The following is a 144,179-nucleotide window of genomic DNA, read 5'->3' as shown; positions in this document are numbered from 1 at the left end:
CAGCCTTACTCCCTGCCCTTGTGATTTTCTTGCAGCTCTAGATGCAGCAGCTGCAGCTCACCTTTTGGCTCTCTGTGCCAAAGCTTTCACATCCTCTCTTTCTTCTTTGAGAGCATCAGCATCTGTGACTCTTGGTCATCTGGCAGGAATGATGCCTCAGCCTTGAGGCACTGCTGGTCTCCCATGCATCTTGTTGCCTTTCCTTTGGCCCCTGCAGCTTGTGGAAGAGGACGGAAACAGGATTAGATTCTGCTGGTGGGGTAGGGAGTGGTGCTGCTGCTCCCTAGCCTCCAGGAGGACGCCCAAGTGCGGCCTTGCCACAGAGACAGCTTCCACTTGTTCGTAGATAAGACAGGCAAGAGCATCAGCTGCAGCCCCAATACTGGGCTGGAGAAAGATCCTCCAGTGAGCCCCAACGACAAACTGCACCCTCCCCTCACACCGCTCAGTAAGTACTTCAGCAATGTGTTTTCCTCCCAGCTGGTTGGCTTCTTGATTTCCTTTTTTTTTTTTTTTTTGAGGGGGTGTGTGGATTTGTTTGTTTTTTTGTTTGTTTGTTTGTTTGTTTGTTTTGGGTTTTTTTAGCAGCCACCATCAGCAAGCTGCCTTATCACCTCTGGGGATGAGAAGGAAAGCACAGGATCCCCAATGCATAGGGAATGGGCTGGGGATGGTCCTATGTGGGGAAAGTCCTACCAAGTCTGGGATTTGTGGATAGGGAAATGGGGAGGAGAGGGTTTTAAAGCAAACTAAAGAACTAACTGGTGGGACAGTTCACAACCAAATTTGTAAGTCAGCAAAGTGGGAGCTAGTATTAAGCACTTCTTATCTCACTACTAAGTCTGGCACGTGCAAGGGGTTAACTTGTACCTCAAGGAAAAAATTGGGGAAGACTGTATTTTTTATGATCTCCAAAGACAAAGACTTGTAACCAGAACTTGCGCAAATGTATCTTGCATTTTTTCAATCAAACAAATAAATGTTTTTATTTTACGAGTTTATTTTACAAGCTAGTAATGGGAATTAGTCTACCACCCAGCCATAATTTTTGAAATAGCACCCAGAAGCACACTGTCTGTGAGAAGAAACTGCTCCAAGACAATTCTGTGGTACTTCACCCATGCTAGTATTAGTAGCAAAAGTTTTGGACAGAGGGAGACATTCAGATCAGGCTTTCAAATATCAGTTTGCTAAGAAGATTTAAATATGCTTTATAAAAGTGAATAATCTGACAGGATGCCTGTGGAGAGCAGCCTAGTGCCCAAGTAACTGAAGAAGAAAGTTTGTGCATTAACATGAAGGTGTCTCCTGTATGTCGAAGGCATCACTCCAATAGAATAATGTTAAATATATAGTAAAACTTGTAATTAAAAGGTTTGGAGCAGCAACACTGAAAATTTCTACTTGTAGGACATTTATTTTCTCCTCTGTCTTGTAATCTTGCTTTATTCAGATGATTTGCCAGGAAATCGTTGTAATGGGCTGAGATAGGATGGGGTACGGGTGAAGGTGCATACTTTCTGATAAAGGTACCAAGGCTGCCTGCTGAGTACAGATGGAAGAAGCCAAATGCAGCCAGATGTTGTAACATTCCCCATGTCCTGTTTCACATTATTTCTGAATAGGGCAGATGTGTGCAAGATGGCTTCATCCAATATGTTATTCATTCTTTCTGCATTTGTAAATGACTTCAAACAAATAAGGAGCCTACTCACATTATAGGGCCCTCCACAGGGGACATGCTACAGAAGGAATGACAGGTCTTGTTCTTTGCCTCCCACATAAGTTTAAGGTTGCAGGGATAAAGGAGCAGGTAAGGATGTTGGGAGCCCGTCTGTCCCTCCTTGCTTATGTGCTCATTTCAACCAGACAGAAAGGGGCAAACCAATTTAAAATGATATAATAATATAATCAACTCCCCCAGGAAACTGTAAGTGCATGTTTGGTGGGAGAGGAGGCACCAGTCTTAAAAAGTAAACCCTCATGCCAGAGCAGCTCTTTGGGCAGGGCAGCAAAATGCTGATTTTTGTCCAGTCTGGACTGTAACTGATGAAGTCCAGCCTCTGCCTCGTGTCTGCATTGGGCAGCAGCCTATGAGATACTCCCTATTTACTTTCATTTCCAGCTATTGAGTACATCAGCAGCAGCAAGGTCAGGCTCTGCCTATGAGAATGAGGACAAACAAGTGTGCACACTATACCACCCTAGGACCTTAGTTGCCTCTGTTTCTGCCTCTGCTTCCCTCTATTCTTCTTAGGAATTGCTCTGGCTTCAGAAGATAAATACATAGGGCCAAACAGGCTTCTGTGGCAATGTTATTACCAACTATCAAAATGAAGTTATTAAATTCAGATTGACTGCTGTCACCCAACAAGGATGCTCTCACAAGTACTTTTATTTATCTAGCATCCATGTCAACATGCCCATGGTTTGTTTAATAATTATGCATGCCCTGGAGATTAGCGCATTTTTCTTCAGGATATTGTCATTTGTAGAAACAAAACACTCTCCTGAACAAGAGTTCAAACAACACATACAATACCACATACACCACATGGTCTACTGAAATCTTCAGAGGCACAGGTTGTGGATACCTTATAAAGGGCAAGTTTGGAAATTCTAAGTATTCAATATACAAAGAAATAATGAGCCTTAATGTACAATGATAAGGAGTACTGACATTGATGCCCACATAACCCCTGTAAACTTTTATAAGAATTCCATATCACAACTTCATTTCTCCATCTTTTAGGTAAGAATGATCACCTATGGGTGACTCATTTGAGAACTGCATTGTCCCTTCAGATTACATACAACTATCCTTAGTACCTAATATCCACATAGTTGCATAGCCCCTACAACCCTTCAAACCCTAAGAGAAATGGAGATTTTCCCCCCAAGCCATTTCCATGCCTAATTCAAGATCAAATGAGAAATAAGCCCAGGTCTTCAGTTTTGTTCTCAAAGCTTTAGTTTTCTATCTTACAAGGTGAGTTTTTTCTCATGAGATTTCATTTTAAGTCAGTTTAAATGTCACATTATCAGATGGCCTTGAAAGACTTACATAATCTTATAAATATGTGGGAGTAGCTGTGCTGAGTATTCCCTAAACTCTAAGCTGATTACTTGTGGCACACATCTACATTAAACCAACTGTGTTTAAAATAGTTAACTAAAACAGGTATCTTTATCTGTATCTGGCAAAATATTTTTACCTATTTGAAGCCTGGAACTGGTTGCATTAGTGAATTTTGTTATGGAAATCAAAATTTTAAGCAAAGAAAGCAATCATATACTTGCAAATATTTTTGTGTTTTAGAACTATGTTAGTGAGTGATAAGATAGCTTTATTTGGACACTTTAATCAAGTGGGTACAACAACTGAGGATTTTGAAAAAAAATTAGTATGTGCTTTAACTTATCTAAAAATCCAAAAGTCTGATATCCAGAAAGTGAAAAATTCAGATATTTTTCATCTGAATCACCATATCTTACAAGGGTGTATGCCTAAGGGAGTCATGCTGTTATATGACAGTGATGCAGCATGAGATTTCATTAACATGAGGCTGAAGCAGCTTTTAGTAATACTTGGACTTTTCAGTCTGCCTTATCATTCATTGCCCTCTTCTGTCTGTAAGTAGAGCCAATCCAATCTCATGCCAAAAGTTTTAACAAGCAAAACTATGCAGGCAAAGATAGAACTTGCCTCAGCTTTAAGCAAAGCATTTCAGTTGTCCTTATCAGCTCTCTCTTTTCCAAGAAATAAGAGACTTGAGGTGACTCATTTAGGCACATATCTCTGAAGAAGGTGATACAGCTGAGCTGCACTGTACCAAAGTCTCTGGCTAAATGACAATTGAATCCTAAATCATATAGGAAAATCTATAGTATCTCAGGAAGTATCTTCTATTGTGTGTGAAGTAGCCCACCAATGTAACCATTCCAGATTCACAAAGGATGAATGTGGATCATTATGTCAAGAGACATAACAGGGCACAAGAAAAAAACACTTTACTTCATCACATGAATAGCATTTGCTACCAAGGTGACTGATGGCAGCAGAGAGTGCAAACCACACTAATGTGAAGGCTGCTAAGAAAAGTGTTGCACCTAATGCATGAAAATCTGAGAACATGCTTCAATTTGTAAAGCCATACTAATGGCTTCATACAGCCCCTATAGCAGGCTCCCTTACCACATAAAATGTTACTGGGGAATCTGTTTCCTTAGTGGCAGGCACTGATTTGAGTTGTTTGGGAAAGCACAATAACAATGGTCACGTGCAGCAACTTTCCTTTGAAGGAGAGGTCTGTGTGTAATCCATGATGACAGGATGTAACAGCGCTCACAGGTTCACACGTCAGACACAATGTATATACACCCAAGATACCAAAATCCATTATTTATTTTGGCAATTTTTATCTTTTTATTTTTTTGTCACATAGACCGTCACAAAGTGCAGTGCTTGCTTAGTAAGCAAGGCAATGCTGGCTTCAGGGCAGATTTACAAAAGAAAAGAAATGGAAGGGTAGTGTCATGAGTTAGCCTGCAAACCAGAATTTTAAAGCACTGAAGATGCCAAGCGCTTGGCATGTGTGACAGTGAAAATATAAACACAGACCTAAGAGATGTATTTTAGATAATATTTTCCAAACTACCATAATAAGAAAAAATAATGAAGCAATCCTATATTAAGTCTCTTTACAAAGCTTAAATTTTATTGGGTGAAATAATTCAATGAAACAACTTATTGAAATCTAACCTAATTTAACCATATTTTATAAGCTATTTCCACTAAATATAATTTACTACCAATCTTACATTTAAATTTTGCTATCTATCCCCAGCCTTTTCTGCCTCAAGACATGTTAAAAACAAAAATGTCCATAGTGTCTGAAATAATATCCCTGATTTCACTGAAAACCTTGTAAACAGAGTATTCTTCTGAAAATAACATTTTACCTACAGTCATAATATTTAGCCAGCATGCCCTAATCAAATCCAGTAAAATCAAATGACATCAAAAGAATAAAACACCCTCAAATCACAAAATGTAGTGCAAGCCTTCATAAGGACAGATAAGTTTTGTATTAAATAAAATGATGTCTGCTTTATTTTAAACCACAGCTATAGCTTACTTATACAGTGAATAAATCAAGCAACCATTCAAGGTGCTTTCAAAAATTTCTTTCTCTAGAGTCTTCCTAAGTGAGGAATTTTTCTTGTAGTGAAGGCAAATGAGCCTTCAGCCAGTATAACACTTTAGTACAGATGTGAGGCTGGACTGGGACATTTCTATAGTGAACATTTGAAGGTGAAATCCCTCATCAAGGCCTGATTCAGTAAGATCTTAATAATTTGTAGAATATTACAAATTAAATAGTGAAACATAAGGGAATTAATTCCATATATACAATATCAGTCAATGTTAACTTTTGATGTTGACATGAGTTGAGTCAAATTTGATGCTGCCAGCCAGTTGTGGCAGGACATCTATCCCACCCTCCTCTCTACCACGGACATTTGGTCTATAAAGAGATAACCTAAAGGCTGAAAGGCCCAGCAAGGTCATCCCTGGTACCAAAAGTACTCAGACCTCAGCTAAGAATCAGCATCTTAGTCTAGAGAGCAGATGTGGGAAGAGATTAAGGAAATATTTTTGACTGAAAGACTGTGTTTTACAAACTGTAAGAGACATATGAGTTATCACACAGGTAGAAACCTTCTACACACACACCCTGAAATTGTGGGAGATTTCTCCCTGGACTATGGACTCAAACCCGTAGTTACTTCCCTGAGGATTGAGGGAAAGGATCATGATGTGTGCCCCATCACCAAATGGATGGTAAGATACATTGAATCCAAATTATTTCTTTGCTAGCTGTAACATTAATAGGTACCTTTAACCTTGCTCTGTATATGTCTACTATTAGTCTTTTTTTTGGTCTTTATTCCTGTGTAGTATTACTTTGTTTTAAATCTTATGTCTGTTAGTTTTCTGTCTATTAAATAAATAATTCATTCTATAATGGACTGAATCAGCCTATATTAAAGAACTTGTGAATGAGAGTGAGCTTTGGGGTGCTGGCTACCTCAAAAAAGTTATTGCCTGCTGTCAGAGGCCTGGGCAAAAGGCAAGGGCTTATCTAAACCAACACATAGAATCATAACAGCAGTGTTATTCTATTTATTTGTAAGTCACTGTCATTTAAGACATGTGTTCCATTCACTGAAGAACTACATCAGTGCAAGCTTTTCCACCTTCTTTTGCAAATATTTTGTTCAAGGGTTAATTGTTCTTCACATAGATGCAAGTTTAGTCATGGAAATGAGATTAACTCCCTTACTGTTCTGTCTCTTGTCAGCAAACAACCAATGCAATTTACAAAGAAATAATAAGTAATTTCTTTCCCTCCAGCAAGATAAAACCAAACTCCCAGAGTTTAGTCTCCTATTTTCCCATCCTCCTTTTCACTGTTATTCTGCCACTGCCTCTTTTCTTACTTTTCTTTTTTATTTGCCTTGCCTTCTCTACCTCCCCTTCCTCTTTTTTTCCTCAATTACTTCTTTCATCTTCAATTCATAATGTCTCCAGTTTTTTTCTTTTCCTCATTGCCTTTCTTCTCCTTACAAGGAAGTCATACTCTGCTCTTATTCCCTGAAAATGGAGAAGGGAGGTTACGAATGAAAAACTACCCCAGTTGTTGCTAGATCACTTGGACTGCACCTTCAGGTTGAAGGTTGCTTCCCTTTAATATTGCCTTTGTCATTCTGATGAGTTTCTGCTAAGCAACAATAGAAATGATCAGCAGTGAAAAATGGTCTAATTTTCTTCTTTCTATGGTGGCATCTGTGGCAGCCCCAGGATCAAGTCTCAGCTTGCAAGGTGCTGAGGAAGCTCAGGTAGGAGGACGGGTGAGGATGCACTTCTACACCCACTGCAGCTATAAGTAAAGGGAGACGAAATAGCCCAAACAGCAATCCAGTGAGACTTACAGAGCATGGACACTTAAATAGCTACATGAAATGGGTTCCCATGGTCTTACCAAAGTGATGAGTAAGTTTACTTCATGATGGCTTTGGGATCTGTGAGCACTGGCCATCTTTCCGAGGCAGCACTTTACAGCTGATTTTTCTGGTATGTAAGGTATCTTAGTGAAGCTGGACTTAAAAGACCAAGTCAACAGAATTAATGATTTAAGTTAGTTCATATAATAAATAGGAAATATGATCCTTAGTTTACTGTTAAGAACAAGTGGAGAAGAAAACCAAAACAAAACATCCTCTTCCTTAGCATTTACTTTGTGTATGAGATAGCACTTTCTATGTGCTCAAAAAAAAAGTATGTTTTTCTGTGGAGTCAATCTATGCTAGTGTGGGTTGCTTATAGCAAGGTAGGTGGAGAAACAGATTACTGTGTGTATAACCAAGACAGTGAATCGCAGCATGTATGAGTAAAAAATCAGGTCAGCAGACTGCTGGAAGACAAGAACTCTTCATCAATTGTTAGGTAACACCAATATGTTTGTTTTATGTCATGCTGCTGAATTTCTTTAATTTTTTTTTTCATTAATGTGGTGTAGTATCTTCATAGGAGGAGAAAAGGCTGCTTCAATGATGTCAACAGAATGTGTTCAGCCACTTGATATCCCAGGTGACAGACTGGACAAGCAAGATTCACAGTGTAACCATTTAGGTAAGTGTTGTTTGATGATGTCATTGCTCTAATGAGGGTATTGTCTTCACATAATAAAGTCCAGTGATACAACTAACCTTCCAGGAAAACACATAGATTACACCTTCTGCTGACACTTCTAGTGCCAGATGGAAAGACAAAGAGCACTTTTTCTGCATATAAATATCAGATGAATCTCTAGAGTGAAGTTAATTAAAGAGGAGAAAGGAAAAAGAGTCATTGATTTTTCCCTGGTAGAGCAGTTTCTTCATTTATATCACAGCAAATGGAAAGTTAGGATATAGCTGAACTTTCCCTAAATATATCTTCCATGTGCAATTGAGTAAAAGATTTCAAGCATTCAATTTGCCATCACTGAGACAGCTTTCTAAAAATGTTTTCTGTGTTGGGAAGTTTTTTTCTTTTCACAAATGGAATGGGACTGCTGGGAAACATTCCCTGAGCTTTTATTGCAGCCTCATTACATGATTAAGACAATAGAAAGATGGCAAAAGCTCTGCCAGCAATGTACTGCCAGCAACAGCCCAAGACATCTTTGTTACAGAGCATTTAAAATACTTCCTAGCCAATAGTGTATTGCTAAAGCTTACAGACAATTGTTTTAGCCAATTACTAAAAGTACATGTACACCTGCTTCACACAATGCTTGTCTCCTTTCTATTGACAATACACCATACACCATTATTAAGCTTAAAACTGTCTACTATCTTGGTAAGCATAATTTTCTGTAGTCTTAAGGTCTATCTTAGCCAAGCCTAAAACTCAAGCTATTGTTTCATGTCCTTGCTTGCTATACCATTGTAACTTTTTCTACCTTCAGACTTTGCAGCTGTAGCTAGTTCTAAGTTTCTCTGCTCTTTCTCCTTCTCAGGCCTGCTTTTCCAGCTTTGTGAAAATCATCTTTCCTTCACTCTTTCCCACAGTTTTCTCCTTCCTCATCAGTTTCCTTTCTTAAAGCTACTTCTTACAGCTTTCACAATGAGCATACTAGGATTGTCTTTGCTCTGTCACACTCCAGAATACTAGATTTCATGCTTGATAGATAAACTTTTTGCTTATTCATGGTCTTTGCCTCTGCTTCTAGTGCTATGATTTCACTCTTATCTCACAAAATTGTCCTGAAGATTTAGCAACCCAGAAAGAAAAATCTGTTTGCTTGTTGTTACCTTTATGACAACAATAATGAAACACAAATGCAATTTCACTTCCTTGTAAAAAAAAAGTCTCACCACGGGTTTCATAAATTTTGTTTATTAGTACTGCAAGGAAGGTATCCTAGTTCTGTCTCTGCTACATGGCATTTCTAGCCACAGACACTGTTTCTACAACTGCTAGTATACCATAGTTGGTCCATAAAATTGCTTATTTAAATATATACAGAATGAGTTTCTTTATACTGTTGGAAAACAGAGGCAATGGGAGGGTAAATGATCTCATTAGGACTATGAAGAAAGCCTGTGAAGGTCAGAAAAAAGCCCCACATCTCCAGGGACTTAACCCAGAGGCCATCCTTCCCACATCTACCTGCAGGCTCACAGATATAACAGCTGCCTTAAATAGTGTGAAAGAGCCTGCAATGAACTTGTGCTTGCATGAAAGTCTGCAGCCAGGGGCTGGGTAACCATGTGAGGAGCCCAGCTGAAGGCAAACAAGCTGCTTTTAAGAATTCAAAACAGTGGTTTCTGTGATGATACTAATGACAGGTTCACAAATGAGTGGTTAAAATGCTTAAAGAATCGTTGTCAAGGTTATTGGCAAAAAGCAGGGTTTAATACGAATTCATGAGAATGCAGCTTTAACAGAGTTAAGTGGCAAAGTTCATTCTATTGCTTACTATGTAGACAAAGCATACATAAGTAAATTGGATTAGAAGCAACTTGGAATGATTTACATGAAGACTGGGGATGCAAGAGGGTAAGGGTGCAGGGGATATGGATGTAAGAAAAGGGTGCAAAAGCACTTAATCATTGACTAATTTTATATTTGAAAAAATAATTAAATGGGATTTGCTACAATTATAACAGTGAGTTAATTATATACTCAAAATAACAACATTCATACCATGATCTATTCACTTGCATGAACACATGAAAAAAGATGTATACATCTATATTAACAAGTGTAAAGGTATCTATCAAAAATTCCTGTCAGGCTCAGTGCAGTAATCATATCAAATCCCTTAGTGTTTCTCAACCAGCCTGGGCTGCACCTCAAGGAGATTGTATGTGTGGGGATGGTATCTGCCTAGACCTTTTTATCAGCAACAGTCTTTCAAGTATTGCAAACTTGAGGGTTTGCAAGCTCCAAGAGGGATCCTACTTAGAGGCCCACTGTGTTCAAGGAGAGCTCAAACAGCTCTCCTTGCTGCTACACTGCTGTTTGTAGCATTATAAGATGATTTTTCCAAAAACTTCCAGTAAAAATAGTACTATTACACTCAGGCTATGATTAATTTTTTCAAAAAGTCTCATAACAATGGTATCATTTCCATTGGGTAAATGACTTACCAAAGCTAATAAGAATGACTGATTATCCTTTGTTCCTTACTTTGGTCGGACTGCTCATGTTCCTGGTATGGTCAGAATAGTTCCTACCTTTACCATACAAGAGCACCCAGGATGGTCATAGATGCTTCAGCGCCCAACTGGCACAGTTAAGGGGCGCCTCACCACTCAGCTGATTACACTAAGGCTTATCAGAAGCTGCTGAGATTGTAGAGCAGGCCTAAAGAGAAGTTGAGGGAGAAGGATGTACTACCACAACAAGCTATCTTCTGTATTTTCAGCTTGCCTGAGCACCCAGAAATACAGACCCTTGCAGAAAAAGTCATGTTGACCTTCTGGGTGATCTGAGTAAAGGATTGTTTTAAAGGAAAACCAAAAATCCAGTGTCATGTTATGTAAATAAAAAGCAAATACCAATTGCTCATTAGCTCTGGAAATAAAGGTAACTCTTGAAGGGAACAATATACTGACTGGCTCATTTTACAAATAGACCGACCCTATATATGTATAAAAGACCCTATATATGTATAAAACTTTACTTCACAGAACTGGCCTTGTAACTCTTGAAGATACAATCCACACAGTTACCACTGGATGAAACAGGGGTGGCTATAGAACCTCTGCACACAATGATGCAGCCTCTCCTCTGACATGTAAGCACACAAGCTGCCCACAACTCTCTCTGTTTTATGGGTACTGCCAACAACACAGAAGGACTTCCTGAGTCACTTGACTTCCATGTAGTATGGCACAGAGCCCTCTTTTGTTTGCTTTCTAAATATTTAAGAGATTTTTCTTCCTGGGCATTTGAATTAAAGCACTATTATCAAAGTTATTCTTTCCACCATCTGTTTTTTTATGTCCCCTAAGTTTTAATTTCCATTATATTTTTTCCCTGCAGAAGATCTTTCAGAGCAGCTGATTAAGAGCTGTGACCTCAAAAATAAACCAAGAAAAGGTAAAATTCTCACAGCCTCTCAGAAGACTGAACAGGAGCAAAAGAAGCCAAAGAGAAAAGATACACCTGCTTTGCATACTCCACCACCTCTAACATGTGAGCAGTAAATCTCTTGACTTTGAAATCCCAATTCATGTCTGGGGACTGGAGAGGGATGAAAGTCCATGGAACGTTCAAACAGTTATGTCCCCTTGGATGCAAACAGGAGCACAGCTTCCTGCATGTGCACCTGGGAAGGCAGGGGAACAAAAAAGTCTGTCTTTCTCAAAGATATTCCATGTTAGTTGAAGGGTTTGGTCTCACTTCTGGGAATACCAAGGTGGATAGGTTTATGCTCTGAAAAACCTGCTTCTGTGGATCTCATAGACTTGCTGATAAATAATGTTACATCACTGCGTGATACTATGTCTATGCATTGACAGCTGCTGAGCCATACTAGATGTCCCAATTGGATATGGTCCAAAATCAAAAAAAGGATCCAGTCCAGCCTTTGCACTTTCCCACGAAACTTGCATCCAGTGCCCAGCAGGAGGCTGGGACTGACACTTGGAGTAGACCAGTCAAGCACACAAGCCACCTGCAGGATGGTTCTCCCAGAAATCACAGGGATCATGCGTTTATGGGGACTCTGGCAAAGGGTAGGTGTTTCAGGAAGCCAGAAAACATCACAGCAATGAAAGGGCTTCTTGTGGAATGCTCCCTACTGTGGCACAAATACAGATATTTGAGACCCAAATGCCACCAACCTGGAGAAGGGAAGAATAAGCAGGAGAATTCTACTGAAACCTAATGATCCAAAACCAGCAGTGGGAATAAATGTTTGTCACTCTCAGCTAACAAGCAGTGTTATAATTTCCATCAAGAGAGCTGTGCTCTTACATTATTGAATTCTTCTTCCCATGCTGCACATACATGGAGGAGTTAGCCAGTAACTACTTGTGTGCTTCTCTGTATATCTGCAACAATTCACCAAGTCAAAAATAAGCACTGGGATTTTCCAGTATTTGTAATCCAGATATTTGATTCTGTTCAGTTTTCACATGTACCTTCCATCAGCAATTCTCTCTTAGGAAGAGCAGCTCAGAGGCTGGAGAGCTGTGTTTACTTCCTGCAATTGTCATATCATAAAGAAAACATTTTTTCACTAGCCTCTTCTGTGTGGTCATATTGCTCCCAACTAACCTCTTGAACGTCTGTGTGATTAAGTTACTGTGGTAAGATGTCTAAAGTTCTGGAATAGGAGATTACACTCATCTGTCCCATGATTTTTAGTGCATTATGCATAATCAGAAGCCAGCTGGCCTGATAGCATCATTTTCTAGAGCCTGTGGGAAATAATTAATTTGAAAGAAATGTAGGGTAGGTACATCATGCAGCAGATCATGCAGTTGTGCCACTCTACGTCAGAGTAGTCTTTGGGAAAGCTACACAGGTGGAAATTTCTTCAATGTAAACAGGCTAAAGTAGCATTTTCTTTATTGCTTGCTTACAGGCATAGTTTCAGACTCATCTGAAAATCTGCTGAAAAGGTATGGTATCCCAGAGAAGTCACAGAGAGAGAGAGTGTCTCCAGTCTCTCAAATCACTGGACGGGAGCAGAAAAAGCCCAGAAGAAAAGATACACCTGCAATACACATCCCACCTTTGATAATAGGTAAGAAACTTAGGTAAAGACCCTCCTAGGAGGCAGCAAAAAGTGGCTAGTGTCAGAGATATACTTAGAAGGCTGAAAGGAGGTTGCCCTCTGCTCAGTAGAGTAGCAGTTCTTGAACTGGACCTATTTGGTCTAAGTATATAATAATAATGGGGTGAAAATGAAAAGTCTAATACATATCTGTCGACGGAAGGAGACCCAGACATCCGTTTGATCATCACAGGCCCAATTTTATTGATCAGTACGGCGGGTTAAATACAGTTAATAATGAGCTTCATACATATTGCAAAAGTTGAGCTCAGGATTGGTCAGTTACATATCAGCACCTACGCCTACTTCTGCATTCCTATGGTTCTACTTTTGATACTTTTCACATATTCTCAGGATATATTCAGGACTAATCTCTACTCCCTCTCCTCATGTTGCAGCAAGGTCACTGCTGACCTTTCCTTTTAGCTTGCTGACTGCTGACTTTTCTCCTTCAGCTTAACCAGCGGCATTATTTCAGTATGGCCTTTCTCAGCTAACCAATTATTAATAATACTCTCCACACATATTCCATGTTCAAGCTCCAAGGATAGAAAGAACAGGTAGAAAGAATAGGCATTTGGTGACTTGATTGTCTCTTGCAAACTGCAATTCTACTTTTCTGAAAACCCAACTACTGCCCTGCTTTTCAAACCTAAGCACATAGAAATTTTTAGGTCACCGGCACTAAAATGCCTCCAACAACCTGGAGCAAAGCTGTACTGATTAATCCCCTCCTTCATTTGGCAGTCCCTGACAGGCACTGATGTAGCCAAGTGGTGATGAATTTCTCATTATCAGCACCTTAAAGATAATTCTGTGTATCAGGAATGACGTACAGTAGACACCATGTTACTTGCCAATGGGGAAAGTTGGGAAGGGAAGGGAAGGGAAGGGAAGGGAAGGGAAGGGAAGGGAAGGGAAGGGAAGGGAAGGGAAGGGAAGGGAAGGGAAGGGAAGGGAAGGGAAGGGAAGGGAAGGGAAGGGAAGGGAAGGGAAGGGAAGGGAAGGGAAGGGAAGGGAAGGGAAGGGAAGGGAAGGGAAGGGAAACTTTACCATGGATCATTTGGAAAAAGCTAACCTGCTTTTTGGGTAAACTCAGGAGTCAGAGCTCAGGAACATACACTAAATAAAGCTGCATCATGCTTTATGAACAAATTCCCTCTCTTATTTAAATTAAGAAGTGATGAAGGAAAAGTATATTTATGTAATTCTGATTACCTAGTTATAGCATACAAACCAGCTTTTTTAGAGCAGATTCTAGAGACAGCTTAAGTGTATGGCCCAAACAGAGGTCCCCAGCTGTAAGAGGAACCCATATTAGTAGTGTGTCTGATGCTTACCACGATAAATAGCAATGAATCACTTTGCTAACTGATGAACTCCAGAGGTTCCCAGTAGAGTTCAGGATTCAAAGCTCAGAGGGATGCAGTCCAGAGATGCATGTTATAAATTTTCCATGGACCACCAGCAATTTCAAGGACAAATCAGCATTTTAATGCAAAACAATAGAAAGAGAATACAAACAGGAAGTCAAAATGGTAGTGATTTGTGTAACACTGGGAAAACTTTTTTTTTCTTTGATATGATGCCTCTGATCACTTGTGAAGAAAATGTGTTTTACTGGATGCAGTTTGGAAGTTCTGGGTTTCAAAGAGTGAGAAGCATGTTTGATTTGCTAAACATTTGTAAGTTAGTCTTTCTCTGTTTGCTGTTTTAAAAAGTCACTTAGCCTCCCTACCTCTGTTTCCCTAGCTGTGTGTATTATGAAATGCAACTCATCCTGCAGATCTATTTTAAGGATTATTAGATTGTTCTGTTAATATCTGCCAAGGAATCTGGCTAAAGAAAACGGAGGGTAAATATACAATGTCACCATAATTTCCCAACAGAACTTGCAAGTAATTGCAATTTTTAGGTACACTCTAGAACCACAATGGCTCACAGAAACATGAGTGTTTCTGTTAGAAAGCTAAAAACTAGACAGAAAAAGTTGTCTTAAATCATTTATTTGTCAGGTGCCACCTAGATGTAAGCCATACCTCTTGGGCTACAAATCAGAGAAACAAGATAGCACATGTCTACAGACTGCCTAGGGACAATGCCTGCAGCTGAGCTGGAGAGGGAAGAGGTGAATAGTTAAACTTCCATTCTTCTTACCCAGATGTTTTCAATGGGGGTGTGGTATTTTTCTAAAGGAGCTGCCTTAACTGGTTTTCTAAGCTATGAGAAAGAATGAGGATTTGAAACTAAGTTTACAAGTTATCTCTCATTTGATTAGGAAACCTCAGTGACATTTCAGGAACTGTATTCCCATATTTACACATGCATTTACATTCTAGCTCAAACCCACAGGGCTAAAGACCATTAATTTAGTTAATGAACTATATAATGCTAAGTGGGGATGGCAACAGAGTGTTCCAGAGTTGACTACAGGCTTGGATCAGATTCAAGCCATTTATTGTCAAGTGATATGGAAAAAATGACCATTAGAAATTTGCCTATATTTTGTCTTCTGGTCTAATTCCTTCAGAAAGACAAGGTGTTGGCTGACTGAAGGAGAACTTGCTACTGGAGACATCTGCTCATGACTCATTTGTATGGATGTGGCATAACATTAACTGTGCCACTTCAGTAGAAGTTTGAAGGCTGAATACATTTAGAAGCCTAACCCTTGTAGAGGAGATTTCAGATAACTAACTTAGTAGGCCCCTTTCTTTAACTGCATTTCCCAATTGGATTGGATGCTCTCGAGGTGTAAAACTGATTCTGCTTCTCATCTGGACCACATGCCACCTAGTAGATACATTAATTTTCCTAATTTTACACAGTACATTTGACTGGCTTTTATTTGTGACAGAAAATCTCTCAGACCACCCAGAAGGGAGAGGGACTGTCCTAGGAGTGCTGGTCAAAACAAAGAGGTATAACACATCTGCCATTTTCGCTGCATTTACAAAAAAGTATTTGTGTGGACAGCTGTTAATTTTTTTTGCTAAAAATGCAGTGATTCAACTCTAGTTCAGTAAGTATTAAGGGACTGAAATGCCAAAAAGAAATGAGGAGTAATTCGTGTGATGACATTAAAATGAAGAAATAAGAGAAAAGTGAAAAATTCTATTTTGCCTGATATTTTCTAGAAAGTAGTATATTAAATCAACTCACTTTTCCACCTCTTTTTTATTTGGTTTTTTGTTTGTTTGTTTGTTTGTTTGTTTGTTGTGTTCTTCTCTTTTTAAGGCACTAAGCTATTTACAGAAGAAGAACAAACAGTGATTATGGAAGATGAAGAAAAGGATGGAGACACTATCCACAGTTAGATTACAATGATATTTCAATAATACAATGTAAATAATCATGGGTCATTCAAAGTGGCAGCACATTAAAAAAGATCTTTCACCTTTATAAATAATTTTCTCAGTTGTACACTTGAATTTAAACTACCACCAAGTGCTTATCTGCTAATCTGCATCTCATAATTCCCAGCAAGCATTATTGGACATGAATAGCAGAAATTTCAGTTACACAGGGTTTGAAGGATTCTGTCGGTTTACTAGAAGGGGCTTCCTAGCATTTTTGTCAAGAAGGAGTCCACCTCAGATCAGATATAGTTTTGTGCAGTGCGGTACTCACACAGTACCCGGCACTAGAAGTGGTAACGCAGAGTAGTAAAACATCAGCTAGTGATTCAAATTGCTTTTTTTGTCTGACACTTGACCTAATTTGTTCAGCTTTCATTTCCTGGAATAACACTGACCACAGTGAAAATTCCCAAGTGCAGACTTGATGGGATAGATGAAGAAGGTGAGAGGGCCAGGATTCAATTCTAGAGTCTCTGAAATGCAAAGCAAATATTTCCTCTGCCTGTATCTGCTCATGACTTGTGTCTGTAAAGAGGGAAAGATAAATTTACTTTAGAATTAAAATTACACCTAAGGGCTCTCAGTGTTGACAGATACATCAAACAGGATGGAGAGCAGAGATCTCAGAGGAGAAACACTAGGGAAGTGCAATGCCTGCTGGTAATTGTCTCCACTGGATTGCTGAAAGATAAAATTGTGGGATAGTTGATGCTTTTGCTCCAAATAATTTATTTTCACATCTGCTTTTTAAATTGAATCCTAGGTAATCAGTTAGGAGAGGTTTTAAAGATTCAAAATCACAGCAGGAAGGTAAAAATTGAGTAAAAGGAATAATGTTACTTAATGGCATATGCTTACTGCAAGATAGAAGAGCATCATGTGGCTTTTTAAATAGTTTACCTCAATGATTCAAACAAGCTACAGCATTTGTAGAGAGATGGGTATTGGTAGAATATTTTACCAAAAAAAAAAGATAGAACAGGACACTGTGTGCTTATCTTAATAACTCTGGGATAGATGGAGTAGCACTGCCAGCTGAACCCTTAGGGAAGTAAGCAGAGAGGTTGAAGATTATCTAGCCTGGCAGACTGAATTTAGTTATCTTTTTAAGTCGCTTATACAGACAGCTGAGGACCATACTAGTTTGGACTCCATTTGCCACTGTAACTGACAACATCTTTCATGAGAATGCAGTCCATTCACAAATATATGTGAATGTATACTCTCAAGATGTAATCAATGAGCTTACAATAAATAATTGCATATTAAATTGCACAAGAGGTCCACTATATGATTAATGGGATACCTCTTACTTAGAAAGTGTACTTGTTTTTATCCTATTAATCTAACAGTGAGATAAGACAATACTTAAAATATAAACAATCAATAGTTCAAGTAACAACATTAATATAAGATCCACAGTAAAGTGTGGAAACAGATGTGCATGCCAGCCCTCTCCCTTGGAGAGGTATCCCTTGAATGGGTTATGGTAAGATAAGATCCTCTCAAAGTCTCATGGATTGAGAAATCCTCCTTGGTCATGGTGAGTTCCCAGCATGCTTTGGAACCCATGTAGATTTGTTGGGACTGATTGGTTTTTCCCTCATTGTACCACCCCTGCTTTTCCCCAGAAAAAACCCCAGTTTCTGCCCTGTTCAGGAGAGAGCTGCTGTTGCTGGCATCCTTTGCAGGGGGCTGGAATAAAGGCTACCTCTGTGGAACAACCACATGGCTCTCCTGTCTCTTTGTCTCTGTGTTGGCCAGGGTACGCCTCACAAGGCAGAGCTGAAATCACTGCTCTGAGCTGAGCTGAGCTAGCTGCCCCTTGTTGAGGTTACCCAGCAGCTGAAGGACTTCCTAAGGCTCCTAGAAAGTTGTCTTTTGCAGGACCTCTCTCTGAGAAGGTTGTGGCATCCAGGTCGAGCCATCAGACCCCCGACCAACTGCCTCTACAGTAAAGTATGTCACAACAAGTACATGACAAGAAATATATGTGACTCAGGTTCACCTTTACCAGTGAAGTTGGTGAATATTTTCAGTGCATGTGTAGTGAATTGACCTTGGCTAGATGCCAGATGCCCACCAGGTTGCTCTATCACTCCCCTTTACAGCAGGACAGTGGAGAGAAAATAACATGCAAAACAACTAGTAAGTTGAGATAAGGCAGTTTACAAAAGCAAAGAACCAAAAAAAAGAAAAGTTTACACATGCATAAGCAAAAGGGAAAACAATTAATATCTACTTCCCATCAGCAAGCAATATTCTGCCATTTCCCAGAAAGCAGGATTTCAGCACACACTTCTGGAATGGTTGCTCCAGAAGGCAAAAGTGGTAACATAACAAACGTCCCCCACTCCTCCTCTCTCCCATAGCTTTTGTATCAGAGCTGATGTCATATGGTATGGAATATCCCTTTGGTTTATTTGGGTCAGCTATTTTGGCATAGCTGTGTTCCCTACCAGGACACTGTTAGAGACAGTGCCAATGCTGTGCCAGTGCTGCTCCGCAGTAGCAAAACGACTGGTGTGTCACCAGTACCTTTCCGGCTACCAATGCAAAGCACAGCACTGTGAGGGCTGCTGTGGGAAAATGAACTCTATTTCTGTCAGTCCCAATACAATTTCCACCCCTTATTCCATACCATTTGCGTCCTACTCAGATCCCACATAATTTATATATCTTCCAATTCTTCCGTTATGTTTGTCATTACTGGAATCTCTTTCTACCCACACTTACAACTTAAACTACATCCTTCAACCATCTCTATACCCAATATACACTTTCACTAACTACTACCCCTGTCCTTTCACAGATTGATATTACTTTCCCTTTTCATGGGCTTCCTCCATTTTTCCAGATCCGTGACTTGGGCTCCATTCAATCAGGATGGGTAGTCAAGACAGGAGAAGAAGCATACTTTATCATCGGTCACCAAGACCAGCCTGGCTTGAGTCATCATTGCATCTTCCTTGCCCTTCACAAAATTAATTCTTCATCAGTTCAATTAATTCCTGCTACTTTACTTCCTGCAACACATAATTTATGCCACAGATTATTTTCCCCACAAGGCTAAATTTCCTTGAGTCACAAAGCAGGTCTCCCAACTCTTCCACACTACCTACCAAATATACCCTGGTCCCTGGGCAAAAACAATCCCACAAATGGGTTTGCTTTTTCCCATGGAAGGAGAAATCCACACCAACTTCCCCAGCCACCTCTCCATGTGTAGGGAGGGGACCTTATCTCCTCCCACAGTATGGAAGGGTTTTGTTTGGGCAGGAGCAGGTGGCCAGCAGATCCGCTGTTGTTAACCAGCTTAAGCTTCTGCTAAATTTGCATCCTAATGCAAATTTATGCCCTTTTACCTTAACATCATTAACATAGTCTTCAGCAGTCCTTCTCTCAGTCTTTCCAGAGGCTTGTGAGTGATAAAGGATGTGATATATCCTCTCAATGCCATGTTTCTTTGCTCAAGAGTTTCCAAGATTATTTGGAAAATGAGTCCCATTGTCTGATTTTATTCTCTGAGGTACTATGTCACAACAAAATGTGTTTTTAAAGGCTAAGATAGTGTTTTGAGCAGCGACATGGTTTATAGTTTATGTTTCCAGCCAGCTAGTTGTGGCCTCTACCATGGTGAGTACATAGCTCTTGCCTTGGCATGTTTGTGGCAGTGGTCCAGTGTAGTCAATCTGCCAAGCTTCACCATACTGGAAACCCAGCTACCACCCTCAATTCCAAGGAGATTTTACTGCTTAGCTTGCTTGATTGCAGCACATATTTCACATTTGTGAGTACCCTATGTGACAGCTTCCATAGTCAGGTCCACCCCTTGATCACAAGCCCACCTATATATTGCATCCCTTCCTAAATATCCTGATGCTTCATGGGCTCATTGGGCTATAAATAGCTCAGTCTTTCTCTCCCAGTCTAGGTCCAACTGAGCAATTCCAGTTTTGGCAGCCTTACTGTGGTGGGTTCAGTGCTGGCTAAATGTCCAGGTACCCCCTAGAATGATTCACTCAATTCCTCCTGTGAGATAGGATTAGAAGGAAGGCAAAGCAGGCTCAAAACTTTAAAAGGGTATAAAGAAAATTTTATTAACAGCAACTAAAAGAAAGAATAACAAGAATCAGAATAAAACCTTTAGAACACTCCTCCTCCCCTCACATCCTCTTTTCTTTCCCCCTAACAACATACAGAAACAATTCAGTCAGTTTATCACCTCTAGAATATTCTTTCATCAGTTCACTTGGGGAGAGGAGTCTCTCTTGTCATGCTATGGAGACTTCCCTACAAGAAAACTGTTCTCTCATAGCTTTTAATTTTCATGAATAACAGCTGCCCAGGAATCTGCAATTGTGAAGCCCCTCCCAGCTCTTGCAGCCTTCCCACAGCAGTGCTCATGGGCCATGTCAGTTTACAGGGTACTATTCTAAGGACAAACTGCTCAAGAGCAAAGGTTCTCTTTATTAATCTCTTTCCAGAGATTAATAAAGAGAACCTTTAATTAATTAATTATTGATTTAATTAATTTATTTTTATTAATCTCTAATCTGTTCCCAGAGATCATCTTCATCTCTGGGAACAGAGGTCTTTGTCTTCTTCTTCTTCTTTCCCTGGGGTAAAGGGTCCTTATCACTCCTCTGTCTGTTAAAACTTCTCATGGGATCACAGCTACTTCAATATCTGCCACCTTTAGCACAGATGCCTTTGCTCATAACTTCAATTTGAACACTTCATCCCCTGTACTTTTCAATGAGTTACAGGGAAAAAGAGTCTGATGTATCAATTATATCTACTCCATAGCCTGACAAGAGGATTTCAGCCCAGGACTGAGGCATCTCCTCAATCCCTCCCATCTGAGACGTGGCTTCTTACTGACCTTCTTGTCTAATGTTGTTCTCTCTGTATCTTCACTCTTTCCTTTTCTGTCACTTGAGAGAGATAATTGATGTTTGAAAGTTTCATCCATGCACTAAAAAGAGTTAATGTCTCGCTCGGGGCCTGCGGATGGTTGCGTGACCCAAGCCAGGCGGTGGGTGGCTGAAGCAGGTGCAATGATGGATTTCAGGCTGCACTGGGGGGCTGTGTCAGGATCTCAGGCGGCCCGGCCAGAATGGCAGCAGCTGCTCTGGTCACACGGCTGCCTCTGGCCCCTGCTTTGTTAAATTTCAACTGTAGGCTGATGGCCTCCTCTCCCCCTGCCCAGTGGTAGGGAGAAGCCTCAATGGTGGCAGAATCACGGCTGAGCCAGCCTGGCCTGGGGCTTAGCAGAACCAGCTTGGGCTGCTCCCAGGGCCTGGCGGACCCAGTATGGCCCAGCAGCAGAGCTGGCCCAACCCAGCAACTGCGGGCAGGGCTCAGTGACAGCCTGTGCCATGGCTTGTCTTGGCTTGCCTTGCCTTGCCTTGCCTTGCCTTGCCTTGGGTGTCCCTTTACCCCCTCCCCATCCCAATGGCCAGGCTGCACGGGCCCAGCACAGGCCAGCATAACTGGGAAGGGGAAGAAAATGCAGGAAAGCAGGAAGTAAAGAAAGCTTCCTGGGGGTTTGTTTGTGTTAAAATGTGAATGTCACAGAGGTGTATCTAACTTTTAATTGGCTTATAAACATGCCTGTTCTCAAAGCTAGCCAGCAATTGGTGTTGCTACATACAGAGGAAGCTCTCAGTAGCTCTCCTCAGAAAAATTCACTTCCATGGGTGGCTCAAATGAAAAACCAGCACACTTATTTATTAATTCATTATTTTGATATTCTTCAGTGGTATGACTTTTGGGCATGTGAGCATCTACATGACATCCTTTAAGAGTTATGTTTTCTACACATGCAGCAATGTCCTGCCACAATGCAGCAGCCCAGATGGGTTTACCCCTGCATCATCAATTGGTCTTCTTCCACTGATGCAGCTACCCTTATATAGGGCATTAGCCACCATCCAGAAGTGAGTAAAGAGATAGAGTACAGGCCACTTTTCTTGTTCACCAATCTCAAGGGCTTAGTAGGATGGCTTTCACTTCTGCAAATTGGCTCAACTCACCTTCCCCTCCAGCAGCATCAATGACTCCTTGTGTGGGACTCTAGACAGCGGCTTTCCACCTCTGATGATTTCCTATCACACAGCAGGATCCATCAGTAAACAGGGCATAGACTCTTTCGTTTTCTCTCTTTCTTTTGTTTTATGGTGGTGTTTCTTGGGCACTAGTCATCACTCAGGCAATACTCAAAAATCTCTGCCTTCTGGCCAGTCCATAATCTCTTCCAGTGTTCCAGGGAAACTGGCTTTTCCCATTCAGGCTCGTTGTGCAATCAGTGATACCAACTGACTCCATGTAGTACTGGTTATATTATATGTCGAAGGGGTATTTTCTTTGAACATCCAACACAGCATGGGTAATCACGGTGCCAAAAGGAGACATATTTATGTTCCAAAAACTTCTGAGGTGGTTCAAAACTCCTCAGAGGCTGCTAATATTTCTTTTTCCATCAGAGTATAGTCAGCTTCTGATGATCTATAAACTTGGCTCTAAAACCTTGACCTTGGGTTTCTCCTGATGTTCTTTGGCAGAGGCTCCAGAGGAGACCATGCTTCCTAGCTGCAGAGTAGAGTGCATTTCACATGGCTGATCCTGTCCAAACAGGTCCAAGAGCTACCACACAAGCTATTTCCAGTCTGATCTGCTCAAAGGCCTGTTGATGCTTAAGGACCCACTCAACTTGGTTCTTCCAGGTCACTTGATAGAGGGGGCTAACAAGTTGACTATAACCTGGAATGTGCGTTCTCCATAACCCCACAAGGCCTAGACAAAGATTTCCTCCTTGTTAGCTGGTGGAGACATAGTTGCTATATTGTTAGCTATATCCAAAGGCACATGATGGCATCCATCCTACCATTTTGTTCCCAAGAGCTGGATCTCCTGTGCAGTTCCCTTTACTTTGTTTTATGGTAACAGCTTTCAGAAGGATTTGGATTATTTTCTTTCCTTTTTCAAAAACTTCTTCTACTGTATTGCCCCACACAATGACATTATCAAGACATTGCAGGTGTTCTGGAGCTCCAGTGCAGTCTGCATCAATCCATGGCAAACAATTGGGTAGTATTTCTACCCTGGGGGCAGTTGATTCCAGGTGTACTGGACACCTCTCCAAGTGAAAGCAAACTGTTATCTTCATTCTGCTGCCAGAGAAATTGAGAAAAATGCATTAGCAATATCAGTTGTGCCATACGATCTGGCTTTCTTTGACTTCAGGTCATACTGAAGTTCCAATATGTCCAGTATGTCAGCACTCAGGCAGTGTGACTTAATTCAGGCCATGATAGTCTACTATCAGCCTCCATTCCCAATTAGACTTTTGCACTGGCCATGTGCTAAAGGATGAGTGTGTCCTGCTGATCACTCCTTGGCTCTCCAGTAGACAAATTAGTTCATGGATACGAGTTAAAGAATTTCTGTTGGTGCAATATTGCCTCTGGTGCACTGTCCTGGTAGCAATTGACACTTGCTGGTCTTCAACTTGACGCAATCCAACAATGAAGGGCTCCTATAGGAGGTCAGGCATTGTGGATAACTGTTTGATCTTCTCTGCATTCACTGTAGCTACACTAAAAAGGCCATCAATACTCCTTGGGATCCTTGAAGTACCCTCTCCTCAGGCAGTCGATGCCAAGGATACAAGGGGCCTCTGGGCCAGTCACAATGGAGGGCTTTTCCCACTTGCCGCCTGTTAAACTTACCTCAGTCTCAAATACAGAGAGCTCCTGGTGTTCCCCCACCACTTCAAAGATTCATATGGGTTCTGCACTCCTGTGCCTTGATGGCATCAGTGTGTACTAAAGCTTTAGACTTCTGTGTATCTGATGTGCCAGGCCATTGAATCCACATAGTCTGGCCATCACTTTCCTCTTCCTGGCCAAAGGCAGGGACCTTCTATTTCTGTTCCTGGTCAGAGTATTCAATATCTGACCTTTGCAATGCCAGATCAGAAGGTCTCTCTTAAGGGCTAAAGGAAACTATTTTAGTTTTTTTATGTCTGGGAGATTGCTGATTGCCTTCTTGTCTCTCTGCAGCAACTACACTGACAGTCTTCTTGGGTGACTTCTTCTGGCTCTCTTCCCTCTCAGTCCATGGACACAAGCTTCTAGCTTAAAGATTCACCATCCCACTTCCTTATGTCCTTCCCCAGTCATGAAGAAAGAACCAGTTATCTATCTGGCCTCCACCTGGGGCTTCCCTTCTCTCTGAGCGAGGCAGGACAGCACTGATCTCTTGGGCTGCCCCTAAAAGCCGGGCTGCTGGTTCAGAGGTATGCAAAAGTATGCAGAGTTTCTGCTGCATTTCAGACCAGGAGAATTCAATTTCTACAGCTGATGAATGCATTTTCAGGTAATAATATGATATGAAGCTGATGGAATATGATGCAGAGGCTCTTTGAACCACCTTCCTCCACACGGCCATTGTGCAAGGGACAACCTCTGGATCTTAAGGGATCTTATCCTTTTTTAGATTTCTATAGATGACTTCCAGCACTGCTAATTCTCTCAGATACTGTATAACTTCAACTGTAGTGGTCCACTTTCTTGGGGAGTTTATTCCCAAGAACTAGATCTCTTGTGCAGTTCCCTTCACTTTGTTTTATGGCAAGACCAGCTTTCAGAAGGATTTGGATTTTTTTATTCTTTCCCTTTTCAAAAACTTCTTCTGCTGTATTGCCCCACACAATTATATCATCAAGACATTGCAGGTGTTCTGGAGCTCTACCCTGTTCCATAGCAAATAGTGAGGCTTCCATAAATGATCTTTAAAGATCTTCCTTAAATTAATATCTTGTCCTCACACTTGAGAGGAGCTGTCTACAGAGGCTGCAAATTGCTCTTTCTTTTCCAATTCTTCTTTCAACTTCCTGATCTCTAACAAGGGATCCCAGCTGTTGGACTTCATGTCCTTCTAACTGCTGACTGTTGGCTCCATTATCCCAGCATCGAAGAAATGTGCTCATCTGGCTGGTGACTGTAGTCTTTTCACAAGTCTCAAAGTTCTGATGAGGTCAGAATAACTTGGGTTTCCTGTTTGATTTGCCTCACTCCTTTAAATTTCTGTGTTGAAGGACATACTGTTGAAGGACATACTGTTGAAGGACATACTGTTGAAGGACCTGCTTCTTCCATCTGGCCCCTCCTCTCCTATTTCTTCTTCTTCTTCTTCTTCTTTTTCCTCTTCTTCTTCCTCCCTTACTAATCAATGGTACGGGCCTGTTACTCACATTGTCAACTTTTTTTTTTTCACTGCTGGGGTAATTACTTTAGTTACTGTGGTTTGAGTCCCTGTCTCAGTTATGGTGTCCTCAAATGCAGTTTGGGTTCCTGCCACAACTACAGTCCTCTGAGAACACAGAACTGTGGTTCAGTAGGCACAGGCCAGGCCCCAGTGCAGGGTGAGAAGCTGCTAGTGTTCATTGGTGTAGGCAAGACACTTTTCTATCAGTTGATGAGCCAGCTTGTCAGGGTTGATCACCTGTTCAGTTGTAAAGCCCCAGTAATGGCAGGTGATAATTACCCTAGAAATAGGCCCAAAACCTTCCATGCACTCTGCCACCCAGAAACTGAATGCCTCAGGGCAGATTTCATTATCTCCTCACAAAATTTATTTTCTGTTACATCAGGATGGCACCAGATTTCATAAACTCCATAGTTAACCAGCAGTATTAGTTGATATTATTAACAGTATAAAATAGCTTACATAAGGATGAGCAAAGACTCTGGAAGACTGCATTATAAAAGCATTCAAATCAGTCTCAGGCAGGGAGAAGGAGGTATATTACTTCATCCTCCACAGAAGATAGCTCCCCCAGCATAACAAGGTCATCAGTGTAAAGGAAAAGCACACAGCCGCTGTTTGTATTAACATGTTCTCGAAACTCAAAAGAGAGATAAGCAATGCAGCTGACAAACTCCATGTCCCATAAATAAGCTTTCTACTTGATAAATGCTATTTATAAATATGTATATTTATATATTACTGATTTTGACTCACAGCACACATTGGATGCCAAAAAGACTGTAGTGGGATGACCTTAGCCACTTCTGAGAAGCAGGGTTTCAGCACACACTTCTGGAACAGCTGCTTCAGAAGGCAAAAGGGGTAACATAACAAATATAACCCATTCCCTCTCTCTCTCATAGCTTTTATATCTGAGATGATGTCATATGGTAGGGAATATCCCTTTGGTTTATTTGGGTCAGCTATTTTGGCATAGCTGTGTCCCCTACCAGGATCTTGCTCACTTGAGAGTGCTCACAGCAGCACTGTTCACTCTCATGCCTCCCATCAGTTCCTTGAACAGTGCTGCTCCACAGTAGCAAAAACAATGGTGTGTTACCAGTACTGTCTGGCTACCAATGCAAAGCACAGCACTGTGAGGGCTGCTGAGGCAAAAAGAACTTTATCTCTGCCAGACCCAATACACCACAACAAGCAAGTGAAGTGTGGAGTCGTGAAAACATTCAAATTAACATCACCAATGGATTACCCATGAAATCGACATGTTTAGACATGAAGGAGCTTAACAATACAAAACAGGAACACAAATATAATGTGACTGACTTTACTGCTCTGAAAAGGATTTGTTTCCAAACCTGCAAAATGCTGACACAATTTATGGGAAATAATAAATAAAAATAATAATAAAAAAGAGCCTCTTTTAAGCCTAGCACTGTATATTGCTTGGTGAAGAGGAGTTACAGTCTGAGTGACATCTCTAATGGCACAGCAGCCTAATTTATCATCCCTGTATTGATGAAATTGAAGCCCAGACAGGAGAATGCTGCTTCTTCCTTTAAAAATGGCATATTCACAGCCTGCCAATTCAGCATTTTCTCTTTTTTTCTCCACCCAGGATCAACATGAGCAATTAAAAGTAATTTTTCACTTGATCAATTAAGTAAATAGGAGTTTTTTTAATATTCGTAGCAAGGAGTTGTAAGGATCTGAGAGTAAAAATAATGCCTCAAAAAGCGCTTCATCATTATCATTATCTCTTTGAATACCTGAATACTATGAGCATCCTACCTTGAGGTCCATAAAAAGGAAGGCAAAACTTGTGCAAAACTAGGGAGGAGGAAGAAAATTACAGAAACTCTGGCCTTCGCCTTCTCACCCCCCCGCCCCCGCCTCCACTGCTGCCATCCAAGGTTTTTCACAGCTGGAAAAAGAACCTAAAGCCTCCAAAAGCTGAGATGCCACCAAGCCTTGGATGCCTCCAGCCTGGGAAAAACAGTAACCTATGCAACACACACAACTTGTGAAAACCCTCTTCTGCTCCTGCATCCTCCGATGTGAGCAACAAGAGTGGACCAAAGTCAGCTGCAGGGACCACATGCTGCATCTACTTTTCAGAAGGTAAGTGACTGCATTCCATCTAAGCTGCTAACCTACAATTCTGGAAAAGCAGATAAGTAGCAGAGACAAAAAAAAACGGGGTAAAAACTGCTTTGCCCACCACCCCCCTCAGTGGAAAGGTAGCAAGTGTGGTTGGTAAACTCTCCTATGCTTGTAAAGTAATCTTAGCTTTTTTCCAACTTTTCTCTACTTCCCCCTTTCTCTCTCTTTGCCTCTTTTACAGTTAAGAAAGTGAAAATATCAAAATATTTTGGTACCAACATGTAAATTCTTTGGTGCTTTAGTTATGTTTTGGGGAATATTTGAACCTGAAATGGTTTCCACAGCTCACAGGGGTGAATGCTCCTCCATAATTAAGTCGACTGTAGCATTTAATAACAAGGCACAAAACCCTTAAAACTCGAGTGTTAATTCCAGAAAATCAATAAATTGCTAATTTTTATGATTGATCATTTTGTGTTAGAGAAACAAAGCAAGATATCCTTATAAGTCTTTTCTTTTCTCTTTTCTTTTCTTTTCTTTTCTTTTCTTTTCTTTTCTTTTCTTTTCTTTTCTTTTCTTTTCTTTTCTTTTCTTTTCTTTTTTCTTTTCTTTTCTTTTCTTTTCTTTTCTTTTCTTTTCTTTTCTTTTCTTTTCTTTTCTTTTCTTTTCTTAAGTGCTTTGTAAAACATTGTAGCTGTTTGCTTTTTGATGACATTAATGCAAGGTGCCCATCAAAAGTGAGTGTATTACTATGTTTAAGTGTTTAAAATAAGGTGCTCCTGAGGCATAAGGAGTGGGACATTGAAAAATAATTTAAACAAGGTGCCCCTCAGGAATGATCACCCCCGTGTATGTGTTTTTTATGAAATGTATACAAAGTGTCTTTCTAGGGTGAAGGATTTAAATTTGAAAATTATCTGTAATTATACAAGGTACCCTCTGGAAACAATCACTTAATCTCCGTTATGCAACTTTGTAAAATATTATTCCAGAGATAAAGGGTTAATTTAGAAATTACACAAGGTACCCTCCAGAAAAATCTACCACATTTTTGTGGTAACATGAAACATAATGCACAAGCTCTGGTCAATTTATTGGATGAATTTGGTGCCAAACTGTCTCCTCCGGGAATGGGCACAAAATTACTTGGTGTAATATCCAAGAAATTTTTGAGCTAATCTCTACCCTGCATGCAGGTGCAAAAGTAAAAAAAAAAAAAAGGAAAATCTATTGTTTGTTCTGTCTTAGGTGCTATTGTCTTAGCTGCAGTTGAACACAATGAATGTCAACAAAAAGCTGATATGGAAATTATTGCATCATTACAAGATTTGGTTAGTGTCACAACTGCAACTACAAGAAGATGAGACTAACACCTGTCTCCTCCAGGAGGAAATAAGAAATCAGAAAGCTACCACCCATGTTCTCCTCCAGGAGGAAATAAGAAATCAGAAAACTGCCACCCATGTGCTTTGAGAGGAGCTGCATGTGAGATTAGCCAGTGAAACAAAAAGGGAGGTAGAGCTGAAGCTCTACCAAAACACATATCCCCTCTCTGACTTAGAATCTTTGCATAATCAATCAGTCTCACTTTGTCCCTTAAATAAGGTAGAACACATGGGTTTGGATGATGATACACCTTAACATAACTGTGGAGGCCCGTGAGCCCATTGGGACAAGGGCACTGGCAATACCCAGGAGGAATACACCATAGGCTCCAGACATGCCCCTAGGTTAGGGTGAGACAGAAGGCTTTCCCCATGGTGCACTGCAGTACTATGCTAATTTACCCCAGTTCTGCATTTCCCATTGGCCATCTCTACTTCTTTTACTCCTATATGGTCTTGTTCTAGAATATTCCCCACTCCCTGTTTCCCCATTGGTTAATGTAAACCTGCCTGTCTACCCTGGCACTCCCTATTGGCTCCTGCCCTTTGTACTGCACCTATGCGCTCAGTCGATTGGCCCTGATGTTTTCCTCCACCTCCTCTTTTGCATATTTATACCCTGGGCCCTCCACAGTCCATTGTCTTCTGTTCCTGGATGCGTTCAGCGCCGGACCCTAACAAACCCTCGCTGGAACCCCATACAGATCTTTCTGTGTCTCATCTGCCTGCTAGCTGTGGTGTGCTTGAGTGCTTTAGTGCGTGATTGTTGTGTGCCTGCCCAAACGTTCTCCCTCCAAGGATGCTTGCGGGGAGGGTAGTGGCAGTGACCACCTTGCCTCTCTGATTCATATAATCATGCAAGAAATCCCATGTATGGCTACTGAGTTGGTTAAATTAGAAAAGGAAACCCCTAAAGAATCTGAGACTGAGTGGAGGGTCTCTCTTTCTTGGAGGGACCAAATTCTATCAGAAAAAGAGTGAAGGGTTCTGGGGGGGAAAGACCCTGATCTCTTACCCAAAAAGCAGGTTTTTGGGTTGGTGGATTCAACCCCCTGCAGAGAGGACATTCCCCTGGCTATAGTAGGAAACATTAATCAGATTGTAAAAAGCACAAAAAGGCTGCTTGTTTACAAATGATGCATGATAGAGAGTTAACATGCATGAATCCCCTATGATGATGACTGTGGATCCTGAAATAATGATACCTCTCATGAGAGGCTTCCCTAAAGCATGGGCATCCAGCTAAAAGGACAAGTAGAAAGGCTCATGAAAGGGGAAAGAGCTGTAGCCACCTTGGAGGAAGCTATTACTCCCAACCATAACTGAGAGAAAATTTGGACCTGGGGTAGGTGGCACAAGAATATTTTATTATGGAAGAAAATATGACCCAATACCTTCAAGTAAAATTGATTTTAAATCAATTCAGCACACTGAGTGCAAAACAACTGTAAGACTCCAAAAGGCCATGTCCTTCCCTGGGCAAGGAGGATGAGCTAATGCAGGGGAAGAACACAAGGAAAAAGAAATACCATGTGGAATATGGGCTTACAAAAAGGATCCCCAAAACCCTAATGAATGGCAAACCCACTGATAAATTAGAGGTATTAATTATATTGGTCATCTAATCCAAACACCACCACCATCACCAACACCATCTTAATTGCTAATTAAGAAACCACCCTTTGGCAAACAAATCTCCATAACACATTTTACATGTTCACAATACCAGGTATAGCAAATTAAAATAAAAATTGTTTCTCATTCTTTTCTCTGATCTTCTCACAGCCTTCCCCAGGACGATGCCTGGGAAAGTTATGTTTCTCTCAGTGGCTAGAGAGCTGCTGCCACAGTCCTGTGGGGAAGAAATGACACAGACAGAAAATATATTTGGAAAGACAATCTAATTTTGTGCATATACATATATATATATATATATGGATACAATATATGCAGTATACAGCCTATTTGAGTAAAACATTTTAGGGTGTTCTACAAGGAAAATATAGTTGTTAGAAAATTCCTGGAGAAAAATCACATTTCCTAAGCAGGAGGCTTTAAAGTGCATTCCTTTAGCATTGTGTTTAGGCAGTGACCCAGCCCTGCTGCTGGAGTCTCAAACTCCAGTGGTGGTTAAGATCAACATCACAAACATGAAGCAGAGTATAAAGGATGAAGGTAACTGAAACATGGTAACATCAGAGTACTTGAGCAGTGAATATGGCTAGCAAAATATTATAAAAAGGTGTGAATCTTGAGGGGAGTGCACCTGAAATTGAACTGGTCCTCTCTTAAGAGAGTGAAGGGCATCGCTAGCACTGGGAAAATACCTTGGCTGTTTTCATGTGACAATCAGCCTTGATTTTAACGTGACTGTAAAGCACTAGTGGTACCTAGTGGTGACAGCTGGTGCAGTTTTAATGTTGAACATGATTACAAACTTGTAGTGTATAATAATGCTAATTAACAGTGAGCAAATTTTTAGAAATAGAAATAATAGAATTGGTAGTTGTCAGGGATACTTCTAACAAGAACACTTAAAGAGTGTTCAGACAGGTTTCTATACAACAAATTTTGCTTCACAAACTTTGACACTCCTTGGAGGAGCCAACAATGGTTTTCTCCATTTTTCCAAGGTCCTGATCCAAACAATGTCAAAGCTACTGAGTTTTCATGGATTAAAAGATAATTGCAACATATGATCTTAAATTGGTTAAATAACTAGATAACAATGGGGAGAAAAATCAAAATCCATAAATAAATTTAAAAGTGTGATGAAATGGTCAGGATTCATAGTAAAGAAGGATTGTTGCTTCTGCTATTCAATGTGCTTCTCCAGAAGATACGATGTGGAAAAGTTGTGGGTGGAAGAAGAAAGTAAGTAGGGAATAGAAATGAAGAAAAAGTGAAGAAGTAGAAAAGATGAACAAGCAGCAGCTTACTTAAGTGTAGTTGGCAAATCCACCAATTCAGGGTTGGTTAGTGCAGAAAGATGCATATAGAGAGAGGCAACACTAACTCCACATGTCCACGTGTGTACTTGGGCTAAACATTAATTAGGATTTTTTACAGAAAACTCTACAGAAACTACTGTTCAGTCCTGAAGGAGGTTCAAAAATGAATGTACAACTTTAAAATCTATTCAGAAAAGCATAGAAGGTAGAACAGAAAGTGTAATTACATTATTTTAAATATTTCTGGTATACTTGCAATTTGAGCAGTATGCAGTGCTTGTTCTCTCCTTTCAAAATGAGATTAAAACCAACAAGGATAAAGAGAAGAACAGCAAGAAAAATGAACAGTAGACTAGGTTTGCCTGTGATGAAAGTAAAAAGGACTGCAAAGGGACAGTTGAAGTAGTATCTAAATCACCAGGGCTTTGGGAAAGAGGCTTAAGAAACAATTGTTTCCCTCTTGGGAAACAATTTGCCACTGTTTCTCAAAGTGCAAAATCTGGGGGTGAGAGGAACTTTTTCACAAGGGACATGTTCAACTGTGAAACTCAGGCCCATGGGACACTGTGTGCTGAAAGAATGCATGGGATCAAATCGAACTTAATTAGTGTCATAAAAGACAATCAGTATTATTTAACATTCAACAGAATTTGAGCAAAGAACAATTTTAATGTTGTGCTATATGTTCCTTTTCTAGTGAGTGAAGACAGAGGACCCTTTGTAATCCAGCCTCCTAACTGCATCCTCCTGAATACCTATCACACTGAGAGGAGGACATTTATTCTCAGTACTGTTAGGAAAGAAAAAATTTTCCCACACAGTCTGAAATAGGAATAGTTTTAACTGTGATAGGCAGAAGGTCACATTGAGAACACCATAAGGAAAGCAACAATCTAGGAAAGCATTGACTTAATTTGATAGGAGGTAAGTCACATACAATTACTTTGTGTATGTAATTCTTTTAAGGTAACAGACCAATATTTTAGTACTAAGTGAGCATATGCTGCAATAATAAGGCTTTTGAAGTAATTTCTAACAAAATGTCCATTATATCGTATAGTTAAATCATAGACTCGGTTTTAGTTAAATTGCTGCTGCTGTCAATGCAGTGTAGCCTGTGCAATGATTCCACAATGTTCTCTGTCTGCCATTCCAGAAGAAGGCCTCTTTACCTTTTCTGCTATTTCCTCTTCCAACTCTGGGGAATATGTTGAATTTTCTTCATTCTTCCCTTTGTGTCAAACACCTTACCTCTCACTGGATTTTCCTCCAATTTCTTCTGTAAAACAGGGAAATACTCTCCTGGGTTGTGAGTAGGCCTCCTGAGGTAATGCAGTTGAGGTTTGATGGCTGGTGGTGACAAAGGAAGAACAATGATGGTTACTGTGCCTAGATTTCACTCACTTGTGGAGAAGAAATGGATTCCTCAGAAGCTGTGTCCATCCCATAGCCCGTCTGTGCAAAAGAGTGCTTCTCAGCCTAAGAGCCAGGATTCTTTTGGGTTAATGGGCAGTTACAGACAGTGAGGAAAAAGTTCACAGAAAAAAAAAAAAAAGTTTAAAAATATAAATCTTAAATATAGATGTAAAACTCTAAAATGAAACATAGGCAACTCCAAAATTGAAAGTAGGGCAATTAAGCACTAAGAATACTGAATCTTGAAATCATGCCCTTATTCTTACATCTCAGCAGACTACATCAGCACAGGAAAGAACATTCTTGTGGTTAGAAAACAACAGTTTAGACAGTAGATGAAATTGCCAAAACTAAATGAAGAAGCAACTTTATACTTACATATCTACATATATACAGCAAAACACTTCACTATTTTCAAAATGTTGTTGGTCAAGGTAATTTTAAGGCAAGAAATCTGATTTGAGATAATGTTTCTCAGAATTCTCGAATAGGTGGATTTGAGGCATTTTGTCTGATTTTCCAATAAATTACAGGCCATTGTGAAAGTTGGAAGTGGTCTACATAATAATCTGACCATTCTCAACTTCTTGACTCTGTTTATTTGAACCTGCATCTTGCTTTCTTACCTGTTTACATAGATAGACTAAAAAATTAACCATGACCATGATCAAAATATTTTAATCTTATGCTTATTTATTATTTGCAAAATGACCAATTGAATAATTAGTATGACAAGGATTTAAAAATAAATTTTCATTGCTCTTAGCAGGAATCCTGAGAAGCAAAAAATATTCCACTGTGGGAGCTAGCTAACATCACTGATTCAAATGCTACGACAGTCACACTCCATCTTGCTAAACTCCTCAAGAGATTAATCATACCCTAAAATGTATTCGGGAACAAAAAGTTATGGATTTTCTAAACTTTAGAAATGTGTGTCCAGATTTCTGCATAATCATAATCCTTCCTGTTCTCAAGTAGATTCATTTCACATTCATTAAAATTCAATAGGTTGGTTGTGATTCTCAGGACCTTCATGCATGGAGTGATGCAAGTATTTTTTTCTTTTATTTTTTTTCCCTTTTAATTTAGGGAAAATAATTATTTTTTAAGATCATGTCTAAAATCAAGGCAATGAAAGAATAGTTACACCAGTAACATCATGCAGATTGTGTGCTAGACACTAACTCAGCAAGGAGGCTGAGTGCATGAGCTGCTCTGCTTGCTCTGACCAGTGAGATGTGCAACCCAGCATTTTATATTTGAAACCTCAGATTTGGCTAGGATAGCATGCACATAGTATTTCCTCTTAACCCTTCCTTCATACAACTCTTTCTTTGCTTCTTGGACAGATGCCAATGCATATAAACACCTGGGCCTATGTCTACATTACACCTTGATTTGCACACCAGATGAAAGAAAAAATGTCATAGCTGATGCTTAGTAGACAACTGCACATAAAAAACAAACCTAGTCTGCTAATAAAAATCATCTTTCTCCCTTTTGCAGCCTTTGTCAAGAAAGGAGGTTTTTTGCTGTAATTATCAGAAAGATCTGCAGTACAGAGGAGCAGGAGTACCAAGCCTATGTTTCATTAGAGTGATTAAAGAAATGGTCTAAACCTAGAGAGACCCAGTCTCCCAGGAGTGTTAAGAAAATCTGTGGTTATACAAAATTCACTTTCATCCAATGAGACACCTCAACGAAAGTTCAAAGATAGCTAGCTCTTGGTCAGTTAATATGACCACTAGAGAGGTCTCCTCTGTGGAACCAGGAGCAGAAGCTATGAGATTTGGGATGCAGAGATGTCACCAGTGTTCCAAGTCCTTTGCAGCACCCACTGCTGCCAGGCATGGGAAGAATTCTTCCCCCAACAAGGGACTGTGGCCCCTGAGATAGCTCCAGTCTGAGGGAGAATAGGGTTTGGACATCTCCTGGGAGCTTTGACCAACCTGTGGGATGAAGTGGAAGTGGATTTTTCTCTCATGTGCAGGGAATAATAAACCTCTAATGCTGAGGTCAGAAAGCAATTTTCCCCCTGAGCAGATTTGCACTCATCCCTGGGGGATGAGTGCAAATTTTTGCCTTTCTCTGCAGTATCAAATCTGACCACTGGTCAGCCTCCTCCAGTCCCTTTTGGCCAGGTTGCTGCCTGCTGCTCACGCACCATGAAGATAGACTGTTGTGCCCCACATTCATTCTTCTTTTGTCTTCTTCCTTTGTGTGATTGTTACTGAAACTAATTATTCATGTTCTCTTTAGAAAATAGGGTTTTCTAGGCCTGTATTCCTTCTAATGAATACAGAAAGCTTTCTGTAGTTCTGTTAGACTGACAGACTGCAAAGGATGTTTTTTTAAACTAAATTGAAATGCATCACCCAGATTCAGGCTACACATGGGCATTGTGTTAACACTTGTGAGCAAGGGCTGTGAAATGGTTTCAGAAAAATAATGATAAAAAAGCCTCAAAAATAAAATCCTGACTTCAGTTGTAGCCTTTGTGTTGTGTGTCCTTGAAAGCATTTTTGGTGCTGAAAAACCCATGGCATTTCAGGCAAATGAAATTGCTTTTCACCATTTAAGTTGTGGTGTGCAGGGAATAGAAATAGAAATAAATAGAAATAAATTCTAATAGAAATTAGAAATACGAATAGAAATAGATCTAGAAATAGATCAGAGCATGTTACTCCTAGAATTCTCTATGACAAGCTAAGATCCAGGTCTGAGGGCTCCATCCTGGAGAACCGCTCTCTGCAGTGCAGGTCCCAGGCCCCTCCAGGAGACAGGGACAGAGCACACAGACTGAAAGTTCCAGTCTGAGCTCGGATCAGCCCTGGATCCTTGGGGGAAGATGGTGGGGGTATTGGGTATGGCTGGCTGGATACACTGAGAACTATGTGCACTTCTATTTCCAAGCCATAGAAATGAAAATATGGTCACTCAGTGATGGCAAATGATAACAACCTGGGTACATCAATAACCCTGCTGTGCTTTCTCACCACATTTAGTCCAGGCTCCTTGAAGAAATGTTTAGTTCAACCACTTTGTACTCAAAAAATGAGTCATTCTAAGAAGCAGAAGATGTGCCCATGGCCTCTGGGCTCCCTATGGTGCTGTGATATGCTGTTGAGTTGCCAGTTGACTCTGGTTTGACCAGTGGTCAAGTCAAGGTAGGAACACTGTCAGGGCTCTCTCCTGTATGTGGCTACCTCACCTCATAAAACTTGATCAGCTGTGTGACCTCTTGGGTGATTCTTCCTCTCTCATACTTAAAATTTACAAGGTACAGATTCAAAACACAGCAGTGAGGCAGACTGGCCTGCTGTCAAAGAGATGGATGGGATCATACACACACATGCCTTTTTTGGTCACCCTCACTCCTTTAGAATTGATATTAAACAAAATGTTATAAAGTTTCCGCTTTTAATTCAAGATACTGAGTGCAATTTGCACAAAAACCGGGAAGACAATAACATTTACTCAATTAGAGTATTGTGTGTGTGTATTAACGCCAGACTGTTTCCTAACTACATGTTAGTGGTCGCTTCCAGCAAAACCAACCCTCCCAAAACAAGATCTATATAGAACATAGAAAAACTACACAATAATGGCTGTAAACAAAATGTCATCAGCACTGGACTATATGCATGGAAAACATTGTACTATTATCTAGTCCCCAGCACATACTGTAAATAACTGCACAAAAAGGGCAGATTTTCATGCCACACCCAAGCAAGTTGATTGCTGTATAAGCCACAGTAACAGGGCATGGGTTGGAAGTTACCAGTGTTAAAATAGCCAAGTCAGAAAAACCTCCACTCTATCCCTAATCCAATTGGTGCCAAAACACACATTGAAGTAGTAGGTCTTTAACAAAGAGAGAAATAAAACACTGGCTAGTCATTTGTGGAAGTGCCAGACAGAAGACACCTTTCTATAATTTAAGGAGACATGATCACAGAGAGCATTGCTATTGGAAGCAAGGCATACCTGGCAACAAATCCAATGTGTTTTTTCAAAAAAGGAACACTATTAGGTTGATTGCTCCCCTCTTTTGAAGGTGGATCCTCCCTACTGCTATTTTTCTAATCAAAACAGTTAACAGATCCCTAGTAGGGAGATACGTTTACAGGGGATTAAATGTTATCATTCTCAAATTCTCAAACAAATGAAGAAATTGAGCAAGGTCATTTAGCAAGCCATAATGAAGGGACTGTACTTGGTAGCGGTGAGAGATTGGAAAGACTGATGTCTCGAGACATTTTGGTGTGCATGTATGTGGGGAAAGGGGCAGGTCAGCCCTTGCCCTGGCAAGGCAATGCACTACCCCTGTACCTCATACCACCCTGGAGCCTGTATTCCAGTCTGGCAGAACCTGTCAATCCCTGGAGGTGTTAGCATTCAGAAACACTTAATCACAAGAGCAATTATATGTAGGTGCTTTTATTGAAGAGCTCTGGGTGTCAGGGTACAAACCCAAATCTGACTCTGACATGCATTCAGGATGAACATGTTTTTATATTCTATCGTTATATAACTTTCATGTTAATTATTAAACTTTATTGTTCTATTGTATGCATAGATTTCAGCCAAGCATGGCTCCTTGTGGCCTCCCTTTAAATTTCTAACATAGTTTCTCACGATTCTTCTTGTGATTATACAGTAATTATATTTAATTACTAAACAATCATCACATCTAACAATTATATAATTTGTCATACTGCTTACGCAGGTGCAATGATCCGGCAAAACACAAAGCCTAACATTTTCAGAGTCCATCTTTAACATTTTCCAGGGCCCCACTATCAGAGGCAATGATTCCCACTCACCTCTGGAGCCCCTAATCAAACTCCTGAGTGGCCAAATGACAAGAAGTCCCACCTGAGGGGATGGGCCCAGGAAGACCAAGGGGTATTTAAGGCCGTATTTAAGGAGGAAATCATGTCTTCACCCTACCACCTCTTGGAATTTATATCTAAACACAACTGGAATTCAGAATTTGGTAGCTATGTGTGTGCTTTTCTAAATGTTCTCTCTCTTTCTTCTTCTAATTCTCTTTTCTTGGAATTTTTGAGTAACTTGAAATAGAATGGGCTTAGAATTTCCTAAGCTGAAGGGCCAAGTTCATCCATTGAGAAGTGTTTTATGCTGATTGAATGTTGTACTAAACCTTTTGCCAAATTCCTCTGATTTTCTGAAGTTGTCAGCAAAGTCTTTTTTGTTATTTTGACCTTTTGAGAATATCTTGTTCATATTTCTCCTGATCATCTAACTCAGAGTACATGAAGAACCCTGAGCCCTGTTCAAAACCTCATGGAGCAAGCTGTATGGGGACTTACATCATTATGCCAAAACCTTCTCTTCTGCCAATCTGCTTATTTATACCTCGACCTATAATGGTGGTCAGGAGGCTCAGAAGTACCACATATAAGGGATGTGCAATTTGCTGTTTGCAGGTTCTCATTAATGGATCAATGGGTTAAAAGTGGGATAGAGTTGGAGAAATTAATGAAAAGTCCTGTGTAAGCATTCTTATTAAAAATAAACAAAAAACCAATGCAAATATGCCAACAAGTATAAAAATTAGTCAGTTTTAATATTAGATCTGCTTATGTTACATGAGACTTATAGGTGTAGAGAGACATTAATGTTTTCATTCATTCCTTAAAACAATCTTTTTCTTCAAAAAGCAAGACCTCTCCAAGATCTCTCCAAAGAGCAAGACCTCTAAATGCCACCTGCAAGAAAATCCTGAGTGATCAAAAGTAGTAGCCACTCTAGAAGGTTGCTCTGCCAAAGTGGGCAGCTTTACCTTTACCCTATTTGCAAAAGTTATCAGCAGTGGATGGATAAGGGGGATCAAGCTGCTTTTGGTGTTGAAGAATGCTGAGAGTAACCTGACTCAACAATTCCAAGGTTAAACATTCCAACTCTTTCCAGACAGAAACTGGCACCAGTGAGGACAGACAAAGTTCCCAATAAAGGAACTGTGGATAAACTAACAAGTTATAGCACTAATAGCATGTCTAAAGCGGCTAAGCTAAAGGCTGCTGAGCTGCAGTGTGCTGTTCTTGGTGAGATGCTCTCTCAGATTGTGATTTCAGTCAAGAGAAAAGTTGAAAGGTGAGAATTACCTTGGGGTCCTTAAATAAGCTAGTTGAATTCTCCACATCAGTTTCCCTATCTTTAGAAATTACATTGGTAATGACACTAACTTCTCCCAGGGGGCAAGTGGTAAGAAATAACAGCTGTCCAAGCAACATTCTCACTATGCTTAAAAACACCTTGATTATTACTAGGACTCTCTGGGGCACCAGATGCTGAAAAGTAAACAGCAAGAACCACGCCTGCATCAGATGTAAAAAGTGAAAAGAAAAAAAAAATTAACCCTTCTACAACTTTAATTCAAATGCAGGGGAGATCTCATTGTTTATATTTGGAAATAGGATGAACATACACAAACTCAGTTACAGAAAAACTGGAAATGTTGAAAAATCTTTTAGAGACCACAAGCCTCTTCATTCAAATCAAGAACTAACAATAAATGCATATTGTTAAAATTTTTTTTCAGAACAATTGAGAATATTTGCCATTACTTGGTGTCATTCATTTTGGTTTTCCATTTTTTTCCTTGTGAGTCTTTACAAGCCAAATAGGTTTTTTCATTACTCTACCCACTCAGTCCCAGGAGCAAACTTGCACTGAGTTTTGTTTTCAGCCTGCATTTTAACTTGTTTTCTATTTCCTGAATATAAAATATAGCATTACAACCTGCCTTTTTTCTTCCTTGAAAAATGTTAGACAACAGTAGTCTTTTGTTCATCTTAATTCAGTTCAGGAAAGACATCTCTATTATCAGTTTAGCTTATATAAACATACTCTAAAGTATATTATCAATCTCATACATGGAATTCACTGCAAAATGCCAGCTGAGAAAAGGTCATTTTATAAGATCCTTGAATTTGGTTGATTTCCCCTTACTCCCCTTAAACAAGAGGTTTAATATTTCTTAACTTTATTTAAAACATGTCACTGTCAGGTTAACCATAAGAGCAGTGAAATCTGCTGTCACAAATAAACCACAGTGCCTACCTGAAGGTAGACAGTGCGCTAGGGCAAGACTATGAACTGTATAATTGGAACAAAGACAGATAATCTGTCATTTTTAAAACTCATGGTGGTGTAATCAGCTCCTACCACAACACAAGAAGGTGGCCCCACCCTGATGGCCTTTACACAGAATATCCTGTATATAGTGAGCTGTATATGTTTTTTGTTGTTTAGTTTTTGTACCTAGATGCTACTGTGGGACTAAAAGAACTTTGCAGGAAATGTCCTTTGATTTCAGTGCAACTGAAAGAGTCATCAGGACCTAAGTATTATTTTGTACTAAGCTTATTTGCAAATGCAATGACTTTTGTCTCCCAAGTAAGAATAGGGAGGAGAAAAGGGCAGTGAAATATTACTGTGAGAATCTGGGCCTGTAGAATACCAGCAGACCTGGTAAAAGCCTAACAAGAACACTAAAAGAACAACAGTAAAGATTTTTAAAGATTGTATATAAAATTGTATAGAATATCAACCAAGCAAGAAGAAAAGCAAAATGCTTACTCTGTCATTCTACTGCTAGATTTTATACTAGAAAACCCCAATGGCCATAAGTAATTTGGTCTGATAGGTGCACTCCTACAACCAGCAGCAAAGACAATGGAATTGTATATTTTCCTCCTGCCACTGGATAACATCTAAACTCAGGGTGTTATAATGCATATGTGCTTGGAAGACAGAACAAAATATATAAAAAATAATAAAGAGTGTGCTATGAAACTTGTGAGTGTGTGCAGTCTTGCGCTTAAGTGCAAGGGTAAATAAATTTGCTAAAACTGAGTTTTAGGTCCTCAGCCATCTTGCATGAAAGTTTTATTCTATGTAGTGGTTAAGTCTGCAGAGCAGGGTGAGCTGATGCCTCAAAACAAGCCTGCATCCTGGTCCTGCTTGGGTACAGATCAGAATCCTCTGTGCTTACTAGGGATCAAAAGAGACATTTCAGTGACAGGAAAGCAGTTCTCATCAAGTGGACATGCACAGAGAGCATTTAATTTTAACAGAAAATAATGACCTTGGCAGTGGTCACTTGTGCTGCTTCTGTGCTGACCTTGCTTTTCATAGTAGTCAGACAGAAAAAGGGATATCTGGGATCACAGAACTTATCTACCCTTGGGAGCAGGAGAAGCTGCTCGTCATATTAGGAAGCAATCTGAGACTGAAAAGACCTGCTCATGTTGTGGCTAACACAATTGGGAAAATCCTCTGTACTTACTTCAGAGGAAGATGAATTATGAAAAGTGAAAGGACAAAGATTTTTTCCTCCTTTCTATCTGGCCAGCACTGATGTCAGGTCCATGGAGTAATTTGCAAGTAGTCAGTGCCACAGGGATCCTTCTCTTCCTCAGCCAGCATGTTTCTGCTTTTGAGTGATGATGTTCTGACACCATGCCAGTAAAGCTCTGAGATCACCACTGGTTCAATACATGAAAGCAAAGTATCCTTCTGTTTTTAATTATTAAATGAAGTGATAGATTGTAAAAATGTAAAAGAAAAGGGCTTGATAATGCTCTCATTTTCTGAGTATAAATGGCTACTACTACTATACTTGTCAGGTTCCATCTTTACTAATTTGAATAGGTCATTGTACTTTTCAATTAAAAAGCAGTTTTGGGAGCCCTTGTAGAAATTGCAAGTATTAACAGAAAATTCAGGTAGCATTTACCTTTAGCTAGGTGCGCTTTTGGACCTTCTGATTACAAAGCAGCATAGCACTATCAGCTATCTAATTTGAAATATATTTGCTTCCAGACTGAGCTTTGTATGTACACATGCAAATATTTTCATACTCGAAGGGTAGTTTGCAAAAAACACCACTGTATACCATTCTTCTCTAGCATAACCAATCACATTTTGGAAAGCTTCTGTCCAACTACAAAATTTACAAAATTTGAAAAAAGAAACACTTAGAAAAAGGTATTAGTCTCCTTAACCCACACATCAGGAACCAGGTCCCCAAATATCAGATTCCTTCTGATGCTAAACATCCTAGAGTAGAAATAGGAATGTGTTTACTCTAGCCTGAGCTATACAAAAGGCTGCAGCTAGCTTCTGTCTGCTTTGATTAATCTGAAATGTTTTAAATCAATCTAAAATTGAATTTTTTTAAAAATTTACTTCATATTTTATTACCAAGGAAAAATAAAAAGGTTGGTTTCCCTTACCTATACTTTTTCTCAAACATGGAAAACATTAGTGACCTCCCTAATCTGTTGCTCTTTGAGACATTTAAATAATTAGCAGGATACAATGAAATACTAAGACACTGGTGAGACACTAGAGCAGGTTGCCTAGAGAGGCAGTAGATTCCCCATTCCTGGAAGCATTCAAGATTAGGTTGGATGAGTCTGAGCAACCTTACTTAATGGAAGATGTCCCTGTACATTGCAGGAGGGTTTGGCATAGATGCCTTTTATATATCCTCTATATCCCTTTCAACCAAAATTACTCTAATACTAGAATTGTCTGAAAACACACTGACACTTCTTTTTCTATAGTGCGTTCAGGAATCCAAACACTATGTCACCACGAGTCCAAGGTCTGCTAGTTCTCTGAATACAAGCCCCAGATAAAGAACAAAACCCCGATACTTGTGTCCTCTCTGTTTTAGGAAGGGAAAGTGCCTGGATTCTCCCTCTCAAACTATATATCAGTTTCTGGGAAGCAGAAGACATGTGGTGCTCTTTCAGCCATGCAGAGCTTTCTGAGAGCACCAGCAGTCTCTGTGCAGAGGTGGAAGAATGTCATTTTTATCACACAGTCTCCTAGCCTGGTCTGCCCTCTGCAAAAAGCACTCTGCCTCCTTTGTGCCTACAGATGGGTTCTCCCATATAATTTTGTAAAATTTCAGCATGAGGCAAATGGTATGAACCCAATATTTGAAGAATTTTCGGCTTATTCATTGCTTGTGTAGTCTTATTGAAGATGGGAAAGAAAGGCATTTGAAAACATAATTTCTATACACCTAGGAAATTTAGGTAAAGATGCAAAACCAGAAATCCTTTCTCACACTATAAACATAGGCCATTAGCTGATGAACACCTAATTCTTTTCCATTTTTTGATTGATTCCTTTGGAATAAAATAAGAGAAAAGCATCTATGTATCTTTGATAATTATTTTTTATTATTATTTTACACATTTTCACAGTGGCTGATCTCTAGCTTTACTAGGAGGTGTCAAAAAATACCCAGAAGTTATGTATGCATATATGATCCTGATGCACCAGCACAAGGGTACAGAGTGTTTCAGGAAGGTGAGGGGGAAAAGTAAGGAGGCCACCCCACAACAGATGCTTTCACCTGGCCCAGTCTCTTTGTAGGGTTTTGATTTCTAGATTTCACTTTCACTTTCACTTTATATATTTTCCCAGCTAATAGATTTCACTTCTTTTTTAAAACAACAAAAATAATCTAAAAAATTCTAATAATCCACTGTAGCTTACACAAATAAGTTAAAAGAAGGAGACTGTTAGGCCTGTCTCTGACTGTCTATATATTAAAAAGCATTCTGCTGTACACCTTTGTTCTGAGATCAGTAAGTTTCCCTATAGCATCTCTTCTTCAATGGCAAGTCTGATTTGCAGCCCCTAAGAGATATTAAATTACCACTTACTTTACTAGCTCCTGTCAGTAGTGAATAAACCTAATAATCAAGGAAAAATGTTTTCCAGCCTGATTTTACACTTTTGTGCCAGTGCATGATAAACAAGGTCTGACCAGCTATGAAAAGAAAGAAAGAAAGAAAGAAAGAAAGAAAGAAAGAAAGAAAGAAAGAAAGAAAGAAAGAAAGAAAGAAAGAAAGAAAGAAAGAAAGAAAGAAAGAAAGAAAGAAAGAAAGAAAGAAAGAAAGAGAAAGAAAGTATATATCAGAAAGAGATGAAGAAAACGATATAGTTTTTTTAAAAAAATGTTATTTTTCTAATGTGCCTAATCTAAGGCATCTTTAGCCACTGTAAAAGGTAAGAGGAACAAAAAATACTGACTAAATCATTTTGCACCTCTGATCAAACACTCTGTTAGGGTATATTTTCCCTGACTCCACAGAGAAGTCTAACTAAGCACAGACTGTCACCACTATGGTATTTAGTTGAGCATCATTGTTATTTGATCAATGTGCTTTCAAAGAACCTGCTCAGGGCTGGAATTAATATTCTACTACTCTCATTGGGGTTGAATGCTGATGGAGGAGGAAAAAGAGGAGTCAAAAAAATGCTAAGAGATGACAGCCTGCCACAACATGGAATGTGCTCAGTGTAGGTGGTGGAGCCACTGCCCTCCCATCCCTTCCCTTTCCTCGAAAATTTACACCAGAGCTACTATTGAACCACAAACTCACAAATGGGAACACTATCTCCCCTTCTGTTTCATTTAAATGAGCTGGTTTAGTGAAGCCAATTGAGAGTTCCAAAAACTTCGGGAATTATTTTTGTACTTCTTTCTGAAAACACATGATTGAAGTGCAACCTTTTCACAGCATGAACATAATATAAATCTCTGGCTTTGAAAAAATTCAAACTGAAGTAGAAAAAAACCCCTTAAAGTATCTCTAGCCCAAATAATGAAAATCCCAAATACTAAACACTCTTAAGTATGAATATGTTCACTTTTAAATGGATTTAGTCTAAGCTTACTGATGTAATTTTTCCTAGTATCACAGGATGCACCTCCCTATACATGCATAGTTTAAGAAGGAACAGAGACCCAAATTTTGATTGCTAAGTTCTGGGCTTTTGAACATGAAAAGGAAATACTAAGATTTACCTTCCTAAGCTAATATTTTGCATGTACATTCTACATAGAAAAGTTCCATGACAGGAGTATGATTCCTTAAAAAATACATATATGATTAATAGAGCAAGATCTCATCCTGAACAGCAAGCTGTTCAGCAAAAATCGTTGTATGTATTGTATATGTATATTGTATGTATATGTTTGTCTTGACTTCCACACAAACAGGCAAAATTGCTTACAATTAACTGGATTCCAATTAAGATACCAAGAAACACAAACATGCTTGATGTTCCTCATACATTCTTATTTTGATTCTTTTCTGTCCATCCTTATCCAACAATGCTTTTCCTTTTCATTGGACTGTCCATTCAGTCAGTGATGGAAGTTTAAACTGAGATATTGAGATGAAAGTAAGAACTGACCCATGTGATTCCCTGATGCTCCTCTTCTCCTAGATCTTCAGGTCAGACAAACAGCTACTACTAGTGGACCATGAAAAAATGTGGGAAACAGATAGTTTTCTGCAATATCCAGTTATACAGGCACATCACACAATACAGTAATACATGTGCTCAGAGTCTGACAAACAAAATTTGCCTCAAGAGAACTTTGCTTTCATTGGTTATTCTTTTCCTAACTTCAAAAAAAAGAACAAAATCAAGGGTTGAGGGAGTCTGCTGTTTAGAAAGAAAAATATTTTTCTGTCATTGTATTACGTGCAAAAGATACCAAATCCCAAGAAATAGTCAAATGGCTCTACAAATTCACTGTTCTTAATAATAAAATCTTCTATGGGCATAAAACTGATGTCAAATTCTGTCTCGTAGCAATTGGAAAAGGCTTTCAGTGAAAAGAAAAAGAAAAAGTTAATAATTATCAGGGATTTTTTGATTTTTTTTCTTTTATATTCTTTTGCATCATCCTAGTGTTGGCTTCACCAGCTGAGGCACAGCAAAGGGCAAAAACAGCTTTTGAAGAATACTTTTTTCTATTTGCTTGACCTGTCCAGTAAAATGGAATGATTTACAATGAAATCACAATTTGACCTTTTAACAAGAATCCCTCCAGAAAAACCAACAATAAAAAACATACATACATGAATAAACAAACAAAATTAACAAAAAAAAACAAGGCCCCCACCCTTGAACCAGATTCATTAGCTGTGAAGTAGCCAGTGAGAGGAGGAGTGTTTTGAAAGCTGTTTAATGCCTTTCCCAGAATCTGGTCTTTGCAGGAGTAGAACAGGAATGAAGGTCAGATAAAATGATGAAAGAGATTTGCAGTGGCTTTTTAAATATATTTTTACTCTTCCGTATCTGGAAAAAGAAAAGAAAAAAAAAGAAAAATAAATAGAAAAGTGTCAAACGCTGCCTTTCTCCACTTTGTCCAAGGGGTAGAAAATCTGGGAAAGTAAAACAAGGGTACCAGTTTAGACAGCCTTATTTTCTGCAAGCAGTGAAGTTTGCGCAACTGTTGAAAGTGTACAAGGTGAGGCATGCTAATGCATTCCTCTTACAGGTACAACTGGAAATATCATTCTGTCCTAAACGAATTGAAATCTATTATGATCAGACTAATCCAACTAGAATTCAAACTTAGGAATGAAGAAGATCACATAACAGAGTCCATCATGCATAGATTAAGAGATTTTATTAGGTTTCTTTGCTGTGGGGTTCCCTTATCATCTTTCATCAACAGCTTTTCCAGCACCTTTTTGCTTATGAAGGCAAGAACGTTGTACATGTGGTTTAAAATGAAGAAAATGCTCCAAACACAAAAGAATGCTACATTTTAAAAGCTGTTTGCTCCCACTGAGCTTTCAGTGAAAAACACAGCCTTAAGTATGGAGAGGCACCAAAGATATAACAAAAGACGTATATTTTACAATCTGCTTGACTCCTCTGTCAAATATTTATAATCCCTTGGCCTCATAATTAGGTTATGTTTGACTAATATTATCCTGAATGTACAAACATAACTGTTTTCTATGTAGTTATACTACAAGTGCATCTTCACAATAAACAGATCTCCTTGAGAAAGAAGTATAGACAAGAAAATTTTTTGTTATTTCTGGTGAAAATTGACAGTTTCTAATTAAAGAGGAGGGTCCATCCAATTTGTGTCATAACTATCACTAGAAATCCTCTGGAAAAGCTTCAAACAGGAGCATGATTGTTTTACTCTATATTGGCTGTTCCAACTGGCTTTCTGAGTACACTTGGCACCTGCTGTAATTCTGACAATGCTTATACCAGAGGAGTTTTAAAGAACATTTGAAAGCGTCTCTCAACCAAGGACATTGAGCCCAAGGAGAGATGAATGTACCTGTAGGGCTGGGCATGCCTTGGAAGACATTATTGCATCAAAATATCTTTTGATTCCTTTCAGGAAACCAATTTCTTTTGCACTCAATAATCTTTTTTTTTTTTTTTTTTTTTTTTTTTTTTTAATGGCATTTGGGCAAAGGAGAAAAAGGACTGCCAAAACAAAGATTTTTACTGCTGGACTGCATTGTCTGTGTTGAATGTATACAGCAACTGCACAGATCTACTAGTGAGTTGGTATCTTCTACCACACAGATAGCAGGGGAACCTTTCCTTTCAGGATGGTCCCCCGTAAGTTGCTACTACCAAATCTTGCTCACTGATGCAATTCTAAGACATTAGAATTAGGGTTTCAGAAGAATTAGGGTTTCAGCATTTTATTTGATTTATTTAGACTGAGTTGTCACATTTCCAGCATAATCTACAACAGGCAGTAGTAACAGCCATAACAACAGTAGTACATTTCCATGATGTTTCCCAGCTGAAACATTCAGCCTGATTTACTGTCATTAACAGGATCATAACAATCCCATGACACTTATAATTAGCCACATTTTAAAGAGAAAAGACTGACCCAGAAGGAAGGGTAATTATTTGGGGCAGGTGGACTAAATTACATATTTGAGCAGTATGTATTTCTGAACTTCTTAATGGATTTGCTGAATCACACCAGGGATCTGAAACAGAGCTCGAAATACCACCTAACACATGCTTCTCTTCCTATGCCATCCACATTTACAATAATTTTAACCCCTCCCATCCCAGTTAATGAAGCAAGGCAAAATGCAGTTTTCTCCATTTTCTGGAAGTTCCCTGCCTGTGGAGAACTGAGTCAATGCAGAAAGGCTTTGGATGTCCCAACCGTGGCAGTGTTCAAAGCCAGACTGGCTAAGGCCTTGAGCAACCTGGTCTAGTGGTAAATGCCCCTGTCCACGGCAGGAGAGGTTAGGACTAGATGATCTTTAAGGTTCATTCTAACCCCTTAATTTCCTATGATTCTGTGATAGCTTTTTATTTTCTGTTAGCTACCTCATCAGCTCCAGCAAGAACATAGCAGCATAGATCTTGCTCTGAATTGTTTTTCTGCTTGGTGGAGCAGAAGTTTTGGTTTTCTTGCCAAATTTCCCATTGGATGTAATAGAACTACCTTCAACTACCCTAGCTTGGATAGATTCAGCCTCTTTCTCAATTAAATACAACAGCTCTAGTGTAAATACTAGCATGTATCAACAGAGGTAGTGGAAAGAGGAAAAAGAATGAATATGCAGTGCTCTGTAGATCTAAGACTTTAAGTAGTCCACTTAGCATATATTGATTACCATTATCTGAAATAGCCTTGCCTGGATACACATCTCAGTCCTTCAGTGTCTGTGGGGAACTTATATTGTCAAGGTTGAGTACTGGCCTTCACTTTGATTGCTAATGTGAATGCCAGTGACTTCTACAACTTTTCCATGTTGTGATACCAGCACCCACTGTGAGTCCATTTCTGCTATCAGTTTCTAGTTTATACTGAGGCATTTTTAACTTTTGCCTGCTGGACTATGAAGCTATATATCTATACAGGGTGATATACTGAACTGAAAACACACCGCAGTTCATATTTTTCTTCACACAGAATTAGTGTATGAGCATACCCATACAGCAAGAAAGCTGACTGTAAGATTTGCACAGTAATTATACTCTCTTAATGATGTTTTCGAGTCCAAAGTCTTAGAAGAGCTTTCCATTTTAACAGTTGGCATTTATTCTCTGCCTGTCTAATTCAAACTTTCAAAATCTGCTCCAGATCAAACTTTCAAAATCTGCTCTCTCAACACAGTTGGAGGACACACAGAAACATTTAGACTGTGGTGAGAGTTTAAACTAACTCAGAAGTATCTTTTATGTTTTGACTCCTTATCCTCACCAAGTATAATTCACATACGTGGTACTGGTTCTATCACTGAAGGGGTATCAGGGGCAGCCAAAGGTGATACAGAGACTCCATTCTCAGAAGACATGAAAAGACACTTTATTATTAGAAATCTACAGTTCTTATAGAAACAATGGTGGACCTAAGACCTGACTGGCCTTTAGGAATCTTCTCTCACACTATTGGTGAACTTTGAATAGCACACTCTGAAGAACCATATCTATAAACAATGGTTACAGAAAGAGATAATAGTTGTTTGAATTCTTCTGTCTAAGTTTCCCACAGCTTCTAAAATCCTGGGAGAACCATGTCTGTCTCTGTTCAGAGGATACATAATTACTACATTGGTTCCACCAACTGGAAGTGGAGAGCTGACCTCTCCCAGCACTGCTTCTGGTAGCGGCCAGCTCTGCTGCTCGAGATAAATGCCCACCTTTTACCTCCTCCCCTTCCTCTCCAGCTGCCAAAACCATGGTACTGCTCAGAGAGGGCTTAGGACACTGTTGAACGCTAGGGTCTTCTACCATTTGTTTTCTAAGAGATGGGAATGACGGGTACTTAAGAGACAAAAGATGTGACCTGGATAGGGGAGGGCAGGGAAGGGATGCAGCTTGCTTCAGTCTTGCTGCAGCTGGGGGAGTGAGTGTGGTGGCAGGGAAGCTCAGCGTTCTTGGGAAGCGCAGAGATGCCAGGAGCCGTGGCTGGGGGTGAGGGGCTGGCCTCTTTCTCTTTCTCTCTTTCTCTTTCTCTTTGGATCAGAGGGCTGACGGCTGTGGTTTTGGTGCCGGACTGCTGCTGCCTGAAGGATTTGCTGCCACTGCGGAGTTTTGTCCTTCACTGCTTCTCCTTGCCGTGGGTAAGCCTTTGCTAGCAAGAGTGATCACTGAAGTGAGACCTTTTCACCTGACCTCACTGGGAGGGACCCTCACCATCTGCTTGGGTGTCTCAGGCAAAGCTCGGAACCCGGACCCCCAGCCACCCTCTGGAGGGAGCACTTCTGGGCTGCCTGAGGGAGTCCGGCTGCCGCGGATATTCCCAGGATATCACGCAGGAGATGTGAGAGCTAAAGGAAAACCTGAAACAACACCTTCCCTCCACCTTCTCTCTCGTCCTCGGTTCGCCCTGTACCTGCTGTTTTCTGCCACTAATTCGGGGGGGTTTGCTACAGTTTAACTCGACACCCCTCATCCACCTGGATTCTTGCTGCTCCTGCCATGTCTTCGGCGCTTTTGCTACACTTTGTTTGCCACCTGGGGTGTGGTTGTCTCTCCTGTTACAGCCTGCTGCTCCGAGACTCCTCCTGCAGACCAGCTCACCACCCAAGAGGCACTGAGACCGGCGGCTCCCCGTAAGTTTCGCAAGGGGAGCCCCTTTCCCTTCTCTCTCATCGCCCAAGCCCCCATTGCCACGTGGGGAGGGGCTGAAGTTGCGCCACAGCGCCCCCTGCAGTCGCGGCGGAATTAGCACACCTGCCTTGTCTGGCACTGAGCCGACAGCGCCCCTGCTGGCTGTCACTATAACTACACTACAAAAGGGAAAGGGCCTGCAGCCGAGACAGGCCGCTCCTGGGCTCCTCATTTTCTGTGTGTTGTTGCTGCCGTTGTTGTTTGTTTGTTTGTCTTGTTTTATATACATACATGCACACACACACACACACACACACACACACACACACACACATATATATATATATATAAAAGTAAAGAACTGTTGTTCCTTTTCCTAGATCTTTGCCTTAAAGCACCATAATTTCAAAGTTACAATAATTTGGAGGGAAGGGGTCATATTTTCCATCCCAGGAAGGTTCCTGCCTTCCTTGGCAGACAATAATTTAAAAAAATTATTTTAAACCAAGACAGACACTTCCCAGTGGCATCCAGTGTCAGGCCAGGCTATCAGGACCCCTATCAAGCCCTATGGTATTCAAATTGCTTTTAAAAGAAAAATCACTTTTCTCTCCTAAAAAAAATAAATGCTGAATGCAGACTGCAGGACAGTATGGTGTAGATTAAGGAGTCTTTGGGCAGGGGTTTCGGCACTTTTTTCACCATCTATTTAGCCTGCTTGAATCCCCATGAATGTAAGTGTGAGGTTCTTGCAGGGTCCTTGTTTTCTCTGCTCAAATTCTGAAGGATTATAACCATACTTAATTCTGAAGGAAGCACAGGAGGGCAGCACAATTATCCATGACTATACTATTGAAAATAAAAGGGGAAAAAAGAGAGGTTATCTCATTTTCATTAACCTGAGATTCTCTTGTCACATTGCAATAAACACGTGTAACACAGACTGTCAATGTTACATCCCAACATAGCGGTTAGCAAAAGGGTTGCAGTTGAATGAAAGTTCAATACACAAAGTTCATGTGCTATGACTCTAGCCTAGAAACAGAGTTGCAGAGAGAGGCTAACAAAAAGTAAATGAAATTATTAGTGGTACCAGGAATGTGAAAGGTAACAATTACTCACTGTTTCTCGCAATCCAAGGGAATTACCAAACAAACTTACAAACAGTAAATTTGAGAAGAATAAAAAGATATGATTTATCACATAATGCCTGTGTAAATTTTGAATTGTGTTGCCTCAGTGCCCAGTATACAAAAGTACCAGGGCTCCAAAGATAATTTGACAAAGTAATGAAGTAATAGATTCATCAGAGTGTATCCAAGTCAGAGATTTGACCTCTACCTGGGCCCTCTGGAACAGAAGGGGTAGTGGGAACACATCATTGTAGTGGGATACACCTATTGCTCTAATTTTGGTTTTTGTTCATTAAGGTCTCTTCTATGAAATGTTGTCACGCAGGTGATGGAGAGCTGAAGGGACATCTGGTCTATGAACGCTTGAACAACCAGTGAGGTTGTTCAAGCGTTCATAGCAAAGCTGACATGGTGTTTGAAAGTAGCTTCTATCCCAACTAATTAAAAGCATAGGTTTTTCAAAATGAGATTATTTATTGCAAACCCTGGTGTCTCCAGAACCCAGCTCCATCGAAGCGCTGAGTAAAATGACAAAAGAAATTGCAAATTCTTGTATGGCCTTTGATATCATAAAACAATTACTACTGATGCAGTGGACAATGAGGTGAAATAGTAGTCTGAGTAACTGCATCTCACATAATCTATAATCCAGTCTCTCCCACCACGAATGACAGAAGTATTTGCAGTTGCTGAGACAGATTACCAAATCTGCCACTTTTAATTCCTTTTTAATTCCTTTGTGGACTCACTCAGCATCTTATCGTTTGTGAAGCAGTGAATTTTCTTTTTTGTAAGCTTTTTCCCCCAAACCTGTTATTTTTTTCTTCCTGAGTACTAAAGTGAGTTTAGTCATAATCTGCAGTTTTTCCACCTGAAAAGGACCATTGAAGCTATTTCTAGTGCTCAAAATAAAACAAAGATGTTGAAATCTAAGAACTCAGTTCTCAGACTGGACAATCCTGTCTCCTACTGAAGCCATTTGAAAGCCTTTTCAAAGATAATTATGACCATGAAGAAATAAATTCTGTATAGTATGGTATTTTCTTTCTTCAATTGCCTGAGAGATGTATGCGGCCTAAGAAGCAAAGTTCAGAAGATCAATGAAATAAAGAAAAATATGTATCATAAGTTAATTCATCTCTGTTATTGGTATGTCTAATGAATGAGAAATTTTGGAGTGATTATTTTTTCAAAGAAAATAAAATGCTATTTGAAGGTGCTTGCATTCTCTTTAAAGCAAGGGAAAACAAGAATAAATGCTCTTTGGAAAAAGTTTTGAATATTTGTTTAGTAAGTGTATTTAAATAACATCACTCCAATTTAGCACATGACTCAAGTGCATAATATCATTTTTTCTATGATGAGAAATAGCATTAGCATAGAGGGTATCCTGCTTTTGGAGCTTTGGCACATAATTGTGCCTAAATCATTCATGAAGCTAAAAATTTCTAGTTCTTTTCACACTGATGTTGAGTTTTATGTTGGCTTAACAGTTTGCATTCCACTTGACCTAGGATAACATCAGTGATGAAGGAGATCAGTTTTGGTTTAATATATGTTATTTGACTGCCAGCATATTACTGAAATATATCTAAGCAGATAAAAATATAATGAATACATTGGCAAAGGTTTGATTACGCAAAGTAATCACTGAGTTTCCTGAATAAAGCATGTATGAATGGAATTAGATACTTATTAGGTAAAGCCACCTAGAAAATTAGGTGCAAAATCTCATTCTATATTTGATAATCAAACATAATTCAAACTTCTGCATGTGTTTGGGGTAAAAGCTAGATAATTGTTTTCATAAAGACATATTCCATTGTGGATGCAAACAAGAACCCCAGTCCTTTTCAAGGAGCAAGGGGGATGAGTTGTGTGGTGGGTTGACCTTGGCTAGACCCAAGGTACTACTCTATCACTCCTCTCCTAAGCTTGGCACGGGGAGAGAACATATAAGGATCATGTTTTGAGATAAGGGCAGAGGGAGATCATTAACCAATTACTGTCTCAGGTAAAACACACTTGACTTGGAAAAATGTATTTAATTTGTTATTAAAATCACAGTAGGCTAATGTGAAGTAAAACCAAATCTTAAAACATCTTTCTCCCACCTCTCCCTCCTTCCTGGGCTTAACTATATTCCTGATTCTCTACCTATTCCTCCATAGGGAACAGAAGGATGGAGAATGGAGGTTAGAATCAATTCTTCAAACATTGTCTCTGCTGCTCTTTCCTCTCATAACTACTGATGGGCTTGTCCTTGGTGGGTGGGTCCATCTTGGAGCTGGCTGGGAGTGGCTCTGTCAGACATGAGGGAAGCTTCTAGCAGAAAGAAGCTAGCAGAAAAGCCAGTCTTCCAACCATGCAAATCATAGAACCTTCCACAGGAATTAGGAGAATCAAAGCCAGCAAGGTTTCCAGCCACATATGTGAATTAGAATTGTGTAATAAGCACTGGGCATCTTTGGCTGAGTGACAAAACAAAAAAAATTAGGATAATGCCTAGCTCTGGGTCAGACACAAGGAAATGGTGTATTTTTGCATGGCCAAATGTCTGTTGGAGATTGGGGTTTGGGTAGGGTAGTGGGGTGGATAGATAGAAAATAAAAGATCAACCTGAGATTTTCATCTAACTAAAACAATTTTTTTTTTTATTTACCATTTACATAATGGTGAAAAAAAAATGTGAAACACCATTTCAAAGCAAAAATTCTCATTTGGATTTTTTCAATATGTCTTCAGTTTTTGTTTATCACTTGTTTTTAATTACACTTAAACTCCTAAAAACTTCAGCCTGACTCAAAAAACCCACTTTTCAACTGATAAAAGTTGTGGACTTTCTTCTATATTTGTTATTGCCTGCAAGTACCAGGTTTTGAAGTTAAGAAAAGGAAAGAAGTGGTTTAGAAGGAGAGAAAATAATGAATAGCCTAGTGATGGATCAATTAATGATTATAAGTAATAAAGGTTAGAATTTTCAGACATGAATATCTGGGTACGTGCATGTTGCTTTTTTGGGATGGGATGCCACACCTTATAAGAGTCATCCTGATTGGTTCCTGTAGCTGGTATGCTCAAATTGGAAGTTAGCTGTTTTGTGAGTTGTTGAAGATGCAATCTAAACGTCACCAATGTCTTTTAAAGAGCCATTTCATATTCTTCCTTCTTCTCATGAGAAGACATGATCTTGTTTCTCTTTCAGGACTAAGTGTTGCATCAGGAAAAAGAAGCCTGATTGTCACTCTACCAAACATAATTCTTGCAGCTGGCAGCAAGGAGGACTTTCCTCTTGCTGAAGTGGAAAATTTCTATGCATCATTGCACAGCCAAATTTTCCTAAATGGGATAAGGACTATAATAGAAGCAAAATCACAGCTGTATTTCCTGACTGGTGCAATAAATTAATTGATGGTACAAAATCAAGGAACAATTTCTGCAATGCACTGTATAAGTTACACATTGCTCCATGTCTCTAGGACCATGAATGTTATCCCTGAGGAACAATGCAACCATGTGTCACCTCTGAGCAGAAATATATCTAAAGGACCAGACTTAATGTGGAAAAATGTTCCCCATACAGGTAACTACTCAAAAAACCCTAGTTAAGTTGCCTCCAGTGACGATTTTTTTTCACCATGCACATAAAGTAGATTCAAAAAGCAATCCAGCATCTTAACGACCATGTATCTAGCCTCCTATGAGTAATAAAAAGCAGGCTAAACAAGAGACACATGAAAGTCTCAAAGGAAAACCAAGTGTCTTCCGTGAGACTTACAAACACACAAAACAAAAATGTTGCAAAATCATCTGCATAATTATAAAAGATACCTTTCTACATATTCTGTGTATTTTCTCACCGAGCAGGCATACCATGGTGATGTACTGTTTGCCCTGTCTAGATACTAACAATGCATTTGGCACTTAGCATCAAAGATCATGTTTATCTGCTATTAAAACAGCATAAAACCTTCTTCAGAATGCATTCTTCTATGCAAATTCCAGCTTGCTTCAGGTGCCACTTGCTAAATTAGGCAAACGGTTTCTTTCAAAAAAGCACAAAGAGGATTTTAAAAAGCACAGAAACTGTCCCACCCCCCCTCAGTTATCCTATACTGCAATACTATGGAACAATTGCTCAGCAGAGACAGATTACAGTGAAATATGTCTTTTGGGAAGGTAGAATTCCTTCATGTTTCAAACAAGTTTTTCCAGAACCTAACAAGCCTGTCTGATTTGTAACTTGGAGCCATAGCTGTTAATGTAATTCAGGTAACAGGCGATAAAAAAAAAAGTGAGAAAGGGAAGGAAATTGTCTTTAATAAGTAGACTTAGACTACAGTAATTCCAATTTTCCTGTGCTGCTGGATGATGATACATAATATGCAGAGTACTATCAAGCAGCAAGGAAAAATATAATGTCTTTGCCTTACAAACTGAAATGGATTTTTTACTTCTGAAAATAATGGAGAGATCAGTTTATCTTTCAAAGCAGAATTAGAAATGGCACCATTATTTATATGACCTGTAATTTACCTTTTTACCTCTCTCAAGGAGACATAGACATGCTCTTTATTTATATGTTTGAGTAACCTGTTTTAAAACAACATCAGAATCATGAATATTACATAAGCAGGATTTCATTAGACATCTGCTTAGTGCTCATTGCTATGGCGTGGTCTTGGCTAGATTGACACATACAAAAATTGCATCTTGCAGAAGGCTGCAAAGACAGTCAATATTCAATGGTTGAGAAGTTTTGATGAATGAAACTGGGAAGAATCCTGGTAATTCAACTCTCTCTGAATAATTGTAGAGACCTTATCATGGTGTCTTTTCACCACCATTTTCCTATACCAAAGGCATTGTCAGATAACATTCTGTGCCATCTACTCTGCCACTTTATTTTTGGGATAATTGGGACAGAAAGAAATGAAGGCTTTAGCTTAATAATCAGGGAAATTTTAACTTCCTGATCAAGAAATCATTATCAAGAAAAATTAAGACTGAAAGGTAGCTCTACATGTTGGCATGGGCAATGTAAAGAACTCAAAGGAAAAGCTTTTAACTACTTAAAAGCAACATTATATCTTTAAAAAAAATCAAAATAAAGAAAGCTAAAACCTCCATATCTGAAATATAGTCCATATATTAAAAAGTCTACATGTAGTATTATATTACATTATATTATAGTGACTATATTCTATTCTAGTGTGTTGCACTGCATAGAAGAATGCAGTACTGAAGCAGATCTGTCAAAACACCCGTTTTGATTTGACCATGAGGTGGCAGTACGGCTCATCACATGGCCAGAGCACATTAGGCTTTCACGGTATGTACCAGCTGTTGAAGATGCAAACATCCTGTATATTTCCATGCTAAAAATGCGCATTACCACTAGAGTAATAAGTTCCTAGGACAAACGCACAAAAAGGGAACTTTATATTTATGTACAGTTGGTACCTGAGACAGTAATATTTGATTGAATTGACTGTTTTCCCTAAAACAAGAAGTTATACTGAAAATTTTGCATTAACATTGCAGAATCTTTTCCCAGTGAGGAAAAAAAATGAGGATGTGGTAGAAATTACCTGTGAAAGTGTTAATCATAGGATCATACAATCAGAATAGTTTGGTTTGAAAGGGACATTTAAAGGCCATATAGCCCAATACCCCAATGATGAGCAGGGACATCTACAACTAGATCAGGTTGCTAAGAGCCCTGTTCAACCTGACTCTGTATGTTTCCAGGAATGAGGTTTCTACCACCTCAATGGAGACAATGTTCCAGTAGTAGTAATGCCATGATTACTGTAAAAAATTTCTTGCTTACATCAAGTCTGTGATGGGGAAGAATATTTTTTTCATTTGCTGTTAGTTTTATTAGAAAATAATATTATTTTTAAAAAAGTTTGGAAAGTAAAGAAAAATTATGTCCATGGGCTGCTTATAATTTTCCATTCAAAGACTTGCCAAGCAATGATTTCACATGAGAAAATTCAGTTTTCCAAAATGATTTAACAATGTTCTATCCCACAGGAAACACTTGTGCTGATGATGTTTCTGACAGGTATGTATCTTTATTCGTGAAATGGCATCCCCATATTTATTTTCTTGAAACTGAGAAAAAAGGCAGTAGTGGATAACAAACAGTATCTCCTGCAGGAAAAAAAAACCAAACAAAAAAACAACCAACAACAATAATATGAGGGTCAGATTAACATGAGAAGAAGACTAGTCACTAGATTCCCCATGTAGTAGAAGGCCAAACATATTAGAATTATTGTGGCATGTATGTATGTCTATAAGTAGATGTTACAATATTTTCCTTTGTATATAATTTAAAAAGCAACTTGGATACATATCCTACAAAGATTTATACAAAATACTATCTGCAGCTTTCTTTTCTGGGTGCAGGATGCCTGTGCAGTAGGACAGAGTGTTGTCAGTTGGGTTCAGGTTGTCAGCTGAGGCAAAAGGGTAGTGGTGAGAAAACTAAAGCTTTTATTTTAAACATACACAAATGGGCCTCTTTAATACAAATATTCCCCAGCTACACACTGAACAGAGGTTGTAAAACCCAAGAACAGAACAGACGTTTTGAAACTCAAGAACCCTAGACCCTGAAAATAGTCCAGGCTGAGTTTCACCCAGCAGCAAATTGCATGTGGTAAACACATTACAGCCATAATCTCAATCTTTCTAATTCTTTAATCTTTTTTCCAGCATGTGATGTGTGAAAGACCATGCACTGGCACAAGAGAAAGCATATGTTCAAGTAAACATTTTAGTAGTCTGCCAACAGCTATGTATTATCCATGGATAATGTTCCGTTCTCCATGTATTATCCATGGATAATGTTCCGTTCTCCACACCCCTCACATGGCTGGTAAGGAGATTCGCTCTGGAGTGGGTAATGGATAGAACAGGTTGTGCAGTATTTGGCAAAGTGCCATTCCAGTGTTTTTCTTTCTAAGGTGCATAATTCACAGTATTTTTTCTGATTTTCATCAATTAGATAATTAGCTATAATCTGCCTCTACACTGTCTAAATGACAGAAGCAGTCTGCCTACAAATTGTTTTTGCATGATTAGGATTGCTTATTCGCTGTAATCAATTGGTCCCGTGGTACCAGTCTTTTCCCTAAAGAGATTAACTTAGCTATCTTGTACAGGACAATAGATAACGAATATAAATAACACCAAAGATAAGCAACTTGCAAAGACCAAATTCACATCCTCAATCTTCAATCTTAAGTTACTGTGACACATTCATGTCATAGTCCTCAAGCCCAAATAAATACGTGGCCCTAGTCTTTCTAAGACCTTGAGAGTGAAGGCCATCAAATGTAACCTTTTCCTCAAAGTTAGAGAGTCATGGGTCTGCTCTCTTGGCTGAGCTGGTGCTCTTGAGTCCTCCTAAAAAGCCCACGTTTCTGGACCAGCGTTTCTGCATTCACCTGGTCCTGCAAGGAAGCACAACTGCTGCTCAGCCACCACCCATCCGAGTAGGGAGAGCAGTCATTCTGCCCCGTAATCTTTCTGGAGTCTTGATAGTTACATGTGGAACTGCACATACACCTGAAAAGCTGAAGAGTCACGTGGTATTTCAGTATTTAGACTTGGTTTCTGCATGACTGCAGTAAGAGCTGTGATTGGTTGTCGCAGACATTTCTTCACAGAAATCCTTTCTTTCGGATTTCTGTGTCTTCGGGAGGCCAGAGGCCTCTGAAGACAAGGTAAACAATTATTATCAGCTGCTGGGGAATGCAACAGGGGCACCTATTTTGATTGGTGATTGGTTCATGTTTTATGTTTATAATTAAGGGCCAATCACCAGTGCAAGCCAGGGGACTGAGTCCTTGGCCACAGCTTTGTTGTGGATTCTTTTCTATCTCTTCCTAGCTAGCCTAGCTGCTCTGCAAACCTCTCTCTATATTCTATTTAGTATAGTCATAATGTATTATATATCATATATTAATAAATCAAGCCTTCTGATTCAAGAAACAAGATTCACCGTCTCTCTCTCACCAGCTGCGCCCACTCAGGCGCGGTAATAATTGGTACTTGTTCAAGACTTTTTCCTGACAGACATTTAACTCAAGTATATAAGTAACATGACCTCTTTAAAGAACCGATTTTTTAAATAATTATTAGTAAGGGGCCTCTTAAGAAAAAGTACATGATTATGTGTCTGAAATTAATACATGCTTCCGGATGAAATTTTCTATGTGTTTAGTTGAGTTACTATATTTTCTTCCTACTTACCACTTTGCTAGGGCAGTAGGAAATTAAATAATTTTGATTGTTTGACTAGCAACACAAAGCACTGTATTATACTTACTTAGGAAGAGTTACATTTCAGTGAATTTCACTGATACATGCACAAAGAAAATGCTAGAAAAAATTGTTTGCATTTCTTGTGCTACCTAATAATTCAGCAATAGTCTTTGAAGAAATGTGTGTTCAGATACCATCTCATGGGCCTGTGGTACACAGGTGAGGAAGTGCAAAAGTATAAACACACTGCAGAATTTAGAGATGTTTTTCCAAACTGCTGAGGCTGTGGACTTCTACACTAGGCTCAGACTCCCTTGAAATTATTCCCAGATGCCCATGAAACTATCCTATGGCTTGGGATTGCTACAGTTTAAAAATATTTCAGTAGTCTCCCTTTTCAATAGCATCCTTAATAGAATCTCTTGTGCAGCATTTTTTTTTTCGGCCTGCTTTCTTCGTGTCCAATGTGTCCTGTTATTACAGACAGAAGAATATGGCCAGAACAAAGTCAGAAGGATAGAATCTCAAAAATCTGCTTTTCCCATTAAGCAACTCTAATAATCCAGGATTTTTCTTTCAGGCTCGGCACAAAATTTGATGGATAAGGCTTACCAGCAGAAGTTAGTAGTACTAAGCATTATGTGAAAGGAATGATTTTCCCTCATAATGCTTCAATGGCATTTTTCAAATCTAATGACAGTTTCTGGTTTGTTTAAGTTTGTTTCTGGTTACCACACAATTTTTTTCATTTTAGAATAAACTGGAGATGTTTAGGAAACAACAGATTGCATATAAAAATAGATGTCAAAAATCCAATAAAATGTTGTCCTTACCATCTGTTTTCTTTGATTCATCCCCCACACTACACTTATATTTTCTGTCCAATTTGTTGTCTTCCTTTGATTCACCTAGAAAGAAGCAATAAGAAACATTTAATGCATTTTAATGCATGCAGAGTGCATTTTAATGCTTGTAACTCAATGAAATTGCAACACCAAAGGAGATGTTGTTCCTTAGGAGGAAAGGTCTGAGCTCAAAAAGAACTTAATTAACTCATTTCCATTGAACAAAGCACCGAAAACATGTATCTAACTCCTACAAATAAGCAAGATTTAAAATCCACTTATAAATTTCTTCTAATTATCAAAACCTTTTAAAGTTATATGCAAACTCACAATGTCTCTGACTGCATTTTGGCCATTAAAAACTTGATCATAAGCTTCATTTCAGTGTCTGAAACATTCACGCTTTCCAAAGAAATGAGAACCTGCAAGGCTTCATCATAAGTGTCTGTTTTAAAGAACCATCTTAGATACCCTTAAGGTGCCTATGTAATTTTGCCTTATTTTCTCTTACCAGATTCCTTTTATCTATCGATTCATTTGTGTTGGTATCAGGAAACAATCATCCTAGCATTGATCATTGCCTTTAGAGTCTATGTAGCAAACAAAAAATCAAGGCCTTTGGCACAGCAATGGTTCATGCAGAATGAAAATAGCAGCTTAAGATGGGGTGCAATTTATGAAGCTAGGAATGTCAACCAAGAGTGACTCTTTTTTTGGTCCTCTATTAGCCATACAGCAAAGCACATCAGATCTTACCAGACCACCCCTTCACTGAATGAGAATGTTGAATGCTAGATCAAATAAAAACTTAAATGGAAAGCTGTAGGAGAACAGAGATATTTTAGCTGCAGTATCCAAACAGCAAGAATGGTCTTTTTCCTTTTGTGATGCACACCTCAACACAAAAAGCTGTAAAAGTCTCACTTCAGAATTTTTTCATGTGAAGCTGTATTACAGTGATGTTTATTCCATTTGTATTACTATTTTTGGTACTATAACGACTTCCTAGTCTTTAGATCAAGATTAAAGGTATTAAGTGTTAAAGAGGATATTATCTGCCTTCCAAATACTCCTGGGCAGTGGATATTTATTTTTGGAACAGCTCAAAAAAAAGAAAAATTGTAGAGAAATGAGGTCTCCCTCTTCCACAATGTGCCTTAACCATTAGCATATTCATTATTCTTGGATCGTAGTGGATCAATCTCTCTCTCCAATTACGTTTCATCATAGTATAAAAGAGGAATGATTTTCAAACCCTAAAATATTTAACAAGATGGAACTAAAGCATGTTCTGTTCAGTTTTTATTCAAAATTTTTCATGTTTATCTTCCTAAGCTCACTGTGTGGATGAAAAAAAAATGAATGTAAGATGATACAGGACAAGCAGCACCCTCCTCAGCTGCTTAGACTGCCACTGACCTGGGGTCTTCATACAAAGAGGGTATGAGCAGATCCAACCAAGTTTAGGTGTCTGTTTGATTAAGGTGGTCTTAAAAAATAATGGCATAGTATTCAACTGAAACTAATATGCACAAAAGTATTCTTGCATTTCTTCCACCATCATACAGCTGATGGTAATGATAAGCTAACAAACCTTTTTTAACCATTGCATTAAAAAGTTGCTTGACCCTAAGTGTGTGCAGGAAAAAATGCAGGAACATCTACACATGCACTGTTTCAGAGTTTGATCTCTCAGAGAAAGCACAAGGCAGTGTATGACAGAGAGCCTTTAAACTCACTGCATAACACAATTTCTGAACTTTCAGTGAATATTATGAAAAGGGGACTTTTAAGTAATGTAATATCTACCCTGCCAGCAGCAGAGCAGAATAATGATCATAATGATCTTTTTGAAAGAGATTAAAGAGGCAGACAAATAATCAGACAAATATATTAGATGAGATATTAACATGTAGGCATAAAGGAAGCTGTGGTAAATCTAGACATATGAATGTTAAGATTTCATCAGTCCCCAGAGACTCTGCAGTGATTGCTCCTCATAAAGGCCTTATCCCATAAATAAAGGAGAAGGATTTCTTTTCCTGAGGAAGACACTAATTTTCAGAAATCATTATAATTCCTTTCAGAGCACTTTTGACACCTGCAGCAGGGACAGACTGTCGAAAAAAGTACTAGCAAAATCACTAGAGCACACTTAGTTCCCACATTGCTAGAAGCAGGCAAAACGAAAGATTGCAGAAGTAAAGTCTGGTGTAGTCTAACTCGCATTTCATATGTCCCTGACCTTTTTGTCTTCCCAAGGGGCCCATTCATGTTCACACATGTAACACTGTCTGAAGAAACATCCCACACATTAGAGAGAATGACAGCTTTGATCCCACAACAGTTCCATTCCAAAAAAAACCCTAATTAAAAAGGAATTACTGGATCAGCAACCCTAAGAATAATATCAGGAATGTTTTAAACAGAATTTCTGCATCTCCTGCCATCTAAACTCACTGCTTGAGCCTGGACTTTCAAAGCCTAAATGCCCATTCAGTCTTTTTCTAAAAAGAGGCTTCTGAGTGGTTTTACTGCTGCTCTTGGACTGCATGATACTAGCCAAGTTTGTGACAAGACACATGTGGCTGTAATGCTATTTTTTGATTTTGGCTCCAGGGAGCAGGAGCTGTGCAGGAAAGGACAGTGTAATGGCCGAGAGACAAGGGATCTCTTCTGTTGGGTTTAATAAGTTTTTTTTATGTTTAATGGAATTTTCAAACTTTTTTTCCACCTTTTTTTGGGTCCAGAATGGGATTCTTATTTTAACTCAGTTCCACAGCAAGTTAAAAAAACTGGAATAAAATTTCTGTGAAAACAACCCTCAAAAAATAAAGGCTAGTGGTTGTCCTTATAAAAAATAAACTGAACAAAGGAAGGATAGATAAAATAAATCCTAAAAAAAGAGTGGAGAAAAATTCTCTGTTCCAAAACATATTTTGTTCTGAGGTTCAAATCAAAGATGCATTTAATTTGCTTTAAAATGAGTTTAGAAGCCAACTTTGGCTTCTCCTATTAGTTACTCAAGCAATGACAATGTTAATTAAAGCAGGTTATTTGTTTCAGCTTTTCATGCTCTGTATAATAAGAGGATACTTCAGTTCCATGAAAAAACTAATTTTTCCTTTTTCCAAGCAAGGATGGTGAACCCCATCTACAGAAGAACACTACTTGGAATTTAATTTAGTTTCTGATTCCCATATGTAGGTGACTATGCCTATGTTCAGGAAGAGACTCTGGGCCCAGGAGTGCTTTTTCAGGGCATCAGGTTCCCCTATCACTAAAGTGAGTTACTGGTTTTAGGGCTGGATTTAAGTTTTGAAGTAGAGAAATAGAAGAAGAGAACTCACCATTCTGGACATGCTGTTTCTCTTCTCCCACAGTATGATGAAGATCCATTTTCTTATCTGTCCTAGCTGCATTTTTCCCTTGATAGGCTTCGTGCTTGCTCATGCCACTTTGCCAAGTGCCATTTACAGGATTCTTACTGGAATCTGTCCTTTTGCTTTCCCCAGGATTTGGTTCTTTACTCTCTTCTGTCTTTGCTTCTGTGACATCTTCACCTGGCTTCCCATCATGTTCATCTCTTTCCTTTTCATGTGTTCCCTGATAAGCATTTTCCTCTGCTTCTCTCTTAGCCTTTTCTTCTGCATCTTCAGCAAAGAGAGCAGCCAAGCAAGGAAAGAAGTCACAGCTATCAGTCAATTTGACAAGCACAACTCACGTATCTAAATCTACTTCAGCTTTTCACATGCAAATAAATTTACTTAGATAAATACAGGAACTGATCTGACAATGGAAAAAGAACATAAGAGGACATTTAACAAAATATTCTAAAAACAACTGGTTTTCAGAGACAACCCTGGTTGTCCTAAATTTATTTTATGTGTATGTCTTTTTCTTCCCATTTAAAGTTCACCTTGAAAAGGTGAACCCAAAATTCTTGAATGGCAAAAAGAGATACTAGCTACTGAAGGCTGTAGGGATGTCTCACAGATTTCACAGAATATTATGAGTTCGAAGGGATCCATAGAATGCAACTCTTAAGTGAATGAGCCATTCAGAGGTCAAGCTCTGCTCTAAACAACTGAGCTAATCTCAGGGTCTCATGGCATACAGAAGCATTCCTCTCATTTGGAGATCTGAAAAAAAAGCTTTATTCTGCACCTGAACTACAGGACAGAACTTTGTCTCAGGAGAATTGGACCTGCTACAACACCATTGGGTAAGTGTCTCTTGTCAAAAGTAGTGTCAGAAAATACTTTATCTAAATGGTGCTTTGTACACTAGAGTGTTTGTTTTGTCAGTTCTTTTGTTTGATGCTCTTTCATGATGACCATTTAGGCAAAAAAACCCAATCAGTAATGATCTCAATTTTATCAAACAGTATGAGAAATTTTTATAAATATCATAGGTTAAAAACAGCTCACTGAGGCTTCTAGGGACAATGCCATTACCAAACGGAATACCGTATTTTACAAATAATTTATTATACTATTAGCTACAAAAATAGCCCTAATAGGTTCCTTCCTTTCTGACCCCAAATTACTATTTGCTGTCAACAAACAGTAAATATTTCTGTATTCTCTTAATAATAATTTTTTTTATTGGCAAGGCATCTTGACTGCAAGACACCAGTTTGTCAAGGGTCAGCAATTTAAGCCCCTGCTGTGTGGTAGGCCTTGCTGCAAGACAGGCAAGGAGGGTGATGCAGAAAACTTGCTGCAAGTCAATAGAAAATAGCAGCTGAGCAAAGATACTGAGGGCAAGTGGAGTGCAAAACCAGTTAATTAGTCCTTAGCCCATACAAAGATATTCTGGGCTATAACTCTTGTATAGATATACAAGAGTTGTATAACTCTTGTATAACTCTTTCAGGATATAAAAAATATGCATGCTTGTACTGCTAAATGTACCTAGAAACACAGAAATTATGTAAAAGTCCCTCACAAGTCTGTCTTGCACATAGCATCTTTATACTGTTTATGCTTAGTCAAGAAAATATATATGGTACATGGTGAAATTAAATTCTTAAAACTAGTTACCTGTATTGTAACTTCATTCACTCATCACTTTTATATCGCAAGACACTGAACATGTTTCATGCTTTGCTTTTTTGGTTAGCTTTAATTTGGTCCATAGGGAACTGCTAGATATTAAATAAAACAAAAAAAAACCCAAAACCAACCAAACAAAAAACCCACAAAAAACCAAAAACGAGCAAAAAAGTACCCCAAAACACACACCAGGGAAACAAACAAACAAACAAACAAACAAAAGTACCAAAACTAAACCACCAAAAAAAAATTCCCTGGGAAATAGATTTTAAATTATGCTATTGTTTTCATCTTCATGGAAAGCCCATGAAGAGTTTTTCCTAAATGGCAAGTTTTAATCACAAAGGAAAACTTGTTTTGAATAATACATGATTTCCTGAATCTTAAGACAGGTCTTTCAATTGGAGAGAAAAAAATCTGCTCTGACACTTTGGAGAACTGTGCCAAATCCCTAAATCACAGTCACATATTACATTAAAATCAAACTCCTTCCATTTATATGAAATAGAACAACTCCATTAAATAAGGGATTGAGCAACAACCATTCAGATCAGAGAATAAATTGTATCACAGTTTCATGGAGAAAAGAAAAAACAGTGACCTATTCCTTCTTTTTTTTTGCTCCAAATCTGGTCTAAATCACCTAGGGGCACTAAGATACCTTGCACAATCATTCATACCCTTGAGCTGAGGGAAATTTATACCTAAATAATTCTCAAAAGATGGCTCTCAGTATTTCTGAAAGATCTCAAATAATAGAGATTTGGTAATGTCTAACTTATTAGACATTATAATAATGTCTATAATAACCTGCCACTTGTTTCTCCTCTTAATGGTCCAGGATATTTGAATAAAAAATAATTTCCTTATTTTGCAGCTGCAGTAGTCTTCAAAAAACTGCTTTCAGATATACACCTTCTTAGCAATAAACAAGTTATCATAATTATCATTGCTGTACTCTGCTTTGTCTACAACTGGTTCATATGTTTTTTCAACTGCAGTGGCCAAAACTGGAAACAGGATAACACTGAGGGCCTTCTCACTGCTGAAAAGGTGAGAAGAATGCCAAAGGGGTCCTAGAAGCAAAGTCTTTTGGGGGGATTTTTAGTGTGTGTATGTGGGGAGTGTTGCTTTGATTTGTTGTTTGGTTTTTTTCAGTGATGGTAGGATGTTGGTCAGGATGTTTTTTCAGTTTCATGACAGTATTGAACCCTAGTCAACCTTCAACCAACACAGCCCTCGTAGTCTTCTGAAATATTAGCAGTCCTTCCCAGACCGATGACACCACACACTGTTTCAGCTTGCTGCCTAATTAATTTACCAAATTATCACCAGAAATACGAAACCAGCTGTGAATAGAGAATATTCTGTCCTTCTCCTCTGAACTATCCCCCAACTACCATCCATCTCTAAAAGTACCACCCCTTTGCAACCTGAACAATAAATAAATAAATAAATAAATAAATAGAATTATATATTTTTATATATATATCTTTTAAATTTATCTATATCTATATTTATCTATAAATATAGATAAATCTAGATTTACAAATACCATTCCAACTATTTTTGCACCCACTGAGTCTGATCTGTGACTTTAGGGGAATTCCCTTTAAATTTTTTTCTCTTCCCATTGTTCACATTCTCTTTGTATGTACATTTACACAGCATAAGAAGAATATAAGGCACAGATGAATCCCAATGTTCCTATCTTTCTGGATTCAGAGTGGGTCATTGAACTCAATAGGTGGATTCTTTCCAACTAACAGTTTGAGAATGGTTGGACTGAAGATGAGTTTGAGAAAGAAGAGGTCAACAGAATTTTATTCTTTCACTAAGAACCCTGGCTGATACCTTTGGTGGCTTGTGCTTTCCATTTCTCCCTGTTCTGCTGCACCACCTCAGTCCAGGTGGCTTTAAAACATTTGAAGTCCTCAGTGAGTATGGAGCAGTTGAGTGAGGCACTTCCTTCGGACCCAGTGCTCTTGACACTTGATCTTTTTACTTCAGAGTGACTAATGCTATTCAAACTAGGACACAATATCACAAAACACAGAAGAAATTAGCATCCCATACACTCAAATACAGCTAAGAAAAAATAATGGTTGAAAGTCAGATAACAGAGCTACACTGGAAAAACTAAGCTTGAATCCCTTATCCTTCCTATCTCTCCCACCCCAGGACAACCAATGTTAAAGTACAGAGTACAACCTGAGCCAGTATTAGAAATAAAGGGCTGCTTTTCCCCGTCTTATTTTTTGGCATTCATTCTCACTAAGTGCTGTAACTACTTTTTTTGTGTATCTCCACTCCCTAAATATTACTGGAGAGTTAGCCAATTCTAGAAATCAAATATGTCCCAGAAGGAATCTCCTAATTTCACCAATGGCAGGTATTAGGCACAGGTAAATCTCATTTAAGGGCTTGGGGACCTCACCTGAGGCTTAGGCATTCATTTCTGTTACAGATTCTACAGTTGACTTTTGATGCTTTATTGTGAACATTTTAACAAAGACAGCAAGATTACTGACATAGAAAGATATTAGTGTTTGGTCTTTGTTTGCCCAAGAGCAAAGTCAGCTGGGAGAGCAAATCCTGAATTGATAGCCCTACTCTAGGGATCACTAGCCACGTGGCATTTGAATTCCAAGATATGCCTTGTCAATTAAACTACTAAAAGAGTAGTATCTCTAAAACAGCAGTACAGGTTGAATGGTCCAAGACTTCCTACACCTAAACTCCAGGTGAATTGTGGTGATTCTTTGCACATTTGCATAACCCTAAATACTGTCACAAAAGTGTGCTTATTCTTTCCAGCTATCATTTCTGTTTCAATCCCATTCATATTCCTAGGCGTGGAGAAACAAGTTCCTCCCAATTACTCTCATTACATTCTCTCTGACAGTGACTGAGAGAGCACTGAGAGTGTATCTGAGTGCATGGCTACAACCATTTGTGCTTCTTGCCTTAGAAGGTATGACTCAGGCTGATGCCACCCTCCTCCCTCTTGGACCTCCTCCAGGCTGCACTATCCCTGCATAAAGTTACCTCACGAGGTGAGCTGCAGTGTTGACAATGGGTCCTTAAGCCACAAGAAAGACATACACTGAAGAGGGGGGAAATCAGGGCAGTTGATTGCAATGGCAACTCATAGAGTGAAGGGACAGAGTGCGAGGTTATTCACCTGGAACGCCTAAATCCAGACAGGCCAGAGAGGGAAGATTCATCAATTAGCGGAGTCACAATTTTCTCTGTCATGTCGGTCAGCACAGTAAAGGTGGGTTCCACAATGAAATCAATGAAACCTGAGCAGAAACACAAGCAGAGTCAAGCAGGCAAGAGGAAGATTAATGTGGAATCTCTGCTTCAGTGAATACAGATGACCACACTGTAAATGACAGTAAAAAAATTAAACTTTGAAAGAAGTACGGGCCAATACTAGAAAGGGAAAACTGAATTATACATTAATCCCTGACCCAAGACTCTCAATATAGCATGCAATGAAAGGAATCTTTTTAAACATTGGAAAGAAATTCTGGCAAATCAGAACATAAACTCATCAAGACTTATTTTATAAGAGGAGTAGTGTGATATTGAAGTCAAATTCCTAGTATATTTCAATAAAACTTAAAATTCACCTTCAAAGAAGAACTCTCTCAAAGAAGAAACAGCAATAATACCAATAACCTTGAACCTCCCTTATTTACAGCATCAATATGTTGCTGTGAATTCCCTCTCCTCAGTGCTTGGCTGGTTTTTTCTTGCTGACAATAAAGAGATCTAGATGCTTTTCCCACATTTTTTAATATTAAAAAAAAAAGAGAGAGAAAATAGAGACAAAAAAAATTTCTACTTCAGTATATAGTTTGACAGAAATGAATATGGACCTGATGTGAACATTGGGAAATGCAGACTGATGAGCTCTGTGGACATAAGGTTATGAGATGAAGGAAAATCTAAATTGTATGATGTCTTGGTTTGAAAGGCCAGGTGTCAGCTAATGAAAGCAGGAGGCTCGCTTGAAATAAAGAATGTAAACTCCCTCTCTCTGAATTATTGCAATTTTGAAACTGGGGGCTCTTAGGCAAAGATATGGGAGTAGGAATAACAGTTCTTTATTAGGCAAAAAATAAAAGTGAAGTAAAAATGCAGTAATACAAAACAACACTGACAGAGTCAGAATATGACCTGACTCACTGTCAGTCAGGGTGGTGGTAGTAGTCTGATTAAATGGTAGCTGCAGTCATCCTGAAGTGATAGATATGGTTCTTTTGAAAGCAGTGATCCTGTAGAAAGGTGTAGTTTTCTTCTGAAGATCCAGTGGTGGTGAAGATGGGCTTGGTCTTCCTCTGGGAATCCAGTGGAAAGGCTGACTCTGGTGTTTCAAATCTCAGATTATATTCAGGTAGGAATGCCTGGCTCCTCCCCCTGGGTGGAGCATTTCACAATGGGATGATGTAATTTTATCAGTCATGCAGTGAGACTCAATGGTCTATTAACAGAAGATATTTTCTGGAGGGAGGATTGGTTGTGGAAGAGATAAGGAAAACTGTCCCACCTGGTTTTAACAGGTGGCCAAATTAACAGAAGATAACTGCTCCACCTCTAACAGATGGCAATAGAATATACACCCCAAACCACATCTTCCATTTCCAACCCAAGATACATGAATAAAATGTGGAAGTGAGTAGCTTACATATTTCCCTAATTCTTTTAGTACTTCATTTATGAAATTACTTAGTGCTGCAGGTAGCCAAGAAAACAACAAAGTCCTTGATCCCTCCTAAGGCACGTTGAAATTCAGGTTACAATTACTACTGTTACAAACCCCCACTATTACAAATTTTAGGTATTTTTAAATTTTTAACAATTAATTTTTCATTAACAATATTTTAATTTTTCTGGGCAAGTAATGATATATTTATATGCTACTGGTGATTCTTGATGATAACATGAACAACAAAAGAAGTGATCATATGGTTCAGGCACCTGAATTCATGCTTCAATCCACATCTTGAGTGCAAAGAAGTTAAGTATCCTGCTAGTTCCATTTCCCTCCCCATCTTTTTGCTGAGTTTTGAAAAGGATGGATTATAAGGTGTATTTTCATGACAATCAAATAAAAAATGTTACTTTTACGTTATAGGCTGTAAATCTGGGGACACATGCAGTCTTATCTGTACATGTGAATCACATGCCTGCATAACACTGTATCAGTCTTATCTAGTAAAATTTAGAAAAAAAGAATTCCCAGGTAGTTAATCAGAAATGCATGCAGTATAAAACTTGAACAGAAAATTTTATGCTAGACCACAATGCTGATAGTCCCTGCAAAATTAATGTAATTTTTTTAAGCAACCAACTTAGAACAGTGTTAAATGTGCCACAGGAATCATAAGGATAATGAGAACTTGATTTACGCATCTGTGGCATTTGTGTGTCTGGCTGTCTATATGTCTCTTCCATTCTCCTTCACTCAAAAACTTATTTACCTCTTAATGACCAAAGAAACCCAAGTCATAGTACCTTGTCATTCTGCTCAGCAAGTAATACCACTGCCATTTGCTCCTCCACCACTAAAAACCCTGAGACATGCAAATCTCTGATACCAGACAGATTAATGCATCACTAACTCCAGCAGCAGGATGGTGGGATCTGTTTCCTGAGATACTGAACAGTTACACATAAACACATTAAACAGTTGTGTTTAAGAATCAAGTTTTCCCTGTGAGAGGTCTTGCATCTCATCAAAAAAGGTGAGCAGAGGTCCCAAAAGGGACCACAGGTAAACAAACTCAAATACATAGGATAACTTTTCTTTGGTAAGTGGCATATTTTTCCTCTATTACCTGTAACATTAATAAGTTATTCAACTATGTTACTTTAAAATAGGGATTATAACAAAGTTGGAATCATAATCTGCTATTGTAGAAAAAGAAATTAGGACTTTATTAAGCATTATATAACTTTTGCCATATTCGCACATGCCTTGCTCCCCTTGTTTCCTCTTCCTCTTTACCTGAAGACACTGAGATTTAAACACAGTAATTTAGTTTGCTATTTAAAACCCTGAATATCAAATCAGCCTGAGTTTTAAAACCTATTAGTGGTAATGACCAGTTTAACATTTTTCTCCTTCAACAGAATGAACATGATAAACACTTCTGTATGCTAGAGACTAAGAAGATTTCACCAGTTAATACTGCACGTTAAGAGTGAATTCCAGGCATATGCCTAGTGTTCACTTGCTATACCTGTGAACATCAACATTGAAAAAAATGGATAGAGGACAGTTTCTCTAAAGTTCACCATAAAGCAAAAAATCAGCAGCATGCACTCATTAGCCTTCATCCACTGTTTTCTGAAAGTACATTTTTATTTCTTGATAGTAAAAGGACAAAAAAATATACTCTTGCATATATCAGCTGCGAAAAGAGGACGGTGACAATAAAGGCTGATCTTCAATTACACTAGTTTCCTAGAGTTTGAGCCAGAGAGGTTTTAGCTCCTGATATGCTTGTTGGAAAATATTAAAGTCTTGGTCCGGTTTACTTTGCATTTTTTTTTCTCTCCCCCACTTTGAACAAGCATCTTGACTTCCAAACATAACTCTCCCAGTTTTTGTACTTCACAATGGTACAGAAACATTTGCCATACTCATTCTATTGAATAAGAAAAGGGATGATAAATTGGTGATCATTGTTAACATTAATAGGTTTTCAAAATAAAGTTCAATAATTTATATTCATTGGGTTTTTATTTATCAGCTTAAACTGAACAATTTTTTTCATAACCTGACACAACAGGAGAAACACGTTCTTTCCTTTGAGGAGTTTTTTTTCTGTTGGATTGCTTAATTTTATCAACTGTACTGCTATAACCTGCCATTTGTGTGAGACTCTTTAATTAGTGAAAATGTGTGCCTACTGTTGTTGCATCTACAGTGACCTTACAGCAGCAAACCAGCAACTACAAACAAATTGAGCCACTAGAACACAATTTCTAGGCTGTGTCCTTGATAGAACCAAAAGCACAATTGTATTTCACTAAGAACGAAAGTTTTTAATTTGTGAGAATTGATGGCTTAGTCCTTAGTGCAGATGACAGTCATAGAATCACTAAGGTTGGAAAGAACCTTTAAGATCGTAAAGTCCAACCATATAATAGCACAATTTGGAATTCAGTAAGAACTTACTCCTGCAAAGAAATGTAATTACTATTCCAGGAAACATTTTTTTAAGACTATTAATTGGGTAAATAAATAAATGAAAGGAGATTATTTGTCTGAGAATCTACCCTACAACTTTGAAAGTCTTATCTCAGCAGATAGCCAGAAAATAGGTGGTTGCAATTTAACAAAAGGGACATAAAGAAAGACACTGTCAAAAAGTGCAGCAGACTGAGAAATTAATAATTTTACAATGGTAGAAGGCAAAAATAAAGAGTAGTCTATTAATGTCAATGGATTACTAAACTGCACAAATGAAATAATATATGACTAAATAAGCCTGCCTTTGCCTACTGACAAGTGCCTCTATGGTAAATTGTATTTCTGATGGTATAATATAACAATAATTTTTCAGTGGCTTCACACAAGGGGCATCAGAACAGAAGATTCTTTCCTCTTCTGGTCTTTCTGAGCAAAGGAGCCCGAAAGGAGAGGACCAGGAGAACGGGGTCCCAAGCATACACAACCCTATGTGGAGGGACCCTGGGGAAGGCAAAACTCCTCTTCCCTGTAAGGAGTGAGGAACATGTCTGAAAGTTGATAAAACAGATGTGTAAGAGAAGTATCTACCTGTAACTTCTCTCACAGCAATCAGAGAGGGAGAGTTTTTCTTCTCCCACAGCACAGAAATAAGCCTATGTCCAGGAGTCTTCAACATGAGTTTCATCTGAGACTGTAGCACTTCAAGTTTTGTTGCTGCTTTCCTCCACTGAGCTACTGGCAGAACACACAGTTTCTGGTAGGTTATTGTTCCAGAGGAGTAAATGCTACAAGCCTGGTAACCAGGCCAGGCTTGTATAGGGCTCTTCAGACTCAGATTCTTAGGTGAATTGTCTAAATTTCCAAAGCCAGAAAAATCTGAGATGCTGTCTCTGAGATAATGGCTTGCTTACCAGGAACAATGAGGTAATTTTAAACAGAAATAGCTCTTAGCCAAAGATATGAATTTATAGTTTCCTAGATTCAGGGAAATCTTTGTTTCATTATTTGAGAGAAATTTCTTGCTTTAAATTTTTGTTTGCTTTCTTTAATATGTTTTCTATCTTTCTGGTTTTTTCAGTTCTCTCAATTTTAGTGTCCATGTTATCTTTCCCTTTTCATTCCATTTAGCTACCTATTCTCCAGCTGAGGTTGGAACATATTCATCTATCTTCTTCACTTACTTCAAAGGTATAAAATCCACCCACAAATCCACCTTTTCCATGTTCCCTTCATTGTACGAAGCCCCCTGAATAGTTTTACTAGCGCCTCTTGTTCTTTCACTAAATGTGAGGCTTGTTGCCTCATGCTTCCCCTGCTTTTTCACTCAGTAACTGAAGAAGAGGTAGAGAAAGTGCTGTTAGTGAGTCTGTAAAAAGATCTCTTTTTCTGAATTGCGGGCACAGAAGAAGATTTGCTAGTTGCTTGGATTCAGTGAAAAGTAATGTTTGGTTTAAAGCATCGGGAGGGAAAGCGAGAAAGGAATAAAATATTTTGTCCAGGTCATCAAAGGAGCAGGCATTGCCTTTTCATGTACACCAACGACATTCATTCACATGATATTCTCATGTGTGCCCTGTCTTCACAAATCATGAAATCATGGAGTAAGTGTCATAACCAGGTACTGTAGTTATTTCTGCAAACACATCAGAGGCAATTTGATTACTGTATTGGAACCATCACCATAAATTTAATGGCTCTTCTTTGAATTGTTGATCTGGGGAAAATAATGCCATTGTGCCTTATTTCCTCTCTTTAACAGAAATCCAAATTATATCACTAGGATCTTAGTACTATTGAGAAGATGAAGTTTTTCTTTTAAGATGCTACTTTGCATGCACCAAAAGGGACATACCTATTTGAGACTGAGCAACCATAGTAGATGTCCGATCACATAGAGGAGAGAAGGGCAGCCCTAGTTCTGCTTCCTTGTCACCCTGGAGAAAAAAATTGAGAAGAAATTTTAAAAAGACAAAACACATTGCACTTTTCATATATTATGTCATGACTGTAAAAGCCTCTCATTTTACTTTCTTTAATTAAGTTTGGATTTTGTTTAGATTGAGGTTTTTAAACATAAATTGTGGAGAATTTGAGTCTCGATGGAAAAGTTATAGTCCAAGAAGAACTTAGTGAATTAATATCTTGATTCCAGTGACTTTTCATGAGACCTTTCCCTGCTTGTTTGGTACTTCTATGCACCAACTAAAAACCCCTTGAGCACAAGAATGCTTCTCACTGCAGTTCTCCAGAGATCTCGGTTCTCAGAGCAAATCTTTGATGAGCAAAGATCACTGTCAGGACTGATTTTTCAGGGCTTGCAGTTCTTTGCACATCTTTTAGATAAGACTGGCTGCAGATTAGTAATTTTTTCCAAAGAAAACACTAAGTTTTCTATGAGAAAGTAACGTGCTTGGTTGATGTTGGGACAAGCTGTGGACATTGTCTACCTGGATATCTCCAAGACTTTTTATATGATTTCCAATAGCCTCCTCCTCAAGGCACTGATGCATTATAGTATAGACAAGTGGTCCATGCAGCAGGTGGGGAACTGGCTGACAGGCCCCAGCCTGTCAGAAAGTGGTGGTAAATAGCATCTTTTCAAACTAGCAACCTGTCACAAGTGGGATACTGCAGTATTCAATACTGGACCCAATGCTGTTTAATATCTTTACAAATGATCTGGATGATGGGATCAAGTGTATCCTGGTGAAGTTTGCTGATTGTACAAACCAAGTGGGAAATGGAGCACTTCTAAAGGGAGAGCCATCCTGCTGCTAGAGCTAGATAGGCTGGAAGAGTGGGCTTACAAGAACCTTATGAAGTTCAACAGGGACAAATGTAAGGTGATACCACTGGGAAAAAATAATCCAGGACCACAACACAGGCTGGGAACAACCCAAATGAGGAGCAGCTCTGTGGAAAAGGACCTGGGGGTCCTGTTGGACTAAAAGCTAATACAAATGTGGTGCTCTGGTGAAGAAAACAACAGAATTTTGGGCTGCATCAACAAGGGCATCACCAGCAGAGATAATGAAATCATTATTCCACTCTACTCAGCACCTGCCAGGTCACAGCTGGAATACAGTGTTCAGTTTTGGTCCTCCCGTGCAAAAAAAAAAATAAGTGGATAGGCTGGAGAGGGTCAAGAGAAGGGCTACAGAGATGATGAAGCATCTGTGAAGCCTGTCATGTAAGAAAGGGCTGAGAGAACTGCATCGTTAAGCCTTGAGAAAAGAAAATTTAAAAGAGACCTTATCACCAGGCTCCAGTATTTAAAGGGTGGCTACAGAGAAGATGGAGACCCCCACTTTACAAGGAGGCACATGGAAAGATACGGGGTAATGGATACAAGTTACTCCTGAAGAGATTCTGATTAGACATAGGACAAAAAATTTTCACAATGAGATCAGCCACTGAAATGATCCACCCAGGGGAGTGGTGGATTCCCTAGCATTGGACACTCTGAAGATTCAGCTGTAAAAGGTGCTGGATCATCTAGACTTTTGCTAAGAAAGACTTAGCAAAAGAAAAGCTAAGCTTAGCTTTTTTTTCTTAGCTAAGCTAGACTTTTGCTAAGAAAGGTTGGACCAGATGATCCAAGCTTCCTTCCAATCTGGTATTCTATGATGCTGTGAACATGACATTTCACATTACCTTTAGATTACATTTACATTTTAACTACATAAATCCAAACATGCCTACCAGCCCTCAGAAGTGCAAGTCCTTTTCTAGAATCACAAGATAGTAGAAGATCAAGTGTTATAACCCCATATTTCCCAGTTTTCCAGTTTTTCAAGTCACATGGTCCAAAAGGCCTGTTATTTTAATTCAGTCACTCTGTAACATTGCTTTGTGTTGGGAAGATATGTATAGGATGACACAGCTGCAGTACTCCCTACAGAGCATTCAAATTTAAATAGCCTGTTAAATATACTGTAAAACAATTTACTTAAATTAGCAGGTCGTTATAATTGTGCTGAATTTCTTGCCAGTGTTCTGACCAATGTCAAAGAGAAGCTAAAATATTCAGGAAACATAGGCAGAGAAAGTCTTCTGTGGATATAAGAGCTAAATTCCTATTTTTGTTAATATAACATACATAAAAGGGATGCATATTTTCTGTTAGGATTTTGTGTGGAACAACAAGCAATAGTATCCTCTATTGCAGAACAATTCTGATTTATGTTAGGAGCCTGATATACAAATATCAGGGTAGAACACAAATTAAACACAGAAATATTTCTAAGTAACATTCCTTTACTGTGTCAGCTGTGTCACTCTCAATGACACATCTCTCAATGCCAGCTCATAATTCTTCTCTTACTCCTTAGACCTTCTAAAAATCACAGTGGCTAATTATCTTGGAAAGAACACCTGCCTGCCTTTGTGACTGCTCAGAAAGACACTTGGTTTCTAAGCTGTTTGAGCAGCTTCCTAATGGCTAGCTAAAATGCATTAGTAGAACTAATTAATTAAGGGTTGCTTTAAGAAATGCTCAAACATGTTGAGTATAAAAAAACCGGTTTTGTACTTAGAATCTTTCATACCTACAGCATGGTCACTTGATGTATCAAGACCTGTGCCATGTCACATCTCAAAATACTGGGAAATAAACAGAGCTGGGGATCTTTTCTAATATAGGTTAAGTCAGGCTTTATGTCTCTGAAGAACACGTAGCATAAGGGAAAGGAAAGGGTCTGCAATAAGTGACCATAAGGAAATACATTTCCAATCCTAGGTCAAGCAGGGTCCTTACAATCATAGTCCCCTTGGCTAGTAGTAGTTCTCAATATCATGGTTTAGGGACAGTATTCTCCAATTTACTGCTCCCACTAAAAACCTCAAAACTCACTACTTGCTCACTACCTATTACCCATTGCACTCCCTCTGGAGTGAAAGGTTGGAAAGGAGAATTGAAGGCATAAAAAACGATACAGACTTAAGAACAATCTCTTGGAAACAGCAATGAGGTAAGAAAACAAACCATAATCGCAACAATATGAATAGCAGAATTGTACAAGAGAACAGCAAGTGATTCACATGCAGATGCTCAGCATGGAGCCCAACCTGACTGCTGCCACACTACCCCAACCCAGAAGAAAGCCTTTCCCCCATCTCAGGAAAATTATGTGAAGTGGTATGGAATAACCTCCAGGTCCTAGCGATGCCTCCTCTGGCTGCTCTAAAAATTACCCTGTCCTGTTTGAACCAGAACAGTACCCACTCCTTATTCTATACCATTTGCATTATGCCAAGACCTTACACTTTCCAACTATATATTTATATCATTTTAGAGAAAATATATATATCTGTATGCGTTTACAAGCACTATTATAATTTTTGTAGTCAATGGCCATCCCTCCAAGATATCTGTTAAGTTGATTTAGTCCATGACTGTGGATTCTATCCATCCTAGACATCTTCAAGGGCAGGAGGGCTGGTGTTCTGTTAGGTGTGTGCAAGATGCATCAGGAGCTCACAACTGGTGTATCTGGAGCAGTCCATATCCACTGTTCATGGTGCTTATGGCATACAGTGGCAGTGTCATTCAGCAGCCAGTATCATACAATTCAACATTACAGACTCTTCTCACCCAGAAATCAAATCCCTTCAAGGTAATGTTTCCCTATCACTCTGCATTACACACCAAGTGCACCCAGATCCTTCAGCAAAACAATCCCACATTTGCTTGAAGCAGGGCTAAGCCAAACTTCTTTCCAAACATATTCCTCATATGCACCACAGTGACTTTGCCCCCTTATATGGTATGTGGAGGTTTTAATTGCACAGGAGGAGCTCAATTAGTGGGGCCTCTAGTATGGAGTAACCAGATGCCTCCACAAAATGTAGATCCTAATGCTTGAATATCCCACCACATATTGCTTTCTACATCTTTTTTAACATCCCGTTTTACCATTCAATATTCCCAGAGGCTGGTGCATGATAGTGAATATGATATACCCACTCCATACCATGATTTCTGGCCCAGGTCTCTCTGAGGTGATTTTTAAAATTAGTCCTGTTGTCTGACTCAATTCTTTCTGGGGTGTCATGTTGCCACAGAACTTGTTTTTCAAGGCCCAGGATGGCATTACAGGCAGTGAGCACATCTCCAGTGGTTGTTTCCACTACTGTAAGTACATACTACTTGGTGGGTTTGAGCGAGTGTTTTGTGAACAATCTCCCTGGCCTCCCCATATTTATATTTCAACCATTGTCCCCCATCCCACAGAGGGTTTATGCACTTGGCCTCCTTGACTGCAGTGCGTATTTCTCAGTTGTGGATAACCTGAGAGACAGGATCCATGGTTAAGTCCACCCTCAGTTACAAGCCCATCTCCTCCCTGTTACATCTCTTCCTTGATGACCTGAGGTATCATGGGCCCACCGAGCCAGAAATAATTCACCCTTATTCTGCCAATCCAGATACACCTGAGACACTTTAATCTTGGCAGCTCAATCCACTCATCCATTGTTGCATTGCCCTTCAGTAACCCGATTCTTAGGTGTACTTGCATCTACATGACTTAGTTTTACAAGCCAGGCAGCAGTGTCTTGCCACATTTCAGCAGTCTGGATGGGTTTACTCCACGCAGTCAACCGGTCTTTTTCCATTGGTCTGTGGGCCACCCCCACAGAGCACTTGTTACCATCCACAAGTCAGTGTAGAGGTAGAGTGCTGGCCATTTGTCTCATTCAGAAAAATCTAAAGCCAGCTGGACATCTAACAACTGCAGCCTAAATCCACTTTGTCTAATTGCTGCAACTCATCACATAGAACTCCACACAATGGCTTTTGATTTTCAGTATATTCCTACAAAACAGCCATCAGTAAAGAGTGCATATCACTTTTCATTTTCTGGTAGCTGATTATATATGGTGGGAGCTCCTCAGCACATGTCATCTTTTCCTCCTCCAATGATGATGATAGTCTAAAATTTTTGCCTTGAGGCCAATTCGTGATTTGTGGTTTTGCCTTCAGGCCAATATCCCTGGGCAATTAGGGGTTTCTGAGTGATCAGAACAGACCACTTAGCATGCATCTGAATATGTGAAGAGGACTTTCCTTTTCAATATCCAGCCTCAAACAGACTATCAGGGTGCCACAAAGAGCTGTACTTCAGTGACAATCGCTTCTGAAGCAGTTAGAACTCCTTCTTCATAAACTGCCAGTAGCTCTTTTTCAGTTCAGAGGTAACAGGCCTCATATCCTTTGTATTCCAGACTCCAGAATCACAGGGGTTTTCTTCAAGTCTCCCAGGGTACCTTCATCCAGAGATTCAGGAAGGATCATGCTCCCTGGCTGCAGTGTACAGCACACTTTTCACATTTTGTCCTGCCCTAACTGGGCCTATTGCTCCCAAGGAATCTCCTGTTTAATTTGTTACAAATCTTGTTGCTGTTCAGGACCCCACTTAAAATGTTTCTTCTTCTGGGTAATTTGTTAGAGAGGGTTTACAATCTGATTGTAATCTGGAATATGCATCCTTCTAAAACCCACAGTACTGAGGAAAGCTTGTGTTTCCTTCTTGCTGGCTGGTGAGAACATAGCTGCTATGTTTTTGACCATATCCACTGGAATCTGATGATATCTATCTTGCTATTTTACTCCTAAAACTTGATGTTCCTGGGTAGGTCCCTTGACTTTGCTTTATGGCAAAATTGACCTTCAGGAGGATGTGGATTATATTCCTTTTTCCAAAAAAACTCTCTCTGTTGTGTTGCACCATACAATAATGTCATCAACATGTTGCAAGTGTTCTGGAGCCCCACTCTCTTGAAGTTTAGTCTGAATCAGTCCATGGCAAATAGTGGGGCTTCCACTCCTGGGGTCATCAGTTTCAGGTGTAGGGGACACCCCTCCAGGCAAAAGCAAACTGTGGCCTGCATTCTCTTGACAAAGAAATGGAGAAAAACACATTAGTAGTGTACATGATGGCACCATCTTTCTGTCTTGGACTCCAGATCATCCTTAAATTCCAACATATCCAACACAGCATCTCTCAGTGCTGTTGTGACGGTGTTCAGGATACAACAGTCCACTGTCAGTCTCCACTGGACTTACACACTGGCCATATGGGACTGTTAAAGGGTGAGTGAGTCTTACTGACCACTCCCTGGCTCTCCAGTTCATGAATCATCTCATGGATGCGGGTCACAGAGTCCCGGCTGGGGCAGTATTGCTGATGATGCACTGCTGTAGTAGTAACTGGTACCTACTGTTCTTTAACCTTCATCATTCCCACAGCAGAAGGGTCCTTTGAGAGACCAGGCAAGGTGTTCAGCTGTCTAATTTCCTCTGTCTCCACAGAAACTATTCCAGAAGCCCGACAATGCCCTCTTGGGTCCTTGAAATAGGCTCTCCTGAGTGAATTTATGCCAAGGACACTCAGGACCTCTGCGCTAATCAGAATGGGGTATTTCTGCCTTTTGTTTCCAGTACATTCATCTGTTGGGATCCCCCTGTCACCAGAGACACAGAAATAGATTCTCTCTGTAATATATAATGTAAAGTAATTCATGCTTAGGGGGAAAAAGTATAAAAATAAAAATTGTAAAATAAATTTAACATCCAGCGAGCCTCTGACCACGGACAACCTGGAGACAGATTACCACACTGAAGTTACAAAACTCCTGGTGGCAGCAGGAGAAGAATGACTCGTTTACTAATAAAAGAACGTGGCTGGTGTGGAGATGGGCTTCCCTCGGAACCATCAGGGAACACCCAAGGACGATCAGTGTTTGATAGATACCATCAATCAAGATAACCAAAGTCTTCGATAAACATACATCTGAATATACGACTTCCCCTGACATGATCAGTGTCCGCCACTACCCAGGAAACAGCAATTGTCCAACTCTGCACAGTAAAATTTTAGAAACTTCATACATATGCAGGGTAACAAAAGAAATCGGGGCACCTCTGCCTCAGGCATAAAAAACTGTATAAAACAGCCCTGCCGGAGATGGCATTCGTGATCAGAGGGAGATCTGATGCGACAGAAGTCAGATCCAGGTTCACCCAGTGTCGATCCCAGGCTTGACGCTGTCTCTTTGACTGTGGCTTCTGAGGACCGTATTTTCAGTTGCGAAAATAAAATCTTTTGCATTTATTAATTTAGCTTTCTTGTTGATATGTCCCTATAGATCCTGATGGCATCAGGGTACAGGTGTGCTAGTGTCAACTGAAGCTTTATACTCCTGCAGGTCTGATGCACAAAGCCATCAGATCCATACAGTCCAATTGATCAGGTTGTCCCTTTCCTCCTGCTGGAGGCAGAGCCCCTCTAGTTGTAGTCATAGTCATTGTTCGTGTCTTGTAAATGTGAACTGGATGTCCTTTCAAGAGGATCAGAAGAATGGATTCCATTCCATTGTGTCTGACAACTAGCCCACTGGAAACTGGAGCAGCATTTATGCTTGAAGAATTTTCTGTGGTGGTTGTCCTTCCTCTCAATTCACACACTTGTGCTGCTAGGGTAGGGGTGGGTTTTCCATCCCACTTCCTCATGTCTACTCTGGGGTCAAGTAAAACTGCAGGTTATCTCATGGCGTGTGCCTTTTCCAGAGACTGTGGCCCATACTGGAGGTGCATAGGGCATTTCCCCTCTAACATGCTTGAATTTTCAAGTCTGTCCGCAGTTGGGAAGGAAAAAAATTATTTCATATTGCCACGGTAGTGTAGTCACCTGAAGCCCTCTTTATTATCTTTCCTTCATTGATATCAATGCTAATGAGTTTGTTTACAAGAATGGTGTGCTGCATACAAACTTCTGCCACATGGATTGTGTAAGCTGGACCTGATCTGAGTTTGCAAGGGACTGCTTGTTTCTTGAACCCTTATAGGTACCTACAGTGCAGCTAATTCTTTCAGGTACTAGATACATTTCTCCACAGCTTTCCCCCTGCTTGACCACACTACTAGAACATACTTGCAAGAATTAATACCTTTCTTTCACACTTGATGGAGCTGCTCCAGAGACTAAGAGTTTCTGTTCTCTTCCCAAACCCTTTGTCAATGCCCACACCCAGGACAGGGCTCCCAGTGGCATGGCTTCACTACCAGGGTTAGGTACCACAACCTTGTGAACACACCAAGCAACACTGTGACCACTCCATACATAGTAAACCAAATGCCTAGATCAAATTTGTTTCCAACACTCTGGGACCACATCTGCTGTTATCTCAATTCTTTGAGTCCCACAGTGGGTGCCAAACTAGGCCGTTTTGGTTTACGAATGGTATCCTTAAATTTAGTACTCCCACCAAAAAACTCCAAACCATGACTGCTCACTGCTCACTTACTCCTCTCTTCCCCTTTCCCTTCCCCTTCCCCTGCAGTGGGCTGGAAAGGACAATTGGAGGCACAAAGGTAAAGATTAGCAATTGAAATAACAGTAATCTACTGGAAACAGCAATGAGATAAGAAAGTTCAAGAGAGAGGAAGTGATTCACATGGAAATGCTCACTGAACACCACCCCAACTCATAAAACAGCCCTTCCTTCATCCCTGGAAAATGAAGTGAGATAGAATAACCTCCAGGTCCTAGCCATGCTACTTCCTGTCTACTGCAAAAAGTAACTCTGTCATGGCCAGAACTAGGACAGCAATTTGTGAGATGTGAGTTTTTCTTCTAATATTAAGAAGGGATGTACTCATTGATCTAGTACTCAATAACTTCAATGAACACAAGTCTATGCTTCATGGTAAGCTTAATCGTTTTCCTGAAGAGGAAATTATTACTCCATCTGAATTTGGAATTAGAATATGAGTTTTATATATAGCGTTATCTAAAAAAAAAAAATCTGTCTACTAAATTAGGGTAGAATTTGTTGGCTGAAATTAAAATACTCTTTAAAACATATAAAATAATAGATTGTCTTCATTACATGTGCAAAATAAATCAAAACTTGGAGATTTTGTGGTCTCACATCCTAAAGTGAGGTAATCTTAATTTCCTCATAAGTCTTTGGCAGTCATGTATTTTATCACATCTAGTATAACTTTGAGCTAGAAAAGCATAAATATGCACAGATTTTCCCTAAAATTCATGTTAACCTCATCCTACATGCATGAGCCTCCTGTGTGGCAAGACAGAATGAGTTGCAGGTATGAGCTATCTGCTTCCACCCAGTAAAACAACTCTTGGTTTGAAAAACAAACCAAAGGAATAATTTCAAAGCAAATTTTTGCAATATCCTTGTTAAAACAGGGATTACTGCAGTGTCTTTAAAAACAGATACCATTTTTTAAAATTGTCTGAGCTTTTAAAGAATTGTCATATTTTCCCCTTTTGCATTTAGATTTACTGTAGAACATGAAGTTATTGGACTTTGCAGAGAAAATAAGCACTTAAGTGCTAGCACTGCTTAGGTTAGCAACTCACACTGGAGAAAAGTATCCTATACACTCCTTAAGTGCTCTGTTTGCTTTTACTTATTGTTTTTATTTAATTCTTTAAATACTTTTTATTAATCACTTGAGAACCTTATAATCATCACACAGAGCTCAATGATTTGTCTAGATTTGTGGGTCAGTCAACAGGTGATCCACAATGAACTATAATTTTGATCAGTTCACTTCTTTTAAAGTAAGGGCAAAGTAGGCCTTTTTCACATCCATTCCAACAATGAAAGTAGAGTTCTCTAAAGTACACCTACACAAACATGGTTTTATGGTTCTAGAGCTGAGTGACATATATTCCATCTTTTCCTAATTTGAAAGACTTATTAGCTTCCCAAATTAGAATTTTTTCTATGTAGGTAATGTTTAAATCTATAGGGAATGTATCAGACACTAGCTTCCTATCCTATGCCTAAGAGGCATAATAGCCAGTGCTAATTGTGCCAGAGGACAAAGCTCCATACTATTTGGGAGGTTCTTAAAAACATCAGAGAAAAAGAAACATATCCGTGTTAACATTTTCTTACTTCCTTACCCAGTCCTACACACTCCCTCTCAACTGCAGAAAAGAAAAGAACTTCCCTAGCTTTACCTGTCTGAAGAACTCCTCTAGCAGAGACATGGTCCAGCGATGATGGAGATCCCAGGCCTTGGCTGGATGACTGATATCTGCTGTATGTAATAACAGTGATAAGGCTTTCGGCTTGTCAATTCTGAAAACCCAAAGGATCAAAAAAATTAATTGTCTGCTCTTGCAGGGAAGAATGACAAATATCTTACCTACAGGAAAATAAGGTAATTATAATCTTTGGCCAGGATATTTGTGAAGTGGTTTCTTTGATCATAAAATCAAACAACTGTGAAAGACTGTCTTATTTCTCCAACATATTTGATTCCTGGTTTAAAAGAGATACTAAGAAATGCAAAAAGAAATATTGCTCAGCTTTGCTCAGAAAATTTACAGGGTTGCTTGTAAAGATTTTAAAAATGAGAGCACCCATACCAAGAAAGCATTATTTACTGGGTTCTTGGGCTAGCCTCTTAGGTTATGGTCATGCAGAGCTGCTGTGCTCCCCATTTAATCAGTGCTGTATTTATTCAGCTTAGAAGAGAAAATAGTCCCTATCATCCCACTCTAATGAACAGTGGGGATGTCTGGGACTCTGACAAATCTAGACAATAACTGATAAATTTTTCTCTGATAGAAGACTAGTATGAGTACAGAAGGGAATCCTGATTTCACAGAAAAAAAAGTGCTGGTGATTTCTGATTATCATAACCTAAGAGGCTAGCCCATGAACCCATTAAATAATGCTTTCTTGGTATGGGTGCTCTCATTTTTAAATTCTGCTTTTTGGCTATCCAAAATAGTTGAAGGAGTTGTAGCTTTTGAGGGGATCAAATGGCCAGCAACACCCCACTCTGATACAGGTATAATTCTGATACAGGTATAATTCTGGTATATCTGTGTCCAGGGTGAATAACTGCCCATCACTCAAGGCAATGTAGAAGGAATTTTTGGGAAAAAGCTGTCGACAAAATACTACAGCTCCCAGTGGCATACTGGGAGAAGAAAAGGCTTTCCCCATAGTGCTCCATCTGTTATTTTCCAGTCCTTCCCTCAGTGGATCTCAAGTTTTCATCTGTTCTCTGTTTATGAAGAAGGTCCCTTTTGGGGGTGGCAGCTGATACCATCTGCATGAGGGCAAAGTGCAAGTTATGTTCTGCAGGTCTTATAACCTAAGTCATACTCAGTTATAGAGGTTACTCTAATGACTCATGTCCTTGATGTTACCCACCAGGGAAATGCCCAATGAGGCTGGTCCCAACAATGGTGACATTTGAAAGCTTTGGGCCACCAGCACAGAATATAGATGTGCATGTAGGCATGTGCCCATCCCTTCATAAGTGAAATAATTCAAGACTCACCAGCAGAAAGAAAATTGCTGTAGATATCAAAGAAAGAGAGGGCCTCTGGAGAGGTGCTTTTGAAGTTTAGCACATTGGCAAAGCACAAGCTGAAATGCAGCCCCCTCACTGGGCTATGTTGTGAAATGACTCACCCTTCTGGTTGCTGCAAAGCATTCTTCATAGCTTTGATTTGCTGGAAGTGACAGGACATATCGGTAGCCAACACCATCTCAATGACTAGAGCTCTAAATTCCCTTTTGGATAGCATCACAGTGAGGGCAGCAAGGAAAGAGAAGCACAAAAACCACCATCAGACACACTCCAGTCTCTTTTGTTATCTGCAAATTATTGGCAGTAATGCTTTTGTATGTAACTCTTCATTCCTTTTCAGGGATGGGGAAGAGGATGAAGGATTTTCTGCACAAACATAGAAATGGGAGGTATGCAAATGAAGCCAGGTGGCTAATCTTTGGTAAGAGAAATATTAGATGTTTTCTGAAGAGCACATTGGTATTAGTATTCCTTTTTCAATTAAGCACAAACTTCCTAAATTGTTTTCTTCTCTAGGGCATTCTTAGAAGGAAGGGAAAAGACTGTTTAAAGCCTCAGAATGAGATACCTTGATTCAGCTGAACAATATGCATGTTTAAGGTTGAGTCATATGGTGGAAACTCACCACATTAAAAAAATTGCCTAGTGTATATGATGCATATATGAAATAAAGACCTTTGAGAACCTGCACTACTTCCCTGCTATTATTAATTCAAAATATTCCTGTATGAGATTTTGTAAAGCAAACTTGCTGTCCTGTTTGTTTTGTTTTTCTGGACTAGAGTTGATTTTCTTCTTAACTGGTAAAATGCTGTGTTTTGGGCTTAATATGTGAATAATATTGATAACACACTTGATGATTTTGTTGTTGATAAGTAGTACTTACTCCAAAACACAGACCTTGGAGTTTCCCATACTCTGACAGTGAGCAGGTGCACAAGAAGCTGGGAGGGAGCATATCCAGGACAGCTGATCCATCTGGCCAAAGACATACTCTATACCATAGAACGTTATCCCCAATATATAAACTGGAGCCAGTGATCATTACTTGGTGACAGACTAGGCATCAGTCAGCAGGAGGCGAGAAATGGTATTGTTCATCACTTGTTTCTCTTGGATGTTATTTCTCTCTCTCTCTCATATTTTCATTACTCTTATCATAATTATTATCATCACCATTAGTAGTAGTATTACAACAGTAGTTTAGGCTCCAGTTGAAATTTCTCTGAAGGTGATATGGATGTTCCTAAACAGTTTAAAATACCAGAATGTTGTGATCTAGCACACAATACAAATTTATTTTCTCTTTCTCTCAATTCAGTCTCTACAGATTACCAGAGGAAGAACAGCTCAAGTTTAGCATACCAGCTCAAGATTTTGAAGATTGAAATGGGTCAGCACTCATTTTAAAAGAAATCACTACTGTCCTTTTTATGAACGTCTCACAAAGTCTATTTTGATGATTCCTCTTTTGCTCACAGTAACTGTGCTCAAATTCCAGCCCCAGGCCACCACAGTGCACAGGCCCAAGACAGCTGTGCTTACCTAATCCCATGGGTGGCACATAATGGATGCTTCACCATCACAGTTCTGCAACACTGATGGTATCAGTTTGCTTTGATCTTCACCCCCTATAACCACCTCCTCCTCCCAACCCATAAGTACAATCAGTTGCATAGTTAACAGCATTTGTTTGATGGCAAAACTGACTTTGAGGACAATGTGGATTATTTTTTCCCCTTTCTCAAAAACTTCCTGTGCCATTTTACCCCAAAGGATCATGTAATCAATGTACTGTACGAATGGAAAAAACAACATATTTTGACTGGTCCAGAGGCTCAATGTATTCTTGGCATAGATTACCTTAGGAGTGGTTATTTCAAAGACCCAAAAGGACTTTGTTGGGCTTTTGGGATAGCTGCTGTGGAGACAGAAGACAGTAAACAATTAAACACCTTACCTAGTCTTTTAAAGGACCCTTCTTCAGTAGGACACCTGAGGGTTGAAGTAGAGCAGGTACCAACTGCTGCCAAACAGTGCACCATTGACAATACCACACTGACTGAGACTGTGATTCCGATCAGTAAGATAATCCATTACTGGAGATCCACGGAGCAGTCAGCAACTAGTCATGGCCTGAATGAAGTCACATCCCCACTGAGTATTGTTGTGTCAGACATGCCAGAACTTCAGTATGAATTGGGATCCAAGGCAAAAAAGTGGTGCCACCATTGACATTGCTAATGCATTTTTCTCCACTCCTTTAGCAGCAGAGTGCAGGCCACAGTTTGCTTTCACTTGGCAGGCATTCCCTTCACCTGGAAACAATGACCCCAGGGGTGAAAGCAGAGTCCCACCATTTGCCATGGAAAAAGGTGAAGAGCCACAACATCTACAGTACATTGATGACATGATCCTTTGGGGTAAAATGGCACAGGAAGTTTTTGAGAAAGGGGAAAAAATAATCCACATTGTCCTCAAAGTCGGTTTTGCCATCAAACAAAGTAAGATCAAGGGACCTGCACAAGCAATTCAGTTGCTAGGAGTGAAGTGCCAAGACAGACATCAACAAATTCCAGAAGAAGTTATTAGCAACATAGCTACTATGTCCCCTCTGACCAGCAAGAAGGAAACACAAGTTTTCCTAGGCAACATGGATTTTGTGGGGATGCAAATCCCAGGGTACAGCCAGACTGTAAGCCCTCTCTACCTTGTGACACAGAAGAAAAATTATTTCATGTGGAACAACAACAGTACTTTGAACAGATTGCCCATGCATTAGCCCTTGGGTCAGTCAGGATGGGACAGAATGAGAAGAACATGCTCTACAGTGCAGCCAGGAAGAATGGTCTTTCCTGGAGCCTCTGGCAGAAGGTGCCTGCAGAAACTCAAGGATGACCTTTGGGTTCAGGGATACAAAGGATATGAGGCCAACTACACCCCAACAGGAAAAGTGATCTTAGCAGATTATGAAGAGGTTTGAGCCACCTTAGAAGTGATTTCCACTGAAGCACTGGTCATTCTCACACACTGACTACCAGTGCAGGGCTGGATATTAAAACGGAAAGTCTCTTCCACATATCATGCCACTGATGCTACATGAAGTAAGTGGATGGCTCTCATCACACAGCAAGTTTAGACAGGAAATCCTAATAACTCTGGGTTCTTGGAAATCATACTGAACTGGCCCGAAGGGGAGAATTTTGGAGTATCACTTAAAGAGGAAGATGAGTAGGTGACATATGCTGAGGATACCCCACCCTGTAAGCAGCTATCAGAGAGTAAGAGGCAATACACTCTCTCCACTGATGGTTCTTGCTGTATCACAGGGTCTAATAGGGAATGGAAAGCAGCTGTATGGAGCCCTAAACAGTGAGTTGTGGAAGCTACCAATAGACAAGGTGAATTCAGTCAGGTTGCAGAGCTGAAAGCCATCTAACTGGCTATGGATATCACTGAGTGAGAGAAGTGGCCAAAACTCTATCTTTACACTAACTCATAGCTGGTAGCAAACCTTTATAGAGGTGGCTGAAAAGTTGGATAAAAGCCAATTGGCAGCACAGAGGAAAACCCATCTTGGCTGCTCAACTATGGCAAGACATTGCTGACCAGGTAGAGAAAATGATCATGAAAGTTCGTCATGCAGATACATATGTGCCTAAGAGTCAAACTGATTATGAGATTCACAGCAATTAACAGGTAGAGCAAGCTGCCAAAATTAGTGTCTCAGGCAAATATAGATTGGCAACACAAGTATAAGTTATTTCTAGCTTGGTGGCCCCATAATTCCTCAAGTCATTAGGGAAGAAGAGTTGCAACACACCAATGGGCTTGTGACCAAGGAGTGGATTTGACCACAGACACTATATCCCCAGTAATCCATGATTGTGAGACATGGGCTGCAATCAAACAGGCCAAGCAGGTAAAGTCTCTGTGGTATGGGGGGCATTGGTCGGAATATAGGTATGAGGAGGCCTGGCAGATTGATTACATCACACTGCTACAAACCCACCAAGGCAAATGCTGTGTGCCCACAATGGTAGAAACTACCACTGGATGGCTGGAGATGTTCCCCATTGCTTCGTGTCACTGCCCAGTACACTGTGCTGGGCCTTGAAAAACAGGCCCTATAGCAACATGGCACGCCTGAAAAATTAAGTCAGACAATGGGACTCATTCCAGAAATAGCCTTATAGACAGACACCTGTACCAGCTGCTGGGGAAGTCAAGCAGAGCAATGGACTGTTAAAAACAACACTGAAGGCAATGATTTATGGGGCCTTCAAGCTGTGGCATCTGCATTTAGCAAAGGCTATCTGTCTGGTTAGTTAACACCAGAGGTTCAATTAACTGAACTGGCCCAATTATTACCTCTGTGCACAATAGATGGAGATAATGTCTCATGACGCGTATGAGAGTGATGTCAGGAAAAACAGTTTGGGTTAATCCCACTTCAAGCAAAGGCAAACCCTGTCATGGAGTTGTTTTTACTTGAGGACCTGGTTACATATGGTAGGTAATGCAGTGGGACAGGGAAACATGTCATGTACCTTGAGGGGATTTGACTTTGGATGAGAACAGTCCATAATGTTGAATTGCATATGTAACATTTGTTGCTGAATGGCAATGCCACTCCATGTTGGAAATAACATGAACAATGAGAATGAACTGCTCCCATTAGATCAGTCATGGACCAAATGAACTCAATCCACATCTTGGGCGAACAATCAGTGACTACTGAAACAATACCTGTATTTGTATGTAGTTGCTTATATGTATATATATATATACACATATAGTTAAAATATATTAATTGGGACATGATATAGATGGTATGGAATAAAGAGTGGCTAGTCTTGGGTGGGCGACCCAAAAAATGGGAATTGTATTCTATTATTCCTCTATGTCAGTCCATGCAGTTTGTGTTACTGTCTCATTAAGACCCAGGGATCAGAAGTGGATCCAGAACCAGTGTTTTGGGTCCATGGAGACTGGAGGTGCCAGGGTCCCTTTAAGAGTGGGGGAACGCAGGCAGAGCTCTCTTTCTTGTTTCTCTGTGGGCTGCCAAGAGAGTTTCCTGGGCATACTCTCCGGGCCAGGGCAGAAAGAAGCAGAAGCATTCTTTAGTTTCTCTCTGAACTCTGTGGAAAATTGCCTGGTGCAGGTATCTGAGAAACTGCATTTGTCAATCCTAGGCTGTTTTGGAGGAAATGTCCTAACAACTTTTTTGGTCACAGTTGCCACAAGGAATCCCTGTCCCTGCAGCTGGAATAGGACCTTTTCTTTTTTTTGGGAGCTTTGTTTTTGCTACTGTCATGCAGGACAGTCATGCTTGAAAACTGATCCTCCCCTCTTCCTCCATGAGTTACAGCTTTGCAACTCACCTGCTGCCCCCGATCCAGCTGCCACTGTTGACAGAGCTGCCACCACTAGGAAAAACCCTGTCAGGTGGTATGGAGCAAATGGTTCAGTAAAATTTGACTGGTTTTGAACAAGAATAGCTCCCCAAGTTTTCCAGGATTCCTTTCTTTTATCCTTGTTCCCCCTTTGTTGTTGTTTGGGGCAAGAGGGAGTTTTGTAATCATGGAGGTTCAGTTGTACTGCTGGTTTTTTGGTTTTTTTTCCTTTGCTCTGTCTCTCTATCACATGGTTGGGAGAACAGATCTTCTCCACCATCTTTTCTTTGTTGTCTGGCTGATGTCATCTTCTACAAAAGTCTCCATATTGGGGAGGGGCATCTCTGCCATCTTGTTTTCTTTGTTCTTGTGGGAGTCCATAGGATTCAGAACTTTGTATCTTGTGGTTATTACTGTTATCTTGATTATGGCTGGGTTTATTTTAGAAAAAATTACTTTGATTATGGCTGGGTTTATTTTAGCAAACTTACTTTTCAACTTATATTTTCTTACATTTGTCTCTCTTTGTTGGTGACAGGGGAGGGGTTAAACAGAAAAAGAAGGTAGTTTGTTTCCCAAGCTCCACCCCATGAATTGTCTCTAACCAAGACACTTCTCAGGGAACAGCATCCAGTTCTGGCTTCAGAATTGAAAGCAACACCTGTGTGGCAATCAAGGAACTGCAGAAATGCAGATCATAGCCACACAATGTTGTTCCCAACTGTGAGCAACTCTACAGTTGTTGAAACTGGCCTAAAAGACATACCAAGAGCTGCACTACACATTGTTAGCTTGCACTTCTCTCTTCTATACTTCATCACACAGTACCCACTGGTGGCATCATTTTTTTTCATGTTTCTCACTAAGCTGAGATAATTCAAAGGATAATTCCACTTCTCAAAGAAAACAAAAGCCACAATCTAAAGGCTGATCTCCATCAGTCTTTACAGCAAACGAGCTCAGCTGGCTTACATAGAAACCCACAGACAATGAAGTCTGCTAACAGTGATAAGAATTTATAGAAGTCTAAACCAGGAAAACTTACTGCACAGTTACAATAATTACGTCTCCTGAACTGATCTATGTGGTTAATTTTGTTCAGTCAAAGTCTCAGAACTTTATTATTACAGAAATAATTAGGAAAACACTACATTAGAAGAAATATCATTGGCTAATTCTCACTAAAGGTATAAAACTCAGAATATGCATGTGCCCATCCTGAGTGCATAGGAACAAAATTTTACAAGAAAATGTTACATGATCCTGCTACCACTCACACACTATGACTTATGAAAAAAAGCATATGACTAAAGTCAGTAGAAAAAACATCATAGTTTCTCACCACAATCTTGAAACAAATAAAAGTGATTGACAAAGAGGGTTCAGATTTATTTGAGGGGCAAAATACCAGGCAGCTTTACTGAGAAAGTTAGTATTGAATTCAAAGTTACTTCCTGAAGCTGTACTCCTATACAAAGCTAAACAACTAAACATTTTGCAGATATCTTTTTATTCAGCCTTTATTCAACCTCTTTATTTTAATTATTATTTTTATTTTATACTTGGCAGTAAAGATTTTAATAAACTGTATGGAACTTACTAACAAATATAGTGTCAAAAAAGATATCTGTAACATTATATTGGAAAATATACGTTCAATTTGCAGTTTTTCTTAGCTCACTGTCATCTGGCTTTGTTAGAGTTTTTTCATTTTATAATTTGCACAAATGGGATTCACAAAATGCAGCAACGAATTAATTTTCTAATATTTAATAAGCAGCAGAGAAATGTACATATTTCTCTATGGAACACTAGTAAGCATTCAACTCTTTTCTTCTTGACTGTAGCCCAAAAGTTCTCTTCCATTCTCATCTGCTTTCCTTACAAAATCCATGACCATTTATTTTTTCAACTGTGAAATGTGTCTCCAATTTTCTATGTATCTTTCCTGAAAAATATGTTCCCTAATTAGATGACAGAATACAAAAAAGTTATAAAATCCACACAGATACCTAGGATTGCAGACCATCAGATCTTCTTTTCCCAGTAATGTGAAAAAAGGAGTCAGGGCTCAGCTCAGAAAGGTACTCAAGAATTATATTCCAAAAACATCACTTAGGCCTTTTGCAGAGGGAGATTTATCAGTCTACAAATGTGAAGTTTAATTTGGGCATATCATATTAGTTGCCCAAATCATCTTTCAATACTGAGAGTCCTACTTTTAAGTCTTAGAATGGGGAAACTCTGGGCTTCTTGGGTTTTATGTTTCAACAGGCTTTGCTGAAGTCAGTTGATGTTTACAGCACTTCCCAAATGTTTGCCTATGGGATTTTGTAGTGGCAGTCAAAGGAAAAGCACGTAGAAATCACAATGTTTTGGAATTACAGCACTTCCACACAATGTCCTTTATTTTTCAGCACTGCTGTTTGATTACCAGCTAGAAAATCATACTTGAGAGAGAACAAATAAGCAACCCAAAGCATTGAATATTTTTTTGCTCAGGCAGTCAAAATATTTTTAAAGGGATAGGTTAATTTTTAGAACTTTGGTTCTAAGTACATTTTATCAGCAGAACACACACATTGGCACTACAGAATCAATGAGAAATATCTGAAACTGGCTTTGATTCAATCAGAAACTTTAAACAGTTCAAAATCAGCTCAAAATCAGGCTAAAGTCTTTTCCTAAAGTCAGTATCTATGCAATGAAGCATAATCAATTAGCTGCTCCACTCCAAAACATGAGTTTTCCTTGTAGATGGTGGCTCTAAGACTGATGTTTCTAGTAACTTAGTTCCTTATGTTTCGTCACTAACATTAAATGAAGCAGTAATTTTCTGCCAATATTTGCCAAAACATTTCCATATGTACATAAAATAGATTTTTGACATTGCAGTGGATATATTTTCTTTCTGTTTCTTCTTGCTGCTCATCATGACACTATTCTATATATGGAGGGTAGAATTTTCAGGGCACTCCTCCACAACATTGACTGAAATCAGCACTACAAATTCCGGGTGTTTGACTATAGGATCAAATCACTGTCGACAAGTTGAAATAAATAGGAAACTCAGGTGAAACACATTAGCAAGCAGAGCCTTCACTGACCATCTTGGTAGAAGTCAGCCCCAGAGGCAGGCTTATTTCCCCACATTTATATTAAAATTAGATTAAACAACTACACAGCACTATGCTACATTTAAGAATATGTAGAAGGCACTGTGTGTCACATAGGATTTCATAAGCTGCTTCCACTCCCATGAAAAAGACCATGGGGCTGGATCCTTCCTGTCTAGCACACTAGGCTGTTTTTAAATTATCACCCCTTCAAATTAATGAAAAACAGAAAACTCACTTTGAACTATTAGAAAGTTAATAATGGGCTATTAGAAAGTTAATCATGGGCTCATTTTGGCACATAAATCATATATTTCATGAGGCTTATTTTAAATTACAGCTTCCTAAATCTTCTAAGCATATGTAGTAGATCTATGCTCCCTGGACTGGATTATGTTTTGCTTTCAGTTCCATTTATAATTTCCAGACAGGAAGTGTTAAATTAGATAAAGGTTATATTTATGCTTTAGGACAAAGAAAAAGCTAGGTCTACACTCAATTACATGTATACAAAGAGTGTCTCTGTGATACTTAATAATTATATGGGAGTCAACCCATGTATCCTATAACCCATTCTCACAAAGCCTAGTCTTACTATCAGAAGTGAAAATTGAAAGCAGGAATAAACAAAACAAACACCTTTTAAAGTTCTTTGTCTTGTAGTATAGAAAGACTAATATGCAATATACAATAATGCATATTTTTATTCAAACAAGGTAATACCAGTCTATGATGGTGCTCCAATATTCCTAGGCAGTCACCATGCTAATTTTTACCTCCAATCATCCTTTGAGAGATTAGATAAAATATTCATCTCTTCATCATCTTGCAAAAGACGATACGCCGCACTAACATGGTGATTTTCAAGCACAGACCGGTCATTATATAGAATGGCTGAGTCTGACCTAGCATTTAAAAGAAAACATGGGAAAGGTTGTTTTTTCCCTGGGTCAAGAGACTCAGAAGTTTTCCTTTGATCAGCTACAGCAATTAAGTCTATAGAATAGATATGAGCATTTTAAAAGTTCTTGTAATACTATGTTAATTGCTGTTACTCAGTAAAAGAAATCTAAAGAACACTGAAAAATCTATTTCACCAGATGAGACTCACCTAACTGCCTTCTTACATACTTGAAAACAAGTACTGAATGCTGTGAGAGATATATAAACTTAGAGTAGAACCATGTGGCTTTTTCCTAACTCTTATGGATGTCTCTATGATATTAAAATCTGACTGTACCCAAGTAAGCAATTGCAAGATGTGACCCAATACAGTTTCCAGAACAGCAAACTGGCTGTAAGCAAGATATAACTCAACTGATTTCTGACATCTGTGTGCTAGACTATGCTGTCTGGAAAGGCAATTGCCAGTGGGACAGAGTAGGATCAAAGGTACCTCATGCCTGATGTTAAGCCCCAGAGCAGAGATCTGTGATTGATGAATGGGTAAACTTGTCTGAAGACAAAGAAGTTAACAGCAACAGAAGGTGATAAGTTTTGTTATAGTTGTCACTCATATCTGCTTCAAAGAGAGCAGTGTATATTTTTATTCCCTGACATTTCACACCATCTGATGTTTAATGTTAGAAAAATTAAATTACAACTGTCCTTCCTTGAATATTTTTACAAATATTTGGAAAGTACAGCAGATCCCTAATTCCTGTATGCATAAAGTTGTATGAAGAGTAGTGTGGCTTCATCCAGAATAGAGACAGAGACTTCTTTCTACATTCCCAGTCTTTAGTGTGCATATGTGTGCTTTATCCTGGAAACTATTATTGATGCACAGCATGATTCAGCTAACACACTACAGACATCTATTTTTATTACAAACATGTAATCTAATTCAATTACAATGCATTTTAAAAATGTCCAAGCGTGCAGTGTCAGTCAAGGACATTTAGACATTTTGGCATTTCTACCAGTACACTCCTAATGTCAAAATTATACACAGACATTGGATGTCCAATCATCATTGAAACTAGAGACTTCATAATCTTGCACACTTTTGAATTTTGCTGCTGTCTTCATCTTATATTCCTCTCTGCCATCAACGCAGAAGCTTTATAAAATACATAGCTCCCTCTAGGTTGTGATCAGTTAATTATGCTCCAGCAATTTATGATACTTTAAAAAAGTATTTCCCTGATTAAGTAGTGATAAGCATATACCCTTGCTGCAGGTGTGGCTTTCCACTGAAGTGAAAATAGTATGTGTAGTGTTCATATTCACTGATGAATGCAACAAACATGACTGAATGCCTGACTTATGCCAATATTGTCTAAATCCTCAAATTCAACAAGGAGAAAAAACTAAAATTACAGTAGCTTCTTCAATACTTTGTCAAAATACATCACTCTATACAGCCTTATGTCTTTGAAAACTTTACATGGAAATATTTTTGGAACTTTCTTTTTCCTGGTTATTAATATGAAACAGCGCTCTGGAATGAAGAATACATTCATTCCATTGTGAATGTTTGAACAAGAGAAAATCAAATGTAACCTGAAAAAGTTAACTTTCCTCCTGCAACACTTGAAAGCAGAAGTTCCTGCACTTTTCCAAGGTGGCTGTGCTGTTATTCTCCAAAGATTTCTTCCTCTAATTCCTGACCCTTCATCATGATTTACAGTGGCCTCACCTTGTCTGGATGTGAAAATTGTTGGTGGTTCCAGTGTGTTCATAATCATGTATGGCAGCTGCAAAAATCATAGCGAAGATCTCCAGCTCGGTCAGCCAGTGCTGAAAAGAGATTACAGTGCAATCAGGTAAGGTGTCATTTTCTCAGGCTTTTGTCTTCTAAAATAAGTTATTTATCCTCTGTTGAAAGTCAGTGTTGCATGTCATTACCTTTCCCCTGAAGACTGACAGCTGTTTTAAAGAAAACTTCTCTGGCTGATACGTAAAAGCCAAACCAGTGTTCGTCCTGGGCTTTCATCTAAGTAAATTGAACTACAGCAAATAAGGTCTAAGGCAAAGAAAGGGGAACTGTGCCCTTCTGAAAGAGCCATGTTTCAAGGAGAGAAATGAGGAAAACTCAAGAAAGTCACGGTTCATCAAGGGGAACTTGATGATATATGTGCAGGTAAACACATACCACCACGGTATGTATTTTCAGTTCAGTTTAATTGAGGAGCAGAGACTCAGATACAGAAGAATGTCACTATTTTCCAGAAAACAAAAGTATTTGTCAATCACTGAATCATGAGGAGAACAAGGAAGATAACTACAAAAGATGTACCTCTTGTTATTTATTTATCATTTTTAAAACACTTGAGAAAGCTCTGAAGTTTGTGGAATTTTTCCTAATTCCCTAGACAATGCTTAAGTCACTTTTGCCTTAGATTTATAAATTATTCAGATGCTTTTAATAATTTGTATCTCAGGCAAATAATTTCATTGTCTGGTTTTCCACAGAAAAGGTGGAAAAGAAGTCAAAGGTTTTAGATACTGTAGATGCTGTAAATATTTGTATGAAATGCTTAAATGTATTGCATTTAGTAAACCCTTTACCACAGTGACTGCCAAATACTTCTGTAACACCTCATTGTCAACCTGCAAATGTTTTGACAGGCATTCAAATACAAACTGCCTTTTAATTCAAGGCCCAGCAAAGGCACTAAGGCATCCAAAATCTATTCTAGATATCTTCTAGAGCTCAGGGGCCACCGCTAGTATGTTAAGCATGTGCAGGGAAGCACAGGTAACAACGGGACTGCACACAGCAACCTGTCTAGCTCTTTATCTGTGTTTCACAGTCATCTCTGCATAACCAGTGAAGAATGGAGCAAGTCTCAGTATTGAAGATCCCCTTACATTAAAGATGTAGATGTTTTTGAAAAGACACTTTGCACAATGCTACTGACCATAATCAAGATAGTTCTTGGGTTTGGGTTGTTTCTTTTTGTTTGGTGGGTTTTGATTTGTTTTTTTTTTTTGTTTTTTTTTGTTTGTTTGTTTGTTTGGTTTGTTTGGTTTGTTTGTTTGTTTGTTTGTTATTTGTTTGTTTAGGGTTTTTTTAATAGCAAGGGAGACAGCATGGTGAGGAGTGCAAGAAATTATCAGAAACAGAAATGTCACTGTTTTCTCATATCTACACATAACTGATCCAGGATATGACTGGAGAGCACTGATGGTGGAGAAGTCTGTTCAATTTTCTTTCCAGGTGTGACATGTGAACAAGGAATGATTGCCAAATGATTAAGAACATTAATTCAACTTTCAAGCAACAATTCCCGGCAACTGTGAATGGAACTAAGATTTCCAGGCTACATGTCTAGATCTGGACTTTCATTGCCCACAAGGGTCTGCCATTTCCCAAAAGGAGAGACTGCAAATGATAGAAAAAAATCAGGGCACACATGCTCAGAAACAGCCAGAGCAAGTCTGTATTATGGTTGCAGGACTCATTCGAGACACATTCAGCTAGTCCAACACATTCACTGCAGACCACCTCGACAGCATCTGATGATTCCCACACTAACAAGATCTCATGACCCAAGTCTTACAGCATCACTAATAGGTTTGAGGTTTCCTACCTTGTCTCTTAAGGCACATACAGGGAAAGTGCTGACTTGCATACCTTACCAAAGCATCTCTTGTTAAACAATTTTGGGTAAGGAAGGTTTTCAAATATGGTGTAGTAAATCTTATTAGCATTATCTTTTATTAGCAGTATTAGGTATCATAACAGCATTCCAGGAAGATCACCCAGAATAAAACTGGAATTACAGATTGTAATTTTTGGTATTAAATAAAGCAGTGTAAGTAGAACAAAGTCAAAATAGGCTTGTGAGTAACACAAGGGAAGTAGCTGGAAACTCTTAGTCCCTTTTCTCCTGCCACAACCTTGCAAGACAAAGCAAACAAGACAGCAAAGATCCTGAAGAGAAAGGATGTCATCTCCATCAAAGTGCTGGCTTTACAATTCACTGCTTTGTAGTAGATTTCATCATGGAAACAGAAAGCTAATTTTTAAAAAACAAAGCCATCAAGACCAGCAGGACTGTATCACAAAAGATGAAAAGAGCAAGGAAATGTAAAAGGTTTTGATTTCTAAAGGGCTAATAAAACCAATCCAGAATAAAACCTTATCAAAATTTCTGTGATGGTAGTAGGTCAGAAATTGTGAAGGGTAAAAAGCATGAAATACCAAGTATTTGCTTGCAGAATGAAAACAAAGGGCAAGGAAGCATAATTGACTTTCAAAAATATACAATAAATGTGAAGCATTAGCTCCTAGGGTGGCTCATTTGCATGTAAACAAAAGGATCGATGAATATAGAAAGAAGAAGGAAAAAAGAAGAAGAAAGAGTAGTGTATCCAAATCTCACAAAAAAAAGAATGCATTTCCAAGAAATTGTTACAATCTATGTAATTAACTAGTTTCCTTCCCAAGAGTTTATTAACTTCTATTCAAAAGCAGGTATTTTCAAAGCTTATGATGATCTGCTTATTATCAAAACAGGCTAGTGGAGAAGATTATCTCACTTCCCTTTAGCACTAAAATATGTGACAGAAGTCCTGCGCTTTCACAGTTTTTCAAGTCTGCTGCAGGAAATAGTCTCCTGTAATTCTTGTCAGTATCAGAGAAAGAAATCTTAAGCTTTACAATTTTCCCACCATTGTGTAGGTTAAAAAAGAAATTGTGGTATTTCCAAACAGTAATAAAGATTAATCAGAGAACAACACCAAAGAAAGTAATAATCAGAGCTGAACAACAGAGTTTAATAAAGGAAGGAATGAAATAAGCAAAAAGTGTGTCAGCTCTTGGAAGCTGTCCCTGCAAATCATGCTTGTATGCCAATCCGCTATGAGATAATAGCATGGGGTGACTTTATGATGCTGAATTGTATCCCCATTTGTCTGTCTTGCCCAGAAATAAGTTTTGCACCTTTAAGACTGGTTCTGAGAGCAAAGGGGAGGAGGGAGAGAAGAAGTGCACAGTTTGTTTTCAAACAATGCAGTCGCTCCTCCACATTCCTGCTCCTGGACTTGTGTTGTCTGTGGACAGACAGACAGCGGGACAGAGCTCTCCTTTGTTTTCAGTTAGTTTTTAGCTGGCTGAGGCAGAGAAGTTCCCTGGACTGTGGTTTGTTTGTTTGTGTGTGGGGTTTTTTTGTTTTTTGTTTTTTTTTTTTTTCTTTTTTTTTTTTTTTTCTTTTCTTGGGACTGTATAAATCTGCTCTGGACTGAACGCCCAGAAGAGCACTGGCAGCTCACACCTGTGGCCCACTGGGCCAGACTTGTGCCGTGGCATTTCCAGCACAGGAGAGACTGACAAGAGACTGAGTAAGCTGAGCTACAACCCATGAAGGGGACTTTCTGAGTTTATTATCTCTTCGGAGTGGTAAGAGGTTTTGTTGTTTAATATTGTTCATTTTTTGTGCTGGTGAATGCTTTGCCTGTTAAAGAAACATTTTTTTCCACTTTTCTCCAAGGGAATCTTTTCCCAGACTGGCTGGGAAAGGGGCCACTTCTTTTTTGCTAGAAGAAACTCCTTTGGAGGTTTTCTCCCAAATTTGCCCTAAAGCAGGACAGATAAACATCAGATTAATTCCAAATTCTCTTTCAACATTTTGTCTATGAGAGAGCCAAAATCTTTGTAGTTCATACAGTAAAGTATAACAAACTAACTTCAAAGCATCATCCTGAGGGAAAAAAATAACAGGAAAGCTGATGAAATTTTGTGAAAGGAGAGGGAAAGAAGATTTAATTGAAAATAAATTTTTTAAAAAATGAGAGATGAAACAAAACTCTTCAGAGAGTTCATAAATAACAGAGAGCATGACAAAGGCAAATGAACCATGTGAAGACAAAACAGAAACATGTTTCTTACTTTTAAGACTAGCACAAATTTTAACTATATGGACTATTTAAATATGAAAAAAGCAATTTTCCACATTACAATTAACTAGAAAGATTAGCAAGAAAAATGAGGGGTTTTTTTCCTATTTTTGTATATAACTTTTTAAATGTGATCTTCATCCCATTGGTGAAGAATTAAACCAATGGCCCTAACATAGTTCTGAAACCAAAATCTTGTATTCCAACATGTCCAAGTTACTTACATAAATATTGTAGAAGTGATGAACTAAAGAACTATACATGCTACAGTAATGATAAGATAGTTATGTGAGCAAATCCTGGAAAGAGGAAAATTTATCTTATGTTTCTTTATTGTGTGTGAGCACATTATGCACGTAAGAGGCCAGCCCTGCTGTCAGCAGGACATTAGGACTGATAACTTCTCATTTTCAAACTACGTTAATCTATGCACTTTCAGATTGGTTGTATAGTTTAAGGAAGGTGAGGCGAAAACAAAGAAGAAAGAAAAAACCCTAAAATCTAAGTTTAAAAAAGCATTTAAACAAGAGAAGCAAAGCTGAAATATCACAGTGCTGTGAGTTTGTGGAGTGGTTTCCTATTGTGCTATATTTGATCCTAAACCAAATTACAGATATGATGTGGGTGTGGGAATGATTAGTACTTGGGAATATTCCTGGAAAGCAGAAGACACTCCTCTGGACCACAACTCTATCATACTGGTTTGCATGGACCACTGTTTATGTAGCTAAATGCAGTAATGGGCTCAGTTCAGGCACTGGCTGCAGTGCAAGAATATACACACTAGCTTGCAAGCACACGTTACAGGGCTTGCAAGGGTCTTTCATGGGTGAAGAGAGAGATGAGAATCTTGACTCCATGATCAGAAGGCTGGATTTATTAATTTATGATATATAATACATTAAGACTATGCTAATAGGAATAGAGAGCAAAGTTCAGAAGCTTGCTATGCTAAGAATAGAATAGGAATGAATTGACAAAGTTCTGTGTCCAGGCAGAAAGCAAGAACAACTCTCCTGTGAGTGGTCAGCAAATCCAAACACTCACAGAAGACCAATCACAGGTACACCTGTTGCATTCTACAGCAGCAGATAACCATTGTTTACATTTTGTTGCTGAGGCCACAGCTTCTCAGAAAGGGGAAAAATCCTAAAGAAAGTATTTTTATGAAAAGATGTCTGTAACACACACACTCCAGTTCCTATTTTCTAGATGGAAGTCTGGGATGTGTACATTCTCTTACCGCTGCACATATTTATGCATATTGCACAGATTCACTTCTGTAAAGGGTAATAAAAATGTTTTTATAAATACATCAATGGCAAAAGGAGGGGGGCAAGGAAAACTTCTGTTCTTTATTGGACATGGTGGGGAATACAGTTACCAAAGGTGAGGAAAGCTGAGGTACTTAAAACCTTCTTTACATTAGTCTTCATCAATAAGACAGGTCATCCTCAGGACAACCAGCCTCCTGAGCTAGTAGACAGGGACACAGAGAAGAGCAGATCCCCTGAAATCCACAAGGAAGCTGTTTGTGATCTGATGAGCCACCTCCATGTTCAGAAGTCCATGTGACCAGGTGGGATCCATCCTGAGTGATGAGGGAGCTGGCAGAAGAGCTCACCAAGCTGCACTCCATCAGTTATCATCAGTCCTGGCTAACCAGGGAGGTCCCAGATGAGTGGAAGCTGGCCAGTGTGATGCCCATTCATAAGAAGGGCCAAAAGGAGGATCCAGGGAACTGCAGGCCTGTCAGCCTGACCTCAGTGCCCAGCAACATTATGCACCAGTTCATCTTGAGTGTGACCACATGGCACTTACAGGATGGCTTAGGGATTCAGACCCAGCCAGCACGGATTTAGGAGGGGCCAGCCATGACTGACCAACCTGATCCTTTTATCACCAGGTGACCCACCTGGTGGATGTGGGAAAGGCTGTGGATGTTGTCTACCTGGACTTCAGCAAAGTGTTTGACACCATCTCCCACAGAATCTCCCACCCTGGAAAAGCTGACAGCCCATGGCTTGGACAGGTGCACTCTTTGCTGAGTTAAGAACTGGCTGAATGGCCGGGCCAGAGAGTGGTGATGAATGGTGCTGTCCCCAGTTGGTGGCCCGTCACCAGCGGTGTCCCCCAGGGATCTGTGCTGGACCCAGTCCTGTTTAAGATCCTTATTGATGATCTGGATGAAGGGATCGAGTCTACCATTAGCAAATTTGCAGATGACACCAAATTGGTTGTGAATATCAATCTGCTGGAGAGTAGGAGAGCTCTGCAGATCAACATGCACGGGCTGGATTGATGGGATGAATCCAACAATATAAAGTTTAACAAGCCCAAATGTCAGATCTTGCACTTTGGTCACAACCACCCCCTGCAGAACTACAGGCTGGGAACAGTGTGACTGGACAGTGGCCAGGCAGAAAGGGACCTTGGGGGTACTGATTGGCAGCAGCCTGAACATGAGCCAGCAGTGTGCCCACATGGCCAAGAGGGCCGGTGGCATCCTGCCCTGGATCAGGAATAGTGTGTCCAGCAGGATGAGGGAAGGGATTCTTTCTCTGTACCGAGGACTGCTGAGGCCACACCTTGAGTACTGTGTCCAGTTCTGGGCCTCTCAATTTAGGAAGGATGTTGAGATGCTGGAGCATGTCCAGAGAAATGTAACAAGGCTGGTGAAGGGTCAGGAGCACAAGTCCTGTGAGGGGCAGTTGAGGGAGCTGGGATTGTTTAGCCTGGAGGAAAGGAGGCTCAGGGGAGCCCTTTTGGCTCTACACCTCCCTCAAAGGACGTAGTAGGCAGATGGGGGTCAGTCCTTCTCTGAGGCAACAAGTGACAGGACAAGAGGACACAGCCTTAAGATGCACCTGGGGAAGTTCAGCTTGAGCATTAGGAAGTTCTTCACAGAAGGAACGATTGGGGATTACAATGGTCTCTCTAGACCTTATCACTCTCTACAACTCTCTCAAAGGCAGCAGGCAGGTGGCAGTTGATGTCTTCTCTGAGGCAACTAGCTCCAGGACAAGAGCAGTTTAAGCTGCACCAGTGGAGGTGTAGGCTGGACATTAGGAAAAAGTTCTCCACAGAAAGAGTGATTGGGGTTTAAATGGGCTGCCAAAGGAGGTGTTGGAGTCACCATTCCTGAAGGTGGTTAAGAAAAGACTGGAAGTAGCACCTAGTGCCATGGTCCTGTTGATAAGGTAGTGCTAGGTCATGGGTTGGACTCGATGATCTCAAAGGTCTTTTCCAATCTGGTTTGTTCTATGATTTCAGATCATCTTTTCCTCTGAAACAGAGGTTGGTTCAGTTTGGTTTTTGGGGGGTTCTTTTAAGTTTGGTTTTTATTTCTTTTTAGTCTGCTGCATTCTCTCAGAGGAAAAAAGTCCACATTTCTCCATCGCTTACTCATGTATTTTCATGTCCTTCTGTTTGTCTGTTTTTTAATACTTTCCTTGCTTTATTGAACTCAGAGGCAGCATAGGAAACCCCATTCAGCACTGGTGCATCACAGGCTAGAACGAAATACTAGTTGTTCACTCACATCTGAGTTGTTGCTAAATGACTAACAGATCAAGAAGCAGCAAGATGGAAAAAAAGGTAGTTCTGAACATGCATAGGATGGAGATCAGCTATATTTGGGCAACTGTTGTAATCCAGTAGTCTTTTGGAGCATGAAAACTGCCCTTCTTCCATTGTTTTGGGGTGAAAAAGCAAATCCATTTCCTCTAGAATACAATTCTAGAGGAATACCACTAGAATACAATTCACATTACTCGACATTGCACCTGTTCCTACTGACTACAGCTTGCAGTGCATTTTCAGTAGCTAATGTCCTAAAAGCAACAGTGACCAATTTAGTATCTCACAGGCGGTTTTGAGTAGGTAACTGTATTAGCTGCAATTATGACCTAAGTGCTTTCTACTTCAGGCACAATCAGAAGCAAGTGACACAACTTCCATCAGGATCAGCCTGTCTGAATCACCTCTTGAGACAGATAGCACCTAAGTCCTTCCAAATCTGCATTTGATAAATAGCAGCATTTACTGCTCTAATTACTGTGTGACTGCAATTCACAAGTGTAATCTACATTCAACACAGGAAACTTGTGATGTTAACAGGAGGCTGTGGATTGTGTGACTCCTCAAGGAAGAACATCCAGTTCTGGCTTCAGAATTGAAAGCAACATCTTTGCGGCAATCAAAGAACTGCAGAAATACAGATCATATGCACAAAACAGTTCCCAAGTGTGAGCAACTCTACAGTGGTTGAAACTAGCCTAAAAGACATAGCAAGTGCTGCGCTATGCCTTGTTAGCTTATACCTCTCTCTCTTATACTCCATCACCAAGTAGACACTGGTGGCAGTTTTTTGGGTTTGTTATTGAGCGGCACAGAAAAATGTATCATCAGCAAACAAATATCACCACAAGCATTGCTTACAGACAATTTTTATAGTGATTTTTATAGTTGATCAAAGGTGCTCATTGCATGAGAAAGTGTTAGAATTTGGTTAGACTGAGGCACTTGGTTTTTCCTTACCCTTTTTTTCAACAGTTCCAGACACAGAGTTTGTAACAACTGGGGAGTGTTCAAGAAGGCCTGAGCTGCAGTAAGAGCCTCAACATCTGCTGACCTGGGTTCATGTGTCTGCTCTGCAATACAAAGACTCCATGACCCTGGAACTGCACACTGCTTAGTGAAAGGACCTCAGAGAAATGAAGTGCAATAGAACAGAATTACATGTATTCAAGTACCAGCCACAAACAGAACAATCACTTAAGGGCCCTGGTATAACAGGAGATAACTGGTAAGCATTTAACAGATTAACCTCCCTTTCACTGTCACTTTGGCCTCTACACTTCTGCCAGTGCAAGAGCAAGGGCAAATTAGGTGCATGGAAATAAGTGAGGCAAATAATGTGGGGAAAAGATCTGCTCCACATAATCAGACTAAAGGTAATTTCATTCTTTTTTTCTGGCTGCAGCAGTAGCCAGGAGAAAGAATAGAATGAATACATAAGTATCCTTTGAGCTTTCCCTGCTATTTATTCTCCCCCCAACCATGTGGGCCAGCAACTTTCTGAGCCTCCAGCTAAATCCAAACTGCAATGGAATCACTTCACTCTGGAATCCATCTTCCTTCAATTTCTCTAGTCCATCCTCAAATGTATTTCTCTTGTTTGTCTTGAGAGCCACTGTGGGAACTAAGGTTTTTTATATGCCCTTGTTCATTCCTGTCATTGTTGTCAGACTTCAGCTGTCTGTAGGTTTCTGTGCAAGCCAATCCAGATATTTTTGCTGTAGAGAAGTGGATTGAGGTCAGCATTTCCAGCATTTCCAGATCCCAGCACTTGTTATGCTCAGATAAGCGGAATGAATTATCACTTGGATGTACTGTGTCCCTACCTTAAGTTAAGAAGAAAGCTTAGACTATACAACTCTTCATATTAGGTGAAATGAATTCCAGTAAATGTGCATTGGCAAATTCACACAGAGGATCTGTGGCAGAATGAAAAACCAAGCTTGGGTTTCTCATTCATCCTGTCATTCATCCTAACATAACTGTTAAAAGAGTAATCAACAACTTCATTTACCCTCTGTTCCTAAATAATCCAAAGTCTTTACCTTTATTAGTCCAGCCATATTGAATTAAGTGTGTCTACAGTATAGACAGCTTCCACTGTGCATTATCTCAATTAATAATCAGAAACTTTTGTAAACTCACTATATATTCAGGATGCCAAGTCTTTTACTTACCACAGTGCCTGTCTTGAAAAGGAGGTAATGGACTGTCTGTGAGACATCTGCAGCATGCATTAGGTTGTGATAAGGATTTTTGTGTTTACTGTAGCCAGCCTCCAGAGCTTCCACAAAAGACACCAAGGCAGATATGGGAATCTAAGTAAAGCAGCACAGAAACAAAGGAAGGGGAAAATAAAAACAACAAAAAAGCATCACCAAACGAACAAACAAAACCCCACAAAAACTCCCAGCTTTAATGGCTAGCATTCAGACAGGAGTATTTTGATAATAGGTTCTCCAAGAGCCATATGTACTTCACAAACAAACAAAGCACTAGAACATTTTAAATAGTCATTCAAGAGAGAGAGAGTGAATTCAGGTTACTACTTCAAATTGGTTTTCCCATCCATAATTACATTACATGTTACTCCTTCTCACAAATAAATACACAAAATATATCTACTATGAAATGTTGTCTGGAGAACAGAGTATGAAAAGTGACAGCAACCGCTGGATTGATTGCCATGGAGAAATATTTCCCAATAGATTGCAAGCAACTGCCTGTTTCCTTCACAATCAACTGGAATATATCTCTGCTTTACTATTCACGTTTAAAATTTTCTAATGAAACACACGATATAGCAAATCCTAGATAGTCTAAGAGGACTATAATTTATCAGACCTCTGGGTTTTCACAGCAAAATCTAGCCTGCCCATCAAATGGGATTGCCATGTTTTTCTGCCTTCAAGAGTAACTGCAATTACCTGACAAAATGCAATTAAGGGGATTTTTAGAAAGGAGACTGTGCAGGTGGTAACGTGTTACTGGCAACATGGGTTCTCCAGTTTCCTCTGCTCAGACAGCAAATATATTAAATGCTAAGGTTTCCATATAAAAGATCACTGCTCTTCTCCTCTTAGGTACATTTAAGCTAAGGATGCAGTTCTAAGCAGGCATCTTGATGTTTCATCAGGCATAGGCAGTTCCTGAAAAATCTAGGCATCTGTAAACTCCTTCCAGTCAAAGTGAGTTGGGAACCCCTCGAAAATGGAAATGTCAACAGTGGAAGGGATGACAGAGTATCTGCATGGGGACAGCAGTCAAGAACTGGATGGCAATATTTCCTCTTCAAAGCTGGAGGAAACCTCTGTAACAATTACAAAATTATAGAATAGTTTGGGCTGGAAGGGACTTTGAAAAGTCACCTAGTCAACCTGCTCTGCAATGAACAGGGACATGTTCCCTTATATCTAGTTTAAATCTATCCACTTGTAGTTTACAATCATTAGCCCTTGTCCTATTGCAACAGGCCCTGCTATAAAGTTTTCTTCCATTTTTCTTATACGTCCCCTACAAGTACCAGAAGGCTGCAATAAACAATCCACAGAACCTTCTCTTCTCCAGGCTTAAAAACATTGACTCTGTTGGCCGCTCCTCACAGGAAAGTGCTCCAGCCCTCTGACAATTTCTGTGGCCCTCCTCTACAATGGCTCCAACAGTCCATATCTTTCCTGTGCTGAGAACTCCAGACCTGGATGATCTGGATGCAGTACTCCAAATGGGGTCTTATGAGAGTAGAGCTTGGAGTAGAATCACCTACTTTAACCTGCTGGCCAATCTAATTGGAATGAATTTGAATTTTCTTTCATACTCTCCTGTTCTCTATTGTGCCTATGAAGCTCAGGAAAGTGACACCATCATTCTCAGAGGACCAAATGCAGTATTTCCGATGGATTTAATTTAGAACCCCACCTAGTTCGTGGAATGTCATTGCCATTGACAGTACTATTTAAATCACATCTGTTTTTGCTTATTAGGGAAAGTGCAATGTTCACAAATTCTTCAAAGATCACTAAAATTGCATTTTTAATTGAAAAAAGCAGGATGAGAGGGAAGTTGAAAAAATAGCCATCTTCTAACTACTGACCTTGAAACGATTGATCAGATCATAGCGTGTGAGAAGTTCATAGAAAATGAATTTCAGTGCATGATCCCCACTGGCATCATTTAGTGCAAATACATCAAAGGACCATTTGTCTACATTCTGCAAGAGGAGGTAGAAAATGCAGTTAATATGGTTATCGTTTTTACAATATCATTCCATTTCTTCACTTTCTCCCACAATTTGAGAATTCCAGCGGTGATGTAGAGGTATAATTTATTTTTCAATATATTCTTCATAATCCATTTAACCAATGAATATGTATCAGTATACGTATTAGTGCGGTGTGATTTATGTTTAAGAAGCTTCCATTAAGAACACATATGCTGTTTGTTTATTCTAAACACAGCAATTCTCTACACTGGAATTTAATCACCAAAAGATGAATCCTAAAAGGTAAAAGTCCTTATTTGTTTTAGTACCTGACACATTGAGATGGTCCTATTTGGGCTGATGTGATACACTAAGTGCTAACAATTATATAAAATTTTAACCTTTATAACAGAAGAATAAATATCTAATTCCATTTGGGAAAGTTACAGTCAGCTGTAAATTACCTACTAGTGTTTCAGGCTGGTCAGTCAAGAGATCAAGGAGGGCAAGTTCACTTCTCAGCTATTACGTTTAAACTTTAAGGTCTAATCTTCTTGCAGAAGTTTGAGTGTGAATCTCAAATGTTAGGGAAGGCTGTGGGAGGTGACAGCATTCATTATCTATCAAGAGATGAAGAGAAACTCTACTTCTTTCTAAATGCTCAGTTTCCTAGCTTTCTGTCTCTTCTTAACCTTTGGGGACTTAATATATAGGTCAACAAGCAAATTCAGGGATAGATGTTATTCTGCTCAACCTTACTGGAAGGCACAACATTTTTGTAGCCACAGCTAAGCAGAAGTCTATACTGCAGACATTGTAAGTGACTACAGGTTCTGTGTTCATTACCTGTATATTTGCTAGCGTAGAAAATATTCCTGTCATGGCATGGTCATCAAAAAGGCTGAAAAATTCAATTCTAAACCATGTAACTCCTTCAGCAGTAATTAATGTTAGACAGTATTATTTTTATGCTTTGTACAGACCCCCCTTCAACACCTTTTTATTGGGATTACCTTTAGCACTGCAATTACAGCTGGTGGGTAGCTCAAGCCGACCATATTTGAAGTACGCCTGTACATTCTACCAAGATTAAATAGATAAAGCAACACATAAATATAATTAAATGAAACAAAACAAACAATCAACAAAACTCATAAAACAACTGACAAAGAGACCTTGTTTACAGGAGACCTTGTTTAGCATAGAAAACCCTAACTGGAATATGGACCTTTTTTCCTTCCATTTTGTTCCTAACTTGCCCAATATTCTCAATACTATTCTTATTGTATAGCTTAATTTGAGATTGTACACTCCCCAGTATCTCACTTGGTTACTGAGCTGAACATTACAAAGAATTTGCCAGTACCAAGTCTTCATCAGATGGAAAGGCTACACTCAAATTAACAAAGTGCTCCCCATTTTCCATTGCACTAACTGTACTGACCTTTCTGTTCCCTTAGTCCTTGCTGGCCCACATGCAAGCTAATTCTGAGTGTACTTCAGAAATCATTTGTATGAAATTAATCAACTTCAGTGTGATTCAGCTGTTATTTTTGTCTGCATGTTTTCAAGATTAGTATAAAACCTTTTCAGTGTTTGCCATGTGTCTGTGTTTCAGGGAGTGAGAGAAAAAGAACAAGGCAATAATCAACATCTGTAACCATATTAAACAAAGTATGTAATGTACCAGATTTTAAACTTGATTATAAAGTATATTTTAAACAGATTATAAAGTAGGTACAAGTATTTCAAATTGTTTTCAGGACACACTGTGCTTAACAGGATTTGGGAAATGTAGAAACTCTGTCATAGCTAGGTCTTTCCACAAGTCACCTTTTTTTTGCCCTAAAGCACTGTAGGACTAAAAGGAGATGATGGAAAATTCTCATCTCTGAATGATCCTGTGCAAAGTCTTCCTTCACTGCCATTTTTCTTTGTCATATTCTGCACTCAGACCTGAAAAAAGTCATTCACCTTTGGAGACTTATATTCGCCCATTCCCAATCTCTTATCCCTTCCTTTCTCTAGTCTGAAGCTCCATAGCATTCTCTTAAGAGACAATTGAGGCAGAGCCCCTTTCCCTTAGCTCAGGAGAGTCACAACTCTCTTCCAGTGCCTTATTATATCTGAACACTTCCTTCTTTGGATCACAGTGATCCAGGTCAGCTGGAAAAGAGCCCACTGAGCCAGCTTTCTGCATTTACTTCCTTGTTGAGCAAATGCCCCACAGAATGAGGGTTAATTCACAAGTAGCCTGTCAAACCTGTCCCAAGGAGAAATTAGAGGTTTAGTCTTATTACAGTTTGCTGCTGCTCTTAACACATGTACGGTAACTTTAGTGCACAGACAAAAATATTGGCTATAGTCATGACAAAGGAGGCTTCTGTGAGTCTGTGTGGATTGTGGTCCACTGTCTGATATGCATAACCTCCTGCACAGAGGGCTGTTGGGCTGTCACTGTGATTGTGATCAACAGTGAAAGGTGTTCTGCTCTTCCACTCCTGACTTGAATTTTGCTGTTACAAAATTACACCAGAGATATGAGAGCTGCTATCTTTCAGGGTGTCCAAAGAATGCTGACAGTTTCACACATGCCAGCCCTCCTCCTGGCTTAAACAAAGGTCAGTGAAGAGTGGTTACTTGACAAGAAAAGGTAAGATTAAGAGTCCAAATTGAAATGAATAAATGTTTTAAAGGGTTAAAAAAGTAAAATCAGTTTTAGCAACAGGTTGTGATGTACATCACGAGAGGGAAGGCTTAGAGAACTCAGAGGCTTTTTTGAAATCCTCTCTAAGGTCCAGAATTTTCACATCAGTTTTATCTATCGTTAGCTCCAGTAATAATATGGTAAAGGACTTTGTTCTGTATCTTAGAACTTCTTCATAAGAAATACTAGACCACAGAAGTAAATGGAAGCAAGGGAGAGTTTGATCTGTCCAAATTTTAAATGCTGTCACTCCTGATCTAGGACTATGCAGAAGTGTATATTGTCCATCAAAATTATACCGTGTGCTAATACATCCGTACTATAGTAAGAACAGAGGACTAGGTACTGTTTCAGTTTGCAGTCGTTTACTAAATCACATGGTTTTAGGTGTTTCCCAGATCTATGTAGAAACATTAACAGAAGCATATTAAAGTGTCCTTCATTCAGCAGTCTTCTGCAAGTCCTCTGGCCTAAGGTACTCCTCTCCACCTCCTGTCATGGTGCCATGACAACTATAGGTGAAACTGCAGTACTTGGGTAGATAGTAGAATAAAGTAATTACATAACACTTCACCTTTCCACAAATATCCCAGCTTGCACTGCATGGACGATACTCCTGAACCGCGGTTTTTCCTCAGTCCTTTTAAGCATCATGCCCATTTGCCGTGTGAAGGTGGAAGCCAACCAGTCACGGACCTCTGAGGGCACAGAGTCAGAACGGAGATCACTAAGTTCATCTTCTGTGTCCAGTAAACGCCTAGAAGCATGAGGAAACAGAAGGGTAAACAGAGTTCTTTAGAGAGCACTACAACGTTACTAAAAAAGAAACTCATCTATATTCTAATTAAAGCAGCTGTTAAAAGTCTTTGATTCATCAGCCCTAACAAAACACACTAGTACAACTCTTCAACTGTTTGTTTATTCTCTTATATACTTACATTTCAGATTGTGGAACTCGCTACTTGGCTGAGAAACAAGGCGTATCAGCCTTCTGAAGCAAAACTACGTGATCCTCTAATATCTTTACATCTTCAGCTCATCATATTTCTGAGCTTTCTGCCTTTCAAAGGTAATTTATGGTCATTTCTGAGAATTTCTAGCATCTGAGTTAGTAACATACAGTCCTCTCCTCTCCCATTCTGGTCATCTGTGTTGACTCTAGAAGTGCATTAATCACTGGGTAAATGGCATGAAACCAAGAGGGGGAAACTCCTCTGCAATGTTTTGCCAGTCTACCTCTGTTCATGAGTAATTTTTTTTTTAATTTCAAAGACATCATACAAGTGAAAAATTTAACATTGTTCAGAAGAAATAGTTGAGTCTACTCAGGCTGCAATAACTATGAAAGCATTTCTCTAAGAAAAAGGGTATTACAGTTATGTCTGGTTTTGATCTCCTTCCCTTTTCCAGGAAACTAAAGAACTTTATAAATGAAGGACTGAAGATCTCTTCTAAGCAGAATACAATATTCTAATTATTAAAACCATATTGTCTACAAGTAATAAATCTTGGCTCAACCAACTTTCACAACTGGCGTGTAAATTACAATTGCTGCTAGATATGAGTGCTGATGCTTGTAGTTAGCTCACCTAGTTTCATCAATGTATACTGACTCAAGAACAGTCGCTGCATATTCCAAATTCTTCTTTAGATCTACAACTGAAGCTTCCCCTCTCTCCAATTGCTTTACCAAAGACCGTAATCTAAAGAAAGGAAAACAAAAATCTGATTAGTATAAAACAATATAGGTTTAAAGTGAGTGTCAGTTCCCAGGATGAGACCTTGCATACACCCTGACAGGTGAGAACTTTTGGAAGTCTACAAGATTTTGAAGTTTTCTTTCATGTTGATACAGGAAGTCAACAAAAATTACTTTTTAAAGACCAGTTACAATGATGCCAGGTAAATATACATAATTCCATGGGTTATCACAGAATCAGAATCATACCAACACAGAATGATAGAATATGATGAGTTGGAAGGGACCCATCAGTATCAATGAGTCCAGCCTCTGACCCTACACAGGACACCCCAAGAATCACAACATATGCCTGAGAGCAGTGCCCAAAGGCTTCTGAACTCAGACTCCTTGAGTGCTGTCACTAGTCATGAGAGGGAAGAGATCAGTATCCACCCCTTCACTTCCCCTCAAGAGATTGTTGAAGACTGCAATGTTTCCTCTTATTCTCCTCTTCTCCAGTCTGAACAGATCATGTGGTCTCAGTCATTCTTTGTAAGGCTTCCCCTCCAGATCTTTCACCATACCTGTGTCTTTCCTACGGATACTTTCTAATAGTATAATATATTGTGGTGCTCAAAACTGCACATAGTACTCAAGGTGAGGCCATACCAGTGCAGAGCAGAGCAGGACAATCACTTCCATTAATCAGCCATCTGTTCCCTACTCAAAACTGAAATAAGTAAAAATATAAATTACTTTAAATTTAACACAGGAGCTAAGAGAGGACAATTTCAATTCAGCCATAAGAAGGAACTTCTTGAATAGTATCTGTTAAAAAATTACTCTTAGTCCTAATGATTGACATACACATGCAAAACTCTATTAGATTATACTTAGAAACACTATTGTAGAAATACTATACAAGGTTAGGAAATGCTATGATTTTCATTAGATCAAGCAGCCACCATATATCTCGTGTATATTAAACAGTACTCACTACTTTCACATTTGAACAATAAGCATTGCTGCATATGCCTCCTTTTTTCTTCATTCCATGTATGGGGAGTCTGCAGTTATGACAACTTAACTAGCTACCAGAAACACTCTGTACAAGCCACAGCAGTCAATTTTACAGAAAGAACATGACCTTTGGTTCTTCCTGACTTTTACCTAGTTGATATAAGTAATTGGTAGCTTTATGCTGCAACTCATTCAAAATTCATGTTCAATAATAGCACAGTGAGTAATGATTGCTTCTTGGAACCAACATTCTTCAATGAAGATTATGCAAAGTACTATGTGCATCAACCATTTAGAAAAACAGAAGTACTGTTGTTTCTCACACCATCATGTGAAAAAATTACACTGCCTTTGTCTTACCATCCATTATCTTTAACTATTGCTGATTCATTGAGTCACTACTCTATTCATTGAGCAGCTACTCCCAATTAATTGTATTAAATAAGAGCCTGGTGATAGTTTGCCTGTAATGTATTCTGTTTTGGTTTTTTTTTTTAAATAATCCTAAATGGACTGAAGGGAATCCAGGTAAATTTATTGCCGGAAAAATTCTGCTTCAAGGTGGCTGAAATAATTTTGAAATTCAATCAAATTCACCTGTGGCACTTAGGAACACAGTTAAGTGAGAGCTTGGCAGTGCTGGGTTAATGGTTGGACTCAATGATCCTAGCAGTCAACTCTAAGATCAACTCATTTGTGATAACATTCCTTTGAGAGTCAGATCAAATAGCTTTAAAAAAAAAAGTAAAACCAACAACAAACTTTATAAATTAACAAAATAATTATCAGAAATAGACCTGACTGCATAAAAGCTGGCTTCAGTATACACACAAAAAACTTTGGAAAATGAGCATCAGCTGAACTGAAAGAAAAACTCTTCCTTCTGAACTTCAGCACATTCCTCGCTCTCCTCTGGAAAACCACCATAATTACTGGTAAGAAATTCTTACTAAGTTGAGAAGCAGTGAACCATATCAAAGAATTCCTACGTAGAAATAGGCATGCGCCTGTCATCTCATTATAATTGACAAGCTTGATAACTTGGATATTCTGAGAGTCATGTCAAAGTTAAAGAGCATGTGCAGACTATCTAAGCACATAGACAGTGTGACAGATGCCCTGCAACAGTATCTGTCTGCCTGTTGGGGTGTAAAAGAACTGTAAAGCAAATACACAGGATATTTAACACTGTCCAAAAGTATCCAGCGCACACAACAGGTGGTTATGCATGTAATGCACATGTGCAGTAGTTTCAGTCAGCTAGGCGGACAGACGTCTTCACAGTGTACACACAGTGTACACATAGTGTAGGAGTGTTGGGGGATAGGACGGTCAGGACGGACGGAGATGAGAGATCTCTGAAGCCAGGTCGTGGAACTTTGGGTTGATTGCCAAGGGCCTGGATGCAGGGCTCTGCTGGGAGCTGCCAGCCACAGCTCAGAGCAGGCCCAAGAAAAGAGAGGGGTAGAGAGGATGAGAGGGTAAGACCATAAAAGGGTAAGAGAGCAAAAGCATAAGAGAGTAAAAGGGATAAGAGAGCAAAGTTCTCGTTATAATACAATAAATCCTCTTCTGTGTTGAATATTCTAATTCTCACTAACCAATCTAGTACAATATATAAATCTTACAGCATTTACATACAGCCTACAAGAATCATTACATTACCATACTGTGTTACATTTTAAATCCTAAAAATTACTCTTTGGACCCCTTCTCCCAAGCTAGTAGGGTCTGCTCTGAGCCTTGGACCTGTCTGCAAGCAGAGGGTATTTTTTCATCAAAAGGGGATTACCTTCAGCCAGCCACACCATTGTCTTCCAATTGTTCACTAACTAAGGTATCTCAAAGGTTGCTTTCATTTCAATCTCGCCTATAGTTTCTATATTCTCAAAATCTTTTGCCAGACAATCATATTTGTAAGGCTTCCCTGTTTCATCTTCCCCAACAGTATAGCAAATCCCTGAAACCCTTTTCAAGAGAGAATTGGCGGGAGAAATACAGCATACACAAGAAGTAACCTAGAAGTTCAACACCTCTTTTTACAACAGTCAGTGGGTATTATTCATTCCACACTCTTCTGCATCTTAATGTAAGGCTCTGCATACATATATAATGTTTTCACTGTGGAAAAGACACATCTAGAAAGCCAGATCATGTTGCAATTCTTGAAACTAAAAATAGAGTAACTGGTAACCTGTGACAAAATGAATTTTTATAAGGCTTGATAGCTATCTTCTGTCACTGCTTTTGTATACAAAAAATGCAAGTCACAAGATTCAGAGGAAATAAAAACATGTGCAAAGAGCAAACACAGTACTGCTACACATTTTAATCCAAAAAAATTATATGCAATTTCCCAAGTAATTGCTTTGCCTTCTTCATGTTTCCTGAAATATTCTCCTTCCTTTGAATAAAAATACAAACATTTAAAATTAAATAATCAATTATTTTTATTATTATTAGAAGCATGAAAGTACAACAACGATAAGTTCAGTGGCCTTGGCAGGATGGTAAAAAGCTTGTTTCAACTCACCTTGAGTGGAACATGAAAGAACGTTGAGATAAACTTTTGACTACTATTAGTCAACTATAAGTGAAATTAAATAGTTTAGGTTTTCACTTCCCATTTAAAAATTCCTTCAAGCCTATCAAAGGAAGTCCTGCACTGGAAACTTTAGCAAACTTTGGCTTACTGAATGATTTTCAATACAACAACAGCCTAGGCACTTCCTCAGTGCCAAGTCCTGCAAATTATTATTGTCTCCCTGTCCTGCTACTGAGAACTCCAAAGGAGTCCAAAGGAACTCCTCCAGTATGCAAACACCCCCCTCATTCTCAGGTTCTGAACTTTGGGAACTGAATGAGCAAATATAAGCAGTTAAAAGGATTGGTCATGTTTTGGTTTTTTTTGAAATTCAAGTCAACTGCTTCATCTAGCACAAACCTTCTATAGAAATCAGATATACAGATGCTAATGGAAGTCACTGGGGGTGGATAGCAATGATAAACCACCTGTCTGTCATATACTTCCTCAGGAAATTGTGCACTGCCTTCTCCCACTAGCGGAAGAAATGAGCCAGGAGATTATCTTAGGTGGTCATTGTGGCTTCAGAAGGCTAAGATGAGGTGAGATGAGTCATTCCACTGAATAAATGTGAGAACTGAACAAGGATAAATTTCAGATGTGGGAGAGAAAGAAAAGCTGCTATGTTCTTTTTTCACAACCAGCAATCTTCTAATCAGTACTTCCCAAAGCATGCCTTCCTGTTGGCAGACTAGTTCTTTTTGAGTTATTAGTGTGAATTAGTTTTTCAAGGAAACTGTTCAAGCACAATATAGTCACTGAATTTGTTGACAATGACATCCAAACACAACAAACTATACCTTCCAGAATTAAGCATTTTCAAACCACTGTTGCCTTTTATAAAAAAAACAACATCCATTATAATACATCAGACACAAATCTAACAATTTTTAATTTGCATCTTTAAAAATAGGTACCTGAAAGAAACTGTCAATAAATATATTAAATATACAATAAATAGATAATACATTATACATGTAATAAAATCATACACATAAGATCACCTGCCCTGGACTTAGGAGAGCAGACTTTGGTATCTATGGGAATCCGTGTAATAGAATACCCTGTGGTAGAGCCCTGTCGAGCAGAGTGGCACAAGAATACTGGCTGATATTCAAGGATCTCTTCCTCCAAGCTCAGGAACAATGCATTTTAACAAGAGAATATGGGGCAAAAATGCCAAGAGGCATCCATATGTGGATAAGGAGCTGCTGAGCACCTCAGAGATAAAAAAGAAGTTTACTGAAGGTAGAAGCAAAGACAAGCTAAAGCCCAGTTAGAATTGAGTCTAGCCAGAGATTTCAAAGACAATAGAAAGAGTTTCTATAGGTATCGTGATAACAAAAAAATTACTAGGGATAATGTGGGCCCTCTCTAGGAGGAAGTGGGAGATGTGGCTACCTGGATAGGCCTGGGATATGGAGAAGACTGAGATTCAGTCTTCCACAGCAAGTGCTCCAGACACCCTGCCCAAGTCATGAAAGGGAAATGCAAAGACTGCAAGAGTGAAGAGCCTAAGCCCACTGTAGGAGGGAATCAAGTTCAAGACCATCTAAGGAACCAGAATGTGCACAAGTCTATGGGATCTGATGAGATTCATCCATGGGTCCTAAGGGTAGACAAAGCTATTATTCGCCATATTTGAGAAACTGAGGCAGTCAGGTGAAATTCTTGATGACTGTGTGTTGATTTGGCAAAGCTTGGTTTTTGGTAGCGGGTAGGGCGCTACAGGGGTAGGTTCTTTGAGAAGCTGCTAGAAGCTTCCACTGTGTCTCACACACCTAGAAAGCCAGATCATGTTGCAATACCCAAAACTAAAAGAAGAGGCTTTAGTTTCACAGAAAAGTCTTCAAGGATAAATCTCTAACAGCTTTGAAGATGGACATGCTGCTGGCCCAGTTAGAGAGGTTGTTACCGCCCCTGTGAAAGTGTAAAGGAAGAAAATAAAAATAGTACACAAGCAGTTTTTGTTTCCAGGCATGGCGAGGTGCCCCCAGGGGCCATCCTGGCACAGCCAGTGGTGATGCGCTGCTGCAGCCACCACCATCTTGGTGTGGCCCCAAGAGCCTTGCCTGCCTGGCTGCCCCTAGCCAGCCATGCCGCCGGCAGAAGGGCAGGGGCAGCGCTGGCGGCTTCTCCTTCCCAGTGCCCCACATGAGGAGAGGCGTTAAATAGCACCAGTGCCACAGCAGCCACCACTGTCCCCACAATGGTGGCGGGGTCACCTAGCCAGCAGCAGAAGAAGATAACAAGCAACTCCTCAACACAGAACCTAGATGAGATCGACCTCTCAGCACTGCAAGATCTTGCAAGAACTTTAAATTAGTGGAACGTGTCGCCAATGGTACCTACAAGCAGCAGGTTTTTTTCCAGTCACAGATGAGGAGGAAGTGAGGACATGTTAGAGAAAATAACATGGTGACACCAAGTTCAGTGGAAAACAAGGGAGGGGGAGGAGGTGCTTCAAGCCTTGGAGATGAAATTCCACTGCAGGCTGTGGTGAGGTCTATGTCAAAACAAACTGTCCCCTTTTACTACATGAAGTCCATGGGAGATGCAGAGATACACTTGCAGCCTGTGGGAAAAGTGCTCATGCTGGAGCGAGTGGATGTCAGAGAAAGCTGTGATCCAGTGGGAGATCTGAATAGAGAGACAGGGCCCCTGCTTCCAGAGATAGAGAGGGTCTTTGCTTCCAAACTAGAGTAGCTTAGAAAACTGCACCCTTTGGATGAGTGACCCACACTACAATAGTTTTCTGGAAGAGTATTTGCCCGTAGGAGGGACCTCATGGCGTAGCAGAGGAAAGACTCCTCTCTCTGAGCAAACACAAGAAGATCTCAAGTAACAAACTGACCAAAACCCCATAGCCTGTCTCTCTGCACTGTTGGTGGGAAAGAGGGAGAGAACTGGGGGGAAATGATCTCTAATATCCTCCCCTGACTGTGTTAATAATAAATTTACCTTATAACTTCAAATTTGAGCCTGTTTTGCCCTTAGAGTGTTTTTCTTCCAATCCTTATCTCAACTCATGAGCCCTTTGTTAATTTTTATTTCATCTATCCTCACTGAACTGCACCAGAAGAGAGGGAGCAAAAAACTTTTGTAGGTGCCAGGCATCTGGCCAGTATCAAACCATGACAGACTGAAAAAAAGCCAAATATAACCTCCATTTTTTAAAAGGGGAAAGTGGAAGACCCAAGGAACTACAGACAATTCAGTCTCACATCTGTACCACGCAAGATCAAGGAGCATATTCTCCTGGAAACCATATTGGTGAACAAAGATATGACTGGTGATAACCAACATGGCTTCATTAAGGGGAAATCATGCCTGACAAGTTTGATGGCTTTCTATGACAGGGCTATAGAGTTTGTGGATAGGGGCAAAGCAATTGACATTGTTTACCTGAACTTGTGCAAAGTACTCAACACTGTCCTGCATGACTTGCTTGTCTCTAAACAGGAGAGACATGTATTTGATGGATGGACCACTCAGTGCATAAAGACTTAGCTGGATGGCTGTACCCAAACAGTGGTGTGGTAATGGCTCATTGTCCACATGGAAACCAGTGACAAGTGGTGTCCCTCAGGAACTGGTGTTGGGGCTGACACTGTTCAACATCTTTGTTGGCAACATGGACAGTAAGATTGATGCACCTTCAGCAAGATCACTGTTGACACCGAGCTCTGCACACCTCAATATGATGGAGGGAAGGAATAATGCCATCCAGAAAGACCTCAACAGGCTTGAGAGGTTGGCCAGTGCAAACCTCATCAAGTTCAATAAAGCAAAGTGAAAGGTCCTACATGTTTGTTGGGGCAATCACAGGAGCATCTATAGGCTGGGCAGAGAAGTGATTGAGAGCAGTTCTGTGAAGAAGGACTTGGCTGTGACAGGTGATGAAGAACTCAACATGAGCCAGCAGCGTATGCTCACAGCCTAGAAAGTGAATCGAATCCTGGGCTGCATCAAAAGGAGCACAGTCAGCAGGTCAAGGGAAGTGATTCTCCCTGTACCCTGCTTTTGTGAAACACCACCTGGAATACTGGATACAGTTCCAGTGGCATGGAAGGGCATGGAACTGTTGGAACAAGTCCGGAGGAGGGCCACAAAGTTGATTAAGGGATCAGAATCCTTCCCATATGAAGGCAGGCTGAGAAAGTCAAGGCTGTTCAGCCTGAAGAAGAGAAGACTTGCATAGAGACCTCATAGCAACCTTCCATTATCTGAAGGAGGCCTACAGAAAAGCTGGAGAGGGACTCTCCATTAGGACTTCTAGACATAGAACGAGGAGTAACATATTCAAAGGGGGAAATTTGGGTTAGATATACAGAATAAATTCTTTATTGTGAGGGTGGTGAGGTACTGGAACAGGTTGTTGTGGATTCTCCATACTTGAAAACATTAAGAGTGCAGGATGGGGCTCTGAGCAACCTGTTCTCGGGGGAGAAGTCCATGCTTATGGCAGAGGACTTGAAACTTGTTCTGGTTCCAGTAAGGACAGGGAAGATTTTTGCAGTAAGCAAGAGGGAACATGGCCAGAACCTGGAGGGTATTCTGTATCACCTCACATCATTACCAGTGGAAAAGGGAGTCTCCTACAGGGTTAAGAGGTCTTTTCTGGTCTTTTATGTGGCTGGAGTTGGGTCTGGCTCTGCATTGAGCATTTTGCATGTGAATCTCTCTCTTTTGTACACTTCTGTTTTTAGTATTGTTGCTGTTATGTTTGTGTTCTTATCTAAATGCTGTTTCCAGTAAATTGCTCTTATCTTAACCCATAGCCTTTACTTTTTGTACCTCCAATTCTCCTTTCCAGCCTGCCACAGAGGGCAGAGGGAGGGTGTGGTGGGGAAACAAAAGGAGAAGCAGCATGGTTTGCAGGGTCTCAGTAGACACTTACTTGGGAACTACAATTCCAGTTGCTCTTGAGAGACAGTACACACCACAAGGTAACCTGTGCTTTTACCTGCATGGTCACAGAGAGGACGTGAGGAAGTGGGATGGAAAACCCATCTCTGTCCCAGCAGCACAGGTGTGTGAGTTGAGAAGAAGGACAACCACCATAGAAAATTCTTCAAGGATAAATGCTGCTCCAGTTTCCAGTGGGCTAGTTGTCAGACACAACAGAAGGGCTGAATGTTATTTCTGATCCTCCTGAAGGAACTTAAAGTTAATATTTACAAGACATGAACAATGACTACTATGACTACAACTAGAGGAGCTTTGCCTCCAGCAGGAGGAAAGGGACAATCTGATGTATTAGACTATGCGGATCTGATGGCTTTGTGCATCAGACCTGCAAGAGTATAAGACTTTAGTTGACACTGTGTCAAAGTTTTGACACTGGCACAAGGCCAAATGCCCCCATGAAAATACACTTTCTCTGGTGTCTGCTGTGAGATTTTGACCAGGAATAAACAAAGCAGGCTCCCACTTGAAAAAAAGAAAAATTTATTAACTAAACTACAAAAACAATTACTAAACTACACACAAAAGAAAAGAAAACACAAGGAAAATGAAAACCTCACAAAAACACTCTCCTCTCCTCCCCCCTAAATTCCCAATACAATACGTCTTCCAAAATTACCAATTCTGGGTCCAGCACCACCCCTTTAGAATGCTCAACTTTCAGTTCCTCAAGAGGAGAGGGAGTCCTTCCGTGTGTCGTGGTGGCCTTTTCCGTCCTTGTTCCGGTGCTCTCACCACCGAACAAGAATCAGGGCTGCTTCCAGGGTTGTCTTTTTAAGGATGCTTTGTCCAGTTCCAGAAAAGCACAGTATCTCACCTTTGGGACATCTATCCCCCCCATATTTTATATACCCCCTGGGGCCGAAGGGTACCCACACTGAATCTTCTTTGGCTCTAGGACATTTCTCCCCCTGGACTCAGTCTCTGTATCACACGGAAACATGGCTCTGTCCATGGCTACACAAAAGAGTCCAGCATAAAATGCCACTCCATCTTCTCCATTCTTCCAACATCTCTCACTCTCTCTCTCTCTGATCCAGACCTCCATCACTCGTCTAGGAAGGGTTAATGTTCTGTGAAGTTTTCATTGTCATAGGAAGGGTTAAAAACTCCTCCAAGCGGCTGGACTCCTGGCTGCACCCTCCCGCCCCCCATCTCCTCAGCCGGGCTGCCTGCTGCCAGCACATGTTTACTAAATTTCAAGGTAATGGCCACAAACACAGGCTGCACTCTCTCTCTCTGTCTGTCTCCAAGGGGCGGGGACAGGCTGCACATTGCTTCCCGGCATTTCTTTACTTCTTCTTCCACCCTTGTGGGGGGGGGCCATGCCTACCTCTCCCGGGCCGGGCCACATGGCTTTTCCCCTCCCCCCGCCCAGCCAGCAACTGGGCCGGGGGAGAGACCCAACTCCTTCCCGCCAGAAATCCAAAGAGAAACTGCCAGGTGGAGAGCCCTGCTTTTACCCTGTGTTCTCAGAGGTGGATCCAATGCCCAGTGGTTGGGCCAGATGGCAATATTCAAATCTGAGCACTCATTGGCCCTATCTACAGCATCCCAGAAATCCTGTTTCCGGGTCAAACCATGACACACTGGCACACAATGTACCCTGATGCCATCAAGATTTATAGAGGCAGAATATATCTCTATTTCTGGGGTGACAGCTGATAGGATAGGAGCTGAAACAAACCGGACTGGGAATGAATGGCAAAAACACTCCAATTCTGATTGGCCAAGAGGCCCTGAGTGTCCTTGGCATATATTAACTCAAGAGAGGGTATTTCAAGGATCCAAAAGGAAATTGTTGGGATTTTGGGGTAACTGTTGTCGAGATAGAGAAAATTAACTGAATACTTTGATTGGTTTCTCAGAGGACCTTCTGCTGTGGGATGGGTGATGATCGAAGAACAACATGTACTGATTGCTATCACAACTGTGCCCTGACAGTACCACACAAACTGGGACTCTGTCACCCCATCCATGAGATGATTCATAAACTGGAGAGCAACACTTTAATATCCCTATATGATAGTGCATAAGTCCAATGAAGAGAGGAGGCTGACAGTGGACTATCATGGCCTGAACAAAGTCACACCACCTCTGAGTGCTGCTGTGGACATGCTGGAGCTTCAGTACAAAGTGGAGTCCAAGGCAGCAAAATGGTGCCACCACTGATATTTTGTTAATGCATTTTTCTCCATTCCTTTAGCAAGACAGCTGTCCAAAGGGAGGAAATACAGCTCCACTATTTGCCATGGGCTGATCCAGACTGCACTGGAAAAGGGTGAGACTCCAGAACAGTGCAGTACCTCTTGTGGGGCAAAACAGCTGAGGAAGTTTTGAGAAAGGGGAGAAAATAATTCATATCCCCCTGAAGGCTGGTATTGCCATAAAGCAAAGTCAAAGGACCTGCCCAAGATTATCAGTTTTTAGGGATAAAATGGCATATCATCAGATTCCAATAGATGTGGTCAAGAAAATTGCAGCCATGTCCCCGCCAACCTGCTAAAAGTAAAGACAAGTTTTCCTCCGTGCTGTGGGTTTTTGGAGAATCCATATTCTGAATTACAGTCAGATCATAAGCCCTCTCTACAAGTGACTGGCAAGAAGAATGGTTTCAAATGGGGTCCTTAACAACAACAACCTTTTAAACAAATAAACAGGAGACTGTTCATGCAGTAGCCATGGAGTCAGGAATACAAAAGAAGCAAAGCCTACTACACCCCTGCCAAAAAAGAGATACTGGCAGCTTATGTAGGGGTTCAAGCTGCTTAAGAAGTGATTGGCACCAGCTCCTCTTGGCCCCCTGACAGCCACTGCTGTGCTGGATGTTCAAAAGGAAAGTCCCTTCCACACATCATGCCTCTTTTGCTACATGGAGTAAGTAGATCACATTGATCACACAGCGAGCTTGAATAGGAAAACCTAGTCACCCAGGGATCTCAGAAATCATCATGAATTGGCCTGAGGGAAAAATTTTGAACTATCTGCAGAGGATGAAAAGGAAAAGATGTCATCTGCTAAGGGGGCCACACCATATAATCAACCACCTGAAAAAGAAAAATGATACATCCTCTTAACTGACAGTTCCTGCTGTATTGTAGGGATACATAAAAAATTAAAAGCTGTATGGAGTCCTATGCAGTGAGTCACAGAAGCTATTAAGGAACAAGGTGGATCAAGTTAGGTTGCAGAGCTGAAAGCTGTCCAGCTGCATTTTACTGATGTGACTGAAAGAGATAAATGGCCAGTGCTCTACTCCAAGACTGACTTGTTGACAGTAGCAAATTCTCTGTGTGATAGTTAGACCTATGGAAAGAAAGACGCATTGGCAGCACAGAGGGAAACTAATTTGGGCTGCTGAAATGTGGCAGCACATCACTGCAGAGGTAGAGAACTTGGCTGCAAAGGTATGTCATGGAGATGCACACATACCCAACAGTCGGGCTACTGAAGAACATCACAACAATGGATAGGTGGATCGAGCTGCCAAGATTAAAGTGTCTCAGGTGGATCTGGATTGACAGCATAAGTGTGAATTATTTCTGGCTTAGTGGACCCATGACACCTTAAGCCATTAAGGAAGACATGCAACATACAGGCGGGCTCATGTTTGAGCAGGGGACATAAACACAGACGCCATCTCCCAGGTTATTCTCAACTGTAAAACATACAATGCAATCAAGCAGGCTGTGAGAGACTGGAAAGATTGATGACTCAGGACATTTTGGGACGCCTTGGTGAAGCAGCACACTGTCCTGCATACACCACCCCCTTAGAGCCAGTACCCCAGCCTGGCAGGGCCTGCCAATCCCTGCCACAATGCTCCACATCCACCCCTGAAGCCTTTAACCCAGTTTCTGAGTGGCCAAATGAGCAGAAGTCCCCCTTGGGGGAAGGGCCCAGGAAGGCCAAGGGGTGTTTAAGGCTGAACAAGAGGCCATCTAATTTTGTAAACCTTACTTTATTCTTAGAAGTTCTGTTTGAACACCATTGGAACCCAGGAGTTGGTAGCTATATATATGTGCTTTTCTATTACCGCGCCTGTGTGGGTCGCAGCTGGTGAGAGAGAGACGGTGAATCTTGTTTCTTGAATCAGAAGAATACCAAGTGGACAGTTCCTCCTTTTAAAGTAAGTCCAAGGATCGAGTTTTCTCCATCTAGAAATGGAGCTTTGAGAGCATAACATAGTAATGGGACAGAAGAGTTACTGCTCTTCACCATATCAGGTGTTTGAACATTTTTATCTTGTTAAGTTTTAGGATATTTATATTCCTATATGTTATTTTAAGTTTTTGCCCGAAATATTTTAAGATGTCCATATTTTTTCTCTAGTTGTCACAGTGGATGGGAAAGATCCCCCTCTCAAGTTTATTCTGGCAGCTTACATAGGATTCAATATGATTATGGAATCAAGTTTTTGTACTTCTTCCTATATCCTCAGAGCAATTTAAAATTACTATACCAAGGGAAGCATGTGTAGTAATAGTAAGAGATGTGTAAAGCTTAATTTTGCAGAAGGAAGGGATGAACAGTTGGTGACCTCTGTAAGGAGGGAGAAAAGGGGCTAACAGATGAGCTGAAGTGGCAGTTGTAAAGTTCCAGCTGTAGCCGAAGAAGATATAAGTGGTTAAGAGAAGAAGAAAAATTTTGGGGTTGAGAACCACTGAAGGGTTTGATAAAGCTGAAAACTTATTCAGTCTGATCTCAGGACCCTGACTGATGATAGGCTGAAGAGGCTGGAATTACTTGAGTGCTGTTATATTTTGTCTCCCACCCTTGAGGGAATCCAAACTATTATGTAGTAGAATATTTATGGAATGTAATTTTCCCATGGTCCCCACTGACCTTTTCCTCTTTCCCTAGGTATGAGTTCTGAGATCGCCCAAAATCAGGTTGGTGGGAGGAGCAAGAGTGATACTCCCGCATATGTATATTTGTTTGTGTGGTGGTGATAACTTGACCTGTAAGATCATAGATACCAAAAGGGAAGGTAGCCTAATTATCATTTCTTAGAGTTTGTACAAGGAGTGTAATGTATTGTACTATCAATAAGCAAGAGAGAATCTTACATTGAATTTGCCGTGATATTTTGGAGTCCAATTTATTAGTTCAGCAAACATCACTATCATCAGTTTGGTGGTAAATTACAGTGACTTCTAATCTATACTATTTCTTTGCTAGCTTTAATATTGGTACCTTAATGTCATGCACTGTTTTTATGTAATCTACTAGAAGTTCATTTGTTTTATAATGTGTAGTAAGTTATGGAGGGGCTTGACAGCTGGCCTGCAAGCAAAGCTGAATTAATAGAAGAAATAAAAATTGATGATTTTCAAGTGTATCCATATCAAGGATGAAGACAAGGCAGTCAGCATGGAAACAGATTAGAAAGGATACATGAAAATTTTTGTAAGCTAGACTACGTGTGTAAGTAGATGTGTATGAGTGCCTTATTAAATTTCTGTAAAACTTTTGCCAATTATATTGACGGTAATTGCTTTGCACCAATGAATATAATAAGTTATTGTGATGTAGTTAATGACTTAAGATCACGTTTTGTTAAGAGTATATAAAGCTGGAGAACACGCAGAATAAAAAAACCTTTTTCTTCTCGGACCCTGATCATGTGTGTATGTCATGTCTGGCCTAACAGTGACAGTAAGTAAATCTGTTCAAGACCTTTTGTCTGCTATTCTCTGTCTGTTCAATAAATAATTCATTTTATAAAAGACTTGTTCTGCCATACTTAGAACTTGTGAGCCAGAGCAGTTTAGGTGTGTCAGAGACTGAAATAGTTCATGCCTCAAACATTGATATAAAGTTTTGCTCACTTTAACAAAAACTGTATAAAGAAGCTACAACCAAAGAAGGCTCCCTGAAGATGCCTACCTGGAACTTTGGACTGTAAATCAAACTACTTAGATTACATAAAAGGAAAACCCATTTTTCAGTTGACTGAAACAGAAAGTAAACAAGGAAAACAATGTGGGCCAAACCCAGCATCTGTGCTAAAAATCACCTTTGGCTTGCTTTGGGGTGGGAGAGACTGTAGCCCACAGACCTATTTTTTGGGAGCAGTTTTGCACATATTACCCCCACAGCCGAGGTGGGGGGAGGAAGTTCCGGTGTGTTGTAACCTCTGCTCAGGGGCAGTGAACCCCATCCTCCCTTACACAAACTGGCAATGGAACCCCTGGGACATTCAGCTGAGGAGCAGCTGAGGGTGTGCCTTAATCCATCAAAGGCTCCTGGAAGTGCCGCCCTGGGAAAAATACATATTATATGATTGGCTTTTTGCAAATATTAAAATGAATACTTTATTTGTTATGTTGGAAAGTTATGTTGTATTAATCCTTTTTTTTGTAGTGCTATACTAATCTTTCTAAGTAGTGCGGTGAATATAGTTTTAGGCTACAGAAACTATGTGATGTAAGATACTTTTTCTAACTAGCTCAAGGAGACATAACAGTAACAAGACACCAAAAGCCTAAGAGAAGGATCATTGTCTCCTTATTGGGAAGAACCAGACTTTGAGGGACCAAGATGATTGATTTTTAAGATGGGGGGGGGGAGTGGGGTGGGGTTTGTGGGGTTTGAGAATAACCAGAAAACACCCTTTGTTTGAAAAGAATTTTTGCATCATGTATGAGATATGTGAATGTGCAATAGGCTCTTACTTTAGGAGTTAATCCTTTGTTAACAAAGTGTGTTCTGTGGCAGAGCAGAGCATCGAGACATCTGTAATTCTTTGCTTTTTTATTGTCCTTTATTGTCCAAATTCTTATTACACTAATTTTTATTACTATTTTTATAACTATTTTACTACTATTAAACTTTTACAGTTTTTAAACAAGTGATTGGCGTTTTTCACACCCCCAGTGTCATTCCTGAAGCCTTGCACCACAGGACTGCATGTGATGCAAGAAACCCAGAATCTGTTGTAGGAGACAATGGCAAACTCCCCTGCCCCAGGGAGGCGCCTGGATTTTCCTTCCTGGCCTGAATATATGTCTGCTGTTCAGAATGCAATGTAATTGGTTGAGGTTCCTGTCTGTCAGCCCAGGGGCCGTTTATGGAACTGGCTGGGGTTCTTATTTACAGCCAAATTAATCGCCCAGTACAAGCCAGCTTGCGGTGTGACATACTGTGACAACTCATCTCAGAGTTTTGGAATTTACAGAATAAGCTGTCCAAATATCCTAAAAGCAGACAGGACACCCATCTGTAGTGTGTGGGATGAAAAGATGAAGCCTCACAACTGAATGTTTGAAGAGAGACTAGTACAATGCGTACATCTAATCATTTAGGGTGGAAAACACCTTTAAGCTCACTGGTTCTATTAGCTTCAGTAGAAGGTCACAGGCAATATTTGTTCCTTAATAAATATTAATGAAAAGGATAAGTATACCCCATTTTACTTTATCCATATAATAAGACTACCTCATTTCTGCTGTTTACATGAGCTTTCAGCTTAGGGTTTTTTTAGAATAGAATAGTATAGTTGGAAGGGACTTAAAACAACCATCCAGTCTACCTGCCTGACCACTTTAGGGCAGTCACTTTACATCTTTAGATTGCAGAGTGTTATTTGTGAGGGAAAAATCATGAAGTGTACCACAGCTTTGATCAGCCAGACTCTGGCAGTGCAGAGGTAAATGTCATTATTTTCATGAAAATTATTCCTGCATTATAGAAATAGCATCATTTTTCTCTGCTTTCAGAGGCTAAATATAAGCAATAATACTCTTAGAGCACATGTGCTGAAAACGGTTACTTTTTTTTCCTTGGGAAAAGCTGAGAAAAATCGGACAGACTCTTTGAGAATAGGTCTCTTACAAGATTTCTCCTATCCTTCTTTACAGTGCTGTGATGAATGATAATGTGAAATTCAGCTAAGTTCACATCAATCCTCCTTGCACAAGACCTTTCTGAATAGAATGGGCTCTTACTACACTAAGTCTATCATCGGAGTTGGCACACAGAACCTAGAACTTGCTGTGCTCATGGGCATAGAGTTTGACTCGAAAACTGTTATAGTTGAAATGCCTTTTCCCTTTCCCTCTCCTTTCCTATAACCTTACTTTAAGATGAAGAGGGGTAGGAAAAAAGACAGGACTTGATGCTGATCTCCCAAATCAAGACAACTTTTAGTACACGTTAATTTAAGGGCAATGGCAATATTTTGCAGCATCAGGTACCATGGCACAATTCACACATTAAATTCAAGGTCTTATTAACAGTAATTCCCTTTGATCTCATGACTCGAAAACTGGAAGCTTAATATTTTCTGAACAGTGATGAAAGGTTTAAACTCAGCTCCCTGCCAGCAGGTGGCTTAACTGGAATGCCACAGCCAAGATTTAGCTACTTGCTTTCCATCCTGCTTCTTAAAACATACTTCATCTGTGGTGGACTACTCCATGCTGTGAGAAGATCCAATTCCCACTTAGATCCTCAAATTCCTTCCTTTAGGTGTCTATGAAACTAGACATGATGTTTTGACTTGTAACTTTAGAACACAGATTAAATAAAATAGAGCAGAACAATAATTTGATTGTCACATCTACAAAAGTACAGTTTTGCCCGGCCTTGTTGTTAAAGATTACCATTTTCATAAAGGAGAAGAGCAAAAGTATTAACCAAGTATGAAGCTGGAATTAGCATCCAGAAATCTTTCTTTTAACATTAACCATTAGGAGATTAGCTCAGTTAGAGCATGGTCCTAATAATGCCAAAGTTGTGGGTTCAGTTCCTGTATGGGTCATTCCCTAAGGGACTTGCAGATCCCTTTAAGCTCAGAATATTCTGTGATTTCTTCTTGCTTTCTTTCTGTATGGCCTCACAAATCTGACACTTCTTTGGGCTAGAGATCTTCCAGCTGTGTCACTTGATATAAATTGTCTTTTGAGATGTAGGGCCTTGAGCCAAATTCTTGGCATTATCAATGACAGTGTTCTAAATACTAGATCACAAAATAAATAGTAAGCATTTTAATTATTATTTTAAAGGTAGAGTACTGAGTTCTTCAGATGTTACAGCACCTTACCCTCTAAAAAGCCCCAGGAGTAATGATACACCATGAATTATCTCCATGTGTTGGTCTCCAGCTAGGAGCCATTCTTCCACCAGCTAGGCATGGTGGCGCCTGACATGCTGGTTCCTACAGCCCTAATAAATTGTTTGCTGCATATAAAAAAACAGAAGAGCTGCCTCAGCTATAGGGTTTTGAACTAATTTATTTCTAATTATAAGATGATTTCTAATAAACATTCTGTAAAATGCCTTGAGATTAATTTTGCAGAGCAGAAGGAGCTGTTAAGATTCCTAAAAATAACTAGTCAACATCTAAAAATATTACTGTATCATAGTCCAATAACTTAAGCCCTTTTAGGGTTGGTGATTAACAGAAGAACCAATAAAATTACCATCTCTGCTTTCCAGTGAGTAAAAAAAAAAATTAAAAAAAAAATCACAGAAGCATGCAGTTTTAGGTTTTTGTTTTGTCTGGTGTTTATTTATTTATTTTTTTCCCATGAATGATACTGTGCATTCTCCTCTTCTTGGTGACTGATAACTTTGGGGAAGAAAATGTTAAAAAAGAGATTCACAGGCAATGCTTATGCAAAAATTTATAAATGTGGATCCATCTGTATTCATTGTTTCACTGTGGGATACTGTGTCTTCTTTCTCTGCTTTGTGTTTAAATTGCCATACATAAATGCATTTCTATGAAGTTACTTTTTAAATCTTTTGCATACTTGAAACATAAGAACTTGGGTTCCACACTGTTGAGTTAGAACTCCATGAAATAGTGAATGGCACACTGACAATAGTTGACCGAGCAACTTTTATGGCTTTTAAGCTCCCCAATTACAATTTTCTGCAATATAAGTAATTAAACATGTCTGCAGCCTGAGAAACCACTTTTGTATAGGTCAAAGATACAACAGAACTGAAAAAGCCTCCTGTCCCATTTCATACTCAAAAGTATAAATTTTAACAAAATTATTTTAGGGAAATGGGGTTTTTAACAGAAATGTTGTATTTGTTGATGTAGCTATATAGTATTCACCCACATCATTAAGATCTGTTGCAGCAGATCTTAATGACATGGGTGAATACTATATAGCTACATCGTTTGGAAAAAGATGATCTCTTTTAAAAATTAAATTGTTCAGGTAACACTGGAGTCAACAGAATAAGGAGAGACAGCTATACAGCTGTTTAACAGCTTAACAGCTATAAACCAACAGCTATATTTATACACAGTTGAAAATATTAGCATTTTTCTAGTATATAGAAAAATCTTTCTGTCTGCTTCTCAATGACTAGTAACACAGTCTAACAAGCCACCAACAAAACCAATAAAGCTTTGGTGTGAATGTGCTTCATTAAGCTAAAATGTCTAACATTACATAAACACGGTTTATAGATCCTTCAGATAAGAGGGACTGTTTTCCCAAATCATGTGGATCACCTTAGACAATGAGAAATTTTATCTCAAATAAGCAGTGTTCTTAAAGTTAAGCTGTTTCAGATTCAGTTCTAACAATTAACAACCCCTTGTAACTTTAATTTTGTCTGCATTTCATTAAACTTCTTTTGAATTAATAACTAGTAATCTCACCAATAGCTCATGCTCCTTCTCACTATAATCTCTGAGATGACAAGAGAATTACATGTTTTTCTGAAATATCTATGCTTGTTACCACAACACTCTGTCTTCCTCAGGGTTGCAAAAGAGGAAATGAAGGAACCATAACTATTTTGTCAGTAAGAGTTAATTAGCAGAGAGTGGGATCCTGAAAGCTTCTGGAAACAGATTGAGAGCACAGGAGAACCAATGAACACAGTTAAGGAATGATAAATCAAATGTAATTAGAGGGAGCACTAGATGGTTAAGACCCAGAACTCCTCTAAAGTAGTATTTGATAAGTAATAAAGCATAGATTTGACTGGTCTTAAAGTTGAGGTAAAGGATAATAATGAAGATTCCCTACAGGACAGTTTTTAAAATTTCTTTGCTTCATTAGTTTTCACTGACCTCAGTATGTAATATGGTCTTACTATGTCCCAGAATCAGTGTGCTTTCTTAAAAACATACATGAAGATGGACTTATTACCATGACAATTAAAACACAGGTCTGATAGCTAGAAACAAGGGATTTGGCCATTTATTCTGGATCAGCAATATGATTCTGGAGCATGTACTATCCTGTCTAAACCTAATACACACCTGGAGGGGCCTTTCTGCATTAAAATATGCTGCATGCACATCCTGAAGGAATCTTCACTGTTTTGATTTGACAGCCTCATCATGTCAGTTTATCATCAAATTGTAAAAAAAAATACTTTCATGTGTCTGCAGCAAATCCCAAATCCTGCGTTGTTCACTAAACATTTTTCAACCATGCTAATAACACTTTACAAGCAAGGATAGGAATATTTATATGAAAAATCAATCAATCATACAGTTACATTAGATAGTGTTATAGTTCACTAAAACATTTGAGATTTCAGCTAAATAGCTAATCACCTTGTGTAGTAAAAAGTAATATTTGTTTCAGGAAGGAGAACAAAAATTTTTTTATTCAGCTAAAGATGCAAAAGCACTCTGCCCTCTGGCTCTTGGCCAGCAAACCTGAATGGCAGCAACTGTGACAGTCTGAGTTTCATTTCCGACTTGTTCAAAAAGGGAAAAAGTTTTTACTATGCTCAGAGCTAGTCTAATTCTGCCACCAGGGAAGACAAAGAATTTTTCTTAATTTAGAAAATCAGAATATATTAAAGACCATCCCAATTAGCTTAGTGTAAAAGCCATACTATGCCTGACCCCTACTCTCTGACTTCAGCTACTAGTGTTGACACAGGTAGAAGCATAGAATCACAAAACATCTCGAGCTGGAAGGGACCATCAAGATCATCAAAGTCCAGCTCCTGGTTCTGCACTGGACAGTCCCAAGTATCACACTATGTGCCTGAGAACTTTGTCCAAATGCTTTTTGAACTCTGGCAGGCTTTGTGCTTTGACCACTTCCCTGGAGAGTCTGCTTCTGTGCCCAACCACCCTGTGGGTGAAAAACCTCCTCGTGATATCTAAACTAAACCTCACCTAACACAGTTTCATACCAATCCCTTAGGTCCTGTCACTGGAATACACAGAGAATAGATCAGTGCCTGCCCCTCTGCTTCTTGTGAGGAAGTTGTAAACAGCTATGAGATCTCCCCTCTGTTTCCTCTTCTCCAAACCAAATTACCTCAGCCCCTCCTTGTATACCATCCCCTTCTAGACCCTTCACCATCTTCATAGCCCTCCTTTGGACCTCTCTAGTAGCTTTAAATAGTTCTTGTATTTTGGCACTCAAAACTGCACAAAGGACTAGAGGCAAGGCCTCCCCAGTGCAGAGCAGAGTGGGACAATCCCCTCTCTTGACCAGGGATGATGCACCCAAGGACATGGCTGGCCTTTCTGGCTGCCATGGCACAGAGGCTCTCAACCATGCCATCACCAACTGTAAGCCAGTCCCCTGATTATATACAACACCATCCACCCTCCCTCACCTGCCCTGCCTATCCTTTCTAAAGAGCCTGTGGCAACATGGCATTCCAGCCACCGGACCCATCCCACCAGGTTTTGCTTATGCTATTCATGTCAAATGGGACTGGGCCAAAGCTTTGAGCTCATCTTGTTTATTACTCATGCTGTATGCATTGTATAGAAACATTTCAGATATGCTTCGCTGCATCTGACACCTCATGGAGCAGACTGAGGGAGACCACTAGAGCTCACTTCCTCAAGTTTTGGCATACATCCCGTTGCTCATCACTGGCAAGCCAGATTTTGTCCCTTTGCCCCTTCTAAATTAGTTTGAAGCTCTGTCAATGAGCCTTTCTGAGAAAGGTGCATCCCACAAGATGTCAGTAGATTAAGAGTTGTATATATCATCCTGCAGCCAAAAAACCCAAAAATTTTCCAATGATACCAGCCTTGAAGCCATGCATTGATCTGATGGATCTGTCTACTTCTTTTGATATTATTCCTTGCCAGTGGAATAAGCAAGGAAAACATGACCTGTGCTCCTAAACCTTCAAGCAATTGTCCCAAGGCCCTGAAATGCCTTTTGATTTCCTTTGCGCTTCTCTTTGTTATCTTGTTACTGCTATTTGAAGAACCAATACGGATAATAATCAGGGGGCCCTACTAAACTGTAGAGTTATCTAGCAATGTCTCTTAACTGAACTTCTCAGAGGCAGCAGAATTCCCCATGGTTTGGGTCTGGTCTGCATGCTGCATACCTTCTGTTCCCCTTAGAAGGGAGTCATCTATGACAATTACTCTTCATTTCATCTTAGCAGAGGAGATTGCGATTTGGGGGTAGATTTTGTTTGCCTCTTTATCCCAGAAGGACCTTTGTCCATCTCATCAGTTGTCTGTCCTTCTAGTTCCAGGGCCTTATTCCTGTTGTAAAAATGCCAATCCTCCTGCCATCATCTAATCTTCAGGAGAAGGAGCCTTCCTCCTAGTATGGGCAGTGACCAGATTCCAGCCTTCAGATTGAATAGGTTCTTGACTTTTGACTAACTACTTGACCCAAGTTGGACTTTGTAAAAGAAATCAAAAAGGATCAGGTTCAAACTGAGACAGAGATAGAGCTGGATTGATTCTTATTTGCCAATACTTCCTTTTCTTTCATATTGTCCATGAGCATGCAAAAGGATCGGAGAAATAGAAAGCCTTTGAGCAAAATAAGTGCTTTAGAAACAAAATTATCATGTTTGTCAAGGTGATTTAGCAACAGTTCAATTTGTCAGTAAGATTATCCATTTATACAGGCAAAGCTTTTGAGCTTATATGAAAAGGTGAGCTTTCAAAAGGAGTGAATCTATCCAAACTGTTTAAAATGCATCTACATAAATTAGTCCTTCAAATAATAATGGAAGAGGAAAATAATAAGCATATAGTGCACTCACAATCTGCCCATTTCTTGGCCTAGAGGAATGAAAATATAGTCCAGATTACAAATGCAAGTGAAGAGACATCTGACACCACTGTAACTTTCTGAGCTTCAGTGTAGAACAAATGCTAAAGAGAGTCTGTATGATTGAGAGCTCAGTCTTTAAATGGTCAGTTTTGGGGAAAAACATCCCTTTGATCCAATTGGCTCTCCATTCCAGCACCACAAGCACAAGCATCTATCACTATCAATATGTGTTATCACATGGCCCAAGAACATAAGAACATTAACATCAGTGAGCAGAAATTACTCTGCAAATGAAACCCAACACAAGCAAAAGGTAGGCTACTTCTGTGAAGGATAGTAGTAGCAAAACTCTCTGGTCTCCTCTCAAGTTTGACATTTTCCACTCAGTGATGTCAATTTGGAAGTCAACACTGATTTTCCTCTTAGAAGAGTAAGGATCTTTACTAAATACTGTTGATACTTTAGGGTACTATATACTGAAAAAGTTATTATAAAAGAAATCTTACAAAATCTTTAGAAGTCAGTACAGACAAAACATTAAGTTACTGCTAAAATAATCAAGAGGGATGAATGCAAGAGACAAAAATAATCAGCTACATGTGTAAAGAGTGGGGGTATATTTCTTAGCCCCAGAGGGTGTGTTTCATATAGAAGTTAGCCAAGCAATTATGTGACAATAAGGCCTCTGCAAGTAAAAAGAGGAACACAGATTATTAACAATTTTACTCATTTTAGTCCTGGAAAATGATATTGTGATTAATTATTCATTTTCCTACACCAGTTGGAGTGCAATCATCCTGGCTGCAGACATGAGGTTTTAAGGCTGCAAACCATAAAGCTAATTGTGAGAGGAAGCATATTTTATTGGATCACCTAGAAGAGCTGAAGGGAAAAAAAGTATGCTATTAACTTAAAAAAACCCTCAGGTCTCAAATACTTTGCTTTTTCTCCAAATGGTCTATGAAAGATACTATCCTTTTCTTTTTAAAACTTGGGTGTTTATACACAGGTGATGTGTGATCACCCTCTTGATCAGGTTACAGACTTTCAAAGTTTTGAGCAGTACCTATATACAGAAGCATACTGAGAGAGATATCAGTACTAGCACAACTTTTACTAAACCTCAGGGCTTCCAAGTAGCAGTGATACTGTAAATGCTTCAAAGACATAAAAAAGCCTGCAATGTTTTTGGATGCTATATCTGTCTAATAAGAGGCCCCAGAGCCACATGAAACCAGTCTTTCTTGGGTATAATGTTTATCACCATACCTGTTTACTACTGGAAAGTCAAGAGCAGTAACCCCCTTCAGTAAATTGAACTAGTAAAAAGGGATAAAACCTTCCCAATCTGTCTGTATTATGTATTTTTTACATAAACTCCTTCTATTGATATTTTTACCCATTTTCCTTCACAGGTTTTAAAAATTACACTTTTTGTACAGTGCTGCTAAGACTACATATTCAGTTATTGTACTCCCTAACATGAGGTGTTTAAAATTGCATCTTCCTAGTGTCGTTGCTAACACTACACCTGTTCTTTTATCCCATGAGAAGATTCCTTTATTTCAGTTATTTTAACACTGATGAATTACGATTTGAGAAAGTCATAAAAAGAAAGAAATAGTAGAGTTGGTTGAAACAAGGATAAACTCATGAAAAGACAAAATAAAAAATCTGATTGATAGATAAAAATCCAAATGTCAAACATTTGTATTAAAATGAGCCTAAGAGCTATGGAAGTTCTCTTTAAGATCCTGTTTCTTCTTAAATCCTTGGGGCTAAATATATAGAACAGATGCCAGAACTAATAAAGTCGAGAGCAGTTGTTACCATGCTTTTTATGCCTTCCTATGGAGAACCTGAGGGGCATTCCCTGGCTTAGGGAGACACAAGAAGATTCTCTCAAAAGATACCCTGTTCTGTTAGACCCCGTTGGCTCCTTCCCCTTGCTCCTATGTCACTCAACCACTCCGTCCCTATTCCCCCATTGGCCCTCATCTTTGTACTGCCCCATCGCACTGATCAACCCCTACCTCTCCATACACAAAAAACCTAGACTCTTCCCATGAGTGGAGCCTTTAGACCCTGAACATCTTACCACGTGGCTGAATTAAACATCTGTGATCTGTGCAAAGGCCCTTTTGCTTCCTTACCCTGGACTTTATTAGCAGCTAGTTTGGCTGCTACGCCTTCCTAACATCTGAAACCTAAGGTTAATGGTTAATTGTCATTAATCTGTCATTAAAGAGAAGCAGAGTTAGTTACTCATTCAACATCCCTTAATTTGAGAGATTTACATGCATCTGTCTCCAGCCTCCCCTCCTGATGGAAATCCTGCACGTTAAAAAAATAATATATCCACAGCTAATAATTAACCTTCACTGTACTAAAATTTGTCTTTTTCCAGAGGACATAAATTTTCTTTTATATTGCATAGAGAAAAACTAATGTCTCTTAGCTGGAAAAGATCCATTTTGTATAGGCTGAAGAAAACCCTATTTCAAGATGAATCTCATTATAACTAACTGGGAAAAAGACTTCTTGTTTCCTTAAACAGAAAAGACAAGAGCAAAATAAAAGAGAATTTTAAAAGCATTTTTTACTAAACTGAACAAGTAATCTTTCCTTTATTTTCTCTATCATATTTCTAGACTGAAATATTCAGAATAAAGCAATATATTTTTCTAGCCTGCCACATCAGGCTTCCTTGTCATTAAACTCTCCTGGTTAACAACTCTGTTGAACACAGTTCTACAAGTCAATAAGTACTTTAAAATTCATTAAAAACCCCACATTATTCTTGCCCCAAATTTAATCACTGCTGACTATGTTGGTGCATTGTTGTCTTTCCATTATGTAAAGTAGAACAGAGGTCATAATTAAGGGCAAAAGGATTCTAGGCTGTAAGTTGGCAGGGCTGATTGAGAGGGTTTTGAATTAGGTCTGAATGGGGAAGAGAATTAAACCAGGGTCTCCAGAGAGGAGCCTAAGAGTGGTAAGCCAGAGTCAGGGGTGAAATCAGCACCCAGCTGAAGTGCATGTACACTAATGCATGTAATATGGGTAACAAACAAGAGGAGCTGGAAGCCATTGTAGAGGAGGGAAGCTATGATGTAGTTGCATCACAGAAACATGGTGGGATGAGTTGTATGACTGGAGTGCTGCAATGGATGGCTAAAGGTTATCAGAAGACACTTCAGCCTACTAAGGATGCAGATTCAGACAGTATCTTGGGAAACAGCCTTTAAAACAATGGCATCCAGGAAGACTGGACATACTTCAAGAAAGAAATCTTCAAGGCACAGGAGCAGGCTCTTCCTATCTGCTGAAGGATGAGCTGACATAGAAAATGACCAGCCTGAATGGAAAGGGAGCTTGTGAAGGCAGCCAGGAGAAAAAAGAGGACATGTCACATCTGGAAAAAGGGGCAGGCAAATCAGGAAGTGTTTAAGTGTGTCATTAGTTATGCAGAAAGAAAATTAGAGGCAAAAGCTCAATTAGAACTTAACATAGCCGTTTCTGTAAAGGATAATAAAAAACAGATTTATTAACACTTTAATACAAAAAGAGGGGCAAGGAAAGCTTTCATTCTCTATTGGACATTGTTGGAAATATAGTTATCAAAAATGAGGAAAAGCTAAGCTACTTGAAACCTTTTTGTCCATTTTCAACAATAAGATGTGTTCCTCGGGACAACCAGCCTTCTGAGCTAGTGGATAAGGACAGGGAGCAGAATAGATCCCCTGTAATCCACAAGGAAGCTGTTAGTGACCAACTGAGCCATTTTGATGCTCAGTTGGTCACAATCTATGGGATGCAATGGGATCCATCCTGAGTGATGAGGGAGCTGATTCACCAAGCTGCACTCCATCAGTTATCATCAGTCCTGGCTAACCAGGGAGGTCCCAGATGAGTGGAAGCTGGCCAGTGTGATGCCCATCCATAAGAAGGGTGAAAAGAACAATCCAGGGAACTGCAGGCCTGTCAGCCTGACCTCAGTGCCCAGCAACATTATGCACCAGTTCATCTTGAGTGTGACCACATGGCACTTACAGGATGGCCTAGGGATTCAGACCCAGCCAGCACGGATTTAGGAGGGGCCAGCCATGACTGACTAACCTGATCCTTTTATCACCAGGTGACCCACCTGGTGGATGTGGGAAAGGCTGTGGATGTTGTCTACCTGGACTTCAGCAAAGTGTTTGACACCATCTCCCACAGAATCTCCCACCCTGGAAAAGCTGACAGCCCATGGCTTGGACAGGTGCACTCTTTGCTGAGTTAAGAACTGGGTGAATGCCCAGGCCCAGAGAAGTGGTGGTGAATGGTGCTGTCCCCAGTTGGTGGCCCGTCACCAGCGGTGTCCCCCAGGGATCTGTGCTGGACCCAGTCCTGTTTAAGATCCTTATTGATGATCTGGATGAAGGGATCGAGTCTACCATTAGCAAATTTGCAGATGACACCAAATTGGTTGTGAATATCAATCTGCTGGAGAGTAGGAGAGCTCTGCAGATCAACATGCACGGGCTGGATTGATGGGATGAATCCAACAATATAAAGTTTAACAAGCCCAAATGTCAGATCTTGCACTTTGGTCACAACCACCCCCTGCAGAACTACAGGCTGGGAACAGTGTGACTGGACAGTGGCCAGGCAGAAAGGGACCTTGGGGGTACTGATTGGCAGCAGCCTGAACATGAGCCAGCATTGTGCCCACATGGCCAAGAGGGCCGGTGGCATCCTGCCCTGGATCAGGAATAGTGTGTCCAGCAGGATGAGGGAAGGGATTCTTTCTCTGTACCGAGGACTGCTGAGGCCACACCTTGAGTACTGTGTCCAGTTCTGGGCCTCTCAATTTAGGAAGGATGTTGAGATGCTGGAGCATGTCCAGAGGAATGTAACAAGGCTGGTGAAGGGTCAGGTGCACAAGTCCTATGAGGGGCAGTTGAGGGAGCCAGGACTCTTTAGCCTGGAGGAAAGGAGGCTCAGGGAAGCATTTGACTCTACACCTCTCTCAAAGGACGTAGTAGGCAGATGGGGGTCAGTCCTCCGAGGCAACAAGTGACAGGACAAGAGGACACAGCCTTAAGATGCACCTGGGGAAGTTCAGCTTGAGCATTAGGAAGTTCTTCACAGAAGGAGCGACTGGGCATTAGAATGGGCTTCCAAGGGAGTTAGTGGAGTCACCATCCCTGGAGGTGTTTAAGACTGGATATAGCACCTAGTGCCATAGTCTAGTTGACAAGGTGGTGTTAGGTCATAAGTTGGATGTGATGATATCAAAGGTCTTTTCCAACATAGTTGATTCTTTGACTTTGTGAATCTTTTTGATATAACTATTTCTGAAATTTTTAAAAATATTGAATATTATCTTCTCATTTTTAAGACATTTAATATTTCTTGCTTCCCAACTTCCTACACAACCAAACAAAACAGCTTTTTTTTGGTAAAATATATTCTTAAATATTCTACTCTGCAGCATAGATGGAGTAAAAGCATATTTACTACATATCACACAATTCTAAACCTCATTTTTAAGGAATATTTTATAGCACTGTATCCTACTATAAACTATAATTTGAAAGGAAGCAAACAGAAAGCTTGAGTAGAGGCTATAACAGTCAAGTCAATTCAAGAAAGATAACAAAAAACAAGTTGTGCAATTTTGTTTGCTATCATGATGAATAAAATAGTGAAAAGATAAATTTTGAGAAGGAATATGGGTTCATCTTAGCACTATGAAGAATGAATTTAAAATACTATTTTATATTGTATTCACCTATGTGTTTGACTTCTGATGTGATCAATGTCTGTAAGTCTAGAGGGTTTGAGAATTATATATGGCTGTTTATTAAAGCAAATGAAAGGGCTCTCACTTTTTAGTTTTTTGCTAGATCAAAAAAAAAATATTCATATTCATCAGCTAAGGGGTTTGAATCCACAAACTGCCAGTATGTTGCTGAGAAGAACAAAGTCCTTTTCATTAACCAGGAAAATATCATAAATGCAGGGAAAAAATCTTTATTGCAGATGTTCATATATTCTTGCATTTTCTCTTTATGTACTCTTAAAAAGAATGCTTATTTTTTCTGACACTCATTGTCATTCTCTGTTTCTAAATATATATTAGTTATACATATGTTAAATGAAGAACGTAATAGACAATGTTATAAACATTTTCATGCAGCACTTGGTAGACAATCCTAACAACCTGAATAGCACTCCAGACTTGCAGACTTGCAGGAGTTCACATCTTTAAAGCACTCCATAAAGAAAAAGCTCCTCTTCTAGTCTCTGAGCAGCTCATAGGATTAGATGTACTTTACGTTTTTAACAACTTGCTTTCCAGATGCTAAATGGCTCTAAGGATTAGTTGCATTTTATTAAAACCAACATGTCCCAGCTTTGAGCTGGAGTTATCTACAACATGAAACACTGTGTACTCCACAAATCATCAGAGAACAGAAGGGCACCACTGAAATCACCAGATTAAGGCAAGTGTAAGCACAGATTTAACCTAACATTTTTCTTTCTCTAAATTCCATAGAAATATCTCCTTTAGAGATCCCTGTTTTCATATTTCCATTCAGCTTTGCAGTGTTGGACAAAAATTATCAACTAATTAAAAACCAAGAAAAGAATAAGTACAGGTGGAAAAAATTCGTTATATACACTTAGCTGTGTTTTATGCCAAGCCAATCACTTAGCACTTCTGATCACACAGTAGAGCTGATACTTACTGCTATCTGGCTCACAACTGCTTCCTGCTCCTCTTAGATGATGAACAAATCATTCTACTGTCCAGGACTATGCGGTCCCAGCTGACCTTGAGCCAGGTACATTGGCATGGAAACTAGAGGCAGCACAGATCTCAATGAGACAGCCCTGGTGAGTAAATCCTCCACGGAGAGGAGAGTAAGCAATTTACTTTCCTGGGTCAAGGAGCAGGTCCCAGGATTAAAAACAAATCTCCAAATAAATCTTTAGGCTTCTTTATTTTTTGAAAAAACTGTGAAGCTCCTGTAGTTTAAAAGAAACCTCTGCATCTCCCTAAGTATGGAAGATGACAGAAAAATGCAGTACAAAGATGATTTTTAATTATCTTAGAAAAACAGAATGGAGATCCAGGTCCTCATCCCCTCAGCTGCAGAGAGACCAGAATTTATGAGTAGTACTTATAATTCGTTGTCTCATAATGACGCTAATGATTTTTTGGCATGTTAAAGGTTTGTGTTCAGTTTTTGTGGCTACATTTTTTAATTAAAAGGTGCCTGAGCAGAAGTGGAGTCAAAACCTAACCTGTAACAGCAGCAGAAACTTGTAAGTGAGTACCATTACTTATGCAACTAATAATACCTAACTCTTACTATGCTCTCTAGTAACCTATGCTTTCTTGAGAATTACTGGATTTAAATTTCATGTCAAGTGAACAGCAGAATGTGTGTGGGTCAAACTGTATAC

General features: G+C 39.6%; 2 protein-coding genes across 2 annotated transcripts; one reads left to right on the top strand and one right to left on the bottom strand.

Annotated features, from left to right (window-relative positions):
- Positions 1–7,614: 7,614 nt before the first annotated feature.
- On the top strand, positions 7,615–16,159 carry PPP1R17 (protein phosphatase 1 regulatory subunit 17). The gene is made up of 4 exons (XM_059489797.1): positions 7,615–7,696; positions 11,102–11,254; positions 12,651–12,812; positions 16,080–16,159. The coding sequence occupies exons 1-4, from the start codon at positions 7,615–7,617 to the stop codon at positions 16,157–16,159; spliced, it is 477 nt and encodes a 158-aa protein (XP_059345780.1).
- A 41,855-nt stretch (positions 16,160–58,014) lies between these two features.
- Positions 58,015–113,240, bottom strand: LOC132074501 (dual specificity calcium/calmodulin-dependent 3',5'-cyclic nucleotide phosphodiesterase 1C-like). Its single transcript, XM_059474359.1, has 15 exons — positions 113,058–113,240; positions 110,790–110,856; positions 109,669–109,785; positions 107,756–107,896; positions 97,795–97,895; positions 95,930–96,058; positions 86,743–86,844; positions 85,272–85,392; positions 75,128–75,209; positions 69,250–69,370; positions 67,920–68,095; positions 64,359–64,655; positions 60,997–61,071; positions 59,344–59,472; positions 58,015–58,042 (listed from the first exon to the last, which is right to left on the bottom strand). Exons 1-14 carry the CDS (start codon positions 113,141–113,143, stop codon positions 59,441–59,443), a joined length of 1,647 nt encoding a protein of 548 aa, XP_059330342.1. The 5' UTR covers positions 113,144–113,240; the 3' UTR covers positions 58,015–58,042; positions 59,344–59,440.
- Positions 113,241–144,179: the final 30,939 nt, after the last annotated feature.

Source organism: Ammospiza nelsoni, chromosome 1 (assembly GCF_027579445.1).
Source record: "Ammospiza nelsoni isolate bAmmNel1 chromosome 1, bAmmNel1.pri, whole genome shotgun sequence".
In the NCBI taxonomy this organism is placed as follows: Eukaryota; Metazoa; Chordata; class Aves; order Passeriformes; family Passerellidae; genus Ammospiza; species Ammospiza nelsoni.
Note: the sequence above shows the minus strand (reverse complement) of the source record. Positions and strands in the feature narration are given on the sequence as shown.

Excerpts from the sequence above, each read along its gene's own strand:
- PPP1R17 (XM_059489797.1), top strand. The coding sequence starts at position 7,615 with ATGATGTCAACAGAATGTGTTCAGCCACTTGATATCCCAGGTGACAGA. Across the intron at positions 11,255-12,650 it reads TACTCCACCACCTCTAACAT|GCATAGTTTCAGACTCATCT; the intron begins GTGAGCAGTAAA and ends GCTTGCTTACAG. Across the intron at positions 12,813-16,079 it reads CATCCCACCTTTGATAATAG|GCACTAAGCTATTTACAGAA; the intron begins GTAAGAAACTTA and ends TCTCTTTTTAAG.
- LOC132074501 (XM_059474359.1), bottom strand. The coding sequence starts at position 113,143 with ATGGGCATGATGCTTAAAAGGACTGAGGAAAAACCGCGGTTCAGGAGT. Across the intron at positions 107,897-109,668 it reads ATCTGATCAATCGTTTCAAG|ATTCCCATATCTGCCTTGGT; the intron begins GTCAGTAGTTAG and ends TGCTTTACTTAG. Across the intron at positions 75,210-85,271 it reads TAGAGGAGTTCTTCAGACAG|GGTGACAAGGAAGCAGAACT; the intron begins GTAAAGCTAGGG and ends TTTTTTCTCCAG.